Below are 105016 nucleotides of genomic sequence, written 5' to 3' on the forward strand. Positions count from 1 at the left end.
GAAACATAACTATTTCTATTTTTTCGTCTGAATATGAGAATTGTCGTCCTTATATTTGACGAAAGATTAACGTTTAAATGTCCTTGAATAGAACGGAATTAAAAAAAATATTACCACGCAATCTAGTGCTAAAAAACCTTTCCCCACTGTAATTATAGTGACATGCGTATGACAGAGGAACCTGTAGGTCTAATCCCGTTCGTATTCAACTGATTAATTTGTCCTAACCACTTTTTTCTCAAACTATGACAGACATCTAAATGGAATGTTTCCGCTTGTTTTATACTGCCTGACGTAAACTTTAACACAAGGACTTCAATGAGGTTTTTTTGTTTATTTACTAATTTATGTTTTTAAAGAAAGATTTTAGTTGTTAAAACTTACATTTAAGAGGTTTTTAAATGTTTATTTTGTTTAGTGACCATTTTTACATTAAGGGTGCTTCTTATGTTATAGAGCATCGTGTAAAATTTTCAATTTGATATCTTGAATAGTTTCTGAGAAAACTGTTCCATAATTTGAAAAACTAAATTTTTCGTAAAATTATAATTAGATTAGTTCTAATAGGTTTTTTTTTTCTCTTCGTTTAATTAAATAGGCTCGGGTGAATTCCCATGACGCCTCGTGGTTCTCTGGGGGTTAAACTTCTGCCATACATATGTTATTTTGTGTTACTATGGATTTTCATTGAATATTTATTTTTCCAGGGAGACATATATCCAGGAAGACATATATGTTGGTGTACTGTCTTTGAAGCTATATGTGTTTTTTTATTTGTTTTAAAAATTGGTTGAGTTCCTTGTATATTTCTATGTTATGAAGTTTTAATATATCAATCAATCAATTATCTACATTTTATACATGCAGTTATTTTTAACAAGGTAATGTTTTTACATTGTGCCTTGTGATCAGAGAACATTACCATACCTTTTCAGCAGTCTTTTGTTTATATGTGGTGAGCCATGAAAATGTGATACTCTTAGCGGATCCTAGTTACGAGGTATATTTACTGGGAACTGGGACTGGGAACTGCATGCTTATGTTTTTCACCTTATCTCTTCTTCAGTAATATATTGCCACAATTACTGTGCCCATCTAGGATCAGATGGTGTGATACGTGCACAACACCAATACTCTCAATGTATAATCCTGCGGTTCGATTTTACTTTTTATTGAATTAATTCTGGCAAAAAGCTTCATCACCCAGTCGAAACCAATAGTCTAGTCCATAAATAAAATATTAATTTATATTATTTTAGTTATAAGATTTGTATTGTTGTGTAAGAAAGGAAGCACAACAGAGATTGACTTCGTGCAGGACGTATGATAAGCCAGATATTGACCATTCTAACTTCTAAGAAGTACGGGGATACCGAGGACCTTCTCTACGAGATATTAACACACGTGGAACTAATTAAAAACAGTGTTTGAGATATGTGTAAATACAGGAGAAAATATGAACAGTAAAATATATTTTTCTTTGAGAACAAGAAACTGAGAAACCTATAATAGCACTTAGTCCTAAAAGGACCTTTGCACTTGCTTCTGGAGTTACTGGATATTCAGGACGAGTAAAGCTGTGGGGGGAGACTACCTCTTGTCGAAATCCAGTGAGAAGGAATAATGGATACACTATATATCAGTCACGTCACCTTGGAAGAAGAGAGGCCAGCTCTGTTCTAGCCTCTTCCGTCAAAGAGGGCAGGAAACAGCACTCCCAGCATGTCCAGGCTAGCAACAATCTTTAATACTAAATGGAGTTCCAAAATCCACTACAAGAGTCATAATCTACAGTCAACTGAACCTATCGGTCCATCCCCGAATATTTGCGGTTATTGATGTGCCGCTCTTGGACACCCGTCAACTTTTCCAGATATAAGTGACATATCGGTTATTGCAGTACCCATTGTAGGTTTGATATAAAGACAAAGGTTAATCTTCCAGAATTGAATCTTTCGTCTGAGGTAACAAAATAGGTTGACACGGCACCTGTTTGTATTAATCATTTACAGAATTAACAATAGCACGTTGATTATAATTATATAATTTCGTCCAATTTTGATTAGAATTCGTTGATTGTCCACAATTTGAAGAACTAAAGTCTTAGGGCTTTGTTTCCTTCACTCTACAGGCGATTGAGATCTATTTTAAGGGTTGTTACATACAAAGTCTATATTTAGAGCAATGCAACCACGAGAATAGTTATATAGAATACAATTTTTGGTCATGAGCTGTACAGTTTCAATCCGATTGGCTTCAACAATAAACTATAAACATATATGTGTCATTTACTTGCAGGACGTCTTTTTTCTTGAAGATCCGTTATGAACTATGGACTTAATTATGACGATATACAGAAATACATTAGTTTTCACATTACAATTCAATAGGGAAATTAGCGACTAGTAGCGATTATCTAACCGAACATGTAGAAACGTAATAATCGATTATGAAACTGACCAACAAACACTGAAATATAATCAACAATCAGCTGGTACAGTGTTATTGGGATATGAACTTTTGAAGGAGAGCAATTATTAATTCGAGTTAGGAGGAAGTATTAAATAAAGATAAATACTTCGTTTTAAACTAAGTATATAATATTCAGACTATTCTCAAAGCAGTATTATGGCTTACCTTTGCAGGAGGTGAGTGTATATGATACCTTAATTCTAAGACATGTACTAGTAACATTGTAATTTAGCCAAGTAGGTTACATTTTTTTTCATCCGACCCCAAAAATCTCAAGATCCATATTCTTAAAATATAGGGAAATAATATTATTGTCTCATTAGAGTAGATGAGGGTGTATTATGTGAAGCAATATGTTCTTTCATGTTTAACATATGAATGAAAGAAAACTGCATATGTTATTACAATATTGTTCATTGCATTTAGTGGGTGCCCATAAACCCAATATCCTAAATTTTTCAAGAATTTTGGAGATTTCACTCTAAAAGTTGCAGAAGTTTTTCAAGATTTTGTTAAAAATGGCAATACTAACTTAATGTTTATAACTATACGAATATAGGCTAGTTAGATAGTAGATTCCTTATGGTCTTTTGAACGGAAAAAACCAGATGTGATTATAAAAATACCAGATAAACTAAAAATAATGAAAAATATCAAACTGAAATATTTATTCAAGAATTGTTTAGTAAAGAGGTTTAGTAGTCTAGAGCAGAGTATGATAAAGGAACTCATTTTTTATATCCTATCTACTGACACAGAGAAGACGGAATGTCTGTAGATAATTGTAGACGAACAGTTGACAATTGATAGGTCATACAACCAATATTTATACTAATAAGAGATGTCCTAACTGAATTATTCATCAGCGCCCAGTAAAAACCATGAAAGATATAAACATAAAACAGGGTATATAGGTTTATCATGTGTGCCCTAGAGGCACACTAAGGAAGGATTTTTATCTTCAACTTTAGGGCTCTGCCCCACTGGCCTCTAAAGTTGTGACAATTTTAGTTAGTTAAATAAGAGTTAAAAATTATATTTTGGTACTTTGGGATTATACCGACCACACCCAGATATGAATCGTTATTTGACATTTTGCTTCTACTGATTACTAAATTAGCGTAGAACAATATTTCGTCAATATAAAACAGGAATTGTCTTATTGCAAATCCCTCCCCACCCTCAGACAGAGGTCAAAGTCGAGCGGTCTAGTAGATAACGTGATTGCAGTCTCGCCGCCCGTTCAGCTGGTGCGTCGCTTTGTTATACTTCTGTGTTTTACCTCTACATTTCTCCAAACACGATATTCAATAAAAACAAACATTACCAAACTAAAACTAAACTCTTTATTGAAAAAACACTCAAAACTTGTTTTTATTCTTGATCACACTCCGCCACCCAAAATGCGAGTGCCTCCGGCCATCAGCGAAAGAAAAACATCCCTCGAGATAGTACCTATCAGTAAAATATCAAATTCTAGAGGGGCTGATCAGAAATATAAATTGAATTGTAATGGAAAGGCAATTATGTACCGTGCAAATCATGTGATGCCGCGCCCTGCCCTAATCGGGATTCTCGAGAAAGATAAGTTAACAGCGACAACAATACCGAACACAATACCTGGAAATGTTTGTAATTTTGTAATTAAACAGTTGTTTTTTCGTTCTATCATGTTTGTTTCTATAAATTTATATTTTTGTGTTCTTCATACTGGTGTGGTCGGTATAATCCCAAAGTACCTATATTTTAATCATTATCAGATTTGTATTGTACTTATAATAAATTAGACTAGTAATAACCTAGAAAAATTTTGTTTCAGTTTTATTGGTGCCAACAGTTTAATACGGACTTCAGTATGCCAGTACCCATTATTACAGTAAGTTCATTTATAACAGGCTGTGATATTTAGGTTTAAAGTCTATATTTTATAGTAGTATTCCCAACAGTTTAAACACACTTCTGTATGCCAGTATTCATTATTACTAAAAGTTTATTTAACCCTCGGAGTGGTGAAAGACATTGCAGCGTCTATTAAATCTCATTCGTGAGTGGCAGAGACGCTCTAGCGTTTATTAACGCAAGCCTCTTTTGTTCCGGTATTTCCGATATTATGCCGCGACTTAAACGCTATGTATTAGGTATGGTTAGAAAGACCAGATTCCAAACTTTAATTTGATATAGTATTTAGATATGCTGGCACTATGCCAACCTTACAAACGGTTCATCCACCTACCGTACTACCTCCTGGACCAAGTGAAGATCTTCCTCACCGGATTGCTCATTTACCAGACTTTGTGCAGTGTGTGGACACACCAAAAAAGGGGGCAAAAGTCACTTCTGGTGCCCAGTTTGTAATTTTGGGGTTCATAGGGAGTGTTTCCCTTACTTGGAACATTACTGGAGGCCTCTCAAACCAGGAAGAATGAGGTTGGCTCTGATACTGACTAAAATGCAGTAAAAAACGTGTACATAAAAGTTTCGATCAGCAACTAGTGTGTTGTTTTTAGGAATAATACATATAAACGATACAAATTTTTGTTCAGAATTAAATTTTAAACTAATACTAATGGTTTATCACTTATAGTCAATATAGAATTTCTTATGGGAAAATTTATGCTGAGTATAAATTACTAGCAAATAGCATTAACAAATAATTGTATTTTTACAATTAAGTAGCTTTGAGCATTAAAATCGAACAGCTATTTGGGAAGGGATGATTGAATGTGTGTAAATCTAAGTTTATAAAGTGAAACATTTACGGATTTAAAATTAGTTTCTATTTATAAGGCAGTTTTAAACTTTAGCCCCATGTTAAAAGCGGAGCCTCACTCATATGTAGTCGGCAGCCAACTAGTATGCTATACTTATTAATAAATCTTGATTAAATATGGCTCTTCACATTGGGGTTGAAATATATATCAAACTGTTAAATGTCTCAAGAAGGAAATCTTAAAAAACAATACTTTCACACTTTACTATCCTGCAATAAATTTCATAAAGAAGGAAATCATAAGTAATAATGGTTTAACCTATTATAATATTTTATCTTGTTCAGATTTGCTCAAAATGTCCCTGATACCCTTTTCAAAACTACCCCCTATACACTAACCAATCCTGTCAGATTAACAAGACCATTTAGGTTTGCTTTAAGTTAAGATGGACAATGTTCAGTCATTGATTCTCTATACACCATCAAACCTGGTTAGTCACACAAGGTCCCAACTTGATCAGATGGCAAACCGGGATGGACATGGGTGAAAGATTCTGTTGATGGGCGGACCATAGCGCACAGTGTTGGCTTCACTTCTGATTTACCATCTAGGCAATAGATACGCACCAACCATCATGGGACAACAAACTGGTGCACAGTGGGGCCACATGCCTGTTTTCTTGTCAATCACGTCTATATCCAAAATAATGTTTTAGTGTATAGTATTTTTTTACTTTGTCATATTCATATTTCATATAGAACTAGTTTTAGTTGGCACATCTACTGTAAAGTTATTTTAGATGTTTATTAATTAAATAGTAATATTAATTTTTATTACGTACGTAAGCTTGTAAATTGTATAAATACACTAATTACACCACATTTTGTAAGAAAAGAGTCATATAGATACAATTTAATTAATATTAACCATGTAATTTTCGAAATATCTACAACAAACCAATCTAGAAATTTAACAACTAAAAAAAATAACATATTACAATTTGTCTAATGCTGTCTTTCTAAGTAATCTTAGTCTCCTCTCTCCAATATTTAAACACTCTTTTAAGTGAACTAAAAACAGTAATTCTATCTAAAAACTGTTTCCCTCAAAAGCTATTGAGTAGACCGATGATAAATTCTTCTTCCTCAGAAGGACACATGGGAATAATAAAGGAATTTCATGATGCCAAAATGTTCACTAACATATTAAAGCAATAGATGGTAAAGAAATTACTCCTTTGATAAAGTAGAAATTATTGTCTCCATAGAAAGTTGAGATAATGAAATACAAAGGAGGTCCACCCTACTACAGGTGTTCTGAAATTTTACACTAACAGCTCACACCTAGACTCCAGCACAGGGTTTGGTGTATGTGGGCCAGGAGTCAGATACGCAATACTTTTAGAAATATATGCCATGATCTTCCAAGCAGAAGTCATAGCAATTGAAACGTGCCAGACACCTCACACAGAAGGAACCTAAAGGTACAGAATATCTAATACAGTAAAGCTTTTGTTAAATGTATGGGACAAGAAGATTAGATCCTAAACTTAAGGAGGACCCCCATTGAAAACTCATGATGAGGGTAGGTTGAAGCCAGAAAGTGCAGGTCACTATTTCTCTCATTCATAAAAAATCATCCAGATTGCACTGAGAAAGAGTACTGCATTGTGCGTAATATTTTAATAGAGTCATAAATACTTTTAAAAATTGAAAAAATCTAACAAATGATAAATGGATAATTGGCACATAAATATTTACTAATCATATGCCCACATTTATTTTCCATTTTAAAATATTTGTACAATCTTTTATATTTGTATTGTAATGTATTTAAAATTAGTATTTACATTTTTGGTACAATTTCAGTGGTGTTATGAATTTAGCGAGACCTATTTTACTCCTTTTGTTGTTTTAAAAAGCATGTTCAGGAATATTTTTTATTAATTTAATATTTTTTGTTTTTAGGGCTGCATTAGCATTTGAAATGTGCAGTTTCTATACCTACCTAAAGTGCAGAAAATTATAATATATTAATTCACAGTAGATTGTAGAAAATTAAAATAAAGTTTCAAACACAGTTAGTTTCATAAGATTTCTATTTAATTCAATATTAAAGTAAATTAACAGAATCAATTGCATAATAATATACCTTTCTTTAAAAAAATTAACACCTCAGTATTATTTCAGGGGCCAGGCGGCTAAACATTTCCTATTGTCATTTGTGTGTCACCACACATTATCAAATCCCAGCCAAACATCTAACCAAGTTGGATAGTTAATGGCTGGCTTTACAACATGACATGCAAAACTGACATTAATTTAGTGTTATGTCACTTCCCTTATCATACAAATGAGGCTTTCTATTTTTTGTACCGTTAGTGTTTCTAGTATGAAAATTGCATTTACTTTCTATCTATGACAGACACTGTAAGTTGTATATTTATTCCTGAATATTACTACTCTAGGTGTCGGCCAGTTGTCATGAAAGTGAGTGCTGCCAAGCCTGAAGCAGCCGAGGGCCACGATGAACGGAACATGCGTCTGAAGCGACCTCTATCCCCCCACTTGCTGATATACAAACCACAACTTACCTCCATGTTGTCTATCACACATCGCATGACAGGTTGCGCTCTCTCAGTCTACGCCCTCACCTTTGCCGCACGTATGTGTTTATAAGTAATTTATTAAATTATCTGTCCATTTTAAAAATTAGTGTAGTGGAAGGATAACAGTTTTTCAAATCATCCATCGTCAATAATAAAAAAACATATTGTAGTCATTGATATCTATATATATAAAAAATGAAACTGTTCGTGTGTGTAACAGCATCACTCACAAACGGCTGGACGGATTCGCCTAATTTTTTTTAAAATTTGTTCGTCTTGATCTGTAGAAGGTTATAGGATACTTTTTATCCCTTTCCCGATTCAGGATTCCGCCCCACTGGTTACAGAAATACCCGTAAGAAATGCATTGCAGCAAACATATGTTATTAAGTGAAAGAGTCTTTTCAAATTTTTAATCAGCTGTTCTTTGTAAACATATATAATGCGACAAAAAATTGTTGTTATTTTTGACAGTAACTAAGTAAACATAAATATTTTTGACGTTTCTATGTAAACAAACATTTCTTGACGATTAATAAGGCACAAGGACAATCACTTAACGTCGCAGGAATCCATCTGGAACCCTCATGTTTCTCGCACGGTCAATTATACGTCGCTTGCTCAAGAGTCGGAAACCCGAAGAACCTTTATATTTATGCTCCAAATAATACAACTAATAACGTTGTTTACCAAAACGCATTAAAATAAACAAAAAACTTTTATAATAGATTTTATGATATGCTACGATGTATTAGTAGAGCAATAAATTAATTGGAAAAACGTATAATAAAATTAGTATTTCTTTTCGATGCTTGATTGATGTAGCCCTCTCTACTGCCACGCGAGCGGAGCCGCGGGTTTAGGCTAGTAGCTTAATAAAGATTTAGTGTATTTGGTTTGAATGAATTTTACTATCATCTTTGGTTATCGCTGGACACTGAAAATGACTTATATGTGGGTGAATCTGTTATGATACCAACCAGTGTCCTAGCATTGCATGTCTGACATGTCAATGTTTTTGCTCTCTGTTGTGCCTTCTCTCCTCCCATCAGTTGTAGAAGAACAAACATTGTGAGGTCCTGTAAGAAGCAGGTCTTTAGTTGTCTACTGAAGAGTAATCTAATCTGGCAGAGTTGTTGACTAGGTTTTTGTTTTTCCATTCCCAGCAACAGATATGAAAACAAAGTGACAAAGGCTATAAATAGAAAATAACTCCGGAACCTTTCCTAACCAGTTAAGGTGAATTCATTAATCAACTCTAATATGGCAAAACATCTCTCAGTTCTCATACTTAAATAATCAATGTACAATATTATCACTAGCATGTTGAAATGAATTTTAAATCCAAATTCTTGTAATAATTTATTGAAAGTATTATTATTTGAATTACCTTTAACATGTAATTACACACTCTGCATTTTGTGCACAAATACACGTCCTTTGGCAATTTTCTCACATCTTATATAAACGGCTATACAAATGATAGATATTAAATACATCTTCCAAAACGTGAGCAAGATTTTTTAGTACATTGTCTTTAACACACACAGGTATAATTTTTCAGAATATTTGTATTTTCTTCAACATTCAGAAAACATACCATAATACTTATCCTGTATTAAAACAAATTTTATTTTGCAGTGTGGTTATTAAACTCAGAAGTTACCTAAACAGTTGTTCGGTGTACTTGAAGATTTCTATCATGTTATAGTAATAATAATGATTGGAATAATGCATAAAATAATATTATAAATTAAACTCATTGTGGATAATTAATGAAGATAATATAGTATTGAGGTTAGTTAGTATTGTTTGTAATGTACAATATATTTAATAACAATAATTGAGATTTATTGTTTTAGTGTCTCTCTCTCCTGGCAATTTCCCACACATGGTGGAGGCTGTCCAGAGCATGCACATTCCAGCTCCCATAATCTTCTTCGGGAAAATGATCCTGTCTCTTCCAGTGGCCTACCACTTGTGCAATGGTGTCAGGCATCTGGTATGTGCCTATTTTAGTCTACATCAAAATTTTGATCAAAATGACAACTGTTCCAATGAATGTTTTATTCAGTCACTCCGTGAAATGATATAAAAACATTTTAGTATTTGTCTAGTATTGTATAGAAAATTATGTAGAACAGTTTGATGTAATCTAGCCTACTCATATTCTACATTATGTAATATAAAAATTGTCAATAATCTAGCTCTACATTTTATTTGGCCCAGCTTCAAAAATGACAATAATGAACAAGATGGAAGTTATAAATTAATATAGTATGGTTAACAGAAAATAATAATTGCTTCAATGAAATAGCCTCAAAAAAGGATTATACAAATATAATGACTATTTTCATTTTCAGAATATGTTACATTTATTGATTTATTGTCGTAATTTTGATGTGATTGTGATAATTATTTCTTTTTGCACAATCAAAATTATACAAATGTCTAAAAGCCACTGATACCAAGTTTTTACACCATTTTTGATATTGCTCATGGAAGGTTTTACGTTATTATAAACGTTATAACGTTTGTTATATGTAAAGAATATATCATCTATATATAATGCAGTATATACAGTACTGCTCAAATTAATTGGAACACACAGGGAATTTCACTCTTTTTATCATGCGACAGTTGGCATCACTGCTACATCACTTGTATTGAACAAACTAACAACCTAACCTCAAAAGCAGTTAGTGCACATGTGATTCTTTGTGTTGAACACATTTTCAGTGAAGTATTGTGTGAATTGTGTTATTGTTGCGCGTTTTTGTGTTTGTTTAACAAACTATTATAGTTTTTCAATAACTCAACTGATGGATACCACACCTAGAAAACGTAGCAAGATTATTACACTACATCAGTATGGAAATATGTCTCAGAGGATGATAGCTGAAGAATGTAAAGTAGGCCTAGCTACTGTTAACCGAATTGTTAAGCAATTTAATGAGAGTGGCTCCTTTTCTGTTAACAGAATAGGAAATTGTGGTCGTAAAAGGAAAACCACACCACAAACTGACCGCCAATTAATTAGGACTAGTAAGATCAACCCCAGGTTGTCGGCTGTAGATTTGGCACGAGAAATTAACAAAAATGGGGTTAATATTCATGTTAGTACTGTTAAAAGAAGGCTGTCTGAAGTTGGGCGAAAAGCTTACCGACCTAAGAAAAAGCAGCTTCTTACTGTAGCAATGAAGAAGAAACGCTTGCAGTGGGCTAAAACCTACAAACAGTTCACTGTTGAACAGTGGAAAATGTCCTTTTCTCTGATGAAACACATTTTTTGGTTCAGGGACATAAAGTTAACATTGTCCGCAGAAGTGCGAATGAAGCTGAGACATCAGCTCACATCCTTCAACAACCAAAACATCCACCCAAAAAAATGTTTTGGGGCTGTATGTCCTATAATGGTCCAGGTCCATTAGTTCCCATAGAAGGTATGATGAACTCAGACAAATATATTGCTTTATTAGAAAGAAGAGTCGTTCCACTCCTTTTGCAAATGTTTCCAGAAAGCAATGGAATTTTTCAACAAGACTCGGCTCCATGCCATACATCTAAAAAATGCAAGAATTTTTTTTCTGAGAACAAAATAACGGTTCTGGAATGGCCTGGCAATTCACCCGATTTAAACCCAATCGAAAATCTATGGACTATTACTAAAAAAAGGATTGCCAAAGAAGATTGTACTACAAAAACATCCATGATTAATGCTGTAATCAAAATATGGTCCCACGATGAAGAAATAAAAAATATATGCAAAAAACTCATAGAATCAATGCCAAAACGCTGTGAAGAGGTTATAAAACACAAAGGAGGACATATTAATTATTAGGGAGCTGTTTGTAATTTTTTTGATCAATAAATTGTCTTTCATTTAAGAATCGTAGTTGTTTACCTGGTGTTCCAATTAATTTAAGCGGTACTGAACTTATATAATGGGATATATTATACAATTGGTCATGTTAATAGAAAGTATAATTTAAAACCTTTAAAAATCCACGTACAAATAAAGTTACAGAGAACTAATATTAAAACAAAATGGGCATGATACCCTGGGCTCACATCTTGATATTTGTTTTTTTGTTTTCAGGTGTGGGACTTTGGAAAGGCCCTGACCATTAAGGATGTTTACACAACCGGCTACGCCATTTGTGGGGGAACTGCTCTCCTTACTATATTTTTCGCTTCTCTTTGAATTCTTTTGTTGTCACATTGTACAGTGAAACGCTACATACTAATTTGTAAAAAATATGATCTGCTGTAAATATCTTGCTGCAATATTCACTAAGCAATCCCTCGTGTAGAACATTGTAGCCACTGCAATAATTTATTGTGAATAAAAAGTCGAACAACGAACTGATGTGTTTATTCATTATACCAAACATTTCTGATAAGATGTTATCAGTTTGACCTTCTTTGATAGCAATTTTAAGTGAGTGAATGTTTTTTCTGGCATCATTAAAACGCACATTTGAAACCTATAAAATAATATTAAAATATGAGATATTAGTGGTGATATTGGATATATTATTTTTAGTAATAAATAAACTAGAAAAAAACAATTATTCAATTTTAGAAATGGTTTAAATTTAATATTTTCTACATGCATACAGGTATAGCTTTAATCAAATTAAATATAGAAAACTGTTTTGGTGGTAGAATTGCTTTATTTATATTATTACTGCTGGATAATTTGCTTATTAACCAGAACCTCTTGAGAGTAGTTTACAAGCTTGCACTCAAAATGTAAAAAAATGCTGTACAAAAGTCAGTGAATGTTTCTTCTGTAACTCACGCGAGAAGAAGTATTGGAAAAAAAATTCAAACTGGGTGGCGGAATTTTTAAGGGAGAAATTTTTACTAAACATATTTTCATAAAAGAAGCTTCTGATCACCTAGACCTCAAATATATTAGACACATGAATGTTGAAACAGCGTGACATGGTTTTAGTAAAATTTTTGCAATGTATGTAAGGCCCGTTAATATGGATCAAGTTCTACCCATGTGACATGATATAAGGCAATGTTATTAAAACAACTCTTTTGAAACTAGTACAGTTGATGGTTTAGCCTTTTAGTGTTGCTGACAAATTAATCTGAAAACAATGTACAGATGTTCAAAAACAAACTAAAGCACATTTACCCATCTAACTTAGTCCATAAAATGTATTTCTAATATGAAGGTAGTACCTTGTACATTAGTATTTCAAATTTTATTCAAGGATGGCTTATGTTGAATATTAAAATGTAATAAAAAAATATGTAGTAAAATTAGTGCGGCCACACACTTTATATTCCTTTTTGTCATTTTGGCAATTGAATAGAAACAATTGTGAGAATATAAAAATCTATAATTATAAGCTAAACATTAATTTTAAATCATTGTTTTTCATTTTCTAAGTAGAAAACACTATTCATTAAATACTAAGGAATAGTGAACTAGAAAGATCTGTTTGAAATGTGCTTTTATTTCTACGTTGGGATATTGTATAAAATTAAAACAATGCCAATTTATGTGGTATTAAATTTATAAAGTTGGGATAATTAAATTGTAGAAAACAAATATACAACCAACAGCATTAAAATAATTTAATCGTGGGAAAGCTGATGGTCCATGGCGAGATGGCTGAACCTTTCCTCTTAACAAAATTAATAAAAATCTATTTCAAATATGACAATGAGTATATTTCCAAGTTAACACGATAACACTGCCATGACCCACTGGTGCCCCACAAATATGACTTTTTAGAAGGGGTAAAAAAAAGCATTTGCTTTAATTTATGGGGTCATTTTACAATCAAGTCTTAAATCGGGACAGCTATATACGGTTATTTGTAAATGGACTCTCTAGAGACAACATGTTTGGTGATAAGTGATTAGTTTCATTATGGTGATTTAAAAAGTTTATTTTTTCCTGTACCCAGGTCTTGCATAGGTTTGTGCAGAGCATAGGTTAGCTTGTGAATAATGTCTTGACTAATGAACATTGAAATAAAAACAATCCAAAGAAATATTCACTTACATTATTTGTACTCTTCTAGTAGCTTCTAAAACACAAATTTTCAATTGTGTTTTACTATCAAGGTATATATGTTGTTGTGGATTGACTCTGTTAAGATTTTATTTACTAAGCATTATGAGTGAGACATAGCAATATTTTATATAATACAAAGAACACTCTTGGGATATGTAAATAATATACATAATTTAAATCTTTAAATCTATTGAAATTTGCATATTTACATTAGAGTTTCCCAATTTTAATACTTACTTGCTTTCAATATCAAATGTTAAAAAATAGTTTAATGTAATCATAAATACAATTTCAAATATTCCTTAAGATACATCATTGGCAGTGTTTGTTTTAAATTGGCAGTTCCAATTAAATTTAAATACATAAATTATCAAGCGATTGATGTTACTATTTATAGCACACTGGACCCACAAGAAATCCAAAAGCTTGATGAGGAAGACCGTAGTCCACCGGATAAAAGTCAACTATCGGCACTTGGTCAAGGTTTCTAGTCCGCACTTCAAACACAGTTTCACTTTTGGATTTTCTTGTCTGAAACACAGGTGCAAACGAGTTACATTTATGTCAACTTTATTTCACAATGTCAATTTCGAACAATGCTTTCTAAAAACAATTACTAGTGACGTAACTAACAAAACAGTGACATAGGAAAAAGAGTCATTGAATAATTAGTTTTTCATTAATCAGATAACAGGTTAGTGTATTTTTTATACACAACTTTGTGATGCAGGTACCTTATGTCACTATGTACGGACAATATTTTTAGTTTTCATAACGTGACCTTCAATCTTATTAACTCCTCAACTTATAACATTTTATAAACAACTGTACAAAACAATATTTCCTAAAAATTTGACTATTGAAACTACAAATCAATTTATGAGTCTGTATATTCTCAGATAAGCTGAGATCACGCCTAATGCATATTTTGGCTGATTTTCGAATGTAAGGTAGGGGAGGAATAATATGTTACCTGAAGGACCAAAAAATAGCAAAGCAACGTAGAAAATATTTTAAGAGTTGGCTGAAGAAAAGTAACCTTGATTTAAAAAAAATATTTTTATTGGTTATTCAGAAAAAAATCTCAATCTTCGTTGTACTTCATTATTTTAATATTCGAAAAAAGCATACAATTAAAAGAGCGTTTGGATGCGTATTAATTATATCTTATTTTAACTTATCTTTAACATGCATAACGCTACAATATAAAATAAGGGTGTAATACTGAATGAGGTTTAAAATTATTCTTTTGGGGAAAACTCATAATCATTTTACTACAGCGGTAACCCCTGTAATGCTATTATTTTTACTGTACGGAGAGTACTGATCTAACATCTTCCAATGATGTCTGTATAATGCGGGTCTTTTTTATTAGGTTTACTGGCCTTATGGTCATTCCAAACTTCTGTGACTTTGATAATACAATGTTTAATAATAGTATTCCTTGTAAATGTGTGATTTTAAAAACTGTAAAGTATACAGTCAAATGACTATTATTGAGGATTGCCTATGTTTGTTTATATCATTCACATACCTAAGTATTGATTTGTTTTTACATTATTATTTGGTGTGCACAATATTATTTATAAGATGGTCTGGTCAAAAACTCCATAGTTTATTTTATGGTAACGATAAAGGGTGTTCACCCAACTTAAATCGGCAAACACAAATGCTAGGCCTAAACTTTTTCTATGTGTATTTTGAACTGAAGTGTATGCTATCCACATGGACTACATCTAGATTATGTATTTTACTAGTATCTTTAAGGAATACTATTTAAGTTAGTTTAAAAATACTGTCAATGAAATACACATCACAGACTTTTCAAAATTGGACAAATTCTTTTACAGAAAAATGAAACAACTCAAAAGAGATGCAAATAGTTCTTTCATAACTAAAAAATAAATATAGATCACATAGCTAAATAGCTTAAGTTATACAACATATTTTTCTTGCCACACTTACAACAAACAACAGTGAAAAAGTTAAGACATAAAAAAATTAAAATGTATGGGAAAATATTCCTACTCTCATAAAAGATTACAAAATGGCTATTGTATGTAAACATTAGTATTTTACCCCAAAATTGTAATTTAGCAACGTAGGGACATTAAAAACTCATTTAAAAAAGATTTTTATAAGTAAAAAATTGTGTAATCTTAAAAAAACATAAAAAATGTCTGAATTATTTATAGCAGCTTAACATTATACAGGGTGTCCTATAACTCTCTACCAATATCTTCAGGTATTAAATTATTCCTGTACTAACGACAAACCAAAATATCACATTAAAACTTTCAAAAACTTAACTCACTTTCAATTACCTGAGTAGCCGCCATTTTGTTTTTTCACTTAATGATTTTTAATTTGGGACCGGCTTGTTGTAATAAGTTTAAATTTGATATATACCTTTATAACAGATATTATTTTTGTAGATTATAAACATTTAAAATTATAACAGTTTAACAGTTAATTACACTTTTAAAACTATAAATTAAACTGGCATTTAATTGAATTTAAGTTAATTTTTTAGTAGGACTTATGTAGCCTAAAAAACCTGGCAACAAGACATTTGAGTTTTAGTTTTAGTTTTGAATTTTTTCTATGTAAAAATGAATAACTTGTAAACGTTTATTGTATTTTGAGGAAATAAATATTATTCTATTCTATTCTATTCTTATTTTCTTATGTTTGAATCAAGAGAGGATATTATGACCACAGTTCAACAATGTAGTGTTATAATCAGCTGATTAGAGCAGCTAAAATGAAAACAGCTGGTGGTTGTGGCTCACTAATGTTCCTGTCATATAATGGCAGTGGATATTGTTTAATACTCGAGTTTTTAAAAGTGCATTATCTCCCTTGTTTATCAACCGACTTTATTAAACTTGGTATCGTTGGATTTGTAATTAAATTTTCAAACTAAAATTTAATAAATGTGACTTATATCATATGTCGTTTTTGTGATATTTATGTTTAAAGATTTTAGAAAGCTGCTATTGTGATAATATAGCTTCTAAAATATTGAAATTGTTTTTTGTAATTACACCTTTTGAAATCCACCTTCAGCTTCTGAAATTACACACTCACAGACTTGACTCATGGAATCTGAAGTCCTTGTCTGTCTGATGAGATAAAAAAAATTCAGTGATGGAGACATTAAAAATGAACTCTGCATTGTTCCTAATTCCAGGTGTTAACTTTGTGGCTGTCAGTCACAGTGATTTCAGTACTAAGCAGGAGGTCAAACATATAAGTATGAACAATTAATCAAACTAGTTACCTTGCAGCCATCGATAATGATATTTGGAGGGAGAGAGTCGTGGGAGAACTCTTGGTCGTTGTCAACCAGCAGCCGCAGTGCCTTGTCGTAGCCGCCAGTAGTCATATCCAGCCAAGCTGCACTGTTAATACAGGTGTATGTGAAGTTCTGGTATGCAGTCTCGTGCAGCAGGCGAAGGAATGTCATCTGTACCACTCCTGTTGTTTCGTATGTGATCTGGCATACAATGTTAAAGTAAAAAATTACTACAGAAATTAAAAGAGTTTTTCTTTAGTTGGTTTGTTAGGTTTGGCTCTTTTAATAGCTCTAAATAGTTAAGAATTAGGCTACTATCCCCTTTTATTTCCTGTTTCCTATTTTATTCCTCATGTCATTAAACATGATAACACACATGAATATCATAATGGCATGAAGTACCATCAGAAGCAATATTTACAGTGACCCGAGAAATACCATATGTGGATCTATATTGCTGAATTATTCAAATAAAAGCACTCCTGTTCAATGAAACTTTTATTGCCATAATGATCTCTTGTATGTCAGAAAAATGGGTTAGTCATATTTAATACTTTATCTTGGTGATCGAAGAGTGCAAGTGCGTGTTAGTTTTTTGTTTTGCAGGTAAAAATTGAAACTACAACTCCACAAAGGACATTTTTGCAAACTTTCCCAATAATTACAATGAAAGGTAATATAATTTCCGGAAATCATGTTGCTAGATATTATTGATCATATCCTACTTTTATGTCCCTAAACTCCGGCATTAAGTAGCCAAAAAATGCTGTCAGATATAAGCCAAGAGTTATGATTAATTTTAATGAAAGTAAATCAGTCTATTCACCCTATAGATTTGATTATATATCACCTACAGTGACCAAGCTTATCTGGTTGTTTGGTTCTGTTGCAGTCAGTTTGACTTAAAGAACATTGCTTTACCAAGAGAGATAAGTCAGACCTTACCCGGAAGCCGCCACGTAGTGTGGAGTACCATCCGCTCTCGTCTCTGTCTTTGCGCCACGGGATGTTTGGCATCTGACTAGAGTGAACGTCGGGAAAGATACATGTCTCCCCACCAGCTGACATGTCACAGAACACGTAGATGGCGTCATCTGACATTCCTAGGTTGGGATCAATCCAGTACCAACCTATAATGATGAAAACAAGTTAAGAATGAGTATTCTATAATATTTTCAAAACACTAGTATAAAGTTGTAATGATATGTAATATAAACAACTTTGGAGGCAGAAGTTTAATATGTTTTATTCGCGTAGTATTTTTGTCTGAGCTCTCAACAGATAAATGATATTTTATCATGGGAAGGAATTAAAATTAAATAAATAAGACAAATTTACAGTTGTATAATTTGGTAGGTTTGTAAAATTTGTTTACAATGTTTGTAATAAACCACATTTTTCAAGTTATCGTTTAAGGGGTCAGAATATAAAAACTGACAATTTCCAATTTTTTGATTTTGAAATTTTTATGTACTCTGTTTTGTGGACTTCATTTGTTAAAACAGTTATGTATATCTGATTATTATTTTTATTTTACAACATCTTTTTTAAAAGGTAAAAGGTTGATTTTAAATGCTAAATACTGCTTGCAGAGTCATTCAGTAAAACCTGTTTTTACAATACTTTATTAAACTTTATTTAATAATGTTTTTTATTTTGCGCAGAGAAAAATTTTCTGTCATGTAACTTTATTATGTAACATTATAAAACTGTGACTGAAAAACTTACTAAAACTTTCTCTTCTTTAAATCTGCAATAGACAGCACAAGTTTAGTTGTTAGCATAAGTCAAAATACAGCAGGTCCTTTCATACATATTATGTAGTATTATAAATTCTAAGAATACACACTAATGTAGGATTAAATAAAGTAGTTAAAAATAGCAACACTTGAAAAATTGTTCAAATTATGAAAACTTAAATCCTACCACTAGTGAACTGCGGATGGCCATAGAACAAGTCCTTGCAAGTTCGACCTGGGTTCTCCCTGGTGCCGACAGGTTTACGTACACGCTCCAAATCTTGTCTCATTGCATATATAGAGCTGTAGATATCAATAAACTGTGGTCCAGCATCATTGTGTTCTTCAACCTTCCTCTCAAATTTCCTCTTCTTAAACCTTCCTGGAGAAGCTTCTTTGTCTGCTCTAAATTGAGTAATAAATATTAATCATTAATATTGTTGTCAACAATATTAATACCTAAGTAAGTAAGTATTTATGATTTTTTAATGACATTAGTTTAATAACTACTGGCAAAATTATGAAATATATTGTTGGTAGATATTAAAGACTACAGTAGAACAATAAAAAATAATAAACATTGCTATTTACGAAATAATGGTTATTATTTATGGTTTAAATAATTTATTTCAACAATAGCAAAGTTACTAGTCTGAAATTTTGTTTTTTTAACATGTTTCGTAATATAAATTTCTTGATATTAGTGTAATTATTTTTTATTACTATTCATTTTTCAGTAGTGGAATAATGTTTTTCTCTTTGTAGACATGTAACAGTCTCTCTGCAAGGAGTAATCATGTTAGTTTTAGATTGCTTATTGATAAATATATATTTAACTATATTTAATTGTTACTGTAGCTACTATTTGTTTGCCAAAAAATGCCCAAGAGATTACCAAAAACAAATGTTATATGCATACCTTATTCATACTGTAGTAACAGACAAAACTAAGACTGAGATGATAATTGGTGCTAATTATTTAATGGAGTTAATAAGTACAGGAAATATGTTAATGTTTATAAGTTAACACATCAAAAAGTACACTTACAAACCCGCTTCTCTTCTGAACCGACTGGCAGAACCTTCTCCAAATAACAGTTCTGGTGGTAACAGAGGCATCTCTGCAGGAGGTCCGGGAGGCCCAGGTGGTCCAGGGGGGCCCTGCTCCCCCTTCTTGCCTCCTATCCCCTCTGAACCCTTGGGTCCGGAGGGACCATCTGGTCCAACAGGCCCTGGAATGCCCTCATTTCCCTTCATCCCCATTGGACCTGTAGGACCCTACACACAGTCATATTCAGATACAGAAGGTACTAGAAAAATATTCAATACAAATTTAAGAAGTCATTTATCAACTTCTGAATTGCAGTACCTTTATTTACTAAGTACAATATCAATATTTAAATAATGTGAATAATTGAATAATTTTTTGAAAAAAAACCATGATTTATCAATTTACAAATATAATACAATTTTATTTTCAGAAATTGGCAAATAGTAATTGAAATCACAGCTAATACCAATCTAAAAGTGTATTTACAATATAATGTTTCAAGTAAGCTTTAAAGAACTTTAAACATAGTTTTGAAAAAATTTTGTGTTATTTCATTAGAATTATATAATGTAATATATACATACGTAATATAAAGTTTTAATCTCTTAAAATAAAATTTAAAAGTCTCAAGTACTATCTATCTAATAGTTATCTTATTTGAGTTAACTTATCATCAGTACAAAATGTTTAAAATTTTGTGTATAGAAAATTTAAGTAGAGCTTAAAAAATTTGAACTATTTACTTATAAAAATGTTTATTAAATTTCCTAACACATCATTAATATAAAATATGTATTTTCTTGATAAATATAGTTTCAATATAAGATTTGTTTAGGGACAGAAATTAAAAGTTTCAGTTACAATTGATATAGCAATTGATGAAAACAGTGATTTATTACATTACTCCTAAGAGTTAACATAATTTAAATGTTTGTAAAATTTATAATTGTAATGTTTTTTTTAACTCACCTGGTCTCCTTTAGGACCATCTGGTCCAACCATTCCTCTGCCACCTTTGTCTCCTTTATCCCCCAGATCTCCCTTCAGTCCTTGCATGCCAGCCTCTCCCCTGTGGCCTTTCATTCCCCTTCGGCCTCTGTCTCCTTTCTGTCCCCTTGGTCCAGAGTCCCCTGTCTTACCTGGAGGCCCATCTGTCCCTGCCTTTCCTGGCACTCCTGCGTCTCCCTACACAAAAATAATAAAAATCAAATATCAGGTATGTTTGAAAAGTTAGAATTGTTTCGGTGTAAATAAGTGAAACAGATCTCTCCTTCCATTGGAAAGTACATATTCCAATACTACTCTAATACTTTTATACAACTCTGTTTCTGGTAACTATTTTTTTAGATAGTTACAACAACTTACTGAAGTTTTCAGAAGGGTGTAGCTGTTATGTGTAACACATTCACTGAGGCTGCCAGCATTTGAGAAAAGTCAAAATAAAATTGTTGCGCATCATCTTGCAGTCAATAAGTTTGAAACAGATTCTCTAAATGTCTTCTTTGGAATTGAAGTAGTTAAAGTATGTAGGACATCTAAATTCTTATTTACTTTACATGATAATGGAAACCATTTCAACTCAAACTTACTGCTGGTCCTGGAGATCCCCTAGGACCTGGTGAGCCTGGGGGCCCGGGCTGTCCTTCCGATCCTACAGGACCAGTTAACCCTGGAGGACCAGGACTCCCCTTGTCCCCTTTATCACCTGGCAACCCAGTATTGCCCTGAAAGCCAGCTGGACCGTCTACACCCTGCAACACAGAACAATGTGATGGCATTGAAAATATGAATATCTTTATATAGACCTTAACATTATTTTATAGCAAGAAAAATCTTCTAAATATGGCAATAGTAAAACAGTAATTATTTAATTTTAATACAGCAGTATAAGAGCATGCTTTCGCCTTTTCATGTATGGAACACAAAATTGTCTGCAAATACCATTTATAAGCTGAAATACAAGAGTTTCACAGGAACTTCTGTTCACAGTGTTATCTGATGATTTGGCCTAGTACTATCATTGAGTTCTACAAATTCAAATACTGGAGAATTCTGCTGACTAGTATTAATTATCAAATTCAGTAATTACCTATGTTTGGATTATCTCAGGTTCAAAAGTTATTAAATCATTACAGTAAGTGAATTACCATTACCTTTAAGTTTTCTTATTTTAGAAGATTTTAGTTTGTATTAAATTAGAAAATATAGTAAGTTTAGGTTTTATAATTTATGTTTTTGAAGTATTTTTAGCCAGTTTTACCCCATAAAATAAACAATGAAACAAAATATTTTCTTTGTAGTTCAGGTATATTAACAATGTGAGTGATTCTCACATAGCACTGACTATTCAAGACAATAAATAGACATTTGGTTTATAAGGACAGTGTATCAGAATACTGTGGGATAGTAACAAATTCTGTCTGTGAACAGAAATACATAACACAACAAACTAAATCTTTTGCGCCGAGTTCTGTTTGAATTTTAAATAACATTGTTTTGATGATTTGAATTACAAATATATAATATACATGTTTTGTTATGATAAGAGTTTACTCACCTCAGATAGATAGCACACATTAACAAAATATTTCAGAATGACTATAGGTTTTAGCATTGGATTTTAACATCATGAAAAATATTACATAAATAAAGCATATAGCCATGACTACAGATATTATTTGGTTATTACAAATAGAGCCATTGCTACATTTACTGAAAATACTGTTTATAAAATTCAGACATAATCAGGAAATTTTTGGAATGACAAGAGTTTAAAGGTTGAAATGTATTGCTTACAAACAAGCCCTAAGTTCATACTAAGAAATGATTTCAATTAAAAAATGATTAGAGGCTGAAAATGAAAATCTTGATCATAGGTTACTCTTGATGTTTGGTGAAAAACAGGTTTTTAAATTTTTCAATAAAACTCTGTTAATACATGAAACTATAAAATATGTCCAACTATTGCATTAGGGATGAAGCTTGGGGATCAAGGCTCTAGAGCCCCACTCACTCTTTCTTAAAGTCCAGCGTGGGGGAAAGACCCATTACCATTGCCTTACAATTACCTCAGCCCGGCTTGGGGCTCTAGAGCTCCATGCTTTGTATGATTTGTATGGGTGAGTTTAATCCAGTCGTATTTCCAATAGATTTATCAAATGCATTACGGTATATGAAATTTTGGAATTGCTTTTTCATAAAAAATATTTGGATGGTTTTTTGACATACAACATACAGTGCAATATATATATATATATATATATATATATATATATATATATGTATATATATATACAACATATTAATAAGTCGATAATATCACATACGTCATGAACATGATAAAAATGTTTACTAACTAAGAACAGAAATTTGTTTAAAACTATAAGACTTTCATAAAGGATTTTCCTGATCTAGAAAACGAGAGTATTATAAATAAGATCATTAGTCTCTCCATAAAAATAATAGTTTTAAATTTTGATAGACAATCACAGTAGATTACAACAATCCGTAATATGTTTTAAAAACAAGTTTTGTGTATTAAAAAATTAAAAAGTCTGATTCATGTCTTAACAATATTCAAACATGTAAATGTACAGATATTCTGAAAATGTGTAAAGTATATGATGTAACTGAGGCTAAATTGGGCCTGAAAGTACTCTATTGACACTAATTATATTTTTATTTCATAGTTCACAATTACTTAGGTTGCAAGTTGATCATATCGTATAGAGGAAAATGGAGAGACAAAGAAGTCTACTTCCGATGGTAGACTCTGTGCCAGTTGATAGTAAAGGTGTTAATCTATTAAAATAAAATGCCACATATGAGCCTAGAATTTTATAAAATTATTTTCTGTGATAATAAGTTCAAACCACCACCAGCAGGGCAATTCACATGAGGGCAATATGAGAATAATATATGTCTTTAACAGTAGCCCAGGCCATGATTTTATAATATCCAATTAGGTAAAAATCCCAAAACCGGAGATTAGGGAGGACTGCTAAACCCTCCTGCGTTAAAATCGATGATTACAGCAATGCTGAGATATCCTGTTGACAAATGTTTTATAGGAAGTTGATGGTCTTATAAAAGTTAGTAACTAATGAGACATTTCACGAGATCATCAATCTGACAGAATGTTATCATCATTGGTTGTCTTAGGATATAATGCAAAATCAAAAACAGTTATTTAAATTATAATGAATAATTTTTCAACCTATTTAACCCATATATTCCAGGAGTCTGTAGCCATTGTAAGAAGTTAGTAAAATGATTTATTGTTTGAGATCTCCCAAACAAATAGTCTCAACAGCTGTACTATATGAATTTGAAATATTCATTATATAGTATACTAGCTGTTTCCCGCGGCTTCGCACGCGTCTCTTAAGCTTTGCCCGTATATTTCTTTGCCTTCAAATAGTGTTTGGATATTTTAATATACGTAACTACTGTGTTGTAATTGCAGTTTATAATGTGCAGGCGCTTTGATAACTTTTATATCTTGCAGTACAGCCTGGTGGTTAGTTACATCAATGGGCATTGCGTATAAACCTTCTACATAGAAAAATACAAATTTTCATAGTGATCGGTCCAATAGTTTCTGAGTCTATAAAGGACAAACACACAAACATTCATTTTTATATATTATGATTGCAGAAACAGTTTAAACAAAATTTGTCGTTTCTCTTAAGCTTACTCTATGCTTTAAAACTATAAGTGTAAAGAAATTTATATATAAATATATTTTTTGTCGCATTATATATGTTTACAAAGAACAGCTGATTAAAAATTTGAAAAGACTCTTTCACTTAATAACATATGTTTGCTGCAATGCATTTCTTACGGGTATTTCTGTAACCAGTGGGGCGGAATCCTGAATCGGGAAAGGGATAAAAAGTATCCTATAACCTTCTACAGATCAAGACGAACAAATTAAAAAAAAAAATTAGGCGAATCCGTCCAGCCGTTTGTGAGTGATGCTGTTACACACGAACAGTTTCATTTTTATATTATAGATTACAAGTTGGAATCCGGCGCGCTTCGCTGCGCATTTCAATAAGTTTCCCGCGGCTTCGCACGCAATTTCCCGTTGAAAACAGTACACTATATTCACTTATTCATTTTCTATCACATTCTAAACATTGCTGAGATAATTGATAGTCGTTCCTTCGTGAGCTTCTTGGGCGCATTATGAAGGTATGTACCACATTCCTGATACTTCTGTCAAAAAAAAAACAACTAAGGTTGATTTTATAACATTCTTTATATTTGTAGCCAACGTAAGATAGTAATTATGATATCTGCATTGCTCTTCTGATCAAGCATGAGCATGGTTTATATTAAATAAATATTGCAGTTAAAGGTGAATTTTTACATCAAATTTGAATTGTATTATCTGGATAGTAAAGTCTATGTTTAACAGTGATTGCAGAAACAGTTTAAACAAAATTTGTCGTTTCTCTTAAGCTTACTCTATGCTTTAAAACTATAAGTGTAAAGAAATTTATATATAAATATATTTTTTTGTCGCATTATATATGTTTACAAAGAACAGCTGATTAAAAATTTGAAAAGACTCTTTCACTTAATAACATATGTTTGCTGCAATGCATTTCTTACGGGTATTTCTGTAACCAGTGGGGCGGAATCCTGAGTCGGGAAAGGGATAAAAAGTATCCTATAACCTTCTACAGATCAAGACGAACAAATTAAAAAAAAATTAGGCGAATCCGTCCAGCCGTTTGTGAGTGATGCTGTTACACACAAACAGTTTCATTTTTATATTATAGGATCATTATAAAACCTAATAAACACCCACCACCTTCCCTGGAGGTCCCGTGAGTCCCATCTTGCCTGGAGGGCCAGTCTCTCCTGGAGGTCCTGGCTCTCCTGGTTTCCCATCTTCTCCCTCCAACCCCTGGACTCCTTTGGGTCCCTGCAGCCCTGGCTCTCCTGGGCTCCCAGGAAATCCTGGAGGACCTGCACTTCCCTTAGCCCCCTCTGGCCCTACACTCCCACGTGGTCCTGGGGGTCCTTGGATACCAGGCTTACCCTCATCTCCTTTTTGGCCTTGGGGTCCTCGGTCACCCTAGATAGAGTGACTTAAGTTAGTATGATTCATTATTCTTTCAATTTTAGAAGTGTCACATAATTAATGCAATTATTGGGTGATTATTAATAATTTCACTCTCTCATAATTATTATTATATATAAAAATGAAAAGTCAAGTTACCAACATGTTTTCCATCATTTCCAGGAGGCCCAGGAGGCCCTGGTTCTCCAGCTTCTCCTTTCTTACCCTGAGGTCCTTCAGGTCCAAGGGCCCCCTGGATGCCTTCAACACCCTTAGCCCCTCTGGGTCCAGGTTCTCCAGGTGAACCAGCTGGTCCTGCTGGACCTAAAATTTAATCATAAAAGGTTATTCAAGACACACTATTTTATTACTTTTAATCTTAGGTAAAATGATGGACACTATTTAACACATTCACGACAATGTGTACCCCATCGGATACACACCGGGCTTTTGTAAAGTGTGTTGTGCGTCTGATTGGATACATATTGTTATGGACTTCATTATTGTGTTTTTATTGTTTACCTGGCTTGGTGGCTAGATAAATTTGATCCTGCGCTTAAATAAATACCTCAGACTATCGTGTACCCAGTTGGGCGCACAATTGCTTAATTTTTATGGCAAATTAACTTTTTAGGTACACCTTGGTACATGGAAAATAAAATTGAAAAAACATAATAAAATAATGGTTTTTATGCAAAATTGTGAAGCCTACATACTTTTATCTTTATACTTGGACATTTGACGTTAAAAATTGATTACGGTTTTTTTCCCATTATTATTGAAAAATTCAACGGCAAATCAAAAAGACTGAAAAAACACTGACGTTGTGAACGTGGAAAAATCTATCAAGAATTAATTAAAGTTACCTTTAGGCCCTAGATCTCCCATCTCTCCCTTAACACCTGGTGGACCTGGTAATCCCTGGGGTCCTGGAGGTCCTGCAGGCCCCACAACTCCCTGAGGCCCATCTTCTCCTTTAACTCCTTGTCTGCCTATCTCTCCTTGTAAACCTTTCTCTCCCGAAGGTCCCAAACTCCCTGGCTCTCCCCGTACTCCTTGAGGTCCCTGAGTTCCTGCTGGGCCCTGACAGGTAATATACATATCAGTAATAATAAATAATCTGTTCATAACATTTGTATTATTTTCAACTGTTTATACTTTCTTTAATGTATTATTGAATATATATTAATTGGATTGGATAAACATTACATATTGTAATTTAAAAAGTAACAAGGTAATTTGAAACTAAACATTACCATTTCACCCTGAGATCCTTTGAATCCTTTTTCTCCTGGATGCCCCATCTCTCCTTTGTCCCCGTCTTCTCCAGGTGGCCCCATGGGTCCTGCAGGTCCTGTCAGTCCTCTCTGTCCTGGTAAACCGTCTCTCCCCATCGACCCAGGTATACCAGGCTCTCCCTATAGAAAAGAAATTGTAATTTGTTATTGAATAGTAAAATCACTTAATGTAATTGTAATTTATATTGCAGTATAAAAATTCTTTTTATAACCTGTTTTTAACAGTATTTTACTCTCTATGTTAACTAAACTCATACAACTGAACTGCACTTGGTAAAATTTTTGCTATACAGAAATTGGTTAAATAAAACAAAATTGCCTTCCTTTATGTTTCAAATTATATAGATCAGTTTCATAAATGTAGTAAACATATTTATTAAGTTATCATAATATTTTAAAAATAAATGCATTTTAAAACTATAAATGACATAATTAAAAATGAGAAAACCGATATATATATATATATAATTAATTATTATTTTGTAATAATGTAATTATGACGATGTACCAACTTGTGGTTGCTTTGTGGCATCTGTATACAGGTGTATGTGCAAATAAAACATTTGAATTTGATCTCTTGGCTATATTGTAAAATCAGAGCCAAAATAATTTGTAGTATAAAAATTGACTTCATGATAGTCCAGTGTTATACTCAACATACCATGAGTCTGAAAACTTAGATTTCAATTCCCAGTTCTACTCATGCCACCCGGAATTGTGACTGTTAAATATTCAATTGGAAAGGTTTTCATCTATTTGAGCTAAAAGTTCCCACAATAGTCTATACACATGGATGTAATGACAATGATCAAATTGTGATTATGTTTAATGCTCAAAATTGCACCTAGTATTGGTAGAAGTAAAAAAGAGTATCAAAAGGGTTAAAAATCTAAATATTTTTGTTAGTTCGTATTTTTTCTAGTTTTATACACTTCAAACTGACCGTCAGATACATAAAAACATACATAAGTAGTGTGTCTTGATACATAAGGTGATATCACCTTCAGATTAGATGAAGAGATTAAGTCACCACTTTAATGGTCTGTTTATGGTTTACTGACGCTGATTTAATTTTTATTTAGTTAAAACTCAGTCAGTCAGTCAGTCATCTATGACTGTGATGGGGGGGGGGTGTTGGACCCCCACTTCTTCCAAGGCCTCTGCCGTTAGGTTTTTACCTTGTGTCAGTAAGGGTCAAAGCCCTAGTAGCTTTTGCTACCTGTCAGTGCAACGTATGATGCAAAGTAATATTAGTTAAAACTGATATTACTTTGCATAATAACATATATTACATAGCAAACAAAAATATATTTTTAGGTTCTGTGCTTATATAAGGTACATCAGCTTTTGGCTCCTAGACTACTAGTAATTTTCATTTTGTCTATATGTAGAGCCTTTTTAAAATATACACATTATTCACAGTAAGGACACTGTTATTTACCATCTATGTTTATTGTTTCATCACTGTCCTTAACAAGTGGACATTCTGAATCACTATTTCCAGAATACGATATAACATTAAATTTCACAGAATATTCAAGATCAGTAATTTCTGATTTATCAGAAAATAATGGGTTTCTATCATTTAATTTCAGCCATAGGTCATATTATACCCAAATTAGCTCTGTCATATTAAAAAGTTCAATAGACATTGGTTGTTGAGAACTTGTTAACATACTTTCACAAATGACATTATTTGCGTGAATTGCATATATTATTTAATATAAAGACTACACAGTAGAATCCTGACATAACAACATTGAATTCTATTCAGATATAGGAGTGTTTTGGTTTTATGAACCATTAGGAATGCTATTCACATTTTATGCAGTTTACTAGTTAATTAAAATTTTATCATTCCTCCATCTAACAGAAGTTGTTCAGATATTGAGAAATAATACTGAATGTTAACAGTCTTACATATTTTGTGAATATCATTTATTATGTCTATGGTTTTGTAAATAACAGTCAATGTGGTTTTGCATATGACATTAAAGGCCCTACAAAATTGGGTTGTAAGATGGGATATTAAACGAAGGTAGTTAAATAGAGGGTGGACTAAAGTGTATAGAAACTGAATATACTTTGATTAATGATACAAAAGTTGTGATTTTTTACAGGCAAAAACATACTTACTCTGTCACCTTTGCTTCCACTTGGTCCTGGAGAACCTTGGGGTCCTTGGCGACCTTCTGGTCCTGGGGATCCTTCTTTTCCTGGCTCTCCAAGCTGTCCTTTCTCTCCAACATGGCCGGGTGGGCCTGGAGGACCCATCTCTCCTTTCAAACCTGTAATACCCTATAAAAATGAAAGTTATACAGTAAGTAAATATTTTTGGTATTGGTAACAGTGATATTGGTAAACATTTTGAAAGCATACATTTTAGGCAGTTTTATTTATTTTTAATGTAGTATACAATGTACAAAAGTATTATCATTCATAGCAGGTAAAGATGTAAATGTAAAAAGATGATTTATGTAAATATTTGAGCTAGTTTTTAGATCCAATAATAAAACATCCTAATAACGTATCATTTAATAGTAAAAACTTAGATACATTTTAAAATAAGAAATCTTTTAGAAATACATAAAAGTAAAACATTTTGTAAAATAAAAATATGTTTAGGAGTTTAGGAAACATTTTAAAATTGAGTCTTCTATGTGTATGTGTACCACATTGTAAAATCTGATTCAAACTATATAAATAGTGCAACTGATAACTTTTTGAAATAATGTGGTTATTTTGTAAGTATTTGATTTTGGAGAGCAAATTTATATAGCAGAAGTGTTTTATTTTGCCATACAGAATGTTTTTAACCTCTTAAAAAATGTTTCTTTAGGTAAAAAAAAAACTTTTCTTTATGAAATTAATTTTGAAATGTGTTTTCATATCTTCATGTTCATAAAGTCAACCTTAAAATATGTTCACTACAGCAGCCAAATTTATTAGTACAAAATTATTAACACCTGTGCCCAGAATTATTTTATGAATAAATTTTGATTTTGATAAAAAAATCTTATACATACAAACAAGTTCAATATTTATGCAAAAAAGTTGTAACAAAAAGTAAAAAGTTCTATTTGGTATCAAATGTCTCTCAAAGTCCATAATTCTGCTTATTCTCCTAAAAATGGATCTGAACAGTGAACATCTTGTCCATTAAGCTTATAGTGACAAGAAGAGCTGATGTTAAAAATATAATATACAGTAGCCTATGAGACTGGTTCAGGGAGGATTTAGACATACCTTTGTATAAACCAGACTCAAAGTTTGGCACCTACGACCAATCAGGCACTGGTTCTCCATCAACATTATTTGAAAAATATAACAAAAAGAAGTATTTTGTGTTTTTCTGACATATTTTGATGTAAAACTTAGTGTGTGATAGTATATTTGCACAAAAAAATGTTTTGAGGGTTTTATGACAAAAAGACATACTGCTATATGACTGTAGTGTTGCCAATGCACAAAACGAATTTCCCTTAAATGTAATCATTCAATTTGTGAACTTGTGTATCAAGAGTTTTTAGTTGTGTTTTTGTAAGTTGTCTCTGATAAATAAGTTTGAAATAGTTTTAAATAAAAACTAAATTGGTATGGTTTTTTTCTGATTGTGTGGATACATCCACTAACAGTCCATGAAGAAAGTAACCATAAGCAGATAAATCCACAAACTGTCCATTACAAAGTCTTTAGCTGATATATTCAAATCTGTCTGCAAAGAGTTAAAAAGAAATTCATTGTAACTCTACTACAACAAAATGCGTTACTTCACTATTAAAAACACAATAAACTTACTGGGTTTCCTGCCTGGCCTCTCTCTCCAGGAAAGCCCTGAAGTCCTGGACTGCCAGGTGGTCCAGGTTTGCCAGTTTCCCCTGGAGGTCCAGGTGGCCCCTCCTTGCCACTGTCCCCGGGATGTCCAGTGTCTCCCGGGGCTCCAGGACTACCAGGCGTCCCAGCTTCCCCTACAGGTCCTGGCTCTCCTGTTGGGCCTTGTGGTCCCACCACTCCTGGTGCTCCTGCAGGTCCTATCGGCCCAGGCTCTCCCTATTCCAACAATTAAGCAAACTGGTTTATATACATTTTTGGTTAGAGGCAATTGAAGATAGTTTGATTGTTTATCCAGTCCTCAGCTCACTGGGGACTTTACACTTTTTCAATCACTGGTATTTTAATTTATAAAATACTGTACTCAAGCATACAACAAGAATTTTCATTTAGGCAGTGAGTGAGAATTCACTCTAGAAAAACCGTTGTATTCCAGTAATTAATAATAATAACAGCAATGTATAGGGTGGTCCAAAATATCCTGACAGTTATCGAAATGAAATAACGTTACAAGAAATAATACTTAAAATTTTTTAAAGTTGTCAAAGTATGTACATAGTTATGCCATTTTCAATTATGGAATATAACATCATGAAAATGTTTCTCAGCAAAATCCACCCAGGTCTATAATTCTTTCTGAAAATTTGCCATTACTCGGTGTAATTGACATTGGTATTGCAGCAACCTTATTTCTTATGCATTTCTTTAAATTGGCAATGGTGTGAGGTTTCGTAACAAGGTACACTTTGGTAGCCCTATAACAAAAAATCACAAGCAGTGAGGTCCGGATACCAGTCAGGCCATGAAACATTGCCAAAACATGAAATGAGATGTCATTGAGAGAGTCCCTTCGTAAGAGAGTTATTGAGACATCTGCCATATGCTGTCGCTCCATCTTGCTGGTATCATAATTCTGAAGTTGTTTACCCACCTTTTAATAGAATTCCTACAAAGAACAGCTCCGTGATGAGGAACATTGAATTTGTTACGAAATAACCATTGCATAGCAGTCACAGACTCTTTATTTTTTAAGAAAGCTTCAATAACAAAAGCACGATGTTGAACCTTCCATGATTACTGAAATGGCATCATCTGTAATGCCAACAATTGTTGCAATCGTTGTAACAAAAAAGATTCCAAACAAAATAACAGCAGAGACACAGCTGTTTAAAAGTGTCAGGTTTTATTAGACTACCCATTATAATTATTGCAGCCATTGGGACTTCTTAGTTAGGTTACTTAACAATAATTATCTACTTAACTAATTAAATAAATATCACGAACAGCTACATTTACTGAGTACGCATTAAAATATAATAAACACACATAACATTTTTATACAATAGTGGAATTGCCAGATTTTAGTTTGGAAAAATATTTTTTTCTAACAGCTTTTTAGGAAGGGAGTAATGGCTTTAAGGAGTCTTCAGAGCAATTCAAATAGTTCTGAAACTACAAATACATGTTACTTTTTCTATTTAGGATTCAAATTTTCTGTTTTAGTTCTATCTATAAAAGAAAATTTAGAAATCACGATTAGTGTTTTGTTTGTGGAAGGATTGGTAGGGTTTGGTTTGAATCGGAAATAGCGTATTTCTTTATTAATAATTTACTTTTGTTGAAATAGTGAAAAGTGAAATATCCTTCCACTTTGTCACTTCCCTCATTTATTGCCTTATTATAAGTAGAACAAGGAATAGTATAAAATAAAATAATAAGGTTTTCTATAAAATGTAACTTACAGGAGGGCCTCTCTCCCCTGGTTGACCAGGAACTCCATCCTTTCCATTGGCACCTGGAGAGCCTGCAGGACCGATGAAACCTCGAGGTCCTTCTATACCCTGAGGGCCTCTATCTCCTTGGGGACCAGGAGGTCCAGGCTGACCTGTGTCACCCTATACAGATAATTAATTAGCAGATTAAATGATTATATCTAATTTATCTCTAACTCAATGTTTTCTGTCCCTTAAAGAAAATAAATCAATTAAGTAATTGAAAACCCAATAGAACATAACAAAAGTCTTACCGATCGATCCATGAAGAAACTTCATCACACGTGTTACAATGTTACATAGTAAGCTGCCATGATGGTATTCAGTTTGGTTACAAATTTGTTTATTTTTTGTTGCCACCATGGTTACCCATAAGACCAATGTAAATAATTAGAATTTAATTTTTACATTTTGACCCAAAAATCAACAAAAACAATAGTTTTTCCTTGGACCAAGACGAATCTATGTACACAGTTTTAAGCCTCTTAAGGCGTTTCTATCAAGAGTTGTCACACAGATGGACATATAGACAGACAGACAATGACACAATTACAAGAAAGAGTTTTTAATAAGTCAAACTGTTCTTTGTTTGAAGTTTGTTTTTGATGATGGAAGGATTGTGAAGAAAATATGATTTTTCTGGACTTTTGCCTAACTTCAACTTGTGTTGTTTTGTTTTTATTAAGTGCATGTTTTAGAGTTGGTGAAGTTTACCGACAACATAGTGGTTTGGATTCCTGACTTACGTGTGTCACATCGCTCTGGTATATTTTGTTCATTTTAACCTAGATTATAATTATCTTTTAGGTTAATATTTATCTGAAGAAGAGATCATATTGCAGATCTCGAAGCGTAGAGTGTTACTAAATTTTGCTGTATCATTGAACGATGGCAAATATCCAGAAAAATCCTGTTTCCTTCAAGTCAAACTGATTTGATTAGTTAGTTATAGTGAAACCCAATTTATTTGTTACAAAATTAAATTACAGTCAAAAAAAGGCTCTGAAGTAAAACAGAATATTTTCATAGCTCATTAAATAAAATATCCCTTCGGGCTCAGTCGGAGATTTCACATGAAATAAACATCAGAAGCATCAAAAATTTGATCTACTATATCTACTCTAATTTTTAGGTATAAATTAAAAGCCAGTCTAAGTTATGACTTGACAGCTAAGAGCTGTGTTTGGACTATAACAACTCTAATGTTAAACCATAGGACATAAATTTAGATTTAAATACAAGCGTGAAGTCTCTATTTATATATTATTAATCACCAAATTATGTTATTATTTTATGACAGGGGATGTTTTATGAATCTTAAAGGACTACACTACAATAACATAAGTAAAATACAAATTGAAACCAAATAACAATTAAACATAAAAGATGAAAATACAATTTTAAAATCTGGGATCTTACAAGACAGAATGATGCATTAAAAAAACTATAATATAACTATATTAAAATAAATTCTATAAAAATTAATAATTTTTGTCATTGAAACATTGTGTTTCTTAAACTATAAACAAGGAAAATAAATTGAAACATATAAAATACACAAAATAAATAACAATGAATATAATAAATAAAACACCATTTTAAATATTAGGTTTATTAATTTCATTTTTTCTATTAACATTCTAAATTAATATTCTAGAAATAGTAGCCTAATAATTTTTTATTGTATATGATTATTCCTATAATTTTTGCTATTTAATTCTGTTCATAGGCAGTCCACTTAGACTTACCTTAGGTCCCGTAATGCCCTCCATTCCCATTCGTCCTCTGGATCCTCTGAATCCCTTGGAACAAAATAAAATGGATCATGACATAACAAAATAGATAAGATATAAGGAATAAATTATGACACGACAAATATAAACCACTTTGGGAAAGTTTTGAATAAATCAGCTGAGTACGTAAAAAAAGACAATCTCATTATGATAATTATAAAAAAATCACAATAAAAATAATTATAAAACATCAATAAAGCTAAACACATGTATTAAATAACAAGTTTATTCTCATTACAAATAATAATTAATATATTCTTTGTGGGATATATCCACATCATACTGGTGGTCATGTTACAGTATAGCTACGTAGCATGAACAAATATATAAAATAAAATCGCTATACATTTTCATAAAATTGGCTGACAGAAATAAATTATAACTAGAAGGCATACATGAAACAGACAAGAATACTCAAACAGAATACATAAATTGTAATATGTAAACTCTAAATATACTACTATACATTTTTATAGTGTAACTAGCTGTTTCCCGCGGCTTCGCACGCTTTTCGTAAGTTTTGCCCGCGTATGAGCATTTCTGGTTGAAGTAAATTATATTTCCAACCCCGATGTAGATTTTACCTTGATGTCACGATCAAGAAAATATGTCAAAAATGTATTGTACATGCATAATGTATTTTATTACAAAGTTTTATCTACCACTCAACCTTTAAGTTCAACCAAAAATTTAGTTTAGACAATTATACATCATAACTTAGCGCCTTCAAATAGTGTTTCACTGTTTAATATACGTATCTATCTCGTAATTGCAGGTTATAATGTGCAGGCGCTTTGAAAACTTTTCTTCATTTTATTCGTTTATATTCACGACATAAGCGAATAATTCAGATAATAACTATCCTATCTTCTAAGTTAGACTAAATTACGGATACATGTGAAATTTGATTGAAATTGGTTCAGTCGTTTTGGAGTTTATTGGCAACATACATCGTGACTCAAGATTTTTATATATATATAAGATATAATTTACTGAATCATATAAATGAATAAAAAATTGTATTATTAAACAGTATCTTTGCATACAAATTTATTTCGAATGTAAGATACTAATGTCTTATATTTATTTATTTTGTTGCAAATATTCTTGTGTAATTTAAAATATGGTGGTTTTTCAAATAAATAGTTTGATGATGTAGGTATAAAGCAGTGATTTTAACAAATTGGATTCAAAGTAGATGAGCTAAAACAAAAGCATACACTATTAAATAAATTCTGATACTTACCCTAGGACCAGACTCTCCTCTCTCCCCGTGATGTCCAGGAATCCCCTGGGGGCAATACACGATGTATCAAACTTTAAAGTATATATGTCTATTATCTTTGATTGCATTAGTTACATAGGAGATAAATCAACCAAACACACAAGGATAATCTGTGATCCGGGGGATTAGTTCAATTAGATCTGAGGCTGCGCCACAATTAACGCATCCCATGTTCTGTATCCTTCCAGTATATTTACAAGCTTTCAAGAAAAACAACTGCTCTCTCTCTTAACAGTTAATGACGTGCCATGCCAAGTGACAGTGCTTTATTCCTTTTCCACAGTAATCAGTGCTGCACTTGGAAAGCGTACTATAGTTGTGATTGTAATAAGAGAAAACAGAATATTTTTATTTTTAAGAGATAAATAGAGCCTGATTATGAACCTTCAACAAGACAAGTGTGCTATGGGTAACTCATTGAGACTTTGACGAATTTGATTGAATAACACCGAATTCATATGTCTCCACTGAAAATTTAAACAATGGCTTAAGATTGGTGCTATTCAGGGGTAGCCAAACTAAACATATTAAGATGAGGCTGATTACATGCATGTAAGTGGACAGGTGGGCAGGTTGAAGTTGACTTTGTTACAACAAAAGAAGATCTGGATGCAGGTGTAGTGAATATTAATTAGCTACACCTGCTGCTGAAGAGAGCAGGTGCAACCAAATAATTTTCTTCTCAAAAACACATCAGGAACCTGCTATTTTCATGTTTATAGCAAATAATTTTAATACAATGCACTGTGTGCATATTAGAAATAAAGTTAGATCCATGTACAGTGTGACTACAGTAGCATTAACTTGGTAAATGAACCTCCAGAGATAGAAATCACTGCAGTGAGGAAACATTTTAATACAATTTCCTGATTTAATGGATTCCTTGTAATTTTTTGTCTGATGATTGGTTTAGTAATGTTTTACGTAGAACAGGAGTTGTTGGTGACAGAACACCAGCAATCATAGACTGTGAATTTTTAATCAGTGTCAGCCCTCACCATGAATTTTAACTGTGTGGAGTGCCTGCATTGTAAACCCATGGGTGGCTAAGAGACGGTGTACATGAGTTGTGAGTATTTGAGCAGACACACTACAAACTCACAGTTCGCTATAAACACTGAAACTAGTTCAAAATTAAAGCTCATAACACCTTCAAATTAATATTACTTTAATTTGTTCAATTTTGTTATTCCCAACTTATATAGTTTTTAATATTAATAGTTTTTGTAAGTTATAATGATAATTAAAATTACAAATATTTAAACACAAGTATACTTGATTCAATAATTGCCCTAAATTTAAAATAAATTATCTACACCTTTGAGTTCTTTGAGTAGCACCAACTTTGAGCTCTTATATAAGTTAACAATCAACTCAACCCTTTAAGTACTTATAGAATCTATATATTTTTCTAAATACAAAGAAATTGATTTGGAGTATTTAAGTTAGAATAAATAGATTTTAGAAAAGATGTCAAAAGTATGTTCATCACAACATCAATGTTAAAATATGTTCAACATCAAGGATAACACTCACTCTGTCTCCTTTATCTCCACGTTGTCCAGGTTTACCAGCAAAACCCTTGTCTCCTTTGTCTCCTGGACCTCCAGGATACCCAGGGAATCCAGGCTGACCTATCTTGCCTTTCTCTCCAGTGAAGCCTGGTGGACCAGTCTCCCCTCTGGGTCCCTCAGAGCCCTACGAATATAATGACTGGATTTAAGCCATTAAACTAGTAACATATACAATTTTACTGAAAATAAATAGAGGAAACGCTTAAAACAATATTCATATAAATAGTTTGAGTTTCATAAATATTTCAAGTAGAATATCATGTGGTATACATTTAGGGTTATTCCTCATTACCTCTATTTTGAAATCATAATTCTTTTCTCAGTTACTATGATATATTGAGTATTATGAGTATATTTTCATATATATAGGTATATATATATATATATATATATATATATATATATATATATATATATATATGTGTGTATATATGTATATATACATTCTTCACAATATCAATTATGCTACACACTACCTTGAAATTTGGAACGCATATGCCTCCATTATGATATTCCATATTAAAAAAAAATAAATGTGATTAGGTTTGTAACACATTGTTGATTACACAGTCCTATTACTTCTATCTATTTATGTAATTTTAAGAAATTTGTCTTATGTTTTACCTTGGGCCCTTCAGGACCCTCTAAGCCTGGAAGCCCTGATGGTCCAACTGGCCCTGGCTCTCCTTTGCTTCCAAAATCCCCTTTCTCCCCTTCCATTCCTTTATCTCCCTTTTCCCCCTTTTCTCCAGCTAATCCACGCTTCCCTTCATCTCCTTTCACTCCTCTATTTCCCGGGAAGCCTATAGGCCCTTGTACTCCAGCTGGCCCCAAGTCTCCTTTAGCTCCCACAATACCAGGATTCCCTGGAAGTCCGGGAGCTCCGTCTGCCCCGGGTAAACCTGGAAGTCCTGGTTTGCCCATTGGGCCCTGAACACAAATAACCAAAAATATTAATTTCTATTGAGTCACAGAAATCTACAATGTCATACAATTTATTCACAATCATTAATAATTAAATATGTCATTTAGTTAAGTGTACAATGAAACTCAGCACTTTAACATAGTATTTAAACATTTTTTAAACGTAATTGTGATTCTTCATTTTCTCAGGATGTAGTTAAAATACCAGAAAGTATAATAAATGTTTGCACATGTATAATGCTGCATACAAATTGTAAAGGCATTAAAAAGGTAAAATAATAACAATGTAAATAAAGATTTTATAATTCCAACAATAACAGTGGCAACTAAAAGTGTTTAAGAGGGAATACTAGTAAGTTGCTGCCTCGCTCTAAGGCTCTGCTTTTATTATGGCAGTTTTTTTTATAAAATTGTATTATAAATACAAATTATTTTCAAATCCATACATTTTTCACAATAGAAAACTAGATTTTAGTGTTTCAATGTAGATTAATTCTAAAAAAATATGTCTATTTCTTAATTCTAATTGGTTATAATTCATATTCAGTATAGGTTTTCCTTTACCAGCTGTGCAATCGGTTATTAGATAGAATAATTTTTATTAAAGACTCTTTGGTCACTGCCCATTAAGTTAGTGTTTCCAAAGACTTAGGAAATAAAATATCTTTTGATAATTCTTTGAGGAATTGTAGGCATTTCAAGCAGCATTTTTATAAAGATTTTACTATATCATACAAAAAATGATTGGAGGGAGTGGCGTGTTTTTTTATTTATAAAGAATATAATTTGCTCATGCAAAAATCATCAAAGTTTCATTAAACATTTTTTAAAGTCATAAATGAATAAAACCACCTCACCCGAACCCTAACTAATGTATGTATTGCTGTTTTTATCTGAGCCTGATTACAAAATTTCCTAAAGTTCCTAATCGACATGACTGTATATCTTGTGGAGTAAAAAAGTGTTTATTTTACATTTAAAGGGATTTAAAGGGCTAATTGAAAATAAAACAACCAAAAATCCCAAACCAATTTACAAATACATATAGCTACATCGCCTTACATAAATAAATCTTAGCCCTAAATCGCGATATTATATTATTAATATAACTTATGTATAATGTAGCCTAATCCATTAAATTACATTGTAAAGTGGTTATACTCGTATGTGTTATAAACAACATGAAGTATAAAATCGGTAAATAATCATGCCTATAATACTTAACAGTTAAGAGACTATTATTATAAAACAGTTAATATTTGAAGGGTTGAGTGGAAGAAAGGGGTAAGTCACATTTTGCCACTTTTGAGAAAAATGGACCTAAAGTTTGCAAGTTATAACTTTTGTATTTTTGAAGTGTTTTATTTAATTCAGCTCTGAAAACGGCATTGGGAGGGAAAGATACATACATTTTTTGTGGTAACTCTTGGTAAAAATTCAAATACTCCTTCCTTCTAAATTTCCAACTTTTCTATCACTTACCCCCTTTTTCCACTTAAAAAGGGGGTACTTGGGAATGGAAGAAGGGGTTAAGTACTGTAAAATAATACAAAGATATATTATGTAAAAGACAGAACTTTATTTGAAATGGTACCTTATGGAATACCTTTAGATAAGATTGTTGCACAACAACAAACTCTTAACAGTGTAAATACTCTTATGAAAAGGTAACTTATCAGTCTTTTCGTGTTGGTAATAAAAACTGTAACTAAAATCTAGTTTTAAATTACAAAAAAGCTCAATATCATTACTATTTAAAAGCTTAAATGAACTTAAATGGAGAACACCCTTATCTCAATGATAAACTTTAAACTGTAACTAATAGGCTACCTACTCTTATTAAAAGGTAATATCTAAGTCTTTCTTTTGGTATAAAACGGTAACTAAAATAACTAAAACCTAGTCTCATTCAAAAAGGCACAATAATATTATTGTTTAGTGCTTGAAAGAAGTTAAAAAGAGAACAGTGTATTTTAAGTCGTCTTTCCTCAGCGATAAACTTTACACAGTAAAAAATACTGTTGTTAAATACAACATCTAAGTATTTATGCCTTCTCTTGTAAGCTATTTTAAAAACAATAACTAAAGTCTACTTATAAAAAATTACAATCTTATTATTAGTTTAGAGGCTTGAAATAGGTTAAGAGATATTAGTCTATTTTATTAATTAATCAGTTTTTCTCATTGGTTCAATGTAAAACTCTTTGTCACTTTTCTTTACTCTGTTTCTTTCACTGGTCACTCTTTGTTTATCTGCCCTTCCTCATTTTCTTCTGATTCTTTCTCCCGGTACCTGTTTTCTTGTTCTTCGATTACTCTCTGATAAAACCACTTATATTTCCTTTAACATATTTAAGTTGTGTTTTCAAATTGTTGAGTTTCTCTTTGGTTACAGTCCCATGCCGTTTTTCCTTACTTTCAATGTAAACATTCTTAAAAACATTTTCAGACAATGTTCGATGATCATTCCCCTTCTTATTATTAGCTTTTGTGCCTTTTCTTTCCTGCTTTATCAGGGACACCTTTTTAAATGGTGTGTTTTCATCATAGGTCTCTTTGTATAAGTAACAACCGAATTCGTCAACCCTTATCCACTTTATTCCGTCACGGAATCTGACATTCTCTTCCAGAAGATCCTTTTTACTTTGTTTTAGGCCCAGTTTGTCAGCAAATCCTTCAAAATCTCTAAAATGAGATAACATGTCTACAACAAAGTTTTTCTTGGCTGATTTAGATATGATTTCTCGGTACTGATTTGGCACATATACATTTTCGTGTTTTCTGAGTTCTTTGTCGATGTGACTAAAATCACGGTCTGAATCCAGATATCTATGGCCAACTTCCGGAAATTTATGATCGATTATTTTGAACATTTTTTTTGGCCACCATGTACTGATAAAGTAGGACCAGTAAGAAGTTTTTATTTTGTCCTGTGCAAGAATCCGACCATATAATTAAGTGGTCACAATATATTAAGATTGTATCTAGTTCGAATAAGGTGAACAAGGAGCTTGCCACTTCATTACTGCCCTGCGTGACATTTCAGCTAAAATACTTCACTGCTTTACAAAAATTAGTGTTTACATTCACATCTAACCTCAACCACAGATGATGACAAACCAACAATAATCATCTGTTCTTAGTGGATAAAGGAGGCAAGTACATATAGAGTTCTGGATAAAAGGGGTAAGTGCGCATAGAGTATTGGAAAAAGGGGCAAGTGCGCAAAGAGTAAGTGGATGAAGGGGGTAAGTGCAATTTTAAGTGGAAAAAGGGGGCAAGTGAAGCACTTACCTCCTTCATCCACAAACTTTGAGTTCAGTTTCTGCACTTACCCCCTAAATTCAAAATAATATCTCAGCTGTTAGTGCAGTTAGGACAATGGGACCCAGTGTACCAAATACAGGATCACTTACTCCCTTCATCCATACATCTAACTCAATTTCGAAAAAAATGTTACTTACCCCCTTCTTCCACTCAACCCTTCATTTAGCCTCTTTGTATCATCAATCATCCAAATATGGGAACAATAAGCATAAGGTACCACCTAGTTGTGTTTACCTTTCAAATTATAGTTCTCTTTTAAAATTATTTTTAATTTCTGCTAATATTCTTTAAATAATAGAACTGTTGCAACAGTATTTTGTCAATGTGGCACAATGATTAGTGACAGGTCGAATGCCCTCAATGGTGAATTAATTGAGCGATAGATCACTTCCACTCCATAAGATACTAACATTAACAGAACACAATGACAGAACTGCAATGGGAACTGTGATTGATCTGAGGTATGTTCTATCCATCAATGAAATACTTATTTAAATTTCATTTTAAATATCAGGACACGTCAAATATATTGTAATATGTGTTTTTACATCGATAATTAAACAAAAATAAATGTTATTCTATGAAATTAAATGATTAATCATCCACGTTGCGTGTCTTATTAATTACAAAATTATATCTGAACTAAAATTTTATATAAGGAAGAATTGTAATGTTGACCTTATGTAAAACTGAATTTTAAAAGATCGCTACTGCTTATCAAAATTGTGGTTGTTTTGATAAAAACTAATTAAATCCTTTAACAAGCTCAAGAATCAAAAATATTTATTAGCCATCATAACATCATTAAAATGCTTTAACATCGTCACCAAAGCTTCAATAAAATATTAGCTCACAATATATTACATTAAATGTTAGTTCAAATAAAAAACCTGACTGGCCGAGATGAAACAATACTAGCTTATGTTTAACTAGTATGGGCAATCAACAATGAATACATGTATTAAAATATATTCAACAGAAAGTGAATTAATCACTGATTTATCGGGAAATAAATTAATAAAATATTCGATATTAAATAAATAAATAGTACAATAACAGACAGTTGAAGCAGTTGAACATATAGGAAGACTACAATACAGATAGAATTAAAATTAAAACAAAACATCTATCACAGAAAGTAACAGATATTCATCTATACTATAAAAGGTCTGGTTAACAGCCATCTATACATCACTGGTTTGGTTTTACTAAGACTAATGTTATAACTGGTAACAGGTAGTTTATTAAACAAACGGATTCAAATAAAAGAAAACATAAATTGTGATTTGCTTCATCTGATGTAGGGCTGAACTAAATACAAGCTACCTCTACCAAGATTCTGGTTTACTATAAGTATACATAAATAAATATACAGGTTGTAACTGTAAGAATACCTCCCTCCACAAAAATAGGTTTACATGTAGTTAAAAACTTGAGGTCCCTAGCCAAATACTGCCCTAATCAAGTAGCCTACTGATGACGGCGTATTATGGCTTGATTTATCCACATCTTTCTTACGGATTGATTTTGTTGAGGACTTGCGCAATCAATCAATTTTAAGAGCGTTTAAATTGCAAAAAAAAGCAATTCGAATAATTACAAAAATAAATTTCAGAGAATCCTGCAAAAAAGTTTTTAAACAATTGCAACTGGTGACTCTGCCGAGTCTCTACATTTTGCAAACAATTCTGTTCTGTAAGTCAAGATGTGCCCTGATAAGGGGCCGAGACATACATGAGTATGAGACCAGAGGCAGATACAGCTACCGAACTGAAAGACACAGAACGGTTGCTTATGAGCACCTGCATTCACAGGCTGGTGTACATTTAATCAACAGATTGCCAGGTTCTATCAAAAGTGCCCCAACGCCCCAAGCGTTAAAAATTCGCCTCAAACGCTTTTTAGCATCAAGGGCATTTTATAATGTCGGCGAATTTATGGCACGCAACTTGGAGACCGATCATTTACAAGACTGACGCCACAGAGTAATAAGGTATATACCTTGACTCCGACTGATGACGCCGACGTTGGGAGTGGATAAAATTGGCATATGAATGAGACTGATAGAATGCAAAAACTGTATGTATGAGTGATACTGTAGTATAAATTACAAAATTATTTTAATTCAAATTTCTAGACGTTTGCTATGCACGTTAACATGTTTTCGCAATAAACAATTTGACTTTGACTTTGAAAAACGAGACACCAGCCTAAATTCTAACAGCCTTTTTTTGTAATAACAATGTTTTTTAAATATCATTCACTGACATCAAAGATGTCTTTACTGGAACTGCTTTGGATGCTTTGAACACACTTTACCTCACTTGAAAGTAGTTTTCACAAAAAACATAGGGGTAATGCCTGTAGCTGCTCGCAAGATGACTGGAAATTGCTGAAGAAGGCGGAACTTGACTACAAACTACTTTCGCTGTGGAAATGATGGTACAATTGAAGTCATCAGGGGTTAGGTTGTGCTAGGGTCATATTTTGCTCTTTCAAAACTTCACAATATTAAATTTTCATTGTGAGAATAGCTACAAGCGATAGCAACAATGTTTACCATTTCTGGTCGCTACATCAGTGCTAAAAATTTCCAGCGATGAAGAGAAACAGAAATTTCAACAATATTTTTTACTGTACATTTAGTTTTATAAAAATTTTGACTACACAAGGTGGAACAATGATTATAAATACGAGTATCTTAATAGTTTACTACTATAGGCCGTGGCTGTAGTCAAAGTGTTAACAAAGCATTTATTTGTGCAAACATATTCGTTCATAAAATTCACTTATCCTTCTATGAGCTGAATAATTACTCTTCTTGTTAACCACCTCTATCGAGGAATATGTCAATCATATTTGCAATTCTTTTAAGGTAGTGTTTTATACTCTAAACTACAACGTTTACTAATTTGATTATGACACAAATTAAACAAAAAAATAAAATGTATTTAATTGTTTACTAGCAATAAAACCTAAGTATGAGCAGTGTGAAGAAGACGTACAGGCATATATTATATTTTTAAATTAGCATATTCACTTTAAGTTTTATTTACTGAATCTTTTAGGGTTTTTTTAATGTTTTAAAATTGGACATCCTGATGGGTAGTTTATCTTGTTGCATGTGTACGTTAAGAATTCTATACCTGAGCACAAGAAGTTGGTTATAACCTAGGTTACAACTGAGCTTACTCACTGCTGGTCCTGGTGGTCCCAGTTGTCCGGAGGGTCCTGGAGGTCCGATTGGTCCCAGAGGGCCTGGTTGTCCTGGTGATCCAGGCTGCCCAGTAGGTCCTGTGTTACCCTTGGGCCCGGTAGGTCCTTCTGTTCCTGGAATCCCTGGTGGTCCTGGCATCCCTGGAAAACCTCTGGGACCGGTAAAACCTCTGGCTCCCTAAACCATAACTGTCTTTTATTGTCTGTTTCTGCAGCTCTGCATATGACTCCATTCACAAAGATAACGACCTTAACCATAAAAAAACGCACATGTGGACAGACACTAATGAAAATGAGATAACACATGTTCATATGCACTTATTTGCTTGATTTGGTCTACTATCGTTTTCTGAGGTTATACAACCTCTTACATCAGACAGGAGAATTTTTAGAATCGCGGCTATTAATAGAAGTCTGCATGCAGCAGTTTGATTAAGTTCTACATTGTAGAACAATGATGTGGCAGACAGCCTTGGTGAAAATTAATATAAACAGCTGTTAATTGGAAATTGTGATTTATTACAGCGCAATGACATATTATAGCAGTTGGACCATATATCACTTACTATATCATTTACATGCTTCCGCATTAAGTTCTTATCTCGATCTTCTGTGATTTTATAGTTAGGTTTTTGTTTGCTTCAAAATGAATTAAAAAATTTGCTTGTAGAGGTATAGTTTACACATTGGATTGAAAAGTAGAAAATCAAATTAATACAATAAACTAATACATTAAAATAGTACTTACAATTATTTCAGAGCTGTTTATGGCCACTGTTGGGTGAATGGAATGTATTTTTATGGAATAGTTCTTTTGTAAAGAAGTTTTCGACGCCAATTAATAGGGTACAACAAATTAAAATAAAACTATGACATGAATTTACAAACCAAATGAAAACAGTATGGAATTGATGCTATTATGATTGAAGAATATAATTGAATATTGCAATAGTATGACATTGTACATGCAAAAGTCAAATAGTTAATGAAAGTAAATTATTTATGGTATATGAAAAATATATTTATTACATAAAACCTTTTCTTGGCGTACTTTATAAACGTGTACAATACCATCTTATTTTTGAAATAAAATTGTTGAACATTCAAGCAACTATAATGTATTTAAGTATAAAATGTAATAAAAGCACACACGTAAATTACAATGTATCAACAAATAGAAAAATTTAACAAAAACTGGAAATCATAGGCAAAAATCTCTTGTTATCTTTTAGTAGCAGAAGATTTAAAATTTGAGTCTGAAAATACATTTATAAATATAGTTCTATCAATTTCATCTCTGTTAGACAATAGGTTTTATAAAAATTACCACACTATCTGGTGACAGGACATTAGTGAACCTAGGTGTTCATCAAGATAATATTTTATGTACAATTCTGTTTAATTGTTATGAAAGTTGTCTTGTGAAAATGAATTTTCACAGTAATCTGTACATGTGTAGTTATAGCTGAAAGTTTTATTCAGAACGATTATAGTAATTGACTCAAGTGGGCACACTATACAAATTCATCACTAAAACGTTGACTGCGGCGGACCCTTTACCGCGCAGAATAGTAGGGAGTGTTGTTGGTCTCTCTCAGCACATGTAGAGACACAGTGAAGGTGTTTATTACTTGTATGTAAGGTGCTAGACAGTTATTGTACAGTAGTTTGATGCAAAAATAAGTTGTAGTCTTGCATTTTCATCCATTTCACAATTTAAATCTCATACCACAAATTATCCGTAATCATTTATGTGATTGTTAATTTCTAAATACAGTACATAACTGAAAATGTCTAAAATTAAATGTTGTTCCAAATCCGAATCCGAGTTACGTAGTGTTAAAGTTTGATTTTATAATATGGACTGAGAATACCATTTAAATTATTTGATAGATTAAACCAAAATAGCGGGAAATATTATTTTCTAAGAAAATTGTGCTCGAATCCTTAATTTGGTATAGTATTGAAAAGTGGGGTAATTTGAACTGTGCACATCGAAAGTTTATAGAGAACACAGAATGCTACACGGTGAACAGTTGAGTATTTGACTGCTAAAACAGGACAAAGTCGATTTTGAAAGTTTTTGTAAATTTCTAAGTCAGACATGTTTTGTCTAGATAAGAAAAGGGTTTTCCTGGAATCAACCGTAGATAATGTCCCTTACAGCCTGGGACTTTGCCGTTTCATTGTAAACTTTTACTTTCAGTCGAAGTTTTTCTCACTGAGCTTAATGTTTACTAGTTTCAATATTTATGTTTTATGCTGAAGCCCAAACTCTAACCCACCCAAGATAGACGAATCTAGTAAATATAAATAGCTTAATTATGTTCAACGACAATTTAAAACAGTACAATTATTTACTAATTGAAGAAAGTTATAAAAAATCTATGTTACGCCTAAACTTTGTACGCATTTAAAATCTTCCTCTTTATAAAAAATCCGTTACAATTATATGTTTTGTATATGTCGTGACAAAGCCCTGAGTGTCTTCTATCTAATTACAAAAATATATTTTCCAACCCTTTTCGGCATTTTTTATACTCTTGACAGTATTTATTGATTCAATATTATAAATATTGAATAAATAATAATAATATAAAAAATAATATTATAAATAATATGGGCTATAAGTCCATGCCTGCTCTCACTAAATGTGTGTGAGCAGGCATTATATCAGTACCACCTAGGAGAAATGACTTTATGTCCGAAACAAGAAATAACATAAATGGGACAACTATTAGATAAATACAATTAAACTGTTAAGAAAAATGGATTGGTCTATTCTTAGTTTATGACAGTTTTCTATAAAAACGCAGTATGTTTTGAAGAAATTACATTATTAATATTCATCATGTCAACATTCATGAATAAATGTAAATCAATTACCATTTCTCCAGGAAGTCCTGGTAGTCCTTGAGGACCTTCCTCTCCTTGCATCCCGTCATGGCCCTGCAGACCCATGGACCCCTCAGCCCCTGGCAACCCCCTCTCACCCTTCTCACCAGGAAGACCAGGCAGCCCCATAGGTCCCTGTTCACCCTTTGTGCCAGGCGGTCCTGTCTGCCCTCTCCCACCGTCACGGCCAGGCTGTCCTCTCCTACCTTCTCTCCCTGTCAGTCCGGTCGGTCCCCTCTCACCTCTCTGGCCCTGCAGAAGTATATATAGACATATATTAGTACACATTCGTGAAACGTGTAATATTGTTTCATTATTTTTTGTACACTATACAAAGTGTCAGTTAAGTCCGAAACCAGCCTCCCAGCTGCCGAATGATTACAGATAATAATTTACACTTCGATGTATATATATATATAAAATTTAAAAAATCCCAATTTTCAAACAAATTTCTGGTTTTCATCACATCAGGGGGACTTCCCTTAGAAGAAGCCACGAAAATCTTGGACACAAGCATATGTATAAAAGTAAAAATCGTACATTTTTAAAAACTTTTAACTGTCACCATTTTAGTTAGGGAGAACCTTTTGGAGTCAGGTTTTTTGGAGATGTGTTCTATTCCCTTTAACCCTTTAATGTGATGTACAACTCCACTTATACTTGCTTTTAAGGTTTTGAAGATTTCCTCTGAGAGATGCCCCAAAGATGTTAACCAGAAAGGAGTTTATATATATAAAATAATAATAATAATAAATGCGAAAGTGCCTTTGTTTGTTTGTATTGTTTTCACTCGTTAACTACTCAATCGATTGTACTGAAATTTTACATGGAGATTCTTAGGGTCCCTCAGATGAACATAGACCTAATCTTATTTCAAAAATTTCCAAACAGAGAAAATCCCATCTAGGTCTCTAAAGTTGTGAAATATTAATTAAAAGAGCATGTCTAAAAGAAGAAAGATAAAAACGAGAAAGAAAAAATATGAAACATACCCGAAAACCGCTTAGAGGCCAGTAATGTAATAAACTGCTCTGTGTAATCATTGTTTATTGTTTTCAATTTGTCTACATTTATTATAGTGAGTACATGATCTATTATAACAAATGTTTTTAACGCTGTTTTAGATTTCAGCGATTAGATAAGTACTCATCTACCTTAAAAGATTGCCTAAAACAAGATTGGTTAGAATTTGACACCGAAGACTCCCTTTGAAGCAGTCGGCAAGAACTATGCTAGATGAAAGTTCGCTGGACTGCTTTTGAACTAATGTACCAATTCCAGCTTTAAATGTTCAAAAACATTAATAATATGTTTCAGTTTATAAAGAAAAAAATGCATAGTGTCATTGTTAATGTACATTTAACTGTAAATTTTTATCAAATATTAAGTATTAGATCTTAGAAAGGCAATGCTACTATTTAACTTTTACTATAAATTTAAACACTGATATAAAAACCATCGTAGTTCACTTTTGACAGAAGTAGGCATCTCTGATGCAGGGATGCAAGGTAAAATGAAGCATGGAACAAAACATACTAAGAAAAAAATAAATTACAATGGCTATCATTATTAACTTTTTGACATATTCTCTTGATCGTGGCAAGAAAACAAACATTACATTGGCGTCGGAATATAATTCACTCGAACCATAAGTGCTCATACAGGGGCAAAATCTACGAAATTGTGTGCGAAGTCGCGGGTAACTAACTACGAGTACTATCTATCTATCTATAATCGTTCAACAGCTGGGAACTCTTTTCTAGACTTAATTGACACCCTGTATATTTGTATATGTGTTATTTTATTAATATATATAATTGAAATACTTTATTTCATGTTAGGATTGAGAAAATTTCGTTGGGTTACAAAAACAAGTTATGTGTGAGTGTGTGTGCGTGCGTGTGTGTACACGTTTCATTGTGTTAGTGAGTACAAATTTAAACAAACGAAGAATTTTTTACATACTACAATACTTAGATATAAAATATTAATTATTTAAACAAAGTCAAATTTGAAATCATACTAATATATATATATATATATATATATATAATATATATATATATATATATATATATATATATATATATATATATATATATATATTTATCACACCACATTATTTATCTAGTTATTGTAAACTAACCCATATTGCTTACAACTTAAATCCTGCATTCTAATACAAAATCATTCTCCAAACAGGATCTCTAAATCCAGTAAATTTGTAATATTTATATATCAAATAAAAAAGTTATGCAAACAAATACGACGCTACAGATTAAACACTGATGCTTAATAATATAACAGTAGCTTTAAAAATGTTTTTAACATTTTCAGTAAAAAAAAACTAAACTTTCTGGTTCAGCTAATTCATTGGGTATTCAAAACAGTGTGTTTTAATCTTCATAATTGGAATTTTTGGGCCTCAGAAACTAAAAAAGGCTCAGTCTTTACGACAGAAAAACTATATTTTAGAAATATTTTATAAGACTAATTATCTTATTATTATTTTTCATAGCTGTGGTGTAATATTGTTAATCTTTATTGTAATGATTTTGTTCTGGGTCTGTGCAACGTAAAAAAATTATAATATCCACAGTTGTATAGCACGTAACTACCGTTATTTTAAACTACATCATTATGTAATCATCCTCATTACATTGAATAATTAATGACTTTCGTTGATTGTTAAGGAAATTATGCTGCCAGGGTCATCGAGACGTCCACTGGGACAAAAAGTATAATAAAACTTTCACACAGTCAGCTTGATGGTATCCTTCATACTCAAGTGTTCTTCAACGTCAAGTATTAAAACTGTCAGATACTTTGTGTACCCTCTGCGTTCCTTCCTTGGACTGTTCCATTACGTATTACTGGATGTAGACGGAACAACAATAAGGATAGTGAGATTGACGTAAATGCCTACTACTGCATATGTCTCCTCTACCAGTCTTAAAATTAACTCCGTGTGTAAGCCATATATATATATATCAGACATTCATACATTTATTTCCTGTGATAATTCACTTTGTTAGAATGAATTGCGAAATAAACGATGATACGATACATAATTGCCAACAGTGTTACCTAAAAAAACCCTCATAGAATGACTAAAACCGTAGAAAAAATATTTCTCTGCACAAAGTAATATTTAAAATTTGATTTGAAGAAATTTTGTTTGAAGGTTTCATAAAGAGAATAATTGGGTCGCACTAATATCTTCGTTCTCTCCTTCACAATTTGCCTCGTTACAACCACAATACCCAGTATTTCGTTAGTAAACTAGTATTGATTACTTAGAGCGTTACCCACCACAGGGATAAAACTGTCAAATTGTTAGGAAGCAAAACTTCACACAACGTCAGGATAATATTAACATTTTTAATATATATATGTAGAAAACAGTACTATTTAAAACGATTTTTAACTTGCTGAAATGCTTTCAGAAAATAAATAAAATTGGGTTTGCACAGTAAATAATTAAAATTCGATAGATAATAGATGATGTAGACACTTACAGGTTCACCACTATCTCCTGTTTCTCCCTTCGGTCCTTCTGGTCCAGGAGGTCCTTCAGGTCCTGGCACTCCTGTCAGTCCCATTGGACCTTCGCTGCCTCGCAGAGCCATCTGTCACAAACATTGCACTTACTGCCGTTTATACGTAATTAATTTACACGAGAACAAGTTTTTGTTTCTAAAAGTTGTGAAAGTGGTCATTCACTGTATTATTAATTGCTAATAATTACTAATCACAATTACTAATTATTACAGACATCCTTCCTTGTACAGAAAGCACCTATTTTATGTGTCTGATGTGATGTGACTATCTGCAAGATTGGTTTTCGCCGTCAAATATTTACTAGACCAGCTGATACAAAAACAGTCCGATGGTGGCTGGTGAATCCCTCCACTCTATACCCCATGCCCACAAATGTTGCCAGTTTTACGTGTACGGAAAATTACTGATCCTTCTTAATATCTGTTTCCATAAACAAACATCATCAGCTTTTACCGTCATCAAGTGTACGTACACTCAACAGTTTTGCAGGCAACATGTAAATAAAGCAGACACTATGTGGCCATAGTCAAGTCAGCGGGAACAGCTGGTCGTTTGAAGAGATATGGCAACACTGCCTCAAATGTCTTTGGACTCTTTTCGCGCGGGCTGCTGTAACTACGAGTAAATGTGCTACTTTATTAAATGAAACGATGTTAAAAAAGCTAAAAACTTCGGTAAAATAATTGTAATTTAAAAAATAATTAATTACACAATGGTGGGTTCTTACCACATGTTGAGAGAACATTTGTCGCACCATGTCAGAGAGCGAGTCTGGCCCCTTCTCATTGCCCTGGGCGTTTAGCTACAACACAAGATAAAACATTTTCATTATTACGATAGTAAATTCAAACAGGTCTAACCATCCGCCTATAATAGAGACTCAATATTAAAATCGAAGCCATTAATATTCAATTTTTTCTTACAGTAATTGTGCTTCCAAGTAAGGTCGGTGCGGTCAAGTCTATTATCATGACGGTCCTTGGAACCGTTGGTGAAACATCACACCTTCACTCTGTTTATTTATGTTTCATAAACTTACAATATAACGTTACAAATGTTTGAATAACAATAAGGTTATTAATTTATAAATTATAGATTGCATTGTTCACTCAACTCTTGGACAGCACACGGAACAGAAATGCCTGAGAGACAGTAGTAGTGATAGGTTTCGTGGCCACGACCGAACTACATACAAGCATAAGCATCAAAATATAGCCAGGAGAAACAAACAACTGATACCTGAACTGCGACATGTTAGGCACTCCCAGTTTGGGCAAGCGTACCTTTAAAGTGGTCGTTCTCACTTATGCGTCGATGGATTTTGTTGGAAAAAGTACAGTTGGAAATTGATCAAAAAATAGTTATTATCTTTTACAATTTTTATAACCTATGTAAAAAAGCTGATACCGACAAAAATAAAAAATATTTGCTGTTTCTGGCCTGTGCAAGACTACTTATGTGGTCTTCCTCGCTTAAACATTGACGGACAAACAAACAGAACGAACTATTCCTCTCCCACTCAATTAAATACGAAGTAATAAGTTTTGCTTCGCCAATATCATATGTCCCAGATACGCCACTGACGACTGACGTTTCGATATTCCACTATGTGTTAATATTACTATACTAGATGATAAAGCATGTTGTGTTTATTATGGTTTACTGGAAAACTTTGTCGTCATTGATGTGTTTACACGATTCACAATATCATATGTCCCAGCTACTCTATTGACGATTGACGTTTCGATATTCCACTATGTGTTAATATTACTATACTAGAAGATAAAGCATGTTGTGTTTATTATGGTTTACTGGAAAACTTTGTCGTCATTGATGTGTTTACACGATTCACAATATCATATGTCCCAGATACGCCACTGACGATTGACGTTTCGATATTCCACTATGTGTTAATATTACTATGCTAGAAGATAAAGCATGTTGTGTTTATTATGGTTTACTGGAAAACTTTGTCGTCATTGATGTGTTTACACGATTCACAATATCGTATGTCCCAGATACTCTATTGACGATTGACGTTTCGATCGTCCAATATGTGTTAATATTACTATACTAGAAGATAAAGCATGTTGTGTTTATTATGGTTTACTGGAAAACTTTGTCGTCATTGATGTGTTTACACGATTCACAATATCATATGTCCCAGATACGCCACTGACGATTGACGTTTCGATCTTCCACTATGTGTTAATATTACTATACTAGAAGATAAAGCATGTTGTGTTTATTATGGTTTACTGGAAAACTTTGTCGTCATTGATGTGTTTACACGATTCACAATATCGTATGTCCCAGATACTCTATTGACGATTGACGTTTCGATCGTCCACTATGTGTTAATATTACTATACTAGAAGATAAAGCATGTTGTGTTTATTATGGTTTACTGGAAAACTTTGTCGTCATTGATGTACACGTTCACAATATCATATGTCCCAGATACGCCACTGACTATTCTTCCACTATGTGTTATATTACTATACTAGAAGATACAGCATGTTGTGCATTGATGTGTTTACACGATTCACAATTTAATTAACATGCAGGATATATATAATGCTTGGAATTAAGAATTGTATACCCACTATATTACGTACAGCCAAATTCCTTGGTTGGACATACATCATCATAAAATACATTTTTTATGTTAAATGAAGTTATATGTAAAATTTATAACTTCGGATGAAATCTCTTTCGGGATATTTCGCAACTTAATACATTTACATTTTTGTTCATTAGGTTATCTTTCATAACACTGTTCACATAATAAAAGCTAGTGAGGGTACTACAACGCATGAATGAGCTGAAATCAAAGCTTGTCACATACTTTTAACACTGATTTTCCACCTTATTATTTTTCTTTTTATTCTGTGAATAAAATGGTCACATGTTAAAATCTCATAGGATTCTCATCAGTATATTTATAAAATTATTTCTTCTGATATTTTCTCGTTGCCATCATGGTTACCCACATGACCAGTGTAAAAATACTCGCTAACGTTCAACCAAATTGCAAATATATAGGCATGGACTTCCATCAAACTCAATGTTGCATATATATAGAAATGAAGCTTCGAGCACAATTTCAAGTCTATAGGTCAGTTTGTTTTCGAGATATCGCGCGGATAGACAGACAGACAGAGAAATTACATTTTCCAGAGCGACGAGTGATAGACTTCATTAACACTCAGCCAATTATTTGTTACCTATCTGTAACGGAGGAAAAATTCATGTCCTAATACAGAGTGCCTAGAAGTATACACTTTTTATAATGTTGTATTTCACTAAGAAAAGTACAATTTAATCATATGATACTTATACAGGGTGACCATTAAGTCTTAGGACGACTTTATAACTTTTAAACGACAGGGGATATCATAACCAAATTTTGTATACCGTTTACTGGAAATTGTAAACTACTTTTCTGTGTACATGGTGGTCGGATTTCACCTTTGGGGGAACGGCCCGTCGGGGGTTATAAGAAAATCTTTAATGACAGCCTATGTTGAGTTGTACATAATTTTAAATGTCTACTTGAACTGAAAACAATGCCGCAATCGGACATCAAAAGGTTGATCCAGTCGGACGAAATCGCTGTTCAAAGTTTAAAAAATGTTTAATACCATTATTACATAAGAAATAACTAATACTGTAGCTGTTAGAAGTTAAGGGGAATACTTAGTGAACTCATTTAAAAGTAGATGTTCAAAATGTTTCCTTTCGGCCGTCTGACAATGTGCTACGTGTAATCAGAAAAACCTGCTGCTGTACTTTCATTAAGAAGTACAATGAAAAAGTGAAAGGAGTGCCTCTAGGTCAGGGTTTCCCATCCACTGGGACTTCCCCATAACGGCTGTTTATCTGTCTATCAGTTCACTTATCAGTTTCCCACTCAAGCTACAGTACTTTTTGCAGCCATATCCTGTTACTGTAAGTTATAAGTTTTAAGAGATGTCGCTTAGTGAGCTTGAAAGAATTACACTCTTAATGATGTGCGGAGCTGGGTGATAATGTAAGACCGTTTTGCAGAAGTAACACATTTATTTAATGCTACTTTTTCTGATAGAGCTCCTATTTCTAAATCCACAGCACAGTTGCTCGTTTTTGTGGACACTGGTAGTGTGTTAAGGATCGAGCCAGATCTGGACGACCAAGTACTGTGACAGACGAAGGACGGCTCATTAGACATTCTTCAGTCTTTCATTGAAAATCCAAACGAATCAGTTAGATCAGCAGCACAATCTCATGGAATAGGTCGTGGATCAGTTCGCAAATTATTAAAGAAGTCTGGTTTCAAAGCATACCGTGTTACCCTGGTTGCAGGAACTAAGCGAAGATGATTTTGATCGCCGGATGGAATTCAGTGAAATTATGATTAATAAAAGTGAACAAAACCAAATACTTTTAGACGGTATTGTATTCTCAGATGAGTCGACTTTTATGTGAATGGCCATGTTAACAGGCACAACCGCCGGTATTGGGATAATGTATACCCACACTGGATGAGTGAGTGTCACACACAACATCCTTAAAAATTAAACGTATGGGCAGTTATCTTACATAATTCAATTACAGGACCATTTTTCATCGATGGAAATTTAAATGCCAACAAGTATCATGATACGCTCCAAAATGAGATTGTTCCTGCTTTACAAGCTAGCTACTCTGGGCGCTGACTTCCAAACATGTTTTTTCCAACAAGACGGAGCACCGCCACACTATGGTGTTCAGGTAAGGCAATACTTAGATGCAGTATTCACACACCGGTGGATTGGAAGACGTGGTGCGATTGAGTGGCCGGCTCGTTCCCCTGACCTAACTCCGTTTGACTACTTCATATGGGGCTACATCAAGGGACAAAGTGTATGTATCGAACTCAGTTACTACAGATCTGAACGAACTCAGACATAGGATATCACATGAAGCTCAAGCTATTCCACGAGAATACATAAAAAATTGCAGTAGCCCGGCTTTTATAATCGGTTAGCACATTGCCAGACGACGAATGGTGAACATTTTGGACACCTACTTTGAAAGACTTTCAGTAAGTATTCCCCTTAACTTATAACAGCTACAGTCTTAGTTATTTCTTATGTAATAATGGTAATTAAACATTTTTTAAACTTTGAACAGCGATTTCTTCCGACTGGATCAACCTGTTTGAAGTCCGGTTTGCGGCATTGTTTTCAGTTCAAGTAGACATTTAAAATGATGTACAACTCAACATAGGCTGTCATTAAAGATTTTCTTATAAACCCCCGACGGGCCGTCCCCCAAAGGTGAAATCCGACACCATGTACACAGAAAAGTAGCTTTGCAATTTCCAGTAACGGTATACAAAATTTGGTTGTGATATCTCTTGTTGTTTAAAAGTTATAAAAGTCGTCCTAAGACTTAATGGTCACCCTGTATTGTTTTGAGTTTTACTTTTATTACTGCTGAAACAGATGTAGATTTAATATTATCGTGTGTGTGTTCTAAAATAATTTAAAAATATATGCCGCTGCAAATTGATCTAGTTATAACCAGCTATAACTTTTAAGACACTTTTAAGAGTTAAAGATAGACCGCGTTACATTGGTAGGCCTTGCATTGTTATGGAGAGCTGTTCAATCATGTATGGATTTAGGTTATCCTAGTAAATAGACTACAGTTATGCATATTAATCGATGCATTAATTTCATATGCTGCTTAAATTGTCTACACAAATAAATGACTAAACACTTCATGTTCTACACACTTGTATTGGAATCATTCATTAAATACCCAACTGCACAGCTTTAATTTGATGCATTTAGACATCGTATTTGGTTTCGACTTACAGTTTTAAAACTCTCTGTACAATATATTTTATTCGTCTTACGAAATTTTAGTGTGAGAGATTACTTGGAGATGTAAGTCTAGATCACCTGAGCGACATTTTCATTATCTAAAGAGGGGTTTTACGGCCATAACGCTTGTTCATATTTTTTACCGTTGTGCTCACTTCAAACCTGTCATCAATTCTTTCAACTGTGGCTCTTCTCAATAACTGTTATAAATTCCATTAGATATCGTCTTTGGAGAATTCAAAAATCGCCACTCTCCCAGTAACTCTGTTAAGATTGGTCCTAGGACACAAATGACAACTGAAACTAAGTCAATTTGATTAGACATTAAGTTATAGAGATGGAAACAATGAGTTGTGCCATAAAAATATTTTGAGTTCTTAAAAGATACTATAGACACTTTCACAGGAGACATTAAAAGTGTTATGCGTATGTACTTCTATAAAATACTGTATTTTTACACAAAAACTTACAGGAATCATAAAGACGTTTCCTGGAGGACCCGGTATACCTCCCATTCCAGCTAGACCATCCCGGCCCGGATCTCCCTTGGCACCTGGCAGTCCTGGGGGCCCAGGTGGACCTGTGTATCCCCTAGGTCCTGGGGGACCCACTGCGTAATTGACTCCCGCGGAGACGCTGCCTACTTCCTCACTGTAGCCATAGTTATCCTCCTAAAATCAGATGAAAAATGAAAGATAACAAAATAATTTTTACTAAGAAATCTATATTCAGAGGATTTTAAATAAAATATTTCTCCAATGCTTACAAACAAGTATTTGAATAAGAATAATAAAGTGTTTTATTTTTGAAATTTACCATATTATAATAAAATATACCTGGTAGTGTATTGCATAACCTGCTTCATGTACTTCTAAAACTCACCTCCTCTATACTCTGTACAGTATTGTAATTATTTGCTTAGGTTTAAAATAAACATTTACTTCGATTTATCTAGATATAAATATAACATTTTGCAAAAATTTTAGTGCCAATGCTACAAGACCTTTGTGAAATAAATTATTATTTATTCATTAAAGTGGTATTTAGATTTTCAAACTTTTAGTACTTAATATTAAGTCAAATATTTATTAATAATTAAAATAATCATACATAATTAAAATTGTATTGTTAAAAAACAAGACAGTGCTTATTAGGATAGAGTAATGTACAAATTCGTCTTACAACAGAAGAAACTGCAAGTGATGTACTCTCAGTGACAATGCCATTCTCTCCATAGTCTTCTCTTGTACCATATGTATCATCGGTATCATCGGTATCATCAGAGTCATCAAAGTCGGTATCGTCACAGTCCCGGGCCTCCCTGTCACAGAGGGTATATGCCGAGTCGGGGACTGGTCCTATCATCAGCAGTTCCACATCACCCTGCGTGCAAAGATTCACGTTAGTGTTAATAGTCCAAGAGAAAATTATAAGGTGACTTGTTAGTTATTAATTAGTAAATAATGGTAATGAGTAAAGCATTCAATTCAGAGAACACTATGTTTGTACAAACAATTCCTAGAGATTACTCTGCATGGATGAAAATTGACTGAATGTATAAGATGGAGATTTAGGAGCCAGGTGGATTGTGTTTAGCAGAATATTTGTCATTGGTATCTGATAAAGAAGAAAACTGCCATGAACTGTCTCTGAATTATATCTCATACAGAGAAACTAATTTCAGACGTAGGCTATAGTATAGCAGTAATAACAGCATACGCTTCATAACACGATTATTACAAATGAGGTGTAAGGATTAAGTTGCTCCAGAGATGACCGGAAAATGTGGCAAACTAAATGCTGTGAGCTAGTAACAGATAATATAGTAATTAAACATGAGATCCCTAGTAAGAGTATACAACGTGTTGCAAGAGTAAAATTGCTCTGTAAATAATCTGAAGATTGCGGAAAACTAGTGACTAATTACGAATTTAGATAGGACAAGAATAGGTAGCACAGAAGAACTAGTTCAAAACGTTGCTTGGTAGCAACGCAATAGTGACTATCATTTTATTACATCGAAAATCAACATTTCTTAAAGTAATGTTTGAAATGCTCACCTGGTAGTAAGTTTCATCCAGGATTTGCTGGCCATAGAAGAGGACGCCGTCAATGTTGATGATTCCTGAAGGGTTCCTGGGGAGTGGTTGACTGAATGTCAGCTCACAGTCTACGAGCAGAGTGGCTGAATCGCCCTTCACACTGAGGCCAAGGCGGTGCCACCTGTGCCAGGAGAATCACCAAGGGATTTGCCAGTTTGTTATGTTCAAACAGAAAAGGGCTTTCAAACTTATTCTATTGGTAATACTATTTTAATGATTTGTTAAATTAATTTGCTTCCAGTTGAGACTGTAGTTCTCTAAGCCTAATTTAAAATAAATTTTCACTAATAAATTTTGTAACGTCACCATTGATAATATGGCAAAGCGTAGCTCTAAAAATTTTTCCTGTGGGCAGTTGTCATCAGATTCCTTCGCAATTATAAAAAAATCAACTGTGTTACTTCTTGTTACTTGTTAGAGTCTTCAGTTATTGTAATAAAATGTTGTAAATTGTTATTTCACCACAATAAATCACATTAAATAAAGTCAATGTTAGTCAGGACAATAGTATTTGCTACATAGACTAAGATCTATTTAGGGAATTGAAATCCACTCTTCCTAACCTAATTCTCCAAATAATAATAGATTTTAGTTTACTTACCAATGTACTGTTCCGTTTAATTTATTAATAGCAGTTACCAGCGGTTTACCATGCCATTTTCAAAATTGAAGCCTGTAGCCTTCTTAAGTGAAAGCATCTATGGTATAATATGATAGAGCTCTATATTTTTTCAATAGAAGTGGCATATGTAAGTTAAATATTATTTCTATGTTCATTGCAAAAAAATTCAGAGGTTTTGCGAAATTGCGACTTGTTCTTATATCAAATGTTGCAAGTGTAAGAGCATTGTTGGTTGAGTGAATTATATTTCCGACGCCACAGTTATGTTTGCTTTGTTGCCCTGAAAAAATATACATATGTAAGTCTCAAAAACCAACTTCAATCTAGCGTCTACTTCCGACCTTTGTAATCTATTTCGGGACGGTGTCCATTTATTCTAGGCTAAACAAATGTTTTAGCTTCTTTGGTGAACTTCACCTGAAAATGTCAACAGCTTTTTAATGTCAGTTAAAATTAGATTATTTTTCATGAATATTATCATTATTTTCTCAAATACTCTTATAAAAATATTCTGGAAAAGTTTTAAAAATTTTCTCGTTATTTATAAAAAAAGAATAAGCTGAATTGTTCTAGCTGTTTCCCAGATTAACTTGTAATTTAGTGATTCATTTAAATATATAATATATGTTTGTCACTAAGAAATAGTATATACATTTAGAATAATAGATTATCTAGTCAATATTTTTAGAGCTTGCTTTCTGTAGATTAATAAAAGTTTCATCAAGTTAAGTCAGAATTAAGCATTATTTAGTTAAAGTAAATAAATTGTCAGAATCTTTGGAAATTTAAGGAAACACCACGGTAAATTTATTTTAATAGTCCTTTTCTAAATATTATTTATCTGTTTGCGAATAGTAGAAATATTAAAATGTAACAAGATCGATAACGATAGATCGAAAACAAAGTAGGTAAATCGAGGGGTTTCAACGTTTTTTTAAAACAGTTCTCGTTTTTAAAGCTAAACGTGGCGGGTTTAGTTCCAGACCGAGCCACCACGGAGCAGCACCAAAATGAAGCAAATTTATTTTTATTTGCCTTCCCTTCATTTTCGACCAATTTAATTTTTAAAACTGACTTGTAAGCTAAACTAGATTATCATATAATTCGATGTATAGAAACCAAAACTTATTTTATTTATAATAACAAAATTACTGTGCAAAACGTCTATTAAAACTTAAAAATGAAAATTCGCAATTTTTATTAAACGTTGTTCATTTTTGACAAAAAAAAGCTAAATACAAAAGCAACTTACGTTGTACAGTAGTATAGTACTGAAAACACAATTTAAATAAACAATCAACTAACAATGTCTACAAGGTCAGTTTGTTTAAACAACCCGTAGCGTATTGGTCAATATTGAGATAAAGCAGCGGTGGTAAATTGAAACAAGTGGGTACGTACGTGTTCGTGGATAATTAATTATATCCTTGACCTTTCTTCTTTGGCTATGTGTTAAAAACAATGCGCGGGATAACACAATCATTTGTTTTATCCGAGTGGAGTGTCATCCAAACATTTCGATTGTCCTCTTCAGTAAATAAATATAAACTTCTGTTATAAAATTAGTGTCTCTTATAATATTTTACATGATTTCAAATTTGTGACAGAGAAGTGTGCACTGTAATTAGCGTGGGCGGAAATACGAGTACCTCGGTGAGTATTAAACAAGTAATAAATTACACCATTAATTAAAAACATTGCAAATAACAAATTCTACATAACGTAGTATGGTGGGAGGGGTTGATTCATTGTAAGTTTTGAGTTTAGCTTCAGTTTACCTTCATCTGGAGAAGAACACAAAGTCTGTGACAGATTGCTAAACATTATTGTTGTTTTCCTGAGAAATCGTGTAATCATGTTTATTGCAAAATTGTATACGTGAGTATGAGTATATACTAGTATAAACTGTTACTGGGATCAAAATTGGGCGTTTTGGGGTAAATGTATTCAAAAGGCGAGTCAAAACCGAGCTGAAAATTTGATTAAGAACCAGTAAGTCTTTTTGTGAGTGTGACACAGCATAAAATCGAATTTTTGTAGTTTATTTTGTCCTCATAGTCCATTTCTCGAGGATTTTATCAAGTAGAGAAAGAGTTGGTACGGTGCTAGGTTGATATTGAGCAGAGTATCCATATGTGGTCTCGTTTTCATATCGAATACTATAGTAATCGATATTTAATGTATCGAGTAACAGAACTAACGATTTTTATCAATCTATAGCAACGTATATTAACTGTATACACAATAATATTAACTCCATAAAACGGAACCATATCAAGTAAACAAATCACTAAAACCGAAAATAGGAAACATTTGCGAAGCAAGTTCTTTCCTGAGTAGCAACGCGCAACCTTTAAAAAAATAGGTTTAAAGAGTTATTTTCTAACGCACGAGTTTCTGTTCTCAATACCGGGGTGCAAAAATGACATAGTGGGTGTTTTCCTTTTTACGAACGCATATTAAAAAACATTTTCGTACGAATATAAAGTGTACATAAATGTATTCTATCTAGTCGTTATAACTGGAAATATTCAATTGGATAGTGATCGGTATCTTATGTATCAGCACGGAATTGTTGCTTCTTTATCTATATCTGGTAGTCCACTTTGGAGAAATTTCCTCAATACATCTTTATTTTTGTATTGCATTGTCTGGTGCAAAATGGTTAGATAATGTAGCTTTTTGTTTAGCGGTGAAATAGATAAGCAAAAAGTTATAATGTATGAGTACGTGATTTAGATATATTTCATAATACGGGTTATTGTGAAATGGGTCATGAAATGTCATTGAGCGTCAGTGAAACTCATAACAGGTGGAGGTGCAACAAAAGCACTACGGTATAGCTTTGCAACTGCAGTACATGGCTGGAAGGGAGGAAATCACAATTTGATATTACCATATTTTTCACAAATTCTTTGACACAAATACATCACAGCTACGTTCTTGTGTTATTCTTTTTACCTCAAATTATTCTTCTTGTTTTTGGTTTCCAGTCATAAATGTGCCCCAATTAATTCATTTTGTTCACAGCACAATTACTTTATTTCAGTTAACAAACAACAAATGAATTTCAAATAACTGTAAACTAAGCTGACTTACATTTCATTGAAGGAGGAGCTCTTCTTAGTGGAAAAACTATTTTCTATATTATTTCTGATAAAAGAAAATAAGCTGACCTAATTTATAACAAAACCATTTGCACTGTAGAAACGGTACATCGATTATGTTGGATACTTACGTGTTATCGTTAATGTTCACATCAAAGGTAACGTTGAAGCTGTTAATGGAATCTTGTTCGCTGTCGCTGTCGCTGTCCTGGTAGTAGAGAGTGACGATATCGCCTACCGTGAACACCAGCTGCTCAGTCCCGGTATCACTGGGCATAAATATCACTTTATTGTCAAAACTATATTACAACAGCAGGGGGTTTAAAATCAACCACATGTCTATGGGATATATACCAACTCTAACCTAGCTATAGTACAATGATAACTGATAAAATAAAAAGTTATGATGAATTGGTGAAGAAAACAACTAAAGTATTTAGTAAACAAAATATAAATAAAACAACAGATATGAATAAGATTCAGGGTTAGAATATTAAATTAGGAATAGTAAATGATAAAGTAATCTAAGCAACCTATTGTGTAACGTAACCCATCCAAAATACAGGATCACATTTTCCCGTGGTCATGTTACCTCAGAAATATGTCTATAATCTGGCAGCTAAAAAATACATATTACATTTTAAATAACTCATATAAAGATGTATTTCAATATATATATATATATATATATATATATATATATATATATGTGTGTGTGTGTGTGTGTGTGTGTGTGTGTGTGTGAAAGATATAATATGCTCTAATAAGGTAAAAAGTTCTCTATACATTTATTAGATTTACATTGAATCATAAATCTTTATAATATACTCAAAATTAAATAAATCTAAATAATTTATTTATTTAATTTTTATTTCTATCAATAGTCTATATTTGTGGTTTGCTAATCAATTGTATTTGTAACATTATCTATTTTATTGTTTTATTTTACTAATTATATTAAACTGTACCTACACTGAGATCGATCTGTATTTTCAACATTATTGATCTTACTATTTCATGTTGTATTATTTCAACTTTAGTAAATTGTATATTTTAAATTTTATATTAACTTGTAAATTTAGTATTTTAAATCAATTGACTACAACAATCATATCTCTTGTAGTCATTAACTATGGTGCTAACTCAAGCTACTATAAAAATCAGATAAATAGAGATATAGATAGCGTAACTTATTCCAATAGGATACACATTAAAGCATAAGCATTATTTTTAGATGCTTTTTATGTAAACCATGTACTGCAGAAAAACACTGCAGTAATGGGTGTAAATGAACAGTTCTGGTAAAATGAGTTTGTTTACGGCTCTTGCTAGCTTTGTTGTACCGGTAAAGGAAATAGTAGAAATATACTATTGTGTTTACACTGCTATTTCCACTCCTCGTACCCCTCATTAGTGAGTATCTTGATAAACTCTGTGATGCCTACGGCTCAGTACACTCACTCAGTCGAGCAAAACCTACGAAGAACCCGTGACCGTGATCAGCTGATCAAGCAACTTGTCAAAGCGAAACAATTCTGATAAGAAGATGGGGCCTGCGCTGGAAAAGAAATAAAAAAAATATGGTTGCCTGTAAAGTCGGTTTTACGGGCGAAGATTTTACGTGACAACGTCTTTTTCTCGGTAGAATATTTATTGATATGAATATTATTAAATTGCACAATAGGAACAAGGAATTGAATGAAAATAAGAATTGCACAAATTTTAACTATAGAAATATATTTTGTTTACTAAAACATTGTACATAATTTGAAATTAATTAAAATTTGTTATTGTAAATGGTAAAGTTGAATAAAAACATTTACTAAAATTGGAATTTGAAATTCTTGCTAAACACAGTTAAATTCTAACTCCGCGCGTGGTGATTGGTCGGTTTAGTTCGTTTGTTTGGTCGCACTGTTATGACAGGTTAGAGGTTATAACTTGTTATTTTAAATGTTTGACTAGCAATACGCGCTGTTTCTTCTCAATCGACTGAATTACGATTGATTGCAGAGTGATTTAAACTAATAATTTACTTAACACTATCAACATTTGTCAATAGTATAACCTATAACATAACCTATAAACTCAGTTTCTCAACTTTTGTGTCAATCTAACAATTAATCAATCAATCATAGTTTACGATAATGAAATATCAGTGTACAATTATTTACCTTTATTGTTGTAGTTGTTGTAAATGACGAATCTAAGCACTCCACATTTTCACGAATAAACATAGTTATCTGCTTTATCCCGTGCGGCGGACCCACAGTTATCTGCTTTATCCCGTGCGGATCCCGTGCGGCGGACCCACTGGACGGGCATCGTAACGTTACCGGGCGTTACACTTTTTCATGAGTGACTCCGAGCCGCAACCTAATTTAAGACGTTGTCACGTCAAAAATAATCTTTTGAGGAAATAAACTACCTAAATCAAACAAAACTGTGTATTTTACCAGTAACCCTACCACCTTAACACCAGAGCCATATACATCAAGACAGCACCATACCGCTCGGTCTGCTGAGCGTCCTCAACAAGTGTTATATGCATTTGATCTTAAAACACAATTTCAAATACTAGTTGACCATGGTTCAAGCCATCTCACTGTGTCTAATCCTGTTGATGCAACGAGAATACCGAAAGGGTCCCCTAGACCGAAGCATACTGCATCACAGTCGTTACAATACCCCATATCTAGGATTTCCTCTGCAATAAAACAAGATCTACGACCAACCCATAAAAGTACTTGATGTAGCAGATAGTAATGAGAAATGCCTAAGTGACGAGCTGACTAGAAAACTTAGTTCAAGTTGTAGCGTTACACAGCAGTTGTGAGATCCGGGCCCCAGTGCGACAAGTAATACGCGACTTTGCAGTTCTAACCGCAAATTTTTGGGAGAACGATTTAATGAGGTTACACTGCGATTGAGTCTAATATTAGTGATATTTTACAACAACGCCGTAGTAAAGTAGTAAAACGAGCTGTAATCCTAACTAACTTTCCTTATAAATATAACAGAGCTATTATAGTTAACCACAATATTCATTGATTAAGGGAACATTATTCAAGAGCCTCACACAGAAGTATGGCATTCATTTTTATGTAAACTAAGTACTGCAGAAAAGTATTGAACATGGGCTGTACATAAACAAATCTGGTAAATGAGGGTCTGTTTGCGGGCTCTTACCAGGTTTATTGCGCAGTACAAGGTCAGAGCAGTGGTAAGTCCTCCAGCTGTACAGTCAGACTGTCAGTAGGATTTCTCGCGTTAAGCCAACACGCTGTCCTTTCTCAAACAATGAATTATCAGCTGCTAACTTAATTGCTCCTTTTTAGGAGAGAAGAGAAACAGTCTCTTTTTGTGAGGAACTGGAGGTGCGTGGTGCACGACGAGTTCAGGGATACGCGAAGTCACAAGTAGATCTTGAGATAAGAAATAATCGAGATACTCTGACTGTCGCGAATCATAATATTAGAAGTATACGAATTACTATAGATACACTTATAGTTTTTTTATACACTCACAACCTGAGATTCCGGATGTTATTTACCTTCAAGAAACTTGGAAGACTGACGTCACTGAAACACTACTTCGTACGATTCCATCATATAACCTCGGTCCATGTTTTAAACTATGAAGTGGATACGGAGAAACTGTTATCTTACTTCAAAATACCATAAAAACGAAAATAGTATTTTATAATCAGTACTTACAATTAACACGTAACATTAATTTTTCATATTCTCTCTTTACAAGATTTATAGAGTAAAAACAATCTAGTCCTTGAAAAAAAATCTTTGATTTTGTCATTAAAAAAAATTGTTATAAGAAAAATATAATGTGTTATGAATTGAATTGAATATACAGTGAATTTGTTGAATGAATTTCGGAATATATTTTTTAATCTACAAAAATACTTAGATTGAAAATATAATTAACAATCTTTTACCAATAGACACGGTCTTATATGTTCCCTGTATCTCTGACCACAAATATTGTGCAATAAAATATGCCATTACCTAATAAAAACAAAATAAAAATTTACCGTACTTGTTTGATTGTGGTTGGAAAAAAGTAATTGCAAGAAATCTAAAATTTAAAAGCACTAAAAAGTTATATAGCTTTTAAAAAACATTATATTCTAAATATGGATTTCTTAAATCTATCTAGAAATAAATGCTCAGTTTGGCAAGTTTGTTAAAAATTTGATGATTTACTTCGAAGAAAATTTCAATTTAGTACCAACCAGAGAGTTGAATAGAACTTGTTCATCATCCTGGATTATCTCTGGTATTAAAAAATCTTATGAGAAAAAGTTATTTTCTGTAGGAGAGACAGCGCGGCCTGCTTTGTCCTGTATTATATAGCAGCCTATTACAAGCAGTATTGTACAATCCTTAGGAGAGAGATTCGGGCTGCGAAGCGCAAGGAGAGAGACAGACATATCTCGGGTGCGAATAATAACCCAAGGGTGTGTTGCAAGATGTGCTCAGGGAGGCAGGAAATCTTACTAGGGTAAATCTCAAAACCAATAGACATCTCTAATGAATATTGTTTTGAAAATGTTACAAAAGATCTACCATGCCGGTTGCTCCTTAAATATTAAAAAAAACTGAACTAAAACATAACATCAATATTTTTACATCCAATTACTCATAAGGAAGTGCAAAAAGTTTTTGAAAAAAAACCAAAAAATTCTATAGGTTTGGACGGCGTGGCCACCTATATTATAAAATTATGTGGACATTAATTAGTTAAAGCCGTTGGCCTTCATTATTGATGAACCTTTCAAAAATGGAACATACCTTGATATTTCAAACGTTCTAAAATAAAAAAAAAATTAAAAAGAAACAAATAAAATTACAGAGACATCAAACTATTGTCCAATAGTACTAATACCAGTCTAGTCAACAATTTGTCTTTATCGAGTTTTAAAATGTCTTAATTCTTTTCAGAGTTTCAGTTTGGATTCTGAGCCATATCCTTATGCTATTTTAGTTTCACAGAATCAGTTTTACAGTCTTAGGATGGATGAGATCAATAACATATGACTTCTCTAAAACTTTTGATTGTGTTAATCTTTTGTTAAAAAAACTTAAGAGTTGTTAAAAAGGAGTCCACGAATCCTTGTGTTCGTATATATTCAACAAGAAGCAAAAGGTAGTATACACGGATAGCTCCAATATAAACCCCACGTCATCATAGATTATCGACGATCAGGAGATATTCAGAGGTATTTGTTGGAACCAATTCTCTTCCTGATTTATGTTAACGACTTGCCGCATATTTTCTCCAGTGTACCAGTATTTAATGTTTACCGATGACGCAACAATTACTCCATCAACCAATGATTTTTTGGGTTTCGATCAAATGGTCCAATGTTACACAATAATAAAAGTCTTCGCAGCTAGACCAAACATTAACTTAGACTTGCATTAAACATTAGCTTGACGAAATGGCTTTCTCCTATACATTTTTGGGAATATTTGTAGACAATAGTGTTAATTTAAAGAAGCATGTATCAGCGGTAGCAGGGAAACTAAGTTCTTCATGTTTGCACTGAAAGTTCTGGTCTTTTCTCTAAGTCGGGTACATTAAAAACTGCATATTATGCTTATGTATATTTGTATCTGAGATATAACGTGATGCTTAGGACGATTCGATTAACTTAGATAAAGTTTTTAAAATTCAAAAACAAATAATGAGAATGGCTCTAAACAATCTTGAAGGCCTCGTTTTAGTCAAAACTGAATTCTTTCCCACCCATATTTATTATTACAAGGCTAACCCAGAAATATTTAATTTAAACCAAGTACAACATCGGTACTGTATGAGACATGAAATAATTCATTTTCCAGTCCACCGACGGTCTTTACGAACGGGGGTCTCGTTATACGGCATTAAGACTGCATAATACGCTCCCAAAATAATTAAAAACTATTCAGACTTTGAAACAATTCAAATTATCCTTTAAGAATCACCAGGTATACAATTTTAAAGATGTTTTAATTAAGGCAATGTTAGTACTTGTTTAGAAAAATGATATTACTTTAAAATTTACGCTACTTTCTTTTTTTTAGATTTGAGTTTGTTTTAATGATTTTAGAATTAGCTATAACCAATTAAACATAGAAATACTGCGTTTCGAATTTTACTTAGTGTAACCTCAAAGAGTTAAGCTTTTAGCATACGAGTTCTTTCACAAAACTAACTCTACAAAATGTTTAATTATTTCGTTAAACTTGTGGGTAACGATTGAAAAAGTATGTTCATATGAAACTCTTTCTTGAAAGATTCTTTGTGCCATAAATGATTAGTGCCAATGATGCTAAATACAGTCATAATTGAATGAGCCATGAGAGCTGATTAGTATCTCTAATCAATCACATAACGTCTTAGAGCTAGACTTGCATGTTTACTGATAGACCACAGACAGTCGGTTACAGAGATGTTTGATCCCTGGTGACGTCACTGTAGGCCATGCTATGTACTAGTGGTTAGAGCTCGGCTTGTACCTTAAACAGGTATTGCCATCAATAAAAATCATTTCCACAGGTCAGAATTTGATATGATTATTATATTTCATAACTAATAAAAACATATTATGTCTATACATTTCGATTTGTTAAATAATTTAGAAAATGCCAGCTATCACCGCAAAACTCGATGTGCTTGTTCCTAGCCTACGACCTTAAAATTCGAGAGCTCAGGAGATTAGGAATGTGACAGTTCGGGGGCTGGGAGGGATAGGTTCACCCATTTTACTTCTCTTTAGGGAAAAAGTCCGCAATGGTGACTTATAACAAATTAAGAAACAAACAAATAGTATGATTGGTTTTTTATAGCCTTTAAGCTTTATCTTTGACTTTATAGTTTTTTGAATATCGTTTGATAAAAGTTTAAATGTTAATTCTTTTTTATACATTTTAAATTTCTTACAAAATAAAATCCAAACTATCTAATGGCATGGAGAATCTTTAAAATTAATACTGTTGTAGGTACAGTAATATCAAACTAAACTTGCCCAGTACGTTCGTTTGAATCTCAAGTAATGTCCAAACATTACTCAGTCATACTTTATTTGGATTAACTCTTTACATGACAGTATATGTTGACTGTGTGATATTTCTGAGAGAAGACAGAGTTGTTGTATATAAATGGAAACATGCTAAGTAAAGAGTTAACAAGTTATTGTACTAGCTAGTTTACCTCTTTTTCTTGGTAGTATATAGTGAGTGTGTGATATTGAGTAAACGTAGTCAGGATGATATACAATATATAAACGGATACATGCTAAGTAAAGGATTAAGGGAATATTTTACTTGCAAATTGAGGTAATTTAAGGTTTAATGGAAAGTTTTATTTAAAAATTGAGGTGATTTAGGGGTTAATAGAATATTTTACTTCAAAATTGTAATAATTTAAAGGTTAATTGAATATTTAACTTGAAAATTAAAGTGATTTAAGGGTTAATGGAATATTTTAATCAAAAATTGATATGATTTATCCATACAACTGTTTAACCGTGCAGAGTTTAATGGCAAGCATATAAAAAATACGTACCTTGAATTTTAATTATTTTTATTTTATTTTTTAAATTTTACTTAATTTTTCAGATTTTCATGTTTTTATAGTTTTAAAATAACAGTTTGAGTCTACTATTTACACTTGTTGGCCACAAACTATATCCTACATTCTTTTGTGGAAACCTTACCAGAATTTTTACTTTTGTACTCCTAATAGTCGAAAGAGACAAACTTTGTTATAGTTTATAAACGTGTGAACTGTATGGACAGTTTTAGGTAGGTGCACATAAGACGGCTTAAAGTATTTTAGTAGACTGTTCAAAAAATGTTAAAAAAGTACGATTAAAGTATGATTAAGACACGTAGAAGTAAGTATATGTATGAAGTATGTTCTACTTCACATTAAAATACTTTCCTCAGTGATACTAAGGTGTAAGCAAACAAGGGTATGCTCTTGGGTACGAGGGCGGATCCACTGTCCACGAGGTGACGTCAGGGAGTTAGTGGATCTGCATATTATAACGCACGGGGCTTTACCGTCCATGAGGACGGAGGCTGTCGCTGTGTATTATAATTTTGTACGGGTTAGCTATTTCATTACTTTCATTATAATGATAATGTTTATGTTATTTTAAATTCAAACAAAATATACTTAAAAATCGTTTGGTTGTTATGGTGATGTCGAGTTTAATAGACCTATATAATTCGTTCGATTATACTTTGTTGTTGAAAAGGCTTCAGTATTCTATCAACAATAGATCTTTAATGATGACATTATTTTAATAGCAATACAATGTTAAGTGAAGTGTTTTTCTAGTAAAAAAGGAGTAAACAAATAAAACAAATATATTTGTTGTGCATTAGCATTAAGAATTTATTTCCTTAATGAACAAATTAATATAAATAAATTATTAACTTATTTAAATAAATAATTTTCCACTTCCGCGTACTCTTTACGATGATAGGTTTTGTACTTTGATAGTAAATCAGAGTTTTACTAGTTATGGAACACAAAAAAAAAGAAAAGTAAACTACAAAAAGGTGTTGCTTCATCAAACAATAATGAGTATTAGTATTAGAATGTCTCTGATTCGAAACAAGCGGTTATTAAATAATTGTTTGCTTCAATTTTAGGATCCAATATTTAATAACTGAATTTACACAAAGTAGATTTAAAGTGAAATGACATTTAAAACACATAAAAACTATTTTATTAGGAACTAAAAAACTAATGATATTTTTGAAATGATGTTAGTTAATAATTTACTAAATAAATTAATAGCAAATAGATTTATTCAAACAGTTTTCCCGATTCTTTAGTTAGGTAATAAATGTTTCAGTAACAATAGATAACGTTATATGCGAATAAAAAACTACATAATTAATTCAAAAGTTCAAAGAAAGTTAAAATAAAAAACTAATCATCTAAAGAAACAACTTATTTAGCATTAACCCTTTCGGTACCAGAGTCTCGTATACATTATGAGAAACACCTAGACAGTGTCAAGTAGCGTGGGGTGGTTGGCGTTATTATGATTCAGATATGAGAAGTAAATAAAAAGCTTTGTCTAATGTTTAATTTATTTAAGTATTTCAGTAGTAAGACTAACTAATAAACATAATATTAAAAACAGAGTTCATCGTGCTTATAAAAAAAGTATAAATACAAAAACGCCGCGAGAAACAGCGTGGAGGTGTAGCGAGGAGCAAGTGTATCATTGCTGAGTGACGTCATGCGCGCAGCGTAGAACATACATAACCTTTCTACTTATATCATGTGCAATAGGCTACTAATTGACAGAGTAGCAACAAAGCCCCATCTCTGGAGGGGCTGCTTCTGTCTGTCCGCACGATATCTCGGGCACGAACTATAGACTTGAAATTTTGCACAAAGCTTCATCTCTACGAGTAAGTTATATATGCAAGACTGAGTCAATGATGATGATGCATGGGATTTGGCTGGGCTTTAAAGAACAATTTTAAATTCGTCTTATGGTAAATTGTGATTGTAATGAGAAAAACGCAGAATAAATAAGTTTCCAAACAAACTGTGTACAATAATATGAAATTTTAATATGTAACAGTAACACACGTAACCGTGAGATATATCAAGAAAGATTTCATCTGTAGAATTTAAATTAGGCATGGAACTTCATTTCTACATAGATAAGAATTATTTCTATGATGGTGCGAATCCATCCATAGGATTTGGCTGAGCGTCATTGAAGCCTATTACTCAGTGTTGTGACAGTTCTTTTTCGATTGCCCGGAGATATAAAATATCTTTTCTGTATGTCTGTCAAGTAGGCTATCTCAAGAATGAAATAAGATATAGACTTCAAATGTTGCATGAAACCTCATCGAATCCTGTTACGCGACACATAATATGGTGTACCCTTATCTTGTAATCTATCAAATTAAAGTAGAAGGTGCGTAACCCTCCACGGATCTTGACCGAGCGTTAGCAAAGCTTATATGCCAGAGCGATGCTTTGAGAATAAAATAAAATATAAACTTCAAATTTATACCTTTTGCTTAGCACTTACCACGCAAATTCCTCCTTTGTATGTCGTCTATGTGCCTGCGTATCTGTTTCCCGCTGGATATTTCAAGATTGAATTTTTGACTTTGAAAATTTGCATGGAACTTCATTTCTACATAGACGACGCCTCGTTTGATTATGAAGCACAACCGTTTGTGGGATTTAACTGAGCGTAAATTTGGGCATGAAACTTAATTTATACAAGAATGAGTTTGATGATGGTGCAATTTCCATCCATGGAATTCGTTTGATCTTCATTTAAGCCTGATCACCACAAGTTCTGTTATGTCTCCCGTAGATATGAAACCACATATCTTTTAGATTTTTGATCTATATTTGATTTTATTAAATTACTGTGGCAATCGTTTATTTAATTATCACTCGTAAAAAGTTAATATGTAAAACGTAAAAATTATTGTTTAGAGGAACAATATAACTTTATTTTGTAAGCCATGATTTCGCAGAGGACAACCAAGATTTTAAAATGTCCTGCAAAGTAAAACTTATTATGAAGAATTAGACTAGTCGTGATGGTAGCATCTTTAACTATTAATTGCTCCATTTAAGATTTGTGTGTTGCTGTAGGCAATTCTGATTAATACTAGAACACCATACTCTGCACAACACGCGTAGAGTTAAATCATTAGTTATTAGATATATGATGTCCAATATTACACTTTTGTGAAATACACTGGTTTTAATCTAAGCACTTATACTGGTGCTTGAAGTTTATAAACTGCAAAATTAATAATTAGGCGTATACTTAGTTTCATAAGAGACACGGGGAAAGAAGAAAGTTGTCCATACTGATGTGTAAATGCAAACATTACGAAAATGCTAAAACCTTTCTAATCCATTTTCGTAATTTAATACACGATAATATACGTTTTATGAGCTTGCATGTGTTACAACGATTACTCTCGTAATTGTGGCGAGATAGAGTGTGGAGACAACACAACAACTAATCTGATAGGTTATTAATACCTCTACCGGCTAAAACATCTGAAATCGATTCAGGTTCCATTAATCCTAGCTTGGAATAAAAACATTAGAACTCGACATTACTTTATCACTGAATAAGAAGAAAAAAATGTTTCATTTGCATAATTGTTCAATTTTTAAATACAAACAGATTACAAATCTGTACATATTTGTATACTGACTGAAATAAAATGTCACAAGTCCCAACATAAATAATAAAATATACTATGATAGTTATGGTTCAAATATTTAAAAAAAGTTAATGTAATATAATTTTTAGGACTAAATCTGTTGATTTATTTTCAATTCTTCTAATAGACTAGCAAGATATTAGTGATGAAAACAGAGTACTGGTGAAGCCGAGGTATTCTAACAATCGTATGAGGTTGACAGGACTTACATTTTGACTACAAATGGGTACTAGTGTAGCGATATAGTACCAAAGTTGATATAGAATTGACAAATCAGTAAAGTATACAAAGGATGGATACCGTTGTAACCGATGTATTCTCAGTACTGATATGAGTTTGACAAGATAGGAATATTCCATATTTATTTTAAATACTGCTATAAATCAAGAAAGAAAGATGCGGGTAAATCTGTGGATAATTACAGAATACTTCTTAAAAGTTATAATGACAAAACGATTCAAAATCAATAACTGTTATAACACTAAAACACACAACAATTACTCAAAACACTCCGCGAAACAGTAACCACACAGTAATGATCCCCTGTATAATAACCACTCTAAAAGTATAACATGTTATGAGTGGTTGAAACAGAAGGGACTTGTTTGTACTAAACCGTAGTTTGAACCGAGAAATCTCGGTCACTCATTGGAAATAAACTTCTTACGTGTGTACTTTCTAATTTTCATTGAATCCTTCGTCCATAGCATTCCTAACTGATTCACAACGCAAACGACTAAAAACCGGTTTCCACGCAAACAGTAACTTTAGCCAAAGAAAATTAATGTAAGTGTAATGCCTTCATAAACATTTTGACGACCTATTTTTATGGCAAAGAAATAGCGATCTCTGGATTTTACCATTATTTAAGTTCGTTTATGCTCTTCAAAATGAGGGGTCACTTGAGAGGGATTTAAATTTGTAATTTTTGAGCCGTCCCCAAAATCACGCATTTTTGGGGGACGCAAAAAATGTTCAAAATCATCAAATGATTTCCACATTGCACCACTACTCAAAGTATATCTCCTTATACTTCATCAAAAATACAGGGGGGGGGTCCTGTCTTTTTAATTTACCCTATATATGATATGACTATATATATTTTTTAGACACAAACTGTATTGAGCGGTTGGAGCGTATTACCTGTAGAGAGCAAGCAATGTGGCCGAGGAAGTGTTAGGTGCCAACCGCAAAGAAGTTATCAGTGAGAAGTCCCGTGGGAATGCGGTGGGGAAGAGCTGCCTGGTGTTGACGCCCATGGGACCCTGCTCCTCCGCTAGTCTGTAGGCGGGCCCCCCGCAGCGCCCCTCCACCAGGATCACTCGGTCCCCGGTCTGCTCTACTGTCACTCCAAGTGCTGCCAATACATCCACAGGCTCCTCTGTACAGACCAGACATACAGTATAATGCACGAGGTCCTGTTTCTTCCAAGAGCAGAAATAAAGCTAAATTTTAATAACTCTGGAAATAAGTAATATAATGCTGACAATGACAAAGTTATGAGATCGTAGTTGTGTATTTGTTTGAAATATACCTGTATTAAGTACTGATTCTCTGAACGAAATGGAATCTCTTTATACACCTTGGTGTAAGAATACATTCAGTGTTTCATCTACTTACAGACTGAAGTCGCCATTGTTAAGACTCCACATTATACGCAAATTTAAATTAAAAAGCCAAATGACTAAGAGTTTGAAACATTTAAGCTTTACTAATTTCAAAATCTGTATTGTAATATTGAAAATCCGGGTGATTTTAAGAGGTTCAGTAGCGCTGCATTTCTGCCAAACCGGACAGATTTAGGAAACTAACAAATTACAAAGATTTAGGTTTTTGGAATCGTTGTGACCTTTAAAGTCGTACGGAGCTGTATTTGTAGCTGAATATCTCGTTTGATTAATGCACCCATATTGATAACACACGGGTTAAGTATTTATTGTGTATGAATATTAAGTTAATATAAAATAAACCATTACTTGAGGTGTTTAGCAATTGAAGTCTAATTTTTTGTTGGTTACATACGTTATTGGAACAATAAACGTTCAGGAAAAATGTAACGAATCAAAATCATATACTCCATCAAAAGGTTTCATATTTATTATCTTTTAAAAAATACTTAAATTCTGAAATATTTTAAATGCAGCAGTTTAAATTATAAAATTTATACTATACATGTATTTTCCAGATTTTTTAAATTAGAATGTTATATTAATGGAGAATTAGAATATTTTGTACCGTATTAGATACAAGATCAATAAAGTGAAAATAGTAAATAGGATTATGACTAGAATATTATTATTAGAATTCTTATTTTAGAAAACTTTGCCGTCAGTTACTAATTAATTAATGTAATATACATTTCTGAGGGGAATGACAGTTTCAATTCACACGAATTGCCAGTAATAATGTACGAACACAATCGGTACCGGAGAGGCTAACGTATTAATCACGTCACTGGCACCTCGTTTGCATCTTTACTAGGGCGTGTGGTCTGTGAAGTGCTCAACCCTCTCAAGCTGGAATTTGTGGATTTGCTCTCTCGTGTTCATTGTTTTCACTCAAGTGCTGGGTATAGTCAACATATTCGTTTTAGAGTACAGTTTAGTGACATGGAACTGAGCAGAATATATCTTGCAGTCACATAAAAGTAAATACAATCATTTAAGTATTATAATCACTTATGTGACCATTAATAATTAATAAATTGGATTACAACTCCGCTTTAAACCGTTCCCAGGTTGAGTTTTAAAAGGCAACTTTAACTTCCCTTGGTAAAATAAGAAACCTGTGGTGCGTGCTTACTGATGAATGACATCAGGTTTCAATCTGTCTTTTTGTACGAAAAACCCGCGAACGAGTTTAAGAGGTTGAAATTTGTGAAATGTGAAACTTTACCTCTCGGCAGTCTATATTGAAAATGATACATCCGGTCATTGTGAGTCTTAATTTTTATATAGTGACTCTGGTTATATTCGTTTTATGGATAAAACGAGAAAACGCAGATCTAACAAATTAGTAAACAGAGTATATTGTAAGATTACACATTCAATTTTTCTATAATCTATCAAGACATATGACTAAATTACTTTGTTGTGTTGGTTAGTATCATACATAGCTTGAGCATCTCAGTGCTGCATTCATCTTAATGCAAAGATAACCGGTAAAGAGAGTTTTAACTGTATCATGTTGCTCGGGATTACTGATAAAAAATGGGATGAACGGAACATTGAAGGAACATCTTTATGTTCAAAGGATCTTTACTAACTTACCTTCTTGTCTGCCTGTCATAGTAAAATATTAATAAAAACTGTCTTTGCCTTTATTTTTTATACCTTTTACTATTCTTTTCTCGAAATTTAGTTCCATAGTTCCGAAACTTGCCATTTACTAATGTGTAATTTACTACTTTGTATAATAGACACTGGTATACAAACATTTACGAGTGTTTGTATATACCTAGAATAGCTTTAACAGAGAGGATACATTCTACCAACCAAAAATCACTAGATACTCGTAATTTTTGCTGGATAAATGGAAAATGGATGATGTTTTTGTTCATTTGAGTAGTTTTGCAAGTTAAGTCGGTTTGTGTCTATATAAGTAAATACTACGTACTAGGAAATGTAACAATTATCTAGAATATAGAATTTGGCCCTTAAACCGTATTAATGTATTTAAAATTAGCTACTACAGAAGTTTAATTGGCTGAGCGTTTAACGGAATTTCCCATCAGTTGATGGAGAAAGCAACATTTCAGTCTTTGCGTGTCTGTTTCCAGGATAGATAATTTTCGAATGAGTTAATTTTGAGGTTTGAAATTTGTTGTGAAATTTTCACTATCTCTATATCGGTATTGAAAGTGGTAAACATCGGTTCTTTAAGATCTTTCCTGCCCAGAATGCTGTGCGCTTAAGGTGAACGCAAAACCCCGCACTCTGACCAGAAGTCTGATGTGCATTATGTTCATAAATAAGAAACAAATCATATACATCTACATTGCTAAATAGACCTTTAATTTGACTATTTATTCAGTTAATCGTTGAGTGAATAACACAACGTAATCCAAGCGATAAGCTTAATATGTTTTCTGCCAATGAATGTTAAAATATTCACAATAAAACAAACAGAAAATTATACGAGCGAACCTTTTGCACCGCAGATGAAAGTAAACAATTATTTAGGGTTCATTACTCTTGATGATATTGTTTTCAACGAATCAGTGAAGCATAATTGAAGTGTTTGTAATGAAAACAATGGCGCCTGTCACTCACACGGAAATTCGATGTTTCGAGGACTCTGGTGTCATGTTTGTGTACGCTGTTGTCGGAGTTTGTGGTGACGTATTGATTGTTGCATAGCGAAAATAGAGGTCACGTCGGTCAAACAGCCCGGTATTTTGTTCACTATATACGTGATTGAAATTATTTCTAGCTTAATTACTCGCTGACACATTTGTTTGACATCGAGTCTGTAGACCATTCCGTATTTTATTAAATGCATTGTATCGCAACCATATAATAATTAATAATTAATAGAAACAATTGCATAATTTATAATGAATTATTTTACATTATGTTTAGAACAGTAATATTTTTTAGATATAAAACTTCGTAGAAAATATGAATAACTACAACGCTTATTAGTTATATTAGCCATAAGCACAGCAATATTGCTTCTCGTAGAATTATTATGAGAGTATTAATCATGAGATGTGATTGGCAAAATATTAACACTTTGGCTTCCGCAGAGGTGCCACAGAGTCTAGTCGGGGTTTCACAGAAGATTCAGCATGTTTAAGATCTGGGAGTGAACGCGTTGTATATTGATACTACAATAATGGAACGATATATTGATACTACAATAGTGGTACTATAATATATATTGATTCTACCTAGTATTGATACTAATAATATAGATCAGTGGCGGACTTCCCATTAGGCACGGGCCTTGAGGGGGGGGGCACAGTCTTTGAGGGGCGGCATCCAGCCGGAGGTATTTTTGCCGGTACATTTTAGGAAACAGTAGTAGGATTCCTGGTCGAATCGGTTTTTGTTAAGCAGGCGGAAGATACTGTATCTGAAATCGAGGCTAATTCAATTGAATGTTGTCAGTAGTGATGAAAGTTACATCAATGATTATCGAGGACAATCCTATGACAGCGCCAGTGATATGTCTGGGATTTACTCCGGTCTTCAGGCTCGTAGTAACCCCAAAGCACTTTATGTTCTATGTGCTTCACATTCTCTGAGCAAAGTAGGCATATGTGCTGCAAGCTGTTACTAGGAGGCAGCACTTTTTAAAATTATTTTTATTTTAAACACTTTTTTAATTATCTCCGTAAATTCTATTTTATGGTTTTTGTAGATGGGTTTATAAACAGCTTCCAAAGTTATTTCCTGGTAAAATAATTGTCCAATCTTACAAAAAAATTGAAGTGCGACTGCTCTTAGACAGTCGTCTTTCGCTGAAATAGATAAAAATGGTTTCAAAAACTCTATGGATAAACATAAAAAACAAAATAGAAAAAGGTTGGATTTGTATAACTTCGTCTTTTTTGAAGTTGGTCAATGAGTTTAATAAATTTTTAATACTAAAGAAGTGCCGAACTTTTTAAACATCTAGGATTCACATTGAACACAGAGAAAAGATTACTCCTGAGGCACAAATTAAAATAGTTGATCTAAATCAGTCAATGAAATATGCCCAAAATAGAAAGTTTAAAAAGTGTTGTATAGACGACTCGATGATTCCTTTTCAAGAATGTCTAAATATTTGACAAAAGTTCCCAAAAAACAACGTAGCACAAAGTAGTATTTTGCAGTTTGATGTATTATATTCCCAATTAAAAGTTCAAAACGTTCAAGTGCAAAGTCTATTCTGCGTAGAAAAACACAGTTACAAATGCGGGATAACTGTCTTAAAACGTTGTTTGTGAGGTTGCATTGCCTTAGTATTCCTAAAGCCGTAAGCCAATTTACATTGTATAAGCACACAACCTAGTTTTTCGTGAAATCGATACGGAAATTTTTCCTAAGAAACAAATCAATCGTCTATCCTAGTGAGGGTCTATTGGGTTAAAATAACCGTAGACTATTTGCTCCCCAGATCAATAGTTTGACATGTAAATAAAATTCCAATAAAGTCAGCCAATCATAAGAAGCTCGATTATTTGGCTAAAATGATGTTCAGCCTCTTATTTCTTTAGTTGACGGTGATTTACCCATTATTTACGTATCAGATATTTGTTTTTAAGTGTTTTAAGTTCAAAAAGTATGATCATAATTGTTATAGTTTGATATTCTTAACACTTGCGATAACTTCTCATTTCTTCCCCTAAATAAGCTAGTAGAGCTGTTGATCGAGTTTTTGCTCAAAGGAAATTCCTCTCTCAAATTCGCAAATAACCGAATTGTATGCTTAAAACATGGAAATTGGCCCTCGACTTCTAACTAAAAAATAAAAAGGCAATGTTATGTTGATAATTCTTCAATGAACTTAGGCTAAAATATTGTAGGAAAACAAATCTTATTAAAAAAAAATACTATAAACTAGTTCGGTATACAAATAAAATGCTATGAAAATAATCCAACGTCTCTCAACTATCGGTAAGTATATAGATGAAAGAGATAGAAGCATATAAATTTGAAATTCTTAAACTAAAAAATATGTACTTAGTTGTTATACACACTAGGCACTACAAAGAAGAGTAAAATGATCTCGAAGCTATCGAAGATTATAGTCTGTAACGTCGTTATGTAACAAAGACATATGCATCTCAGAACAAACAACACAATACACATCTCATAATTGGAATCGCATTGGAATTGTAGACCTACTTGTAAACACAAGTGCGACAATGTGTAATATTATGTACACAACTATTGAGAAAACAATAATTAAAATAACAAAGGTTATCAAAATATTATTGCTTGCATTTTTAGAACAGTGTTAAGAAGAGAAACGAAATAACGCTGATGATCAGGATGCTGCTGAGAAATTGTTTCTAAAAACCGCAGAGGTAGCTGTGCTCTTACGAATTTATGAACGAGGCCACTACACATGGGTAAAATGTGACGAATGTAATATTTTGTTATTAATAATCCTATAAAATTATTAACAACATATTACATAGCATACAATAGCCTATTGTATACAATAGGCTCTGTAATATTGTTCTAAGCATAACGTTAAATAAATAGATAATTATTATCATTATTATAATGTTATTATCATATAATGACTGTTAAAATAGGTAATATTTTTAGTCTCAACATAGCATGTACAACATTTTCGTGACATTATTCATTTTTCTAAACAGTAATACTTTGCCTTTTTTTTTAAAAAAGTATAGTACATTTATGTATGAGATCATATTCTATATAACTTTCTATTTTATATTAACTATGTAATAATATATTTTTATAATCTATACACTTTTCCTGTTAACCTTATACGGTCATTTATACTGATACACATAAAATAATTTATGCCTATGAGTTTTAAAATAGCTTGAGTTCATTTACTCTTTTCTATTTTGATTGAAAGTTGCTTGAAAAAGTGTTTTGAAAATGCAATCAAAAGGTTAGATTCGGTAAGGTTATGAAACTGTCACACGGCATTCAATATAGTAATACAAAGTAACATACAATAGAAAAAATAGAAATCAGACGACACGAAAAAATTAGGATGGCGTACAATAAAGCAAATAATGTTTATAAAGCTGCATTATGTACAGGTTAACCATAAATTAGTGTATCCAAACTTCACCGTTTAAATTGTCAGTTCAAAATAACTAAGAAACATCATATAGAGCATAGTCCTATCTTGCTTAGTTTACAGTCTGTATGTCTTTTTGTGTTAGTTAAGGGAAAAATACATCTTTAAATTGAATAAGGTCATATAGGCTAGTTCAAAATTTGAAAAACATTTAGTCTAATTAAGACCGGTTTTGAATAAAATTCAGGAAAATATCACATCAAGTTTCAAAACGATGACCATGCAAAATTTTTAAACTGTAATAGCTCGCAAACGGGAGATTTTATGAAATGTTTATATTGATAGGAAAATATGACGTTATATTAATAGATATGACTTAATAAATAACACTGTAGGAGTGTTCAGGGTCAAGCTTGAATCAAGTCACTTGATTTTATATCAAAATATGGCATTGGTAACCTTTAAGCTTCTATTGATCTGAACGCTATTATAATCGAGTTGTTACTGTTGTTAAACTTGTTTGTTTAACTGTATAATAATCAGCTGATTTTTATATGTAATCGTTGAAATTACTAGCGTATTGTTGTAATTTTGTACTCTTGTTATACAACGTTGTTTTGCTGAATTAATTTATATATTTTGTTTTATTTGTTTATTTAAATTATACGTAATTACTTCAAGTGCGACCACAAGGACTTCCAACCGTCACTCCTGCTGAGACCGCAGCAGAAAGGACCTGACTTCAACCTCGAAGCTATCGCGCTTATCAATATCTCTAATGTTATCTGGTACGGTGTTCCACAAAAGAGATGACCAAACGGTGAAAGTTTTACTATATAAAGTCTGTCCTATGAATAAGAATTGATAATAAAGATGCATCTCTAAGAGTTCTGCGTGCACTAATATCAGACATAAGGACAAAATTTTGGTCCAAATAGCTTCAGTAGCTACTTTGAATAATTGCATGCGTTAAACAAAGTAGATGAAGATTTCGTGTTCTTATCAAGCATAATTGTTCAAAATAAGGAGATATAACATGATCATAACGTCATATGTAAAAGATGAGCCGAGTACAATCAAAGTAACGAAAGTGCCTATGTGGTAATTCTAACTATAAATGTACGGTAATTGCATAATATTCCAAAAACAACAGTCCCTGGCCCGTCCGTAGAACGAGTAGCTCAGTTACTGAAGTGTACAGTAAAGGTAACCAAAGTGTCAATATGATAGCAGGAACTACAACAATGTCCGTTTTACAGGTTTAATTAAAGTTAAAACGGCTCGGCAAAGCTCGGGTTAACTCGTAAACCAGGGTTTACCGGTAGTAACTCGAGCATCGGTTAACTTTGAATGTTATCGGCCTAGCACTTGTTGAGCCACCCTACATAACACTAGTCTCTTAACTTTGTTTACGAACTCGTATGCAGTTGTGTTAAACGAGAGAATCATTCGACAGGAATATATTTATTGTGTAAACTCTTATATAAGTATATACTTTACTTGTATTTGCTCTGAGTCCTTTATCATTATATTCTGATCTATCATTTTGATTTTAATACTTTACATTAATTGGACAAAAGGAAAAAGTTTCTTTTTTGTAATTTGGAATTAGTCATGATAGTAGGCGGTAGAACTGGTATAAAAAGTTAAAATTATGTTTTATCCCAGCTCTATGATTGAGTGGCCTATTTAGGGAAATTGACGTTTCAAGCAGCATTGTGTGTTTTAATCTTTGAAGGCAATACATTTACAGTAATATCACTACATTTAAAAAATAAATATAAATACAAATCTAGAAATAGGATTTATTTAATTTTTTACAAGTTATATTGTTTGAAAATGAATAAATATAAAACAAATTACAATATTTTGGAATACGATACCGGGTTGTAGCTTAAACAATCTCAAGTAATAGCGCACATTGATATTAATGCTGGTAAAATGTAATGTTTAAATGCTGTATTTCGGATATTAATTATGACCCTTATTGAAACGGTAAGTACAGATATATCCTCAGTATTGTCAAATTAAAGAATTAAGTATTACTTGTCATTAGCTGATTGAAAATTGAAACTCCATGTATAATACTTTAGTGTTATTGTTTTTTTTAACAATTTAAGCTGATTTGTATTATATACAGTATGTTTACATGTTCGTTTTCATTCTCGTTTCTTTAGGCAATGCCAATGTAAAGTTTTTAATAAAAAAGATTTTGTTTTTATTTAATGACCAAAAAGATAAATGTATAGTAGTTTTAGCCATTTAATGATTATAATGTAATTATGTATGTAATTAGAAACTATACCACAATTTCATATCTTATCCCAAGTTAGGTAAAGTTGCTTATGAGATTTTATTCGACAGATCACTATCCATTATTCATAACTTCTTTTGAAAGTTGTTAAATATTATTTTTACAGTTTTATAAATACGATATTTGTAAATTACAGACACATAAAATACGCAATCTATACTGCCTATTAGGAAGTTCTCATACATGTAGTACTATTTCTACACATATACCTTTTAATGTACTCCACACGATAAAAAAGATTTAAAAAAATTGAAAGCAATAATAAAAGCTACGCATAAAATGAATATCATATTGATGTTCTGAAGGAGTGGAATGTAGTTCAGTGAATGATGAAAAAATTTTTAAGAAATTCAAAAGGAAAGTTTCTCGAGAGGTACCTATGATTGAATACACATTGATATGATATCCATGGATATGAAAATATGTTTTGCAAAATTTGCATTTTAATTTAATATTTAATATACAGTTTACTTCTTACTGAATGATGCCTGAAATTAGAAGTTAATAGTATATCAGTGCGGCTTGATAAATCAGATCTCACGATGAGATTTACGACCATCTCAATTGAAATGCTTGGACAGTATTAAAACTAGGGCTCCAATTGAGGGCATAGTTAGGATAGTCGATTTAAAATTCACTCATTGGCTGCGCGTGAATGAAGGCTACTATTCGAGGGACTTGAACATTTTCATTTATGACTGTCTGTCTGTTCGCTCGATATATCGAAAAGAAACACAACTGTAGATTTTAATTGATGCATGCAACCTCAACAAAGTCTATTACGCGACACGTAATATCGCTTACTACTACTACTACTACTACGTTGTTTAAATTAAATCAAATGCAATCTTTAATTGCTCGTAACAATTGTACATTGTATGGCAAACGTCATAATTTATTCTAGATTTTAAACTCTCATACCACATTACCACCACGGCCAAACTTACGTCATTGTTCATACATTCCAGTCTAATTCATCCTTTGCCAATCTCAACCCTCTTCCAGCGCTAGAATCAGTCATCGAATTGAGCGGTCTCTCAGTTAAACGCCAAAAACTCGTCAACGCTGTAGAATGCATTTGTCACCAGAAAGCGCTGAAAACTATCGTTTGACACCTTGGGCGTTTGGGCGTTTTTCATAGAATTTGGCAATCTGTTGATGAAATGAACACCTTCCTGCGAAGGCAAGGGCTCATAAACCACCGTTCTGTGTCTTTCAGTACGGTAGTTATCTCTGCCTCGAGTCTCATACCCGTGTATGTCACGTTCTCTGGTTAGGGCACATTTATACAAACAGAACAAAGATGTTTCTAAAATGTAGAGACTGGGTAAAGTCTATAGTTGCAAATATTTGAATGCTGTCCTGCACGACACTCTGAAATTCAACTTTGCGATAATAACAATAGTTTTTTTTTGCAATTTGAACACTCTCAGGAAATTATTTCCTGCGCAGGCTCCCCACAACACCACTCCATAAGAAAGATGAGAGTGAATTAGTCCATAATATGCCGCAATCAATACCTGACTGGGGCAGTATCGGGCCAAAGACCCCAAAACATATATTCCTGACCCATGGTCAATGTAAAATATACCAGTACGCAGGAAACAGCCACAAAATATATACAACCAACCACCTTTTGAAAGAACATATTTATAGAGATGTGTAAAATGAGAAACAATCATGAGAACATACAAATGAATGAGTTGATGCTTGGTAAGCAATCCAATTTCTGAAGTTGATCACAGAGTTGCAATTTGATGAAAGACTTCGAGATAAGAGTAAAATAAGATGCTGTTTGTAAACCTCAATAAGGTTGATGAAAGGGTAAAAGTTGTCTCGAGACTACTGAAGGATATCTAAAATTAGCATAATCAAAATAGCTGTCGAGGACCGTCTCACGTATATGCAGGCTGTGTAATTTAGTTATTATGATCTCCAGTTATGCTATTGACAGCAAAACAATCTCTTTTTTAACAGTTTTATTAGTTATTTAAGATTCACTCATCTTAAAATCAACACAAAAATGTGTGTGTAGAACAGGGATGTCTAGTGGCAGATCCATACAAAGCCATTACAGTTGGAAGGTTTATAAGAAGAAAATGAGATGCACTACCAGACATAGCTGTGATTAAGTATGACTAACTGCGTAGTGGGGAGGGTCTATGATGCGTCTGGAGGCTATATTTACTGTATTTTTGTTTTATTCAAATACATTTTGAAATTTGTAAACCCTTATTTTTTTAATCCACTGTGTGGGTCAAATTGATCAACATGATCAGTTTCGATATGTAATTTTAGCTCAACACACATTTTACATATTCGTAAATATGTGTGAAAACCGAATTGGAGACAAAACTTCAACAAATATTCAACCTTGTAATTAGAGGCTTAATCATCTAAGATTCATGGTGTATGTGTCATGGTACAAGTGGCTAAATTAAATGATGAAACGTAAAGAACCATCTTACCCAACTCATTACGGGAAGCAGCGTGTTTAGTAACTAGCAGTTTATTACTGTTAGTGTTTATTTTAAAACTTCTGATGGAAACCGGATGGCTCTACGGGCACAACAGTTAATGTGCTTTTAAACGGATAGAGAATCGATGAATCGTTTTATTTTTATTGCGTTAGATATCCACTTATTTTACTTTTATGTCTTTGATGTGATAGACTGGTTCATACAAATTCTTTTGGGTCACAATACCATTAAAATGTATGAACTCAATGTTCTATTTTGATGCCGTTTTTGGAAGGAGTAAAATAAGTTTATCCATGATTTTACTTTAGAAAATGAAGAAAAATATGTTTTATAACCCCAGAAATAAAGTAGTGGAAATTTTAGCAAATTTAACAGGTGTGAATAATTGGTTTTAAGAGTTTTTACCTAGGGATAAAAACAACAAGGTGTAATAGTACATCTATTGTAGCCAAAAGGACTATCATAGCAAAACTCGCTAAAAGTTATCTAGAAACTCGCTGATGTTATAAATTACTGCTTAAAACTTCTAGGGTTTAATAATCACATGATAAATATTTTTGACAGGAAGAAGTGTAATGCTTTAAAATATAGACATTTTAGATGTTAAAGATAGGCATTTCCCCAAGTATATGTTGCAAAAAAGAAATGGTTCCTAGAGTTAGAAAATGCAAACATATCCCTAATGTCCACTTTCTTATTCTCATATTATCGAGGCATGGCATAGAAATTAAAATTTTCACCTTATTGAACAAATTCTTATTTTTGTTCGCGTATGAAAGAATTGTAACTATCGGTGAGAAATAGTTATAACAACAAAATTATACATGATAATATTGCATGTTTAAACCAAATTGTTCCATACACGATAGTCGTTTGTTTGTTTATGCAAGTAACATGATGCTGGTTGTAATAATACATTGGCAAAGTTAGAGCTCGTGATTAATTAGGGATTATTCACTTATAATATCTGAATTAAACATTAATTACCGTTATATATAAAAATGTGTACAAGTGTGTACACGGTTATGCAAGTGAAGACCCACAAAAAACACAGGGTCCCAAAAAATCGGAAAAAAATAATTCTTACACCTAAAAACACCCAACATTTTTATGGGTTTAAAGTTTTTTTACTCAACTCCAAATTTTTATCCAAGATTACCAAAGAAGAACTTTTTCTAAAAATATGTTACAGTTGTTACTTTTCAGCGCATTTCCAATTTTATTACATAGTCCACATTTAGGATATTCTTAATGGTTGAAACCGATATTAAAGCCCATTATACGCAAGGATCTGAAGCATTACTGTGATTATAATATGTCATTGTGTATGTCATACTATAATCATACACAAAGAAAAGGTGTTGAAAATAAGGATATGAAGATTTTACAGTATGTACTTAAAAATTGAATGAAGAGAATAACATGTTTTAAGAAATATTTTATATGTATAAAATATTTCTTATACATATATGTCAACTACCTTAAATAATATTGTATTTCAAAAACCAATTTTTTTCAAATCATAAACCATTATATACAATGTAACTCCCTGGACATATAACTCATATTAGAGGCTAATGTAACAAAATTGTACTTTTATTTGTAACTGGTTTATTTGGACTTCAATATATTATTTCAAAAATTTTGTATTTTAAATTCCTATATTTCATTATGCAGTAATAAAACTTTTTCCAGCTTTTCTATCTAAGACCACCGCAATAAAATAAATATTTTTGACGATTAAAATCTTTATTCTTATTAATTTAGGATTTTGTGAGTTTATCCAACCGTAATGCTAGGCAACTACCAAGCCCAGGAAACCTGGCCCTCTGTTAAAAAAACACTAATGCTAAAAATAAATCAATTCATAGTAATTACCGCACAGTATGAGTAATATATTAACAGGGTAGATCTTGATTAATTTGATTTCAACATATTTACTATACTTTATGAATTACGAATTATTAAAAACACAGATGCAACATCGTGTGTGACTATATTAGAAGGGAACCGAACCAGCGAGAACTGTATTGGTATATTTGATCAAAGCAAACATTCAATTATGTAAATTAGGATGTATTGCTCATAAACCTTCACGGTATTCATTTCTCATACAGTATCTTGTTCTAAACTGCAACCTACCCGTGACGAAACTACCAATACAAAATATGAACTTTTATATCAAATGTTAGGCTTTATTATCAGTTGAACTTGTTATCAATGAACTTTTATATCAGTTTAGGGCCCTTTGATGATACTGTATAAATTCACAATATCTATAGTATATGGTCAATAGTGAACTCTGTTCAAACTAAAACAATAGCAAGTTGTGAACGGTTACTTTGTAGTCTTGATTTAGTGAAGCTGACGTGACTATTGGAAGGTGGAACACTTATGAAACAAAATGGGAAGGCGGCAGAAACAATCAAGTTAGTCTGGAGTGGTTAGAGGCGGGGCAATTGGGCCAATTGAGGGGTCAAATACTATGTCTCCTTCCATCCTTGGTGGGGATAAGTTTGGCAGATTCGAATTTGAAATTCTCTTTACAATAAAATAGTAAAAATTGCTGTTTCGTGTTATAACCTTTATTTGATAGGATAAATAAATAAAACACTAAATTAACTAAGCCATTATGTTTATTTGTGTAAACCATCCCGAGGGAATAACTGACTTACCGTTAAGTTTTATACTCACTATGAGGAAAAAAGTAAGTTTTCGATCTTAACCGAATGTGTATTCTGTCTTGAGGTAGTTAGCAAACATACGCGCACACATAAAAGTGTAAAGTGAGGGGATCTAAACCACGGTAGAATCCACTAACTAGGAACAGAAGACTGACAAATTAAGTGATACACGGCATGTTTATTACCACATTATTACCATTGTAATATTCTGTTCCAGAGATTACAACAAAATGAATATTAAATTAGGATATTCCCTATTAAAGTAGATAGAAATTCACATTTTTATCATGCTTTATTCCCTCACGGTGCCAGAAGACTGCGAGGAACATCTAGGTAGTATCAATGTCAAATGATTAAACACTTTTTAAACATAATAAAAATTTTACTCATTATAATATAGTTACTAATATGTATGTCCTACCAGAATTAAATTACATTTTGTAAGCGTATTTTTCGACGGGGTAATAGAGGAAAGTAATAACATGTCCTGCAAATTCAATTAATATTTCTTATTTCTTACTTACAAAAAGTAACACATGACTCAAAAATGGGTTTATAAACAACAAAGCTAGTAAAGTTTCATAAGTGAGGTTTCCTTAATATTATTAGTTGTACTTAGACTTAGAAATTCCCTTCTCAAAAAAGGTAACTATATTAAAATATTTGTTGGAACTCCCACATATGGCACATAAAATTAAACTACACAAATTCTTGAAGTTCTTTTTGCGATAAACTTGATTATTTAAAAACTGGCTTAAGCTAATTTAGTATATTTTAGTTAACCAAATTTTTTGTTCAGAATAGCGCAGATAATATTACTAAAACTGATTTCGTTTTTACAAGACTTTGAAAATGATATGTGTTTTCGATAAATGATTTCATTTGATACTTTTTAAAAGATTCCTTAGGGGATGATTGTAACGTTTTTGATCCTAAATCAATACGGAAGGTACTTACAGTTCAGGAGCCTAGAGTCAATTTGTAGTGTATAAACGACTTTTTACCTAGTTTGACATGAAAAAATTACTTAACTTATTTACTTTCTTAGAAGAAAGTAATCGCTTGGCAGCAGCGATACGTTTGGTAGTTGTCGATTTAAGAAGGTATTGAAAGGGTTACAAGCATACTAACGCTTTCCTCTCATATGACTTTTTTCTTGGCTTGATACAGGTACAATGGACCGTCAGACATGTAATTATAAGTTGAATCACATTAAGAAAACCCTCTAAAGATCTCTTTTTGACTGAGACTGAGAACGATCAGTCTCCATGTGTTATACTCTGACGCTGATATATACTATATTCAGAACGCCAGATAATGGTCATCCAATGGTCCGTTCCGAACGTAGCTTTCGTGTGAGACTCGGCCAACACTCATATGGTCAGAGCTGCCATATTACTCGTAGTAGTTGTGCGATACGGTGTTATGCTTGTACGACTTACATTGTTGAAATAAGACGTTGTGTAAGACCAATCTTTTCCGATAGGTTTTACACTAAAAGAGCTCCAAAAAGAGCTTAAACACCAAAATGTTAACTCACACTTCGCGTACAGTAGCTAAGGTGGGAATGGTTGCAGTTAATTTGAATGTTGAGTTATGCTCCAGTTGAAATTCCTCTTAGTTCAGCGACTGCAATCTGACGTGTCATAGACTGGAGTCTGAAGTCGTGTACGTCTGAAAATATCCAAAAAAGTCTCGTCCCATGCACTACGATGTTTTAGACACGATCTACTCGTATAAGCACAGGGGAGGGTCCGAGGTTTCTCCAAATAACGTAGCTATGAGGAAAGAGCTGAACGTGACTCCAGATTTCAAGAGTCAAGTCTGTGACAGTGCCAGATCTCAGATCTCTGTAATAAGAGGAAAGTGATCTGAAGCTAAAAATCACCATCCACTTATCACCATTGTTTTACCACGTGTGAAAGTTGAGTGAAATAAAAAGATGTTGCGTTAATTGTGGATAGGTGCTTAGACCTACATGTATACTTATTCAGTACCTAACAGTTCCTTCTTAAAATTGTGTTATTTATTGTTTATCAGGATGTTTGTTTGTATATCTGTCCCGCACAATAACTCTTGCTAGAAAGGTTCAACTTGGTACATAGTTCCTTGACTTTCGAGTTAAAATTGTGTTATTGTCTATCCGGATGTTTGTTTGTATATCTGTCCCGCACAATAACTCTTGCTAGAAAGGTTCAACTTGGTACATAGTTCCTTGACTTTCGAGTTAAAATTGTGTTATTGTCTATCCGGATGTTTGTTTGTATATCTGTCCCGCACAATAACTCTTGCTAGAAAGGTTCAACTTGGTACATAGTTCCTTGACTTTCGAGTTAAAATTGTGTTATTGTCTATCCGGATGTTTGTTTGTATATCTGTCCCGCACAATAACTCTTGCTAGAAAGGTTCAACTTGGTACATAGTTCCTTGACTTTCGAGTTAAAATTGTGTTATTGTCTATCCGGATGTTTGTTTGTATATCTGTCCCGCACAATAACTCTTGCTAGAAAGGTTCAACTTGGTACATAGTTCCTTGACTTTCGAGTTAAAATTGTGTTATTGTCTATCCGGATGTTTGTTTGTATATCTGTCCCGCACAATAACTCTTGCTAGAAAGGTTCAACTTGGTACATAGTTCCTTGACTTTCGAGTTAAAATTGTGTTATTGTCTATCCGGATGTTTGTTTGTATATCTGTCCCGCACAATAACTCTTGCTAGAAAGGTTCAACTTGGTACATAGTTCCTTGACTTTCGAGTTAAAATTGTGTTATTGTCTATCCGGATGTTTTGTTTGTATATCTGTCCCGCACAATAACTCTTGCTAGAAAGGTTCAACTTGGTACATAGTTCCTTGACTTTCCAGTTAAAATTGTGTTATTGTCTATCAGGATGTTTGTTTGTATATCTGTCCCGCACAATAACTCTTGCTAGAAAGGTTCAACTTGGTACATAGTTCCTTGATATTCGAGTTAAAAGGTCATATATGGTAAAACTAAAAATTTTAATAGATATTTTTAACTGGTATCATAGCTAACCTCGAAGAAAACGAGAAAAATCAAAGTAAACAAACTGAGTACACACGTAGTAACACATATGATGAAGCTCGTACTTTGTTGAATAGGATGGTAAGGCTTTCGTTTCTGTCGGTCCCTTCGCTACTCCGGTTTATTTATTTACTCTCTCACCTTCGTTTTTGTTCGTTGCGTTAAATGAAGCAAAAACTATTTCACAGGTTGCGATGATATTTCCAAATATATAAAAACGTGTAGTGGTCAGCATAGTGGATGTAGATTCTATTTAGTAAAACCAATGAAGTAAAGTGTTTCATAAAAGTTTGTTTACAATTTAATTAAAAAATACATAGAACTAAAATTTTTTATTTTGGTAAATAAGGCATTACTTGTATACTGAAAAATGTTAGTCTGTAAAGTGCTGTGTAGCATTAGTATATAAAATAAAGTCTTTTACTTTCCTGCAGTGAGTAAGCGGATCACCTTATTACATCATCTTATTAAGTGCAATAAAAGGATTTGACCAAGTGTTGTGATGACATGGGTGTTAGGGGGAGTGAGTGGGGGTGTGTTTGTGTCCAGGCTTACTCATCCCGGCTCCATATTGCAGCTTAACCATCCCCGAGCTGTCGTTCACAAAATAATACGGAGTGTTGGTAAATATTCCACCTACACATTTTTTAATATTGCTGGATGCTTACTGATCTGTGTATTGTATTGTAGGCCAGAAGTTTACAGATTTGACTTTTCATCGTCGTAAATTTAATTTTTAATAGTTAGAAGTGTATAGTTAAAACAGAGATGCTCTATATTCAAATGATATATTGCAGCATGCATTGCAGCATAAAAGCATACAAAATTGAATATGGTGTGTAAATGATGTGCTAAATTTCTTGCATCAAATATAACTAGTTAAGGTGGCGCAATTAGTTTTCAGTTGGTGTAATTTTTAAAACATGTAAACAATATTTGGGTACATCCCTTTTAATTAAATTTTTTGAAGACAGGAATAATACAACACAAAGATTTAGTATTTTACGAGGAATAAGTGATAGGAATTCGAAGCAGAATTTCGGGATAACTCCTCAAAAACGATTGAAAATAAGGATATGGAATTTTTACAGCACGTACATAAAACATGACTACAGGGAATTAGATATTTTATAGTAAAAAAAAAAAAAAAATAATAATTTCCTTTAATTAAATTTAATTCGAAACTATAATTTCCCGAAGTTTATAAATATGTTATTGGAAAAAAACCATGTTATTCTCTGAGATTATTCACGAACTTCCCGTAAATAATTCACATTTGTATCTTATTACTTTTATATGGTTCCCACTACATAATTAGCTAAATTTCGTACTCAAAATGCCTCTCATTCGTCGTGAAGTGATATCAACATTTCTACTGTTTCTGTCTTCAGAAAAGTTATCTTAAAGGCTTTGAAATTAAAATAAAAACCGGTTTCTACTCCTCATTAATTAGAGTAATTAGGAAGTTCTAAAAGAGGGAGCAATCTGTAAATTATGAAAAATGGCAAATGTTGTGTAGGAATGTGCTATGGTTTGGAAGAAGAAAGGGGTCTTCCCTCATATAGAATGTAACTTATTTCAATATAACCTAATTAATTAAAGTAAAAATTTATAGTTGATGAATAAACTTGTTATATCTCAGTTAATTAGTTAGTTTCCTGACACAATGTGAGGATTGTTCATCGATTTTAAAGAAGAGGAAATGTGCACCTGAATGTAACACATATTTCCCAAAGATCAACACACTGACTGACCTGGGACGGTATCCTGCGAGAAGGTAACTGAGAAAGCCAAGAGTCCGAGGAGCAAGGGAGGCTTCATGGCGCACAAACACTGCCTGCCGCGCGGTACTTCCACTGTCCAGCACAGCTGGTGCAGTCGTTAGTCAGCTGATTACTGATTATCGCGCCAACAGCTGAATGTCAAGGACTGCGCTCCGCGATGCACGGCTCATTCATGGGGATGGCACTGTCAACGTTAATAGAGACAGATGTGTACCAGCCTACTTTCGTCATCAAACAAAAATACCACAAAAATTGCATAAGCTATGCGACATATTGCTATTTCCTACTGAACTATGCTATTCCTTGAGAATTATATTAAATCATCCATAAACAGTTTTTTCACTTATACGGTGAAGCTTTGTTAGATGTATCATTTTAACGGCAATTTAAAATCTTAAAATTCATCCCAATATCCTTTAATGAGCCCAATCTACCATTTTTATTTCTAGTTATCCAACAAAAATCCTCAAATTTTGGTTAGAATGTTAACGTCCATTTATAGATAAAAGCTATATACATTATCTTATATTGAAAGGTCTTTAGTTAGTCACAAAATATATATATATATATTTATAAACATTTCTTTTTGTTGTCCTTTCTGGAACTAAACATTTACTTTATAAAGTTAAGGTAAATTTTAAGGATCTCACCGAATCTAAGTCGAATTAAGTATTTTTGATCTTTTTCAGGAGAAGTTAGCTTAGTGGGGGAATATGTTTGAAATCTGCAACCATGAACAGTAAATATTCACACCACTTTAAGAAGAATGTATTGTAATAATGAACCTAATTTGAAAACGAAATGTGTTAGTGTTTTAAGTCGGTCCACTTAATAAAGAAAAAAATTGTATGGTGTTAATTCTGAACCAATTACAGATCTCGGCTGCGATTATAACAACTTGCCAGCTTGTTGACGAGGCGCGCGCATGTCACTGAAGTACCGTTATGATAGTATGCACGTTTTTATTAAATCAAACAAAATAATTTTTATTGCATATTTACAATTGTATATTGCACCGCAAATGTCAGTAAATCATTATCTGTAAATAGTAATTCACTCACACACGAACCCAAATTTACACTTCCACACATTCACTCAAGCACACCCTCACTGATCCCAGATTCCAGCAGCTCATCAAGAACTCATCGACAGAGTAGAACGCACTAGACACCAATAGGCGTTTTATACGAGTTTTGAATTGGTTTTGATTGTTGGAGTTCTTTATACTTTCCGGAAGCTTATTGATCAATCTGACACAACTTGTTTTGGCAGATGCTGCGTAAGCTTCAGCCTGTGATGTCTGGCTCGATAATTGTCCCTGCCTCTTGTCTCATATCGGTGAATGTCCTTACTATGGACCAAGGTGCAATGTGATCTGCTATACATGATCACGTCGAACATGTAAAGGCTGGGCAATGTCAGAAATTCAAACTCCCGCACAACTCTCTGTTATTTAACTTTCCAATTATTCTGACAGTCATTTTTGGGTCTAAAGACTCGCTCAAATTTGTTAATTATTTTAACTAATCACTCACTGGGACTATTATATAGCAAAATAGTTTTCTTAATTTTTACCATTTAATATTATACTGTTCTTCCTATCATAAAATGCTTGTGTTATATTGATATTATTATCGATATATGATATCGTAATTCGTTTTCACTACCTACTTTTCGGAGATAGAACGTGTAGCCAAATTTATTAATGCATTAAAAGCGGTTTTTTGAGATGAGCGTTGAATAAATAACTCTTCCTAATCCGGTGTATAATCTTAATAACCTCATATAAATAAGGAAGTTTATTGTTAGCAGAAAAACAAAGTTAGCAAGTAGACTCTCTTCCACAGTGAGATAAGCAACTGTCCTGGCAGAATGAAGTTATATTTTTACGTTGAATTGTCAACAATTGTTACAACTACTTTACAAATTCATAAATATATGAAAATACCCAGTTACACCGAATAAAATATCTCTATTCTATTAGGTTTACATCGTAAACAGCATTTATTTACCCTCACCCCCTCTACCACTTGATGGCTATTAAGGTTAAAGTCTACTAATAAGCCAATAATGATGAACAATATTTTGTTTATTTTACAGAATTAAACAATTTTCCATTGATAATCGTATTATTCTAATGTATGAATGGAAATTATTTAATTACCAAGTAATTTTTATAAGCGTGTCATTTTGAATGATTAATTTAAATTCTTCACACTTAAAACGTTATTTCTAGGTTATTTACTCTAAAATAAAATAAAAGTAATAACTATTTAATGTAACTTTACTGGGATAACGTATTCACAATTTGGTGTTGTGAATAATTACTGAATTCAATAAATACTTGTTACTGAATGCGAAATTTAATTTAATTTCGGAGAGTACTTAATTAAACAGTCCGAAGGATTGGATATTAGTAGTTAAGAGCTCTTTACGGGAAACAAATAATTCGAATGAATGCTCTTAATGAATATATCTATAGTACTCCAATGCAAATAAATCGGAACAAAAAAAAATGTATCCGATTGTCCAATCCAATCACTGTAAGTGATGAAATATCGTGTCGTACTATCAAGTATACAATAAGTTTTCCTTTACGTTTGAAATTTGTTCAAAAGAATACCGGTACTAAACTACGTACATGAACACCCTATTAAGTAGCAGTCTTTAAATTCGTATCAAAGATTAATAATCTCAGTGCTATCGTATTCACATTAACTGCACAATTACATTGAGGTAGTGAATTGTCAACAATTCTATAAGAGAGCTAATACTACGTCACTTGAGCTTTGTTCTGCGCACGCTCAGTCAACCTGTTGGTATGCTTCCTCCATACATGCACATGGAGGGTAGCTCCTGATTTTTACTAAATACTAGTTTGTTCTGCATCTCAATAACATTTTACCATCCGATGGTTTTGGAGGAAGCATCCATATCCTTGCAAGCTGTGTTTTACTTCATTTATATCAAAATACTATTCAGACAATATTTTTCAGCGTTTTGAGATATATTAATACTTTTTTGTGTGAAAACTGTACGTATTCGAGCAGAATTAAAGCTGTAACTCAATAAGTTTGGTCGGACCCAAGGATAGAACAATATTTTTCACAACCCTGTTTGAGAAGCTTCACAACAAGAATAAAATATTTCACATTCAGAAATAAAATATTTATATTGAATTCATAGACAATATATTTATAAGTGAGTTAGAAACAAGTTTTTTATTTTTCCTTACTTAAAAATAACAAGAGTTCACCACACAAAGTGTCGCGTTACAGACTTCGTTGAGGTTATATGCATGCAAAATTTCGAGTCTATAGCTCATCTAGTTTTCGAGAAGTCCTTTGGACAGGTAGGCAGGCCAAAATGACACATCATAGAACTCGTTCTTGTACAGAAAAGGAATTTTATATCCCCCCTCGTAGGTAAAAGAGAAGTTATTTCAGCCTACTGAATCGTAGGCTTCAATGAATTTTAACCAAATTCTATGGTTAGATATGCAAAATAATAGATCGAGTCGAGGTTCTAATATCAGAATACGGGAAGGCTTGACCTTGGTCCTTTATTCACCCCTCCTTCCTTCCCAACAATACCTCTCATTTTCAAGTTGTCAATTAGTTGAAGTAAATTATTAAGTAAATTATTCGGTCTGTTGCACTAAGTCTCATAATCCCAATACACAGAACCGATATTTCACCGTCACTGCCTGTAGATTATGGAACTCTTTACCAGGTTCTGTCAAAAAATTGAGAGCCGAGAACGGTTTGTGGCGGAGCAGAGACGAAGATACCTGGACCGGATGGTAGTGGCGGGCGGCGGGGTTACTCTTTGAACCGTGACTGTGTGAAAGGAAGAATGAATGGAATATAGTGTTAGTTAGTTTTAGTTCGATAAGCCTTATGTTGTACTATTAAGATTGTTTTTTGTTTCACAGGTTAAATGTAAAGTAGGATCTCGAAAGAGGATTTTGCGTCGATAAAGAAGTGTTTCTATTCTATTCTACTCAATTTATTTATTCTTATATCTTCTTGTTGCCCAGAAGACCAATGTAAAAATGTTCCCTAACCCTCAGCCATATCCCATGGGGTGACATTTTCCACCATCGAGAATTTGATAGAACTCAATGTTGTCTATATAAAAATTAAGCTTTATGCAAAATTTCAAATCTACAGGTCAGTTCGTTTTCGAGATATCGTGTGGTCAGTCAGAAAGATAGACGGTTAGAAATAAAAGTATTTTTCAACTTCACTAACGTTCAACCAATAATTTTGTCGTACAAAAGAATTTTTCAACTGTAGGCGAACATAGTTGTACTTCAATAATCTAAAACAGATATTATTACAAATAAAATTAATGTGAATTTCACAAAGAACGATGACATTATTTTGTAATCATCGTTCAAGTTAATGAAAAAGTCACCAGTGGTGTGCAAATTTGCAATTTTGCTTTGCAACTCAGCAAAATTATTCTTTGTAAGTTTATTCTATGGGACTACAGAATGGAAGTCAGAAAAAATTAGACAAAAATAAAGTAAACCCCTATTTGACATTTAAAGGCTGACTCGTTAAATCAACTGTATTCAATCAGAGAGAGCGTTACATTTAAATACAAAAACAATGTGTAACTCTCTAAAGTGTTTAATTTACCTTGACAGTATTTATACTGACAACACTTGTTTCTGTATCTGCAATTATTCTAAGCGTAAAATAATTCCCTTCAATGAGTTTTTAATTCCTCTTTAGGTAGAACAAAACATGAGAGTAAAGGCTATCGTTCTTTAAAAAAATGTTTTCTGTCCAATCAAATACTCGTAATATCTAATATTAGTATCCTCAGGATATTTCTACTTAAAGAATTGCAATAGGATATTCCATGCCATTACCATCTGAATTCCACTCTAGTTCCAACGTTACAGACGCTAGATACCATTCAAACCTCTTAAATTGAAACTAATTACAATTTAATACGTGGGCTGGTAATGGAATTTTTTAGATTTGGCCTTCCACTAATTATTAAAATATAATATCTCCAGAGCCTGAATTGTTAACCACAGATCCTGCCGCTGCTTGTTAACCCCGTGTAATAACAACACGTTTCAGTGAAGAAAGTAATATAAAATACTCGTTTTCGTCCCTCCTATCCTTTTAAACATTTAATACTACTGCGAATTGTTGTGTATTCTTCCTTCTCGGCTTACTTTATTCTCTGTAAAACCCTCACATCCCTTGAATTTAAAAATATTCAAAATTAGTTCTTCTTGTAGCTTCATTATTATTCAGTTCTAATATACAGAATGTATTGAATGATCTGAACTGGCTTTGTGATAATTGGGTTAATACAAAAATATTTTATTTTATCGTCATGGGTACTTATTTTTACGTCTGCCTTTTTTTGTTTTTAAATCAACAATATTAGCTCACAAACTGCCAAAGTTGTAACATTGCGATTTTGCAAGACTGTTCGTTCAGTAGCTAACAATGCCAAAAATGAATACACTGAATAGTTTAAAAATTTCAGCTTTTAGACTTTTCAAATTTAATCATTCAAATAAAGAAAAGATTTAATACAAATTTAAAAGACGCACAAATCGAATGATGCCTTATTTGAGGAACTAGGATTAAGGTTAAGTCAAATATTACTATTTAAAACAATAATGTAATGTGCAGTGTATTGCAACTACGAATGTAGTAAGATTATTAACTAAAAATATAAATTTTATAATTTGTTATCATAAATATGTTTTATTTATGTTACATTTAGTTTAAATTTTAAATATCATACCTAAAACTGTTAACTCTATTATGTTGCTTTGTGTTGTTTTTTACAGAGTGATGGTTGGACTCATTAACTGTTTCGACAGAGATTATTGTATGTTTATTTACAGCTACAAAATTACTGCCTACAGTGGTTACTGTGTATTTCTGACTTTAAAAAAATGTTTTATTCAGTGTTTTTTTAAAGAAGGAATACATATCATTATGTCATTTTAATATACAATGGATGGTGAAATTAGTCACCTAGAACACGATCGCACAACCTAAATTATAATGTTGCAACTTTAACTATTTTTGAGCAAAGAATTTTAACTTTTTAATACTCGTATTATAGGAAGAATACAAACAGACAGGCATACGTAAAAATAAGCAACTGAATAAGACACTCACGGTTATAATGTAAAACATGTTAGTCTCAACCCAAGGGTCGATACCACAAAGTCTATCTAGAGAGTTCAAGAACATCTTGTATATTTATTTAGCAATAAAGATGCAGTGAAATTGAGTCTTTAAGCATTTTTATGGCTTTAAATTCAAATTAATATTATTTATGGATGATACAATTGCAATCAAAGTGTGTGTTTATGTTTAATGTCATTGCCTGCTGAGGATACGGATATATAAAGAACTTTTTTAAATGTAAGAGTATAGGCCTATCTGCATTGTAATTAAATATCTGATTTTGGTATCAGGCACTAATATACTTTTTCTTTGCTTTGTAAACATATCAAAGTACTTTGTGTTACAGTAAACATTGGATATCAGATCAAAAGAGAGGAAGAAGTGTTCCATACAAAGCGCTCGGTTAGTTGTTCTTCTCGTGTAGTTCTTGTCATATGTTGCTTCCTTTTTGTTAGATGATATCAGAAAAATGGATGATATTCTGATATGATTTTTCCAGAACATCTTTACCAAAACTTAATCAGTGGTGGCAAGGGACTTTTTTGTAGAACAATGAATATTTGTAATGTATTTGACATAAATTATTATGGAAAATATTGAAAACATCAAGGATAGACATAATATTAATGAAAAAAAATTGTGAGATGTCCAGTAAAACGTTATATAACTTGCAGGTTTGATGACATTTAGGCATAAACCCATAGTTCACATGTCTAGCCGCAGTAAACATGCGGAGGAGAGATGCTGTACTACTGAGCTATAAAACATTGGATGTCATCTCCAGGGGAGTACTTCACTTTTATGTCAACTAAGAAAAACTTCACGAAATTTACTGCCAGTATTTCACTATAACCCCCGCATGTGTAATAATACGACATATTTAATGAACTGTTTTATTTCATTCATAAAGCATATCAAACAATAAATATTTAGAAAGCATAAATTATTGTCGAATTTAGTCGAATATAAAACAGCTAACTAAAGGGCAATTTAATTTAAGAAATCTCCACGCTCACCTAGGTACTGCTAAAATCTTTGGTCACAAAGCCCTCCTGGCATTAAAAAACTTTCCGCTTAGAATTTTGAAACGCCCTAGACTAAACTTTATTACTAGTTATTGCCTTATCTCTGAAACTGACCCAATATCTGAGAGGCAATGATCTCTAAAATATTCCTGAGAATAAAGTGAGTTAAAGTATAGTAGAGAAGTTATAGCATGACCGGTGACTTCGAGATGCGCCGTAGGCAAAAACGGAACTAAAGTGGTGGGGGGTGGAGCGGCTCAGTCTGTTGCCGTATTTAGCCTTGTGAACTTCGATCACCAGTCTTCTATACGTGCCGCCTAAAAAACATTCGCTTGTGCCAAATTCACGAGTTTGTAATACAATTTGTGAATTAATTGCGTTGTGCTCATTACGTTTTAAGTAAAGAGTTTGTGATGGATCGTAATGTAAAAAGTAAAATTGGAGGTAGAAAGGTTATACAAGGCCAAGCAAGAGAAGTGATTGCAAATGTTTACCATTTTATGAAATGGGAAGCAGAAACCAACACACTTATAAATTTGAAGAAAGTTCAACAGCGTGTCGTAGAGGCAACTGGAATTTCTGAAAGTACGCTGAGACGAATTTTGAAGGAGGAAAAAAAAATAAGTCCAATTGGAAATTCTTTTAGTACGCCCAACAAAGTAAGAAAACGCAAACATACTAAATTGTGACAATTTTAATTTGGGTGTAGTTCGAAGAACAATAAATAATTTTCATCGACAACGGGGTTTTGTTACGTTAACTATTGCGTGTGGATCGTTGACGTTATTGCTATTTTAAGTATACATCATTAAATTAACTTGATACAAGTTGGTAGATAAAACTTAGTTTTTTCTTATTCTACTGTGTATATTGACAAATTAGTTTAACTAGTTTTATATTAATTTTTAATTTAGCAGCTAGGCTATGTCAGTTGAAAATTTTGTAGTGTATAATTGTATCTACTATCGTAAATCCTGAAGCTTACACGGTTAGTATATGATAAATTGAATTTTAATGGCTAAAAAAGCGTAACAATTACAATTCTGAACTGTTGTCGTCGTTGGAGATCAAGAATAATATAAATTCCTACCCCTTCCCAATTTATGAGAACCCTTTCTTACCACCAGGTATCTCTACTACGAACTCATTAAGAAGGGTGAGCTATGAACACAATTTCGGCAGAACATAGTCATTGTTAAGATCACGTACATCCGGTCAAATATTTCCAAGATTTCCTGTATTGAATTCCCCATCATAAAAGTCCGTCGCCGTAACTACAAAAGAGTCTAGAAATGTTCAAATATTCTCAAGGTCTCCTATACTAAATTGCTCATCATAAAAGACCACCGTGGTAAGAACATAAGGGTCTAGAAATGTTGGCAAACACTACAATATTCGGCTCCCGCCACCACTATGAACCGGGAGCAGAAAACTCTCAGTAGGGGTAGTAGCACCGTATTCACTCTCCTACTCTAGATTGTGCCCCCACGCGCTCACCTCCTCCACTCCTCACGCGCATCCCACCGGTCATGCTATAACTTCCCTACAGTACCTACGTTGGGTTCTACCAAGTCTCTAGAAGATCCTGTCCTTTGCAACAACCTGGCTCTTAGGGCCTCTGATGTCTTGATGGTATCCACTCACTATAATCCATGTTATGAGTTAATTCTTCATTGTACTATCCATGGAAACCACCTGTCATATTCACTCCATACTTTCTGCAACTATTAGGCCCCTAAACCCTCGTGCTTATATAGCCCTTTGAATTATTCTGTCGCTTGGCCCTCTCGTTCAGAAATCTTCTGTCTCTGAGATTTTGAAAAAAATAGGGTCTCTTGAAATTTCCCGTCACTGTGTACATCCAGCCTTGAGTAATTATCAGTGCTCTAGCCTCTAGAAAACTCCACTGATCTTGCAGAATATGCGAGCAATTTGGACTACATTTCTGAGTTCTCAGATCAAAAGGTTCCTTAGATTAGCCATCCGAAAGTGCTTCCGATCTGTGGTTCAACCAGACATTTTAAACTCGTATCCTTACTGATTGATATCTGCTTAGTTCTGATTTCGGTTAAAACTGAAGAATCTATAATTATTGATAGTATAGAAATTATGTTGTTTCTGGATCTCGACTTAATTTTTGCTCTAAAATCGAGATTCCTTAGTATCCTATTGAATATTAATAAGTATATCAAAACTTAACAGTGCCTACAGCGGCTAACTCTGTTTAGGCTTTGTGACATATAGAACATCAATGTGATGTTGACGCTATTTTAAGCGTAATTTCGATTAGATGACACTTAAACTGTGCCTGTAAATTACAGTTACGTAAATTTAATAAGGTAAGCGTTAATTTGAAGCGTGAATAAGTAGAGCATGTTAAGTTACTCTTGGCCGAGTATTTAAATTATAATGTGACTTGTTTTCATCCTGCAATGCTATTTTGCTTAGACACCGCTTAGGTTTGTTATAGAATTATAAAAATTATTATGAATTATACATCGATTTATTCACCCCTTGATTTGGATATCCAGTTTCTTCAAGCTCAAAATAGGTGTCATTCAATTGGACATTCGACAAGAACATCAAACCTTTTAAAAAGAGGCAATATTTGTAGATTTTGCCTCATCTAAGAGGAGGAAGGGATTGGCGAATTATTTTTATAAATGCCTCCGTAACAATGTGTGGGTAACAGTAAAATTAATTTTGCTTTGAGATCGTCAAGAAAAAGTGGGTTGCGCAAAGTTCATCGTCATTGTTTTCAGAGTCAGAGTCATTATTTGCGCGTACTTAAACCAGTTTTCTAAGTTAAAATTATTTTTTGTTTCATAACCTAATGGTAACACAGCACACAAATAAAGCTTGAAGAATAACTCTAAGACTTCATGTAAACAGTGGATTAATTGTTATTAGACGTTAAACTTAATTTTATGTCACATATTGATTTTCAAGTGGTACTTTAAAAAAAATTCTCGTCCCGAGTTCTCATACCAGCTAAGAAGTTGAGGAAATTCACTAGGAACTCCACATGAGGTAACCAATTCTGCGCAAAGTTTTTCCGTTCACACCGCGTATAAAAATTGCTTACACAATTAAAATCTTAAAATATTTCAGCCTCACTGTGGAGGCCATCTTCAGTCAGATGATTTTAAAAGGAGACAGTTTAAATGTGTAAGCAATGTTTTGACGTAATATACACAGTAAAATTCGATGTTAGTTATTTATTGATCTTTAATCCTCAAAAACGTGCCTTTAAAATGAAACGTTAGAGATATGACGTTTTCTTTTTTATTCGTACCAAGACAGGAGAATGGAAACGAGGGAAAATAGAGATAACTTTATTAAATTGTAAAATATACTATGTGGACAAGACATCTAGTTAAGATAATATAGCAGGT

The 105016-nt window shown here is 32.8% G+C and overlaps 2 protein-coding genes across 3 annotated transcripts; one reads left to right on the forward strand and one right to left on the reverse strand.

Annotated features, from left to right (window-relative positions):
- Window positions 1-2460: 2460 nt before the first annotated feature.
- On the forward strand, window positions 2461-12156 carry LOC124360237 (succinate dehydrogenase cytochrome b556 subunit-like). The gene is made up of 5 exons (XM_046813672.1): window positions 2461-2648; window positions 4292-4348; window positions 7651-7847; window positions 9654-9793; window positions 11891-12156. Exons 1-5 carry the CDS (start codon window positions 2629-2631, stop codon window positions 11993-11995), a joined length of 519 nt encoding a protein of 172 aa, XP_046669628.1. The 5' UTR covers window positions 2461-2628; the 3' UTR covers window positions 11996-12156.
- Window positions 12157-14006: 1850 nt separating this feature from the next.
- LOC124360239 (collagen alpha-1(XI) chain-like) lies at window positions 14007-94518 on the reverse strand. 2 transcript variants are annotated; one of them, XM_046813673.1, is made up of 28 exons: window positions 94391-94514; window positions 75541-75778; window positions 63286-63423; window positions 59384-59546; window positions 58506-58706; window positions 57794-57994; window positions 52199-52273; window positions 51429-51539; window positions 47902-48162; window positions 44996-45193; window positions 38173-38478; window positions 37511-37672; window positions 35936-35980; window positions 34645-34698; window positions 32867-33019; window positions 31092-31343; window positions 29430-29591; window positions 27252-27413; window positions 26862-27078; window positions 26159-26319; window positions 25741-26010; window positions 21512-21673; window positions 20892-21107; window positions 19920-20149; window positions 19059-19276; window positions 18078-18262; window positions 17118-17333; window positions 14007-14365 (listed from the first exon to the last, which is right to left on the reverse strand). In XM_046813673.1, exons 1-28 carry the CDS (start codon window positions 94455-94457, stop codon window positions 14222-14224), a joined length of 4968 nt encoding a protein of 1655 aa, XP_046669629.1. In that variant the 5' UTR covers window positions 94458-94514; the 3' UTR covers window positions 14007-14221. The 2 variants fall into 2 exon arrangements, with proteins under 2 accessions (XP_046669629.1, XP_046669630.1); XM_046813674.1 differs by lacking the exons at window positions 14007-14365; window positions 17118-17333; window positions 18078-18262; window positions 19059-19276 and having other exon boundaries at window positions 19979-20139; window positions 94391-94518.
- Between the last annotated feature and the right edge of the window lie 10498 nt (window positions 94519-105016).

Source organism: Homalodisca vitripennis, chromosome 4, assembly GCF_021130785.1.
Source record: "Homalodisca vitripennis isolate AUS2020 chromosome 4, UT_GWSS_2.1, whole genome shotgun sequence".
Classification (NCBI taxonomy): Eukaryota; Metazoa; Arthropoda; class Insecta; order Hemiptera; family Cicadellidae; genus Homalodisca; species Homalodisca vitripennis.

Bases quoted from the DNA above. Each gene is read 5' to 3' on its own strand.
- LOC124360239 (XM_046813673.1), bottom strand. From the start codon at position 94,457: ATGAAGCCTCCCTTGCTCCTCGGACTCTTGGCTTTCTCAGTTACCTTC. The intron at 63,424-75,540 runs GTAATACGCTCC...ATTTATGCCCAG, and splicing joins ACATTGCTTGCTCTCTACAG to TGATACCGGGACTGAGCAGC. The intron at 29,592-31,091 runs GTAAGTTTATTG...TCATTTTTATAG, and splicing joins GAGGCCAGGCAGGAAACCCA to GGTATTACAGGTTTGAAAGG.
- LOC124360237 (XM_046813672.1), top strand. From the start codon at position 2,629: ATGGCTTACCTTTGCAGGAG. The intron at 2,649-4,291 runs GTGAGTGTATAT...ATTTTGTTTCAG, and splicing joins ATGGCTTACCTTTGCAGGAG to TTTTATTGGTGCCAACAGTT. The intron at 7,848-9,653 runs GTATGTGTTTAT...TTATTGTTTTAG, and splicing joins CGCCCTCACCTTTGCCGCAC to TGTCTCTCTCTCCTGGCAAT.